The sequence below is a fragment of the Aulonocara sp. 'chitande type north' Nkhata Bay genome, linkage group LG7, assembly GCF_057382095.1.
Source record: "Aulonocara sp. 'chitande type north' Nkhata Bay isolate Kocher_YH1m ecotype deep benthic linkage group LG7, A_spYH_male_GT1.1, whole genome shotgun sequence".
Lineage (NCBI taxonomy): Eukaryota > Metazoa > Chordata > Actinopteri > Cichliformes > Cichlidae > Aulonocara > Aulonocara sp. 'chitande type north' Nkhata Bay.
Genome location: NC_141350.1, coordinates 35,896,959 through 36,020,150, shown reverse-complemented (window position 1 = coordinate 36,020,150; position 123,192 = coordinate 35,896,959). Strand labels below are relative to the sequence as shown.

The window sequence follows — 123,192 nt, the reverse complement described above, 5'->3', positions numbered from 1 at the left end:
TCACACACAACTCTGGGTTTTGCATACGCTACATCAATAAGCTATACAAAGCTATACAAAGCTGAGGACATAAGATTTCAGCTATTATGTCTAATATTATGTATACTAATACAAGTTTGTGATGCCAGTTAATGCTGGTTTTGCTGTTATATAAAAAATAGTTAATTAATTTATTTATTTTGCCTTTTTCAGTGTTTTGTTTTGGGGTTTGTTTTTGTTTTTTTTAGCTTTTTGTGCTTCTTGTGAATGTATGAATAATTAACCTCTTTAAAATTTGCTAAAATAAAATAAAAGGAAAGAAAAGATTTTAAAATATCTCAACCAGTAGGCACCTGCAGCCAGTTGTGAGGGGCCAGAAGACACCGTTTCTTTCAGGAATGACTGGTTTCTTTGTTTTATAGATTTTGACTATGGATGTCTTATCATCTACCAGTAATTTGCAGCGCTGAAGACTGGGTTCCTTTGATACTTGAATGGATTTTTCAGCTATAAATTATACATGCTATACAATTCTAATTCAGAACTGATTGCTATATTTACACAAAGGATCTGAGTACATTCCAGTTTAATGAGATCCATGTGATATGGCTTTTGGTGTGATTGATGGGTAGTTGCTTCTTTTTCTTTCTTCCTTTCTTGCCTTAAAATGCTGTATTTTCTTACTTAGTTTCAGATCACAGCGATAAGTGAACAAAAAGCTCTCCTGGCTCCGCACGAGCATGTTTCTGCAGATCATAAGTGAAACATCCTGTTCAGCAGGCCTGCAAGACATCACGTAGTGTTCATCACTGCAACGGATGACGGGTGTCTGTCTCCATCAGCGCTGGCACCGTGAAGTGACAGCTCTCTGTAACGGTGACAAGTCAGGTTCCAGCAGATACAGATTGCCTTCAGGTGGCTTCATTTTCAAAATCTCACCAAGAATGTGAAGCACTTAACTTTCCTTTTGATGGCTGAAGGGCTCTCGGCGCCTTTCCTTTCTCAGATTTCAGCGGGAAAAGAATGTGAGGGGGTGGGGGGGGGGATGGCTCATTTGAGAGTTTGCTTTAATATCTGTCTTTCAGAGATCAGAGGGTGTCATATTCGTACACCTCATATTTCCTAGCATCTATCACAGGCTATGTAAAATTCCCTTAAAAGTGCATTATGCAATATAATAGCAGGTTTGGGTGACATTTAGCTGCCGAGGGGAGGAAGGCTAGTTACAGACCTATTGCCTTTTACAAAAAGAATTTCATCACACAGCCAATCTTTTGGGAATTTCTCTGGTTTGTCTTGCGATTGCAGCTGATGACACAAATTAGACATGAACTTTATGCCTTTCCCAAAGACAAATATGTGTTTTCAACAAGCTTTTGGGGAGGATTTTTGTAATAGCTCCAGTGACTTGCAGTTGAAATACTATTTGACTAGTTGATCTAGATAATTTCTGTGTGCCTGCATGGGAGTGGGAAATGATTTCAGCGCCTGGTTATACTGAATTTTAAGTAAGTATTTTTGTTTTTTGTGTGTGTTTTTTTTTTTTAAGAAAATACCGGTAATAACTATGTGCAAAACCATTAGAATGAATATTTATGCAGCTTGTTATGAAATATTCATTAAGTTGATACCAAAAAAGAACAGCAAGTGAGAATGGGGAGGGAGATTGTATTAACTTGTGTGTATTTGTGTGTAAAATGGGGGCAGCAGGGCCCTCATCACCTATTGCACAGGAGTACTGACAAAACCCCCGGATTGAATATCTGACATCTCTTAACACAAGCGGCAGCAGCATCTTCCCTCTTGTTTTTTCTTTTTTCCCCCTCGTCTATCTCTCCCTCTTTCTCCTTCCCTCTACCTGAGGTGATACGAGTCCCTCCGTTCATCCGATCCCCGCAGCTCCCTCTCCTTCTCCACCTTTCATTCCCTCACTTCCCCTTCGTTCCATCTACCCAAATTACGAAATTAATGAGGGATAGGTTCTTTACCAACTGCCCCCGCAATGTTTACCACTGATGAAATTATAATGTAGGCCCTGCTGTATTATTTATAAGCCAATTAGGGGAAGTGTTACTTGATTTGATGGGGAGCCGACACACAGAGTACATTTAACTAATGGAGACCAAGAGAGTAAAGGGAAGGAGGGGAGGGAGGACAGCTGAGGCGGACTATTCCGTACGATGCTCTAGGATTACGTGGCTAATTGCCCTGCTTTATCTGTCTGTCACGGATAGCCATGCATATTTTAGCGTTCCCAAAGACTTTGATTGTTTGCACTCGTGTTGGGGCTGTAACAAGTAGAGCAGAGGCCAGAGTGGAGTGTAGTTAAAAACTGGCAGCAGGGGAGGCAGAGACAGGGGGGCGATGGAAAAGAAGTGGGGGGGGTGCGCGACCGTGCACAAAACTCGCACACTGTGACAGGTGGAGGAAGAGTTTTGACAAGAAGCAAAGGGCTGTTGAGGTGGGAAAATCTAACAGGGGGGGAAAAAAAGTCTAAACCGTTTGTTGAGAGGCTGCAATTAGACGGCAGCACAAACAGTAAGTAATTTCACTTATTGTAGCCCGAAGGCAAGCGCGACTTGTTGACTTCCTCTGCATGTTATTAAAAAATTATTTCAAATTGTGGCTCATTTGCACAGTTTGTCAAAGCAGTGACATCTAAAGAGAGAACATGGGACCAACCCCCCCCCAAAACATCAGATTGCACAGGCAGCTGGAGACTGGAGGCTAAAATCAAAAAAACAAATTTACAAATATGGTGGTTGAACAAATTGATTAGTTGATTAAACGATTAGTGAAGGAAAAATGAAGAAAAGGCACAGCTCAAATGTTAAAGTCTCGGCAGGCTGGATTAATGATATCTAATCCACATGGAAATATTAAAACAACAGGCTGTAAATATACTGCAAAACAACAGCTATGACTGATCCTTGAGCTGTCTGTTCACTGTTGGTTGCATCTAGCAGAGTAATTTGTTGATTTTTTTTTACAATTTTAAATTTATTTGCACCCTACTGGGCACGCCAGAGGCCAAGACTCCTGGTAATGCACTTGACTTGCATCCTGGAGGAACCTGCAGCAACCCCTGCAGCGGCGCTTCGAGGACCAACTCTGACTGATGAGCTTATTGAAAGTTGATCAGACACTTATGCTAAGAAGGGGAAACTGGAGCAAAGGCATCCTTAATTATCTGATGAGGGGAAGCTTATCTGAACGGCTTCTTTTTCTCTCCTCTTTTATCCTAACGGATCACATAGCAGATCTTTACATAACAAAAGAGTTACCTGGCTGGCCCAGTTCACTGAAAACTCCACCCTGGTCCAGAGATGCTCTGCGTGTCTGCATGCGTGAGTCCAAGTTCTGGTCCAAGGGTGATCCACAATAAGTCCTGGCTTTACGTTACATAAGGCGAAACACTCTGGAGTTGTTCTTTTCCTGAGATATTGTGCAACAACGATTTCAGGCTTGAGCATATTGGAACATTTATGGGTCTTCTCCCTGCAATGAGCGTGTAATTAATTCACGATTAAAAGTATTAGTGCAGGCTTTGTGTGGTGATTTATTTAAAGGCTGGTACTAATGCTGGCTCCGTTTCCTCCTTTAGGAAATGGGTAATAAGAGCCGATGCCAGGCCTTCTTTTTGCATCCCTCTACACACACACACACACACACACACACACACACACACACACACCCTGTATTAGTGTGTCTCGTCGATTAAAAGCCCACACATAGGCACAGGAGTGCTGTCACCACCACCATCACAGTCACCATGTTAACTTATTCATCCCTGTTAAAGCCCATGTAACTGGATAGCTGTTAATTAATATAGCTGTCGGGTAAATGGTTGCCGCCGGACCATTGCCACCATCCATCAGTAACATAATCTCGAGGTTGTTTTCATGCCAGGCCTCGGGCTCAATTAAGATAATGCTATGCAAACGAGGTCTCTCGCCATTAGCCTCATCACTGAGGGGCCGTTAATGGCATAATTGGGGCACTCCAAAGAACAATTAACGTAGCACCTCTTCACCACCTATGAGATTAGCAATAATCTGCGAGCATGACTGAGGAGTCACGAGTTGTGACCGCCGAGCGTGGAGTCGTGGCTGCAGACTGACCCAGGAGGTCCAACAGGAGCAGGTGGAGAATGCAGAAATGAGAGTTGCAGCCAGCACTGCAGGCCTGTGACTGATGAGCTGTAATTAGCATAAAGTGCTGAAATCACACAGAGATATATTTGTTTTTATAACAGTAAATGATTGAAACTAAAAACAAACTTTTATGCTTAGGTTTTTTTTGCTGTCTAATAAAATCTGTGTCATACCGTGTGTGCATGTGTGTCTAAACAAAGACGTATCAGTAATTGAGCTCATCTGTCTGCAGGGGAGAGAAGTGGGGGGTGTGGCTAGTCAGAATATGGTTAAACTAACAAGAACTAGTTAGAACTAAGTCAATTTTCAACCACATTGTGTTTCTGTGGCTTATGACACTCTCTGATCTCACTGCCACTCTGTTGCCTCTTTTTAAATTAAGGTATTGACCTTATAAAAGTACTTTTGGGATTTGAGTCTCTACTGCATTGGTAGAGGATCATGTCTCTTCATCGTGCTTCAGTGCTGTGTCTGAATAAAAAAAAAAGTCTAATTGTCATTCTACACCCTTCAGTCTTTTAATAGCACAATTTATTTATAGCACATCTTTAGCTAGGCGTTTAAAAAGTCTAAATAGTTAATATCTCGTGATGAGGATTAACTAAACCTGGCTGTGTGAAATATCGCTCAATTCAAGAGTCATAAGTTAATGTGTTAAAATGTCAAAGTGCTATCTTTTCATTTTCCCACTGAGTCTGTTTAGAAACAATGTAAAGGAATAAGAATCAGTGCTGTAGCTAGTAATTCATTTAAGTGTTGCAACTCATATATATGCTCATTTATTTCTTGAATGAAGCACTGCTTTTCTAAACGCATCAGCAAGCAAGTGCCAAAGAATGGACTACATCAAGGATCCCACGTGGTTTAATAAGGGGACATATAAACATGAACAAGTGAGCGAATGATGCTGTAGTTACTACAAGATGATGTCACAATGCCAAGTCAGACATGTTGGCATTTGTCATATATTATCAGTAAACATCAGTGTTGGAATTGTTACTATTATTACAAAAACAAAAGCAAAACATGAGATATTATTATGCTTATTAGTCCCCGAAGAAAATATCTTGTTATACAAGTTGTTACATTACTTTAACGCCATTTACCAGTTTAACAATATCAACCTAAGAAGGAAGACATGAAGTTTTTTCTTTGAGTGTTTAAGGGTTAACGCTTAACTGGCAACAAAGTTAAACTCCAGGACAAAGAGCACTAAAGAGGAAAATACTGTGGCCAAAGCAATTACACTTTAAGAATAGATACAGGTAGAAACTGAGGCTGTGCCTGTGATCGTTGGGTCCTCAGGTGGCAATGCATTAAAAACAGGCATGATTCTGTCATGGAAATCACTGCATGTGTTCAGGAACACTTCCAAAAATCACTGTGAACACAGTTCACCATGCTGGTTTAAACTCTATCATACAAAGAAGAAGCCACGTGATTCATGGGCCAAAGCTCATTGTAAACTAAGGCAAAGTGGGTATTTCTTTTCCAAATGTCCAGCAACTGGTCTCCAAAGTTTTCATTTCCAAACTGCTGTGAAACGGAAAAAAAAAAAAGGTAAACATGCTCTGTTCTGAAACATGTTGCTTCAGAATGAGCTGATAATTTTCCCAAAATGTTACATTTTCCCAGTTGAAACACTAAATAGGTATTCTATCTTCTACTGTGAATAAAACTGGGCTTTATGAGATTCGAGATCATTGCATTCTGTTTTTATTTACATTTTATACAATATCCCAACTTTTTTTGGGACTAGGGTTGAAAATGTTTGGGTTAAAACTGAACAACAATTGTTTGAAATATGTTTTAGATGTCTAAATTGTGTAGTAAATTAATTGCTGTCTTTTAAAATAAATTTGGCTAATGTTTAATTACGTCTAGTTACATTTTGACCTCAAAGTCTGCAAATTGTAAAGAGATTACTGAGGGGCTGGATGTAAAATGCAAGGGGTTTTGAATAGGGGTGATGGGGTAGAGGTGGTAGTGCTTTGACACTGGTTCTGGAGGGGGGTGGAGACAGGAGGCTGGTGCTGGCAGAAAATCGTAGTTGTGGTGAAGGTCAGAGAGGGAGGAGGGGGTCTGTTTTTCAGGATAGCGGTGACATGGCAAAGAATGCAGGGACTATTATTTGTACTACTCACTTTGGTTGTTGTTCTGGAAACATTGTCAAACTCCTTCAAAACTTTGCACCAAAATTGAGCATCTGAATACATTTCAGGTGGGAGATTGACAATAAAAGTTACCGTTCGAGTTGTTGAAGGTGAAAAAAGTTTGGAGACAGCCCTGCAGCGCTATTTGATTAATTTTTGACTGGTGGAATTCAAGTTTTCTTCAGACTTCAATTAATTCACAAATAAATATATTCATAAATCTTTTCTGCTTTGGAACGGTCCCTGTTTTTTCCTCATTGTTTATCGTTTCCTCTTCAATTCAGCAAGCAACAAAACTACGCCCTATTGAATTTATGCACAATTGACCAAGAATCCAACAGCTGCAGATTGTTTCTTTATTTTCTATAAAATACAGCACTGACGTTCTGCTTTGCTTGACATCAGACAGAAATGTCTAGATGGAAATGGAGCAGCTGGAATGGGATGCCAACCAATTTTTGTTTGGGTGGAGACTCAATTTTGCCCACCTGATTAAAAATCAGTAATCTTGGTGAAGTGGATGGATTTATAGCAGGGGTTCAAACTTAAGGCTCGGAGGCATTCATTCTGAACTTCTAACTCCATTTCCATTTTCATTGCCTTTTTCCAGCTTTTCCTGTCATTCATAGTGCACTAAAGTAACTAAGTAATGGATAAACATTCACTGGTTTTCATAATTTACTATAGAAATTCTATAGAAATATATAGAAATTTCATTTATAGTGGGTCCACAGTGAAAAGTTTTTTTTTTCTGTGAGTTAACAAAAACCTAGCCAGCAGAATTGTCTTTCTGTAATTTTACACATTTATTCCTTATAGTTTAAGCACAAAGAGTCATACTGACAGATTTATTTCATTCAATAGACCACAATTGTTCCATTATTTAGAAAATAATAATAGTGTAGTTAACCTTCTTTCCTCTGAAAGAGTCCACTTAAGGGCAAAGTGGGCTGTACGTGGCCCATGATGTGAAATAAGCTTGACAACCCTGATCAAAAGGATTGGACCCAATAAATGTTTCATCTGTTGTTGTCAGCACATGTATCTGAATTTCAAGCCTAATTTTATGTATGTTTTTTGGGCAAAAAGTCAGATATTTGCTCATTTTCTGCACTTAAGCAACAGAGGAGGAGGGTTTCTTTTCCTCGTTAAGTACTGGTGTTTCAGCTGTCAGTCACTCAACGCCCATGTGTAACAGCCTTTACCTCCAGAATTTTGTACCCTTAAAATGACTGCAATTCACCATTTTAAGGTGCCATGAGACTTAATTTATCAAATTTTTTTTTTTTAAAAATTAAGATTAAGTACAAGATTATGAATACAGCAAACAACAGCCAAACTTTCTTATCCCTCAGACTGCGAACCTGCCACCAAAATGTGTAAATTTCCAGGACACTTTCTGTGAGCTCAGTCACATTCCCACACATTTTCTTTCATAGCAGGTTTGTTATTGATTTGCAGGTTTTTTCTCTCTTCAGCGGGAGAGACAAAAGCCACATCTCTGCAATACCGAGGCCCTTCCCATCTGTTGTCTGCTCACACCTCCACTTTGCTACATGACTCTCTCTCTCAAACACACACACACACGCACGCACGCTAACACCATAGGCGGGCTTCAACTCTAGCACTAGCTATAATGATTCCTCTGACACACATTGGGGCACATCATTCCACAGCACAGCACAGCTTTGCAGCTCAAGGCCCCTAAACCTCCCTCACACCTCTCACTAGCAAGATGTTTTGTGTTTGCGTGTGTGTGTGTGTTTGTGTGTGTGTGCGTGTGTGTTTATGGCCATGGGGCTGAGCAGTGAGCGGCTCCTTGGGAATTTTAAGAGTCAAGCCCCCCTAAATCTTCTTGTTTCAACTTTAGAAAATCAATAGGATAAATATCCTGTTTGCCCCTCTTGTCCTTAGCTGCCCACCTCCAGCTTGCTCTGGTTACTGGAGCGGAGAATCTCGCTCTCACCTCAGGCTATGTTTAAAATAATCCTTGGTTTTTGAGCTCTGAATGACCAAGGATCTCAGGTGCAGCTTTTTTTTCTTAACGGTGAACAAGAGGGAGCATCGTGTTAACATATGCTATCAGAGAGCGCCACTGGCTAAGTCCTCCAATCGACCTGCTCCGTATGTGATTAGGTTAGTGAAGCTGAGCCCGGCCCAGACACAGATCGAAGAGGGTACACTCTCAATATGGATGTGATCCGTGCCTGCCGTGGCCACATCCAGCTGCTTCTATTGATTTTATTCTTTCTTTTTTTTTTGTCCTCAATTATATAATAGAAGCTCTGTTCTGGATTTAAACTTAAATCACATAGTTTGGTGAGCGAGTGTGTCTCTCTTTCATAAAAAAAGGCATTTTCACTCATATGAAATGGGAATTTTATTGACTGCATTTGGCAGCCCCTCTGGAGGCATTTGCGTGGCTACAGTGTGAATGTGCGGCACAAAAGTGTATGTCTGCTTTTTTTAAGTGTTCCAGGTGATTGAACTAAAGACAAGGAGGCACTGACACAAAACTTTGAGTGTGCAGTTCAGCAGGCCACAACTCAAGCTCTCAGAAATCTGTTTTGAAAAGCCCCTGGATTAGTTCTCCCAGTACACAGCTGACTCTTCTAATTGGAAGACATCCACTTTTTTAGCCATTTGATCCATCGGCAACTTTGCTGGCATACATCCGTAAATTCTCTATCCTCCCAGGCATGTCAATATTGACAGGAGAATGCAGGAGTGAGTGAAAACAGAACAAGACACTTACTGCTGTTTCACAGACAAAGACTATTAAACTCAAACACCTTTGTAAAGGTCAGTCCCGTCCAAGAATCATGTTAATACATACAAGGATCTACCGATAGGGGAAGGTGATTTATATTCCAGTTCAACTAAAATCAGTTAAAGGAATTCTTGTGGTCAAAATATGCTGAAATGACCAGATTAGTGTGGCATTGATTTGGTCTACCTTGGAAAAGCATGAACATTGCCAAATCTTTGGAGTGTATTTTAGTATAATCGAAAGCAGAACAAGGAAAAACAGTAACATATAAAGTGCTTGCTCATAGAGGATCATCTGGTTCTTTACCTTAATTTTCCTTAATATAGAGCGCCTTGAGCCAACTGTTGTGATTTGGTGCTATATAAATAAAACTGAATTGAACTGAACCTCAGGATGAATAGCTCCAAGCAGCTCTGCTCTGGTCAGGTCTATCTTTAAACTTGGATCACAACACATCTCTGGATTTTTGTTTTAGTGACTAACAATTTATGCTAATGAGCAAATACTTGAGTTCAGGTTAATACTGCACCTGCTTAGCATGGGCATGTGTTCTGTGTAAGCATAAACTCAATAGGTTGATTCACCAGTGGGCCTACATACAGCCCCATGGTGACACTGGCATAGCAGTAAGGCATGTTTGCATGTTTGGTAAAACCCTGCAGGTAATTCTGCTCATGATAAGGAAAAATCATCAAAGTCAATAAATCATCTATTCTTCTAGCCACATTATAGTGTTCCAGTGCAATGCATTTCATTGCTGTAACACCTCATCATCAATTTCATAAAGACTCCTTTCATCGCTGAGTGGCTTGACTGTCACTGTAACCCAAAGTATTTCATGCCCTATAGACCTGGTAAACCGACCCATCGTGCTCCACTCATGGAGTACAAACATCAACCTAATTTCAGGAGACATGTCCTTCCTGCAAATGAGAGTACCGTCATTATCACCAAGTGCCATCAGACACCTGGAGGAGGACGATGCAGAGGCAGTGGGTGAGAATGGCAGAAGAGTTCGGCTTGGTGGGAGGGAGGGTAACCTAAGCCTCAGATGCTAATCTTGCTACGCTTGAGCATTTTGGGGGATAATTGTAGCCTTGGCTGAGCTCAGGTGATGATGCTAGTGATGTACTGGAGTTGCCATGTTGTACTTGGCAGTTTGCTCTTCTTCCCCTCACCTATCCTTCTCCATTCGCTTGGTCTTAGACTCTTTTCCCTTTCTATATTTCCCCATCCTCCCTCTATATGAATATTCCCTAGAATACCAGACAAACCCACAGTAATCGGCAGTGGGGAAGGGTCGTGGGCGTAACTTTAGCTGGAGTAATGAGGCCTAATCCCCTGCTGACTGGGGCCTGTTTAAACAGCTCCTGGCTGAGCCACCCAGTAATGGAGTAATTAACCCTGCCGCCCTCTTCTGCCCAGAAGCTCCAGTCCTCCACCACGTACACTCCCCTCATATTCCACTCCAGTTGCATTCCTGGTCTGTCATTGTTCTGAATGGGATATAGTGGAAGATGGGAATTGATGGAAAAACATCAAACTGGCACTGATGGCGAATAAGCTGCAAACTGAGCAAAGAGTAATGCAAAGCCACCCTTCTCTGACATTGTCTTTGCAGTGATCTGTCTTTACGTGACGAAGCAACACCGCAAAGTACTGTGCGAAGAAACAGTAATGGGAACAGTTCAAGGTTCAAGGGTCATCATAAGCTCCGTGAATTACTCTAGACACACAGAGTGTTCAGGTGCGAAACATATCTCTTTCCATTGATCAGATTTCCAGACAATCATACACGGCAGATTCCTTGTATTTGCTTTCGGTGGGCTCACGAAAAACAATCACCACAATCAAACAGCATACACTATACACAGGCATCCCATCAAGCCACGAGGAAAAGCCTTGTGTGTTCATGTCCTGGCTCTTGCCGTCTCCAGCCAGCTTAATGCGGAGAGGCGCTGAAGCGTTTGAAGTAAGCAGCCACCACACATTATGCCAGATGAAATGCTATCATGCGTGGTGGCTGAATGGTTTGTGTCATTAAGAGAATAAGGCAAACAGGGAGCCGAGTGTGCTCAGAACCTGCCTGCTCGCACGCCTTTCTGAGGGGAAGGCAAGATTAAGGGGATGTTCAGAGGCTCTCGTCTGTCAAGACTTCAAAGATGCCATCGACACTCCTTGTTTCTGCCGACGCAGCGACCAAATCGCACACACTCTGCTGCCTCTGTGGCTGTCAAAGCTCCTCTGACATCCCCTTTATCAGGTATACAGGCTTTAATCCAGACACAGATAAATAAATCAACACACAGGGGTCTCGCTCTTTTCAGCGCCTCCTGGTGGCAGGGTATTTGCACAGCCTACAAAATATAAAGAAGGCATTAGCTGTCTGTTGGGGACTACAAAGAAGGGCCAATTACATGGTACAGAAAAGGATAATTAATGTGCTATTTTCAAATACAGGGAAGACAATGAAAGAAGTGAATTAACCATTAAGCATTGTATGTTTTTTTTTCTCCTGGCAATCACGTCAGAAGTCTCAGGGCAGATAACAAGCAGTGGCATCAAGGCGTACTCTTGCTGAATTGGGCTCATCTCCTCCTGCAAGCCTGAAATGAATTTCAAAGTCTATCTCTCAGTTTCTACAAACAGAGAAATATGTTGCTTTCCACCTTTTTTTTTTTCCAGAGCAGAGATCCGTTTTGACACCCAGCGCAACATCTGGAGCAGACAGATGAGAGGGAAAACAGAGAAGCTTGAATTAGAGTTGACACGTCGACATGCAGGCAGACACGGCGCACATCAGAGTCAGCCACGTGCTGGTGTGTCTGGATGGACACATCAGTCTGTTTGGATATTGGCGTATACCGAGTGCAAAACACCACAGCTGCGCAGGGCTGTGGGAAGCAATCTGAGATACTGACAATGAAATAAATACAGAGCAACAAACCAAAGAAAGAGCAGTGTGTATCCAATATAAATGATTTAACTCGCAGAGAACTTCCCGGAAAGGAGGAAAGGGAAAAACACATGCAAGGAAAAGGCAGTGTTGTACCTGTCTTGGTGTATTTCCGATGGTTCTTTTCATTTTGTTTTAACAGTGAAAGTGAGGCAGACAGAGATCACCACAACAGAAATATGACGTCTGAACTGAGAAGAGAGATCTGTTGCTCTATTGTTCTGTTTGTTTGTTTTGAAGACCAGCCTGGCAGCAGAAAGCGCATCCCTTTCAGAATACAAAAGATGCCTTAGAGGCAACATAAGTGAAGCTTTATGCTGATGACTGACTGTTTGACAAACATCGGGGGTGAAACTACAACTCTCTTCAGCAAGGAAAAAGGAAGAAGGTTCAGGAAAAAAATAATAATAACAGGGGTACCTGGGTAATGTGTAAAAGAGAAAGAGAAAAAAGGGGTTTAAAAATGAGGGAGTGAGAGGACAAAAAAACTAATTTATATCCTATAAGAGGAATGTGAGGCACCCAGGGGGGCCCTGTAAGTTGTGAAAAATTAAAGGAGACGGATTCAAACTGTCCAATTTCCACATCAAACAAACCCCAGGCTCCATGCTCCTGGAGAGGCTGCCTCATATCCAACACATAGCCTCAGAAAAAGGTGCCCCCCCTCGTCTTCTCCTTCTTCCCCCTCCTCTTCATCCCCTTCATGAGTCCACCACTGCAGCCGCCTCATTTTTTATTTTTTTGTATTTTATTTATTTATTTATTTTTTACTGGTACTCTCCATTTCCTCAATAACCCCCGCTCTCTATAATTCCCCTAAGCACTGTACTGGTTACACTAGCCACTGTCTTTCCCCTGCCTAATTATACCCTTGTGAGTCTATTAATCAACTTGTGAATTATTTAAGAAGGAGAGCTCTTCTGTCTGTAACTGGCTTTGACACTGTCAAGGGGAGACGGAGAAGAGAAAGGCAGAGGGTAGGTGGTGGGGGAGGCTAAAGCAAAGGGGGACGAATATTAGGAAGGAGAGGAGGGAGGCGGTAGGTGGGTGGATGGATGGATGGAAGGGAGGAGAGAAAGAAATGTAATGAAAAGAAAAGGGAGATGGAACCAGGGGCTTCTTGAATATGTCCCCCGAGGACTGGGCTGCCTGTGCACAGTGCGCTGCACCCAGACGATCAAAATTCACCCTGTTTGTTTTTTGGTGTTTTTTTTTTTTTGTCGTTGTTGTTGTTTTTTTCCTTCCCACCCTCTATTTTCATGCATAAGTTTTCATGATAAACAGGAAATTCATGAATATATGGAGTGATACAGTGAGAGACGGAGGAAGGAGGTGGGGGGCAGAGGGGTGAGGTGAAGGAAGAAAAAGAGGAGTGAACAGTCAAATCCAAAGAGTGAGGTGAGACTTGGGGAGGATTATGTAGACAGAAGGAGTACGCACACACGCGCACACACACACACACACACACACACACACACACACACACACACACACACACACACACACACACACACACGGCAAACCAGGGTCCATCCGCTGTTTGACAGGAGGCAGCGTCTCCCCAGAGCAGCAGGTATGCGTGGCGATGGTGATGATGGTTGTGGTCGTTAGCGTGCCGGAGTATGTCCTCTTCCTACTCCCCTGGTCCCTGCTGCTGCAGCCGCTCCTCATCAGTCGGGAGGAGCGGCCGACCCTTCTAATGACTCCCTTCGACACCGACACCGCCATAAGCAGTCGGAGAAGGAAGAAACAAGCGTTAAAGTGAGATCATTATTATTTTCAAAATGTTTTGTGCTTGCCGTTGGACCCCTTGGCACATCGCACGCTGCCCATGGAATCGCAATGAACTCGAGTCTGAGGAGTGCTTTAAGAGGCCGAAGAAAAGAAGTTCACTTCAAAGACAGCATGCCAGTTTAAAAGGAGATTTCACCCAAAGTGCAAAAAAGAAAGATATATCTTCTCTCCTGCCTTTAGTAGTATCTATAAAAATGTAATTTTTTGGCCAAGTTTTGAGCTATATGCCTGCCATGAGCTGAATGGAATTTTATTTATGGTGGTCAAAGCATTGAAAGATCATATTTAAAAGCACTATATCTGGATTTTCCTTTAGTGGATGAGTACTCTATGATCCAGAGTAACACTTTCTAAAAAAAATGGAGTGCAAGTTAACCATTGAATTGATATAAAAGTTTGGACACCTTGTTCACTTGTACATAGGTATTTTTTAAAAGCTGCATTGTGTCCAGGGTTCGAGCCAGAAACTCCTGGGTTTGAATTCACTATCTGGCCAGGGCCTTGCATGTCCTCCCTGGGTATTCCAACTTCCTCCCACAGCCCAGAGACATGCAGTTAGTGGGGTTAGGTTACTTGGTACTTAAATTGGCCATAGGTGTGACTGAGAGTGGGAATGGTTGCCTGTTACTTTGCATTAGCCTTGCAACAGGCTGTTGCCCTATGGCAGCTGGGATAGACTCCGCTGCCCACCATGGCTCTGAATTACACTCAGTCACTTAGATGAATCCAGATACAAGATCCAAGTATTACATTGCTTCAGGAGTACCCAAACAATATTTTATTTAAATCATCTGTGTCTGAGAAATTTACAACTTGGATGCTTCGGTACAACATGCAGTGTGCAACAGTGACATTAATACATGGATTGTGTACTCACAGAGGGCAAAAGGTTGAATTTTGTTCAGCAGAAGCAGAATGACCTCTAACTAATTCAAGGCAATCAGTAGGAGAAAACATCATTAAATCTACTGTGAAATGGCAGTGACAGTGCTAAAGGAGGCATATTTCTTCTGAGGTATTGATGTTATATGTGTTGTGCCATTGTTTGGTATTTATCAAGAATTTTTTATTAAATGTCTGGATGGAGACGCAACAAGATATAAAGGGATGTAAAACACAGCCATTGTTTCTCGCAGGTGCAAAACCTTTCAGGTTTGATTGAGGCCAACAAACCATCAAAATGTACTAACTACACAGAGTATGCAGATAGTGCATTGTGTACTACAGGAAATTACATGAACATGGGTATCCTGATTGAGAAAACTGAGGAAATATTATCTATATTGGATGCATTTTAGTCTGATACCAATATACCTGACTTACATCAATCCTAAAGAATATTCTGAAATGTTTTTTTTGACTGAACCTTAATAATGATATGAACCATTTTTGTCTTCAACGTTTCTCTTCTGTTGTCGCTCGGTGGTGTTATGTGGATGATCCAAAGTACCAGTGTTTCCTAGAAAAAGATATTTAAAAAAAAAGAATGATTTTTTCTAAATCTTGTAACCACGAATAAAATCCCACTCACTTTCACTGCAGTGGAGTAGAGGCAGAAATCTCAGGATGTACAACTGAAAACTTTGGCAAATAAAACCAACACTATTTTCACAGCTAGAAACCACAATATGCAAGTGACATTTTTTTTTGACATATTTATTGAGCAACTGAGCCTGTGGGCTGCACGGCTGTGTGTTTTCAGAAAGAGTGTGCCCACTTTGTGTGAATTGGCGAGTGTGTGTGTGAGAGAGTAGCACATCTCATTAGGCCCAAGCAGTGCTGTTGTCTGCAAGGGTACGTAAGTCCACATCGCTCCGTCTCCGTGGGATGTTTATTAAATTAATAAAAAGTTGCTCAAGGCGAGCTGTACCAGGGAATGCCCAGGGCTCGGCCGTGATTGGCACTCTCCGCCGCCTTGCGTTTTCTCAAGGGTCCGCCTGCGTTTGCTTTAACTAACTGGCCGTGACTGAGGAGAGCGGGCTGACATAAAGCTCCTCTCTTCTCCCTCCTCCTCTTCTTCCTATCTGTCTCCCTCCTCATCTGACTGGGTCCTGTTCACTTTGAATTGGGTGTTGCAGGAAACCAGTGAAACCTCCAGCTTTATCTTCTTTTTAGGACGATCTGCTGTTTAGCTAATTAAATTTAAAATTATTAGCTAAATAGAGTATTTGACCCAGTAGATTCTGTATGGGAAATGATACAAATATGTATAACTTGCAGAAGAGCTCATGAAATCTGTAAATCATGCTTTCTGTTATTATAATGACACTTTCTATGTATGTTAGTTTTTCTGTCTTCTTCAGGTGAAGCTTTTTTTAAGTATAAACATCACTTTTAGAGCATTTCCACATCTTTCGATTATCTTACCTCAATTTTGAAGATTTTATTCCCGGTGATGTGATGTTAACACCCAGTTCTTCTTTACATAACTCAGTGAGACAGCTGTGCAAATGCCTATAGAAAAAAATAAGAGCAGAGGTCACAAAGAGGAAACAATATTTATATCGACGGAGAATCGTCAGACTCAGAGACTCCTGTGGGAAAGATGAGCCTTGTTTGTTGGAGGAAAAAGAAAAAAAAAAGAGAAAAGAGTCATTATACAACCGTTTCTCACTTCACACAAACACTTTATTTAGACTACTGGTATTATGTTCCAATTAAACTCAAAAGAAAAGTCTGGCATTTCAAACTCTTCAGAGAATCTGCATATTGCCTTTCAGGAAAAAAAAAAAAAAACAAAGAACAAAAAAAAAAACAAAGGAAAAAATTAAAATATATTATCATCTTTTAAAATCCTTTTAAAAATAAACAAGACAAACACAAACAAAACACAACAAAAAAGCCCCACTCTGTCTCTTTCACTTTCTATCTCTCCGTCTATCTGACTCTTTCCAGCTCGGCTGGGCGACTCTCTGAGGAGGAGGAGGAAGCTGAGAGAACTCATTTGCATATAAACTGTGAGAGGCAGGGATTGTCATCGGCGGCACATTAGACGCAAGGAGAGCGAAGGGAGAGGATTTTCATGTGCAAATTTCAGCCTCGCCAACTCTGTGCATTATTATTTCATCAGCGCCTAAGAAGGAAACCCCTCCGATCCCCAAACCCCACCATCATCCCCATGGACGCCTCAAGATTCAGACCAAATCCCCCCCCCCGCTCAAGTTGCGCCACTTCCCCAGAACGCCCCACTGCTGAGTAGCTGTTTACACTGGGGGTCCACAACACAGGAGGAGTCAATCCGTCTCTGCGTGAGATCAGATAAGAGGGAGCTGCAGAAAGAATGAGCACACATACACCAATTGTGACCAGCAATATTGGTGTTCCCTTGCATTAATTGCTTGTAAACTGCGAGGCTGGAGGCTTGCTGGCTTTCAAATTTAAAAAGGAGATTACAGCCAATTAGCAAGTCCTCTGAAAGCACTTTACTGCCTGGGGAATAGCAGCTGATCCCTAATATGGGACAGCTGTGAGCAACAAAAGAACAGTCGCAGTCCTGCTTCTGAAAACACACTTGCAAGAGGAGCACTTTCAAAAACACACACATATTGTATGTGCTCACATGCAAATAAAAGAAAACCTGATTGATGGCTGCAAAGAAGTGCCATTATGGGCATGAAAAATGAATGAATGTGAGGCATGCAAACAGGCACGGAGTGCACGCACACATTCCCAAAAGTGACAAAACGGGAGCAGGCAGGGAGGTAAATATGTTTTAAAAGGTGAGAGGAAAACGTTTGTGGGTTGGGGAACGTATTTCATCCTTTTAAATCAATTTGTCAGGTTCTTCTCGGAGCCGCGTTACCAAAAGAGCCGAGTGTTTCCCTGTAAACTGCCATCTTTAATTTCTTTGTCTGACATGCTCCACTGTACCACGACACACCAGAGACCGAGCGTGAGGTGAGCAAAAGGTTCAAAGCCCAGATGGGAGCAGAGCCTGTGTACCCCTGAGCACCGCGGGTTAACTCATTCACTCTCATGTCAAACAGTAGGTAGGAAGAGGAGGAACACAAGTCAAAAGATCTCCACAGGCTCGGTAATCTACGATGATTTATGCCGAGCCCCACGACTCAAACATTACGAGTCAAGCTCGCTGATTCCCTTCTTCCTCTTTATCTTTTCTCTCCGTGTTTCATTCCACTTTCTGCCTGTTTTCTGCCTGTGTACCTTTCTGTCACGTTCGCTCTGCACCTGCACATCCTCAGCTACACCCCGCCGCTGCCGCCCTGCCATCTTCTTCTGCCTTCTTTCCCGTCCCCGCACGCACATTAGCGAAAACAGCTGTCTGCCAGCTATTGTCACTTCAGGTAATGAGACTCTTAGGTTTCATACAAAACAGTTTGTGAAATCTAAATGTCGAGGTCCACAGTCCTAAAAATGTGTTTTTGTTCGACAGATAAATTGATTTTGGTGCTTCAACCTTACCACAGCCTTAACGTGTGGATTTAAGGCTGTTAACGACCCTGATAGGTAGCCAAAATTAGAAGCTATTGCAACTGGTTATTGTGGTTATTGGGACAGATACCTGAACCTGCACCGATATCACAGTTCAATGCGGTTTCATTGCATTACTATTCTCCTTTTGCCAAAACTGGAGCACATTCAAACCTTCTAAGATCAAGTTTGTCCACTTCTGGTGCTAAAAGAGGAGGATAAAAAAACATGTGTGCTCTGACATGTAATGACGTTGCATCTCCAAGTGAATCTGTAGCTTCACAGAGCTTAACAGATCTCTTCAGTCTTGCACCAGGACTTTGATAACAGATATTTTGGGTTCAGTCTTTTGCAGGGTGAGGTTTCCTTCAGTCAAACTTGTTCTGAGAGGATCAGCAGACTGGACATTTTAATTTTAGTTAGGCTTAAGCACAAAAAAACCCACTTTGGTAATCTTTAGTAAAAGATCACGGTTTGGGTAAAATTGCAACAGTTACTAAGTCTTTTAAAATGTTGTTTTCCTTGATTGGTGACACCTCCCTGCTCATCATACACAAAACCTATGCTTCTTACAAAAATATATTTCCTATTACTCACAAATCTGTACTTACTGACACAGAAACATAACAACTTTTTTGTGGCTATTTCACAAAATGCTGTGACACTGGGCTGAAAATGTTCCCCAAAGCATTCCTGACAATTATTTGTTGGCGAAGACCTTTGCTGTTGGACCGTACCATTGCTGTCAGAGTATGTGTTGCCCTGCAAGAATGTTTAGGTGTGTGATTTGTGTCAAAGTAACATCCAACTCAATGCTTTTTTTTCCTAGTAAAACACCTGTTGGTCTGATTGGTGTATACTTCAGAGTCTTGTTATTATGGCTTTCTGTTTTCTTCTCTCTTTCTCTGTACTCGCACCTCATATTGCTTCTCCTCTAACTGATAACATGATCATTGTTTTCTGCCTTGTCTGTTTTGGTGCACTGCAATAAAGTATATTTATCAAGGTGGATAAATATATAAAAAAAAGAGTAAACAATCAACTGGCTCAAATAACTTGTCACTGTTGACTTTTTGCATCCATAGGGTGCCCATTTTTGTGGGTAAAGCACATTAATATGATGTCAGAGATCAAATATCATTATTTTGTATTATATTATTATATAAAAAGGGTTTTTTTGAGACGCAGTTGGATTTCCAGGTTCTCATAAATCTCTGTGCTTCTAAGCATTTTAAGAAATGCCCAATTTCTATCCACTAAATAAAATGTAGAGACAAAGCAGCACATTTTATTTCCAATCATATACTCCACTCAACTGCTGCTTAATTCTGCATGCCAATCATCTTGTAAGACTGGGTGTCCCGTGCTCTCGCTGTGCTCAGGGGAGTATTTGTTTATAGCATGACCCTCTCTGTAAAGTCAACAGCTGTTTCCAGTCGGGCTTATTCGCGACACCACCATCCTTCAACATGATGGGTTTTGCCTTTTAACGCATCGCAGTTAACCACATCCTAATTAGAACTAATGACTTCCTTGTTAAAGACCTCTGCAGCTAATTGGCATACTGAACTGAAAGCAGAGAGAAAACCACTAGGAGGTGAGGAATTTAAAAAAATAATATGTAAGTTGTAAAACGAGGGAGGCTGACCAGAGAACGCTGCTAACCTTCTTATCAAACTGCATTTTTAATTAGAGATAATCAATATTCAAGGCAACAGATTTAACACAGTTTATATATCCATCACGGATCATAAATACTTAATGATTAAAAAAAAAAATAAAAATCTGAAACCCCAACACTCCCAGATTTTTATTCCCCAAGTTTATGGCAATCTGGCAAATCAGATATGATTAATTATAAATTAAACTATTAGAGCACGCTTCAGAACCTCACGTTCACAAATTGCATCCACAACTGGGGTTGAACATGAATTTGCTCTCCTGGTATTTCTGCAGCTTGTATGCAAAGTCGCTGTGTCTGATTCGCATGCAGGGTCTGTTCTGCACCCTGTAGTTTCATTTAGATCAAAAAGACTCAAATAGACAGAGAATCACAGGATATCCAGAATATCTGATCATCCCCCCATCACACCTCACCTTGCCTCTGAGAATCTGAGCAGCTACCGAGACAATCTCATTAAATCGGAGATGTAAGAACCGGAGGGAGAAATATACAGCAGTAATACTCCTTGCTGTTGAGTTCGCTGTAAGATACAGTGAATCCTAAGTGCTTCAGCAACCCTCCATGTTGGACCGTTCAGGGAAGCAGTGGACATAAGTGGAAGCTTTGACAGTCACACCACATTAGTGCAGTAACTGTAAAAAGGCCTTTCTGGGATTTGTTCCCTAAAAATACTCTCACACCACTGGAAGCTGAAGTCTCTCTGGAGCCTTATTTGAAGCCTCGCAGCCTGAGGACAAGGCAGGCAGAAAAATAAATAAAAATAATCAAACATGCCCTCAAACAGCTCCTATTACATACACAACATGGCAAACAGTGCAGAAAGAAACAGGACAGAGAGCAATGGCATCTTGGGGCAGAGGGCTGCAGGGCTGGGTGGGGGCCGCTCGGGTGGAGGTGGTAGGAGGGGTGCTCTAATGGGCTTGGGGAGGCTGCTGAGCCCTGCTGGAGGCCCACAGGAGGCCTTAGCCTGTGGTCTTGCCTTGGGCAGGCCTGCCATAGCAGCAGTCAGGTGGGCTGACAGACTGAGGGAGAAAAGGCCCTCCCCATGTGGCCTGCCATCACTCCCACAGCCCCCTCCCCTTTTCCTCCCTCTGCACAGATGTTCAGGGTTTGGGGAGCAACAAGCTGCACACAAACAAACAAAGACGGGGATTTAACATCTCCAAGTTGCATCTGAGTGATATCCTTCAGTGGATTGCTCTAATTGAGTCTCTGTGGTAGCTTTTAATTTTGGCATGTGCCGACCTCTCTGCTGCAAGATTAAAAGTTAAATGTTTGCTCATGCAATATGAAGGAGCCTGTAGTTTAAGGGTTATTAATTAATGGTCATTTACAGGCATGAATTAAACATTAACACAAGTCTGACATGTTGACACGTGTTAGTACAAAGTTTAGATTTGTGGAGTTGAAAGCGGCAGCAAAATCAATCTGCTCGTCAACACATATAAGTCTTTTCTCAATGGTCCGCTCTGGACTCGCTCGGTACTTATATAGCCGACCTTTGGCCCAATAGTTCCCCGAAGCCCCATCTATACAGCCCGCTGTAGGAGGTAAAGATCAGGGCTACCCAGCTTGGACTCACCCCTCCTGACCAGTGACGTGTGTAAAGCCTCTGGCATGACTCTCAGCATGGGAAAAGTGCAGCTTTATCACCACTGCTCAAACATTCATCACACAAACCTCTCTTGCAGCACAGGGAGACAATAACGCCTCCATCAATTCCCATCTGAAGCTGCCGATTTCGGCAAAAGGTGGCACAGAGGCAACTTCAAAGTTCTGGGATACTCAAAGAAGAAAAAGGAGAAGCAAGCAGGGACAGTCGAGGAGGAGCATCTCTTTCCAGTCAGGAGGGAGGTCATTATCAGGCCATGTTTACGCCGGTACAGAGCACACTCATGCGTGTTGCTGTTTTAACATTTGAAATACAGTACTGCAGCCATCACTTCAGGCAAAATAGTTTATGTTCCTATGTCTGTGTGCGTGTGTCTGTGTGAGTGTTGTACAAAAACTCCACCAAGGCGCCACTTTAAAAGGTATTTGCATTATTTCTGCATAGAAAGGTGAAGGTCAGTGTTTCCCCAGCCAATCGCAGCATCTCAGCATAAACAGCAAAATAATACTTTAGAAAGTACGGCACCGGGAGACTAGACGGCAAAAATGTCAGATTTAACGAGTCATTTGGTTTGTTTTCAGCTTTTTTTTAACAACCCCCTCCCCATAAAAATAAATAACAATAAACTGCCATTAAGACCTATAATATTTTTCTGCTGACAGCAAATAGTTGACATGAATGCACTCAAGCAAAGGAGGGAAAGCAGCTCTCGCCTGAATAGTAACAAATATCTGCTTCTAAAACTGAGTCTGAGGTAAAAAGGGGACGTGGACTAATGAATCCCATCAGAATACATTTACTCAAAAAGCAACAACTAGCATTAACTGTCTCGTTGAAGGCGCATAGCATATTTTATCAATTCTTGATCTGAAAAGCATCTTTGATGCTTAATGGCTATTAAAAATACCTGACTGAAATACAGCAATTTTATAAAATAGAAGATCCAGAAAATTCTTTACAGCATTTTTACTGTAAAGGTGGGAGAAACAAAATCGACACAGCACAGTATTGCGATATTTTGTGATGTGATATCATATCAATATAGCAACACCAAATATTGAAATTTTATTACATTAAATAAATAAAAATACTGTGGGAATACTATGAATAATGGGGCTCATATTGCCTGGTAGGAAGAAATCTCTCTGCAAACAGTCACAATCTGTTAAACTTGAACTGACTGCAATCAATCTCAGAGAGAATGTTAAAGGTTTACAAATAATTGTTATCTAATTTACAAATGCAGATAAACTGCTCACATTTCAATCAGTTTGAATGAGTCTTTGAGGGGCTCGACTCAGCTGGCTGGCAGCTAGTTCTATTCTGGTTATTAGTTATTATTAATCCTCCACAACATGGTTTTTGTCCTGTCTTTCTTGCTTCATACATAAGATAAGATAAGATAAGATAAGATAAGATAAGATAAGATAAGATAAGATAACCTTTATTAGTCCCACACGTGGGAAATTTGTTTTGTCACAGCAGGAAGTGGACAGTGCAAAAGTTATATAGCAAAAATTTGAATCCAATAAGAATAAAATACTGTACACAACTGTACAGAATAAAATAAAATACTATATACAGTAGAATAAATAGAATAAAATATACAATAGGATAAAAATAGAATACAAATGCTGTATACAACTGAGTAAAAAACCAGTTGAAGCAGATGGGTGCTCCTCTTTCAGCCTGGCTGTGCTGGTGGTTTCTTCCTGCTAAAAGGGAGTTTTTCCTTCACACCTTCTCACTTTTATGCTCAAGTTATGCTCAGAGGGGATCATTTGATTTGTTGGGGTTTCTCTCTAATATTGTAGTGTCTTAGAATATAAAGCACCTCACAACTGTTGTTGAGATTTGGCACTGTATAAATAACTTGAATTGAATTGATTATAGTTCTATAGAACATAAATGTTGCTAACTGCAAATGTAATAGTTAAATGTGCAGTTTTGTTAAATGTGAATTTCTTTCTTTGCAGCAATAGATATCTTTAACAATTTATCACAGTTAGTTTCTGTATTATCTGAACCAGACTGTGTGTAATTGCCAACTTGACCCCATTCAATCACAGACTGACAGAAGACCAGTGTTGGGTAAGTTACTTTAAAATAGTAACTTAGTTACATTACTAGTTACTTCTCTCAAAAGTAACTCAGTTACTTCAAGTTACTCGTTACTTTCAAAGTAACTAGTTACTAGGGAAAGTAACTTTGGTTTTACTCAGAATTCTCTTGTTAATGTGTTTCTTCCATAACTTTGCCAGTCTTCTAGCTTGCTTACTTGCCACAAGTGCACTGTGCCACCTACCAATAGAAAGGAAAAGATAATGTGCATATTTCCACGAGAGAAATCCCACGCCTGGACCGTCATTGACTGCTGCCATGATTCTAGCCTACGTCACAGCGTCATGTGCGCCTTTTACATCCAACACAAAAACTGCAGTCGTGGTGCTTTCGATTGTACTCAGAACTCGGAAATTCTGCCTTCTGAATAGGAAGATGTAGGTAACACCAGACTGCAGATGAGCTGCATACAGGGCTGGACTGGGAAAAAAAAATCGTCCCGGGCATTTTGACTAGAGACTGGCCCACCATTATAGGAAAAATCATAAAGCCTTTGAATGAAAACAAACGCTGTTGTGACAGTGATGTACACTGTTCTGATGGTATATATGCATCAATCTATCAATCGTTTGTTGTAAGATTCAGATAATTATTTTTTAAAAGCTAGACATTTTAAATGAGAATAAGAAAGAAAAGTGTTTCTTTGTGCCCTCCTTTCCCTGTTAATGCCCTACATGCCCCCCTGGCAACACTTTGCTAGACCCGCCCCTGCACAGTTACCAGCTGTCAGCTACCTAAAAAAGGATCCTGGTGTTATTTGTCTCTCAGAAACAGTTCATAACTTCCCTTCAACTCATTCATGTCACCTAAAAGGTAAACCTGTTTCTCCATCACAGCTCTGATGATCCAGTAAGGACATCTCCTGGTTTCATCTTCATGTTTCCCTCTCACCAGATATACAAACCGATATCATGACCAGCAGCTTTTTTGCAGCTGTGGCTCCAGCAAACATCAGCTGATACTAGAAATTAATATTAAATAAATTCTAACAACAGCTGATCAAGCTTAAACGTGCTGCTGTTGTTTAGCACGACATCCGCTGGTTTCCTCTTTCGGCGCAAAGTGAGCGATAAACAAACAAGAGAGAAAAGCCGATCAGCTGATCATTGATCAGTTTCATGATTGAAGTAGAAACAGGAGAGGGAGGGGGAGAGAATGAGAGGCAGCTGTGCAGCGTAAAGACAGAATAACTCCAGCGTTGTGCCTTTTTCATTGTAGCTGGATTACGGAACAAACTGTTCCCTTTCACCTCAATAAGAAACGCGTAATATTTTCTCTGAATACCAGACGGGACGGTTGGCAACTCTAATAACTTATGAACAAAATAAAGTTTAACATCGTTAACTTCATAGCACCACCCAGCTGTATAGAAACTCCGTCATGCTAGCTAGCACGCAGTACGGAAAAAGTCAGAATAACGAAAATAAACTCCACCTAAACTTGGTTCATATCTGACCCAGAGAGACTGCAGGTCATAACTTCTTACCTGAAGTTCAGTTCACACTTGGACCGGCGGCCGCCTCGGGTCTCTTTTCCTTCTGCGTCCCTTTTCCTTCATCCACCTGCTGGCCTCCACCACTTGCTAATGTTACTGAATCTGTGGAAGCTCCGTGATAGCCACCACACGTAGTAACGAGTAACGAGCCTATCTAAATCCCAGTAACGACTAACGCGTTCCTGATTTTGGCATAATAACTAGTTACTGTGCTCGTTACCACAATAATAACGTAGTTACTGTAACGCGTTACTTAATAACGCGTTAGTCCCAACACTGCAGAAGACTGATAACAAATTGGCTTCTTCTCCTGCTTTTGTCTGTGGCTTTGTCAACACTTCTGTCTGACGTGGCCATCGTGTTCAAATAAAGCAGGCTTCTCTCTTAATGTTAGTGTTAGCGCCCATGTTGCGACTGCTTGATCAGTTCAGTACAGTGTGGGCACAGAGCACAAACACTTTGGTTGTGCAGAAGAAACCGCTGAACTCAATTTTTTTAAAGAATGAAGAACAGTTAAGAACAATGAAAGTGCAGTTATTTCTGTGGCAGAGCTGTTTACAGACCTGCTGCGCCGCTCACTGTCTCTACAAACCAGTTAACCCATAATTCATTAACATAAAGTGTGACTGAAAATAGCAAAACAAAGTCAAACTATGCCATATCAGTGATGTCAAGTGAAGTATGATAACATATTAGAATTGGAAATCTGGCAAAGTGATGATAACAACCTTGTGCACTCGCTCGGAAGGCGAGAAGAGGGTTAAGCGAACAAAGCCTTGAAAAAGAGTCCAATTCTCCAGCTCCTGCCCCAATCCTCGCAGTTACCCCCACAAAGTACACAAGAAAAAAGAAAATAGTATCATGCATATCATTCATTAGCAGCAAATAAAAGAAATTCTCTCTAATAGTGCCCCCAAATCCCTGAGCTCCCAGCACCACGGCGCAGGGAACTGAGGAAATGGGGGAGAGAGATGCAAAAGGAAGCCGTCTCCCTCAAGTGCTTGTTAGGCCCAAATTATTATGGCGATGAATAATTTTAAAAATAAATAAGAAAATAAATAAATAAAAAAAGGAACATTTATAGATCTAAGTATTATCAGAGGAGCCGCGGGTCTGTTGCCAAGCTCTCTGGGCCCGTTTGAAATCCGCCTTTGTTTTTCACTTTGATCTTTAACTGCTAACCTATCCATTGACTTCACCTGAATCCCCCACCCGTTAGCGCTTCTTCACCCACTTCCTCCTGTTAAACTTTTCTCCTACGAGGCGCAGCACTGCCCGCACTAAGTGGCAATCATGATCGCATCATCATCCTCATCATCCTCGTCATTAACTTTCTGTTCTTCCACAACAATAATTAACATACTGCACAGGGAGCAAGATTAGGCAGAGAGAGAGATGCTGTGGTAAATGAATATAGAGCAACACAGAGCAAAGAGTCGAGGGAAGGAAGCCATGTTGGAGAGAAAAAAAGACAGAAAGGAGATGAGAGAACACTGAGACCAGCTCGAAGACTCGGCTTTCTCTCCTCCTATCACAGTTTCAATGATTTGCTTTCTTTTTTCGCTCCTTGCTTTCATTTCTTTTCCTCTTGGTTTCTTCTGCTTACTGTTTATCTTTTCTTCTCTTCTTTGTTCACTCCTCTTATCTTTTATATTTCTTCTCATCTACTTCCCTCTGACTTTCTTCCTCCTCCTCGTCCGGTCACGTCTTCCTTCTTCTCATTTCTGGTTTCTGCTTCTCCTGCCATGCTTTACATTCCCATTTGGTTCCTCTTGTTTTATCTTATCCTTTACTTTACTTTCCTTTACCTCCTTCCTTCTTATGTTTTTGTATGTCTATTCTCATTTTCTTCTCCTCTTTCATTTCAGACTTTCCATTTCCTTTTCTCTTTCACCCATGTTCTACTTTTATCACCTTCATTTCATTTCCCTTATTTCTTTCTTCTTCTTTTTACACTTCCCTCCTCAGTATCTTCTTTCCTTTGCCATCCTCTTGCTTCTTTTTCTTTAATCTAATCCCTTTTCCTCCTTCCTCGCATTTCATTTTCTCTCATATATGTTTCCCCCCCGCTATGGGTCCCTCTGGTATCCATTTTCATAATTTCTTCCTCTTTTTCTTATTTTACTTTCAACTTAATTCCTTTTATCTCATTTCCTGCCACCTTGCTTCCTCACTTCTCACTATAAAATCTCCTCTTACCTATTTGTATCATCCTTTCTTCTTTTCAAATATCATTACCTCTTTCCTGTCTTTTTTTATCCATCATCCTTTACATGCTTTTTCATGCCTACACCCTTTGTCTCATTTCCTTCTCTTTACTTTCACAAGTTTTTGTCTTTTTTAAAATCTACTTTGCTGTTCTCATTTTCTCATGAGCCCACTTTTCCATTTTCACTGTTTCTCATTTAATTTTATTAATCTCTTCTTCCCTAATTTACTTTCCTTTTTCCTCATGTTCTCATTTCTGCTCTTTCTTTCTTCCAAGTTCTTTATCTAATTTCTTCCTCTTTCGCCCAAAACTTCCTTTTGCATTTCCTCGAATTTCCTTTCTCTCTTTCCCTCACATTGACTTGACCTCCTGCACTGATGCTTCTTCTAATTTCAACTTTGTTTCCTCTTTTCTTAGTTCATATGTCCATCTCCTCTACTTTTCTTCCTTTTTTCTTTTACAGTCTATTTTTCACTCTTCCCTTCCTATCTCCACCTTCTCCCTAATTCCTCCATTTTTATTATCTTCTTCTTGTCTCATTCATTTCCTTTTCCTTTTTATGTCCTTCCTTCTGCTCCATTCTCATCTTCCTCCTGAGCATTTCAGACCTCCAGTGAAGCAGCATCTCAGCTCTGTGGTCTGTGCCTGGCCTCTGATTCATATTATAATGAGACGCATCCCAACATCCCATTTTCACTGTACTCTTCCCCACCTCCTCCCCACCTCCTTCCCTGGCTCTCATGTTTTCCCTGGTACCCAACGTCACCCCCCACTCTCCCCACTTTGCTCCCCAGGTCCCCGAGTGGCTCGCTCGATTCCGTTTCATCACACTTCAAACGGGCCCAACGCGATCCACGCAGGGAGGACCCAGGGACCCGAACATCTGCACGGGGAGGCATGTGTTGTGTGGTACTCCAGCGTCCGAGGGGCTGGGGGGGGGGGGGGGGGGGGGGACACGCAGTGCTACGAGCAGATGTCACTGGGAGCTGAGCAGCAGGCTGGGGGATGCCGCAGGGAAAGAGAGACATAGTGAGGGACCCACCCCTGCAGCCCTGCCTGGGGAAGGGGGAGAGACAGGAGATAAACCTGAGTTTCTCCAAACACTCCACCTTTGCTCTGCTCTCCTCTCCTCACCTTGCAGCTCAACTTCCCCTCCTGCTCCCCATTTTGACAGTACATTTAGGTAATTAGTCACCTCGGCACTAATAACCTAATCATTGCTTGTCTGGGTGTGTTTTCTCTCCATTTCAAAGTCTGTGTCCTCCACGGGCTCTCCTCAGAGTGGTGTGGAGGTGGAGGGGCAGAGGAGGCATACAATTACCTTTGTCTGGTTACTCCCCATGGCACAGAGAAAGCCAAGGGTCTGATCCCAACCAAAGCAAGGGCCCCTTTTACTGGAGAGAGAGAGCCTGCCCTTTGGAAAGGGTCAAGATTGCTCTCACATCCATTAACACCGGAGCTATTTCATCACTGCCTTGTTCTGGCAGGCGGGAGCTGTTGGGGACTGTGATCAGCCTCAGTCGAGCACAGACGCTGACATTTCCCCAGTTAGTGAAAGTGGCAATCCGGAGCTTCTGCTGTCAATGAGTCATCAAAGGGCTTGTTTGAGAACAGCTGTTGACGTCAGTGCACTGCCACAAGCGTTAACCCTTGTTGAGATATGAAGTTGTTTTTTCTTCCCGTCTGCATGCATGGGCATCATACAGGCAGATCTCTAAGTTCACAGTTAATCTGCCATCAAGCAGGCAGCGTCTTCTGACAGCTCGAGCGGTACGGTGAATATTAAAAACTTGATTTTTGCAGGTGTCTGGTGTTTATTACAAGTATACTTTGCTCAGCTGCCCAACATTTTCCAAAGTATACTTTAAAAATTTGTTGTTTTTGTTTTTTTGTGGGGTTTTTTGTGCCAGGAAGGTATTACATTTCTTTTATTTCAGAGCTGTGAAATCCTCCAGCAGTAATGTGTTGTTTTCAAACTACTTCACTGTCTCACAGCTGCAGTCACTGTTCAAAACTGCAAAGTTGTTTCTCCAATTTTAGTGCGTTCGTGCGTTTTTAAAGCCAGAATGTGGAAACGACACAGACGCTACATATAAGATTTGTTGAATTTTAATGCTCAGAGTGTTTACAAAACATGCTGGAAGCTGCGTTTCCAGTATAAGGAGTAATAATAAAAACACAGCTGTACCTTACCTGCAATTTTTCCACCATTCTATGATTTGATTTGACAAATTTATTTTCATTCACCGTGTTTTTGTGTAGGACATCAACAAGTTGCCAAAATTGTATCTGTTTTTTTTTTTAATACAACTTGAGGAAGAGTTCACGTGAATTTTCCCAGTTGGGAATTAATTTTTTACGTTACTCCAACACTGCATGAATGCACAATGAGATTTGGACACACAGGGTACAAAAATATAGATTTGTCTGCTGTGACTTAAGTGGGTTTGTATTAGGCCAGTATGGTGAGTATTATAATGCATTTATCTTACATTTACAATGTAGTTTAGCAGATGGAGAATTTTTTGATTATCATTCAATTTAAAGTATAGCTGAAGCTGCGTTTAGTTTTGCAAACATGTTAGCACAAACTACAGTAATGCACAGATGAAAAGGTTGAAAAATAAATAACAGAAATAGTCACAGTGAGTTTATGTAATAAGCAGTAAAAGAGCTAAGAAACCTCCTAGATTTTCAATCTGTATCTGCTTTTCAATTTGGAATATTTTTCAAATCTCAACAGTTTGGACTCGTGTCCTGCAAGCACAAAAAAAATCTGCTTATTGTTGCTCTGAAATCACCCTCATTCATTCCTTATAATCTAGTGTTGTGTTTTTGGTTTTGGATCTCCAGCTGTGCTCACTGCGACAGCCGTCATGTCACCCTTTTTTATTATTCAAGTTTCTTGGAGCCAAACAGCTGTTTTGCATGGCAGATTGAATCAGAGCTTGTCATGACTCCTTTACTTACTCCGGTGATGGATAGAAGGACTGAATTCTTGCATTGTGGCACAGTTAAAAAAAAACACAAAAACAAAAAAAAGGAAAGAAGCCGATGTTGTAACCCCTCGGTACGTCGATGATGAATTGCAAAAGACTGTAGCTTTTAAGTGTGCTGTGGAGGTTGTTAGAGTGAGATTTTCGCAGTGTACATTTATACTTGTATATAAATTAAGTTTCACAATGAATAAAACATCTAAACTTCACATGCATAGACTTTTAGTCAGAGGCAAGCGTCAAAAGCAGAGAGAAACAAAATTAATCGTTGCAGCCACTAACAATATTCTTGTCCGTAACGAACTCCTTCGAATGGATTTCACAAGGAAACGCGTGGTAGACGGGCTTTATTAGACGGAGCTGAATGCATTGCTTTGGCTTGATGGCGAAGTCGATGTGCTTCATCACAGTCTGGGTAATGAGAGATAACTTCCCTGCTTCTGCAGGAATCGAGTCCGGCACCACAACCCCCATGCATTTTTTATCAGCTGCAATTACTCAGAGCTTGTTGATATTTCCCATTCGTTTCATTTGGGAAAATTTGCATCTGATAACCAGAGGCCTGCTGTAGGGCTAAGCGAACTGTGCTGCAGTAAATTATAGGTCTCAGACTGTCCAACAACAAACTGGAGGATTTGCTAATGGCCACTCTGCAGAACAGGTCATCTGCAGAGAGGTCTTCCTTTTTAGATGTACTGTGCACATTCATTCTCCTGGCAGTTTAGTCAAAACTTGTGAATAGTACACATTGTGCTTTTCAATATTCTTCATTTGGATCATTCTCCCCCTCCTCACACGAGGTTGCACGTAAATGATGAAACAGTCTGCGATTTATGACGTCGCTCAAGGTGTAAGGTATCACCTGTCTACCAAAAATGCTCAATTTGCTTTAACCAAGATGAGCTTTGCTTCATTTCTCCAACTGCACTCTAAAAGTAGCAAAAATTATCTAGATGTAGGCCCAGCATCCTCAAAGTGGTTGCATGTTGTGGAGCCCTTGAATGGCAAGGAAATAAAACTACAGTGTGGTACTTTTCATTTGTCTATAATTCATTTGATACAAAGATAAAGCACCACAGAACAAGACTGCGGGAGTCTTCAGTTTCAACTCTTCTGTTCTACCAGACTTAATCTCTACAACAGTGACAAACACCACCATGTTCAGTGTGTGCGTTTTTCTTGTGTAGTCCTCAGTTACATGCTGACTCTTAAAATCGCCACTCGATAATCAAAACTTTTGGAATCTTGGCCTAGGCCTGGAGTTTTTAGAAAACTGGTTTATTTTAAACGATTAAACTATAAATAATCTAGCTTCAGCCAAAGTCTTGTGAGAATTGGTGTCTCTTAATTGGACTGCCCTCATCCATACCTTGCCAGGTGTAGACAGTTAGCAAGGCAACACTGTAAACTCATGCACTGCCACTGCAAAGCAATGAGGGGTTGTCATCACAGTTAAATTACTGGGCAGCTGCAACATGGTACAAAACAAAAATGGACAAAAATGAGATTGCCAGGAAATACATAATTGAGACACATTCCAAAAGTCATTGCACGATTAAGCAATCTATGAAGGCTGGGTCAAAATATGTGATTATAGAGCATTTAATATATGCAGACTATGACAGGTGGCCGCAAGCCTAAAGATGTCAGCCACTGCCCCAGAGTAATAAAAGAAAAAAAGCACTGCATGATGTTGCTTTTGTACTGTCGGTTTCTCTGGCGTACAGCGCTTTCTTTAATCAACTCTAATTAGCAGCAGTTCTTTTCGATTAATGCCGCAGACCTGAGGTAGAGATGAAGCTTTGAATATCAGTATTTCCCTGACAGGACGGGGAAGATGAGAGCTGATTGACAGGCAGCCTTCTACCCTGATCAAGGTGAGGAGACCAGGGTGGCTGCTTCCTGGTGTCTTGGATTTCTTGTAATTGACAGGTGCAGAGAGACGTTCGGGGGTCCTCGTGGAGCTCTTTGCCGTTTATGCAGATTAACACGTCACAAGTACAAATGAATAAATAAGCCAGTAAGCGCGAATCAGGCATTTAGCCTGAGGGGACGCCATCATTAACAGATTAAACAAAGTGACTAATCACAAAAACAATCCGCTTCAGAAGTGGAGAAAGTCAAAAGACGGCAAAGTTTGGGGGTAAAAAGCTAAGCAATCTCAATTATTCAGCTATTGGCAAACAAAAGATATGAATACATAAAAACCGAGTGCTGACAGATAATAGATTTTTTTTAACAGACAATTTTGATGAAAAAGAATTTGCTTGCTTATCTGCATTTCTTCCATAGCCCACAGAAGAACTGGAAGTTTATAATGAAGGAAGTTCATAAATGATCTTCGAGGGCAGGATCACACGGATGGCTTAAATTCTTAAAGCAGTCAGGCAGTGTGGGCATCTGAGGCAGAAGTCTCATGGGAATGCTTTAGGTCAGTGTGAAGAAAATGGTGGGATAACAGATGATGAACAAACGAGACCCACGCAGGGTGTACTGACACTAAAAAGAAAATCCTGCTTCCTTTGAAGCCCAAATGAGCTGATGTGAAGTCCTCATATTCCGCACACACACCCATGCCACTGCTCATGAACTGAATCCTTAAGAATCAACCAGAAATCAGATTTTTTTTTTTTCATGGCGTTTTATATATATATAAAACTCAGATGACCAGAGCGGCCGTAACCTCAAATTCAACTCCATTCCTGGAAACAACTCAGCTGTAAACACATCACTGCTTGTAAATTGGCCTAAAAGCGCTCCTGGTTTCTAGACTTCCCTTCACGCACAGCGGACACCAGCCTACTTTGACCTTCACACCGAGCCATGGCCCAAAACCTCAGCTATTGATTTTTCTAACTATCTGTTTACTCCTCGTCTTCACACTTTCCCAGCTGCTTGGAGAGCATCGTTTGCCCCGAGGCGATCAGCAGGGCTCAGCTTGTTCCAGTCTTTGATCATCGTTCACCCAGCGGATTAACATATGCGCACTCTCTTCCTCCCTTTGTCGCTGAGCTTGATAATAAATCTACGGCCTTCCTCTATCTCTCTCTCCCTCTCTCTCGCTCCAATATAGGACGAGCCATGAATCAATCAGCCTCGCTTTACGCCTCGTGTCCGACATGGATGCAAATCACAGAAGGATCTACGGGTAAAGCTCTGCTTATTAAAACCCGATGCCTGAGTCATTACAACCCGCTTGTGCACGTGCGTGTCTCTGAGATGAACAGCAGGTAACACTCGTGAAATACAGCAACTCCGGTGGAGATAGAGGAGATAGAACACAGACGGACAAGATTAACTGATTTCTAAGACTATTATCTCAACAGAGGCCAAAACTAAGCCTAACCCACTTTGCCAAACCAAAAAGAGAATGGGAAGCTAATGAAGTTAATTACTGAGTCATTGTGGGAGGTTACAGCCTCGTCTAAAAGAGGCTTAATCTGAGGGAAACTGCAGTGCAGAGGCTCGAGTTCATACCTGCCCTCGCTGTGCAGTAAGTGTACTAATTAAGGTTGGTTTGAGCCTACAACCATCCCAGTTAGCTCACTTAAAGGGCCAGGGCTTCTGGGGTTTGGAACAACACTCTTAAGGACTCTGCAAGTAGGACACTGAGCAAATGTGTGCGAGACCAAGCGGGAAGAAGAGAAAGTGTGCGTATTTCCAGGTAGACGGGTGACTTTTTTCTTAAAAAGCAACCCATGTGGTTTCTCTAATGGCCACTGTTGAGGCACGCCCTCACTCCCCGTTGCCTTTCTTATTTATTACGACCTAATTATATCAGTGTGTCAGCTAACACAACCAGCTCCTTGCCCTAAATGCCGCAATGCTCTTGTGACTGAACTCGTACTTACAGACCTTATGTTTCTGAGCTGTGTACCATTTAACCACAGCTTCTCGAGGCTCACATGGTTGTTTAGCCTGCTCTTTTTTTGTACCCCCACTCTGCCCATCAAGAATGCAACGGACAAGGCAGAGGACCACATGTGGCGAATGAAAATACAGTAACAACATGAGCTCAGGACTGGCAGGACGAGGCAGAGGAGGAGGAGGAAAAGGAGCGGGTCTGGACGAGTTCCCCTCCTCATCATCAGCATGTCGGCCAGAGCAGGCCTGCGAGGTGCCATAGCTGGGGCCCTATTAAAAAAAAGAGGAGGGGAAAAAAAAAACGAAGCCCAGCTTGCTGGAAAAGATCCGTCCTCTCACCTTGGAAAACAACAACCCCACTCGCTCCGACAGTGAGACAATCAGCCGTGAGCTGCTAAGGGTGAGGCGGCAGGTGACCCGGCGTGCCAAGATGAGGCCGGTTCCACACACTGATGAGCGCTTTCACAGACATCAAACCAGAGTGCCGCAGACCTCCCCACGACCTGCCTGTGCTGCCTTGTCTCCTGCTCTCTGCTTTTATTTGAGGTTGATACGGGCAGGCGGATTGGCAAATATCGATCACGGCGCTCTCGGTAAAATTCTCCCTTCAGGTCTGAGCGGTGATTACAGGCCTTGGACCCAGCTGATGCAGCCTGTGTGCGTGTATGTGTGGACATTTAGGTTTTCTCCTACCCCACCTCCCAGACAGGCTGAGGAGAGCAGCCCCATATTCTTTGGTTCGAATGTCTCCAATCATCTGCAGAAGAGAGACATCTTTAAAAAACACCCAGACAGACGGGCGGGTGGGCAGGCAGGCACACTGTACAACACAGAAAATAGGTTATAAAGCACGGAGAATAATGCATGTGAATCTCAATCATCGAAATTCAAATGATTTGGATGCATCCCCAACCAGCCCTCCTCTGCTTGTCTGCCTTCTGTCGAGGCCTCAGAGCTCACCAATCGGATCGGAAGGAAACAGGCTGCAGATTCAGAGGGTTTGCATTAGGAATGGCCCGTTATTAATTAAGCTTGTGGAGAAGAGTTTTTTGACAGCGGCTCCCGAGGCGGCGAGCGGTGTGGATCTTGGCGCTGACCTGGCCCAGCAGGGGAAGGAGCTGTGTCTTTGAGGTGGTGGTGGCGGTGGTGGAGGGGAGTAGACGGGGGCTAGAATAGGTGGTAGGCGGGAGAGAAAGAGGAGGAAGGTGGCGGATGAGGGGTGGGGGTTGGGGGGCTGGCTTCATGCCGACAGCCAGGCCTGCCACGTCTGCGTGCCCGCTTTGAAGTGTCACCTTGAGGGAAGAGCCGATGGCCGGGAAGCCGGGAGGGTGGGAGCCGCGGAGAGGAGTGGCACGGTTGGCATTGCCAGACACGGCGCTTTAATATTGCATGGGCTCCCGTCCATCTCTGTACACACTCAGGACATTCCTTCTGCTTGATTTAGTTTGAAAGTAGATCTTTGTTTTTTTTGTTTTTTTTCCTCCCTCTCCTTTCCCCTCCTCTCTCGCCATGCTGTGGCTCAACACCTGTGCTTGTTTTGTGCTCATTCCTGCCTGAACAAATGTCAAGCTCTGCAGTCAGAGGAACTTTAACAACTCCTTGCATTATGAAAGTTGACAGCGTTGCATTTGGCCTGCTGAGTGACATAAAGTCTGTGCAATATTACGTATTACAGTGCAATAAACATTCTGTCGATCAAAAGCTAATATGTTGACAGAAATATTGATGTTTTCGTGAGAAAATTTTCTTTTTTCATAAAGCACACGCATACACACACCAAAAAAAAATCTGTTAGTACAGTGAAAATGAAACCAATGTGTTTCCAGAGCTGAAGATAGAAACTTTAAGATCAATATACAATTAAAAGAAGATGTGCAGACATTTTATACTTTCTGGTCTCCAAGACGCCCTTAAACCCTTGGATGCTGAGAAAATTTAAACTTGGCAAAGAAAATCTTTAGTATGAAGCATTTCACATTTCAGAATAAAACCAAAGAAACTGGCAGATCGATACTCCCATACCTTAATGGCCAACTTTCTGTAGAATCTTACCAAGTAAAGGCAAAAAAGAAACTCTCACTCTAAATTTGCTAATTTCTAATACTGCTTTTATCCCTTCCTCCAGTGCCATCCTCCCTTTATGAAAACTAAACCATACCGTTGGGGACTCAACTTAAACTTTTATTACTTCTCTCCCATCATCACTGTGCTCGCCTGACCTGCTGCCAACACAGTTACAGAACACGGCGGAGAATTAAACATGGCGTTAGTTTGAGAAGATGCATAAGAGGGAAGTTTATCAACAGAGGCTGCAGGAAGGAGGTGTTTTGAAGTGAGGAAAAGCGCATTTAAAAAAACACTCACGCTGCACGCACTTTCTACCCACTTTAACAACCGTCCCAGTTCACAAATAGTAGTTTTAACTCCCCTGATTAGCACTGACATCTGCTGCCTTTCATCTCTCCCTCCATCTTGTTTTTTTAATCAGATTAACCCAAACGGGCATCCTTTAATGGCCTCTTTTTTAGGAAAGCTGAAAGAGGAGAGATAATTAAAATAATTAAACCGCTGGGACCGGTCTGTGCACGCTCATCTCCGGCTCTTTTCTTTTCTTCTTGCCTTTAAGTTTTGATTCCGCCTTGCTTACCAATTCAAGCAGCACAGAAAAAGAGAGGGAGAGAGAGAAAGACTCATCATCCTCACTTAATTGCATTAAGTTGACTCTCGGAGGTCCAATTTTTCCCTCCAAAACCAACAGCCAATGTAGGATCTGATCTTTAGGTGCATGTCAGCCTTCTAAATGTGGAAGCGGTGGGGGGAGGAGGGCACACTTCTAAACAGTCTTTATGGAGCATATTTATTTAGTCAGTGAGTGTATTTTGCATAAGGCCAAAGATAAAAAAAGAAAAAAGGAGGGCGGGAGTATCCTCTTTAATGATTATTTATTCATGGACTTTTAAGCTTTTAATGAGGACAAATGAAGGCGTTTTTCAGAGTGTCAGTATGTAGTATGCTTACCAAAAATATTCTTGTTTAGCATTTTCTTTTGCACTGTATGTCCACAAGGAATAAACACTAACATTTAAATATAACTAGGAGTTTGGAGCAATCAGTTTATCTTGATCTTGCATACAAACATCAAATCTCCCGCAAGTTTTGATCAAATTCTGTAATGATGATGCAGATGATGCTGATTATGATTTAACAATTTTCAGCGTTCCTTGTAACTGGCGCTAAATCTCATTGATAACCACTACAAAACAACAACAACAACAAAAAGAAACTGAAATTATAGGAGTCTGGGTGTTTTTCAGAATAAGAGTTTTCTCATTTATTTCCAATTAAAACACCAATGACAACGTTATCAATCAACAGCCTTGGAATTGAACTGTTTTACATCAGCTATTCACGCCGGTGTAAGTTATTCCCCTTCATGCAAACACACGTCATACACTGGTATATTGTAGCTTCCAAGCTGACAGCCCAAAGGGAAAAAAGTAGGCTATACTGCACCATCTGAGTTATATTCTACATTATAGGTGTACATATCTTGAATATTATAATTACACGTCTTCAGATGAATTCAAACTTCCTGTCAGAAAGAATCTAATGAATTCTTGCATGAGGATTTTACTGAGAGCAACAGCCCTGACATCTTCCTCGGAGTGCAGCCCCAAACTTTACACAAGCTTCGATGTCTTTTTCCCCTCTCATACACTTTCACTTCATTCAGATCATTTTCACAGGGCTTCATTTCAAGTTTGCACCAAAAAAAAAAAAAAAAAAAAAAAAGAAAAGAAAAGGAAGAATCCCTTTGCTGGAAATACTTAAAATTTATATTTAAATTTTCATGGAATCTTTGAGAACATTGAGGAGCAATTTCACATTTGCACTGACATCTAATTTCTCAAGTAGAGTCTGAAAGCACAAATTGCCAAGGATTCCCTATGTGCCCAATTATCCTGCATCAATTTCCTTGACCCTGCGGAATGCTGGTAAATTAATCATATCACTTTTTCCCCCCCTTCTTCTTTTTTTTTAGGGCTGTCTCTCGTGGAATACATATGCACACGTTTGATAAACTAATCATACTTGGTCGGTTGTATTCAGAAAAAAAAAAATAATTCTCTGAAGCAGGATGAGAGTCAGCAGTCAGGCCCAGAGAACTGGGAACTGATGCAACATGCAAAGTCACATACATAAACATGCAATCCATAAGCAGAAAATGACAAAAAACCTATTCATTTTTGTATTAGTAAAAACTCAATTGTATTTATTAATCAGTAAATCATTGTGTCTAGTTTTCTGTATGCAGTATTTATAGACAGTAGATGATGGTAGAAGTATTAAAGAAAATAATTAATGTGAAGAGTCATTGGCAATATTATCAATACTTTTATATAAATAAATATACACATATTTTTATGTTTATACACACACTTTAACAGCACCATTAACAGCCTAAGGATCTAAAACATCTACGGTGATTGCCTGCATAACAACGTATTTACCAGGCAGCCTTACCTGTTGATCCCAAAGACTATGGTTGATCCTAACATGGCTGCAGAGTCTGGCGTCTGTTTATGGAGGAACAGTGTCCTCTAGTGGAAGCAACACAACACACACAACAGTACAAGTACAAGTAAATAAATAAAAAAAGAGAGGGCCGTGGAAAAACAACAACCATAAAACACTGATCTCAGAAATGTACTCATCATTTGGGAAAATGCAGAACAAGTGTTCTTCTTAAATGTCAAACAGCTAGGAAAAGCTGTATTTTTTAAGGTATTAAACAAAATCTAATGGGGTCGGGTACAGATGATACACAAGGTTCTTAAAAATGTCTTTACTGTACATTGTGTAATTTCTTCTGACTGCAGAGCTTTTACTTTTGTTTCATTTTTTAGTTGTCCACCCCCCTCACGTTTTTATATAAAAATTCTACTACTTATTGTCTAGATTTTTGTTGTTTTGTATGTAACTTAAACACAAAAACAAAGCAAAGGGCAATACAAAAACCTTTTAATCATGTAATACACGCTTGAAATCTTCAAAAAAAAAAAAAAGGCAAAGCAGCACTGATAGTTCGAGCAGTTGTTAATGATGCTGAGAAAACTAGATGAAAATACTATCACGTAAGTAAAAAAAACAACAACTCTAGGTTTAAAGAACTTAAACCTTTGTTTTGGTTAAGATGCTGGTATGTAAAAGATGAAGATTTTCTTTTAACTTGTCTGAAACTGGATGAAGTGATATTTGCATGGGGCGGGAGGAGTGGGAGTCTCTGTTTTTTTGTTGTTGTTTTTTTAGAATTCTGACTCTAATTTCATAATTATGAAAAATCTGACATTCTGAGAAAAAAAAGTCAGAATTCTGACATTAAAGAGATTTTGGCCCTGATCCTCTTCCATAAAAGTCACCTCATTGCTACTAGCTATGTTGTTTATATCTATTAAATAATGCGACAGAGCCAGGGAGCATTAGCTCGATGTCGTGCTTTTCTCCGGTAGTTTAGGATTTTTGTGGGGGTATTTGTCCAAATAGTTGGAATAAAAGCCATACTAGGTAAAGCTGGGCCCAAAAGTCCTAACTAGTCAATTTGTGGACGCACTAGAAAATACTTTTACATAGTAGGCCTATTTGCTATAATTGCCCAGGCTAGTAACTTTGAGGCTTACTATTTAACTAGTTAGCCGTAAAACATTCCCACGTGACATTAAGGACATTTACCCCCATTTACTCCTCATTAATCCTTAAAAGAGTTTATAGTAGGTGGACTTACCTTTAGTCTGGACAAACCCCTTTCCCTCCCTGCTAGCAATTTTAGCTTAACTAAGCTAATCTAATCTTATCCTTGCCATATTATCAACTAAACTTTAACTGCCATTTATGGAAGCTCGTTTCTGCTGACACTGAGTATCTTGAAATTTTTAAATTCCGAGTTATTTTGACTTTTTGGAATTTTCTCATTTCAATTTCATCTGGTTTTTTTTTTTTGTTTGTTTGTTTGTTTTTAAGTGTTTTTAATTATTGTTGTATGGGGGACATATGTCAGAGGTAAGAATAAAAAACCTGTACAGGTATTACAATTAAAACGTGGAATTTTATAAAAGCAATGACTTAGACTTGGAGCAGTTCAAAGTCTGAATAAACATGTCCCCCTAACCCATTAAGCAAATTGATACCTTTTTTGTTGTTGTTTTTTAACCAAATTAACACATAATCAAACCAAGGATATCTCCTACATTTTTATTTTAGTTTTACAAATTCACAATGTCATTTGTCTTAGTTTTTTTTTTTTTTCCATCTAGTTCTAGTTTTTAAGTTTACATTAACTATTATAATACTGATTCTGAGTAAGTTAACCATTTCAGATAACTTTTCAACTTACTCAATTTTAAATTTATTAAGTCCAAATTTAAAGAACTTGAACTTTAAATTTCTAGTAGCTTAACTGAGGAGAGTAAGCTTATTTGTCTACTTCAATTCGACTGGGAGGTGACTTCCTAAATTAATAATATTGTCAATGAAGATCAAGAAACTGAAATTCAGTCAGAGCTGAAAGTAAAATATTAACCCATTTGGTTTTGTCCAAAGATTAAACTCACAATGACCAGAAAAAAAAAAAAAAAAAAAAAAAAAAAAAAACGAGGAAAACTCAGAACTGTAGTGCAAAACATTGAAGACGATCTTTATTGTTCACAGTTAAACACAAGCCACTGCTTTACGAACTTCCTTTTTTGCCATTTTGTCCCAGATTCTCCAGCTCCGGTGAGAGTCCTGATTTCTTCCTTCAGTTTGTGCTGATTGTACCTTCTGTCTTGGTTTCTTCTGTCTTGGTTTGCTGTAGATACTATGGTTGGCATTTAAAGTGGATTGTTGAACATGCTTTAGATAGCGAGGCAGAAGGAAAAAACAGCAGGAGTTCCCGGTGGACAACAGGATTTAGATGGACTTCCACAGCCAGAGTTTACTTCTAATACTTCCAAAAGGGGAACAGGTTACTCCATGTTTATCAGACCTGCAGAAAGGAAAACCCATCGGACAGAATATGTCTGTTTTCAAGCGTAGTGAACAAGTTGAGAAACAACACTTATGTTTAGAGATGACTGAGGTCAGCCAGAATGCAAATATATTGCTTGGCACTTTCAAAATAATCGTATTGAACTGAATGTTGTGATAAAACCTGGGTCGTGCAACCCTGTCAGGTCTGATTCAATTTTAGTTCATGTACCCCAAAATTAAAAAAAAAAAAAAAAAGGGGGGGGGGGGGGGGGGGGGCAGGGGGTGTAGAAAATGTAGCATTTATAAAAATTCATAAAAATGTTACCAGTTTCCAAATCTCATTCACTCACTTTCCTTTTTTGTGGAAATAATCATTTTTGTGTGTCCGCAGCACCTACACTTAAACATTTGGATGCAAAACCAATTTTCCTTTTAACAAAAACGTAAAGGTTTGTCGGAAATGTTCTGCTTAAACACAGGAACAATAAAGTGTGGGTTCAAAATGTCACTAGAACAAACCAAAAACTCAAGCGAACTTATATTCGAACTTTGATTAGAAGTGATAACTGATGAAAAATAAAGTGTTTTCTTTTTTTTAGAATTGCTACCATTTAAATAGGAAAAAAAGAAAATGTTTCAAACAAAAACAAGAAGAAAAAAAAAAGTGAGTAAGCTGTCAGTTTACCCAAAATTCAGGTTTTCTGACTTGTGCCTTCAGTTACAGTCAAAGAGACAGTTTCTGCCTTCTCAGCTTATGCAATAGTGATGAGTGGAATTTTGCTCACAGCTTTTAGACATGATCTCTAAATATTTCAACAACAAACCGTCTGTTACTGTGGATAGCCACACCACCACAATAGAAAGTAGCTCCAATTTAGGTGAACTGACTTTCTAAAAAGTAAATAGTCAAGGTGTCCTGTGTAGGGAGCTTCATGATTCTTTATCACTGTTATCAGCTTCCTGTCAGTGAAGCTTTCAGCACCTTTGTTTTGTCAAGCGTAGCGTGCTCACTGGTAACATGCTGACATTGCTTGTATCACATTATCAAAATTCTTCAGGGAAATAAAGCATTATGAAAAAAAACACAAACAAAAAAACCCCCCAAAATCAATCATAAGTAGAAGAACTTGGGGTGAAAATCCTGTTGTCCACCCAGAGTGACACTTAGGGAATGGGACAAATAACACTGAATTGCTGACATGTTCCTCTTGTCGATTTTGTAGCTCTTCTCCGTCATTAAATTTCAGTCTCCCTTCATACCGGCTCAGTCCTATGTCCCTAACTGTGCTCATGATGGGTCTCGTTATAGTCCATGATCTTAAGCTGCTGCTGCCGGGGGCGACTTGACCCTACCTGTACCCTCCCACCACCAGGCCCCGCCCCTGTCTTTCTGCAGAGACTTTCCTGCCTGGAAGCCCTCTGCTGCTTCGGCTCACAGGCGGGCTCCTTGGTGGGCACAGTGAGAGGAGTAACAGGGGGAGGGGGAGGGATGGGCGAAGGTGCGGGGCTGACTGGGGCAATATAACTTGGGCTTATCGACTCCACGCACAGCTCAGTCTTCAGGCCGTGGGCGAGGCCAGCGAGGCGAGGAGGTGGCTGGTCCTCATCACACTGGCTCTCACTCTTGTTGCGGAACAGCTCACGTGCCCTCATGCCCAGGAAGCTCTTGGCACTGGGGTAGGAGCCCACGGTGAGTGGTGTGTCTGAGGCGGCCAGGGGAGTGAGCAGGCTGGCGTGGGGGCAGGACAGGGAGAGCTCCACCAGCAGGGGTGGGGCAAGTTCCTGACTGCCGTTGATGGAGTTTGCTGTTGACTTGGAAGAGTTGCTCGCCTTTGGTTGCCCTGGCGATAAAGTGCTGCCATTGCCATGAGGGGAGTCATGTGGTGGTCTGCTGTCTGTGTCCTCGTTGTTGTGAATGTTACTTGGTCCATCTGGCACGATGCCACTGTGGTGGGGAGAAAAAACATTATTTCAGAGTGGACCAAATAGCTGAAGTTCTTTTTTTTTTTTTTTTTAAATGAAAAGAAACAGTGAAACATACATTTTCCATTTTTTCCCCTCCTCCAGGTTATTTATGAATAAATTAGACAACTGACATTTTTTTCCCTTACAACTAAAGATTTGCAATGTTAAAAAGCCTATGAACCATCTATGATCCGCACAATAATAGAAGTTATCTATGAAATACTATGCTATCCATCCATTTGTGTCTGAACCAAAGTGTCAGACTCTAGTTTTCAGCTCTGCCGTTTTAGCACTAAAAAGAATATTATATAATTTGTAATGTACTAATAATACGATTTCACCAAACTGAGTGTTGGTGGATTTGCACACACTCTTACAGGTGCTTTATTATATGCCTTTAAAAAAAAAAAAAAAAGCGCTGTCACACACTCACACGCTGATGGATGCATTAGAGGCAACTCAGGGCTCAGTGTATTACTCAAGGATACTTTGACATGCAGGTTGGAGGAAGCAAGGACTGAAACACTGACTTTACTTTTGCATGGCAAAAAGTAACATCACAACTCCACTCTGACCTGGAGTCACAAGGCATGTGTGGGTCATCTCTGCCCTCTGGTGGTGAGCAGGAGGTGGTGCTGGCTGGAGCCTCCATCTCTACTCTGCTGTAGAGCTGCAGGAGTTCAGTCTGCAGCAGCTGAGTGATTCTCCTCTGAGCCTGATACCTGCTGTCTGAGGCCTGCAGCTCAGCCCTTCAAAGAAAAGAGAGAAGACACTGGTTCAATGTAGGAAAAGACAAACATGGAGAGAGAACATGAGACCAAATTGTGGGGGGAGCCAAATGTTTTGTTTGTAGGAAAAATGATCTTGCCTACTTGCACAACTAGTTTATGATCCGTAATAAAGTAGCGATCCATCTTCTCACACAAAGATTACGACAAACGCTAATTTTCAAATTACACAATGCTGCTTTAAGTTATACAGAAAAGAGTTACATTAAATTCTCTTTTTGTTTGAATCCTGGTGCTCACTTTGCTTGACATTTTACGTCCTCGAGGAACTTCTTTTGCTCTGCAATAAGGTGTTCCTTCTTGGAGAGAAGCGTCTCCAGCTCGGCGACTCTCTGCTGCGCTGCCTCGAGTTTCTGACCCTGAACCAGCAGACTCTGCCGTAGAGTCTCCACCTCCTTTCCGTAAGACACCTGCAGCATCTGGGCCTCCTGGGTGGTGGGTCACAACACAAGAAAAATGCATGAAAATGGGAACAAAATACAGATTAACATTTTCTGCGAGCCTTACTACAAAGCTGTCATATTCTACAAGGTAAGTTATCTGCAAATTAGCAGTAAGTGGTACATAAGCACAGTCATGTCTTTGTTTCAAAGCATTATGATTAGCTGACTGCCTGTGACTTCATTCACCAGAGTTCATATTGCCATGAAGTTGAAAATGCTTCACTGGGAGAGTTTTGTTTCACACCCAACAAACCCAATTAGTGTCCATTTTCACTTCAGTACGTCATCTCTGCTGTTCCCTGCAAACACACACATACCTTTGTGTTATTGGCGTCTGCGTGCTGTAATTCCTGCATGGACAGCTTATGTGCCTCCCCGAGGAGCAGCAGCTGCTTGTTCAGGAAGCTCATTTGCTGCTGGGTGCTCTCGCTGTTGCTCAGCTGAAGGACAAATGAGACAAACAATGATGATGGAGGGCAATTATGCTACAAATACCCTGTTCGAAAGAATTTGAGAAAAGCAGTCCTTAATGATCTGACTCTGATAAACGTCCAATGAGTTGCGGCAAAAAGTCATGTGATATTTCAGTACACAGAGAAATCCAAAAGATTTCAACTTTGTTTAAATGTGTCACACTTTACAGCCATTCTGTGAAATCGTCCTAAGAAATTACTTCCCAGGTCGTGATATTAAACCATATGGCCATGGTCTTGAAGAATATCTTGACTGCCTAATAAGTGAGAAATTTAAGGAATAATTCAGAATATGGTGAGGCATCTTTTGCCTCTGCCAACTTGTACTTAACCTGAATATCGTGAACAAGGACCTTATATATGACCCTATGGATGCTGTCTGATCTGAAATGAATAGACGCCTCCCTGCTCATCAGGATTTCGGTTCAGTCTGGGTCAGAGGAGGGAAACAGACTTCAGACCAATCCCAGGAGCCAGAAAAAACACTCAGACCCCCTGTGTCGCTGACCCAAAAATAAAGAGGGTGAGACAATATCTCCAAGGCAACGAGCCCTGGGACAATCTGCATGTTTTTTTGGAGCTCCCCAAGTCTGACCCAGCTGTCTGCAAGCCTGCTCATGGTACTGCACAGTTTTTCCATTTACAGGAGAAGCAAGCACATAGAAAAATAGAGTAAAAACACAACCTGACTGTGTTAGGAAGTTAGTGATGTCTCACCAGTGGTCATATAGGTCTGTTGGCAAAGACACGTTAATGTCCCTGAAGTTGAGAACTTGCTCTGACAGAGAATGATTAGATATGATATAAGGATATCAGAGCTTGACTTAAAAAAAAAAAACCAGGTCAGGCACACATACCACTGGATTGGAACTTCCTATAGCAAAAGGTATAGGAAGTCTTAATATGAAAGGCAATCAAAGACTGTGGGGGGTGCACCTGCAGCAGCTTTAAGTGCAGCTGCTACTTTTAGATTCCTCACCACAGGCTTGAAGCTGGCTTAGAAAGTTAACCACTTCTCTCTCTAACTGACTCAACTTTCATTTCAACCCGTGGTGACTTCTACCGCTCAGATACCAGACAGCAATTTTTGAGTCAAGGAATCAGTTTTCAATCTGGTAAGGAGCACAATGTCTTCGACCTTCTCATGTTGGTGCACTGAGAATTTGTCTCCCAAGGTTAACCTGCGAGTCCTGCTGCCTAAAGACAAGCATCCAGTTTTTAACTACCTGAACCTTTGTACAGATGCACAACCCTGAACTAAAACCAAATTTAAATTTTGCAAGTCTTACAGAAGGAGTTACAGTGTGCTGTAATCACACCACGTACAGCATAGAGACACCTTCCTTTTTTCTATAACAAGTGGCAAAGCCACCAATCATCCACCAGGTGGAGGTTATCGCACTAGTAATGTAGCTACAAAGGTAGAATGTCAAACTATCAAAACACCAACAAAAGCCGAAGTTCTGACTGTGGTTTGAAATGATCTCACACTCTGTACTTCTTTACCTTGATAGTCATCTGATTCAGGAGGTGACCAGTGTGACAAACTTTGTTGTTGGCCCTTTGAAGCTCAGCTTCCAGTTCATCCATCTTCTTCTGATACTCCTGCAGCTTGCTCTGAACATGCAGGACAGATTTAGATCAATACCAAACTCTAATGTATACCGTATAGAAATGTTAGCACATCATAATATAAGAGTGAACGTGCATGTGTACCTGGAGCTCCTGGTTCTTGGTGTAGTAGTCGTCTCGACCCTGCTGCAGCTGTCTGATCTGACTGTGCAGCCTGGTCACCACCGTCTCCCGGTCCTCCCACAGCTGCCTGTATCGCTGCTGCTCCACTTGCAAGCTCTCCCTTAGAGATAGGATGTCCACACTCTGCAGGTTCAGCTGGTCCTTCTACACACACACACGCGCACACACACACACACGCGCACACACACACACACGCGCACACACACACACACGCACACACACACGCACACACACACACACACGCACACACACACACACGCACACACACGCGCACACACGCACACGATAAGCACAGAATTTTCTAAACCAGAAACTCAGATTGAACTGTTTTTGAATGATTTACAAAAATACTGGCACACGTCTCAATACAACCTCCTAGTAGACACACCAATGGTAACATATGTCGCCTGGTTCTCAAGTTAATGCATTCAGAAGAAACTTTACTCTGACCCTAACATCAAGGTCACGGAGCTTCGAACTCCAAGATTGCTATTAGATGCACTTGTGGTATCAATTTGAAGTTCCTACATTGCCTCGTTTTCAAGTTACCAAATTCACAAACTCTGGTGTCCATGCTGCCCTGCTGCTTGCCTGGTGGAGTGGGCAGAGGGGTAAAAAGTTATTCTTTTGGTTGATTGCGACATGGATGTAATCAAACACATTTGATTACTGGAGGCAAAACAGCCTTTGTGACTTCTTTGTAACTGTTATTTGTTGGAAACTAATCTGTGTGCAAACAAAACTTCGGTTACAGTTTCATTGGTATGTATGCAGATGACCCTCAGCTGATTAGACAGCTGGTATTATGAAATGCCCGAATGCCTCAGTGATTACTGAATGTCTCTGAAGAATTTAGATGAGCTTTGTCCCTTTTTTTATCGTTCCAAATGAAAATAAGCTATTGAATCAGTGCACATCTAGTGTATAAGATAGCTACATCACCTTTTGTACATTTTCAACACTGTTTGAAAGTGTTCAATCTGTGATAATGAGCACTTGCAAACTTGCCATGGCGTTGTTCTGCTCCTCTAGTGCGGTGGCATTGATGATGCGTCGGAGGAGGCGTCGGTTGCGGACGGCGTGTTGCTCCCTCTTGTAGCGCTCGTACAACAGCTGGTTGTGCAGCAGGAGCAGCTGGCTGCGCAGCGTGTGAAGCTCATCCAGCGGAGCTGAGCCTGAGGAAGCCCAGGTAATAATAATGTAATTAACACACACACACACGACTAATTAGTGGAGTTAATTATTATTAGAGTGTGAAACACAAGATGAGCACAGGTAATGGTTTAGGTATAAAATTATATTCTATAATCTATTGCTTTTCCTAACTTTGCTAATCACTCACACGCAGTGGTATAAAGAGCACTTAAAATAGCAAACACCTTTTACAAATGAGTTCAGGTGTGCAGTTTAGTAAGAAAATGTGAATTTTTTTTCTTATTTTCAAATCAAGATTGGCATTTGTTTACATCATGATAACAGAACAAACATTTGGTCACTAAAGGCTGAAGTTCAACAATTAAACAAGCAAAAGTAACTAGTACTATGGTCTGGTTGGCAGTTTGACAAATAACCTGATGTCATTACCAGTTATTTACATCATAAATATTATATACATTATGAATATTTAAAATTATGTCAAATAATAATAAAAATCTAGGAAATGCCCAGTCTAACTTTGAATACACGGCTTTGCTTATCAAAAAATGATAGACTAATTTAGTGAGTATGTGCTGGAAAGTTTGATCCAGGATCTTTACAGTCATCCAAGGGCTCCATGCCCATCAGCCACAAGTGAAGAGTGAAATTTTGTTTTAGATGTAATTTGAAAGACGTGACTCCTATCAGTCAGCCAAGGGAGATTATCAGATTCCAGAGTTGTAATTATAGGTTGGCAGAGTTTTATTTGTTTTTCCTTTTTATGAACTGCAGCTGGAGAAAATTTGATTTGTGCGCTTAAGCATAAACAAAGGCAGAGAAGACATCTTACATCTCATTTCAAAATACTGCAAATGTCTTAAGACCTCGCGGCCAAACTTAGTCATGCATATTATTTATATACTGCTCCATCTGCAGTGTTGATAATGGCTTCTTTCATCTGTGTACAATGGTGTTCTGAGTGTTGTGAAGGATTTACCTCCAAAGTGTGTCCAGTCAGCTGACTTACTTGGCAAAGGTAATCTGTTAAAGAAGATTTTTTTTTTTTTTGGGGGGGGGGGGGGGGGGGGGAACAAAAACAAAACAGGTCAGTAACATGAGCAGTTTTTGTCGTATTGTACTCTTAATCTGCCCTTTTTTTTCTAAAAAACAAAACAAAGCCATGTAGTCACCGGTAAAAGCAAATGTTAGCACAGGTTAATGGCCTTTGCACACCGGATGCAAATAAAGCGATCTGACCAATCAGACCACTGTATTGGACAGCAAGTGTGCTTTAGCTCAAAAAGTGCACTTGTGCTAAATATACAATAATACAGAAATGACTCATTTTTTGTGATGAAAGTCAGTGTCAGAGGAAGCATCTGGATGCACCTCCTATCTTTCTAGCAGAACATTCAGTATTTTTGCAAACCAGATCACACCAGACTCTAAGAGCCTACTCTGTGGGCTCAGTCTTGGGACTTATTTTCTGCTGAAGTGACAAGACACAACAGCTGGCTTGGCTTTGTCCAACAGTATCAAAATCTACCTAGCAGAGTCTAGAATTCACTAAATGTCAAGATATATCAAGACTGTTTATAAGAGCTATAATTATGCTCCTACAATTTTCCCATACGTTGTCCATATTTCCTCCCCTTACAGGTGACCACATCGCAGTAAAAATGGCATGCTTGTAACTTGTCTTATTTCTCTCTCTGCCTTGATTTTGACATGTGTGTGTGCCAACTTCATTCTCTCCACCTGCCTGTATTAACACAGATAAAATCTAAATATGGCAGTAGCAAGCAACTAAAATTGAATGCAGTCTAAATGATCTGTGCTTAGTCCTGGCTTTGCTGACACCGCTTGTGCTGTTGTATTATTGGCACTGTGGACAAGCCAGCTGTGTGTGTGTGTGTGTGTGAGTGTGTGAGAGAGAGAAAGAAAAGAAGGGGGAGGTGGATTTCAAACAATGTCATGCTTGTTCAAACCGGGTGTTTTCCTTTGGAACTGCGGTAATAGACTGGAAACAACCCAGAAACACTCTGAACATTGAAAAGCACATCAAAACAGACTCATGAGGTTCTTCAGTGTGATCAAGATGAGTGGCTGACTCACAACAAAGAAGTTAAAGAATGAATACCTAAACCACCGCAACATACATGTGTTACTTCAGTATTTTCATACTGAAAGTTGATATTTAATAACTTAAATTTTCTTTGAAACTGTATCCATCTAGCAGAGTTTGTATCACACTCACTAAAGCTAATCAGGAAAGGCACAGAGCTTTTCTGTGCAACTAAAACTACAACTGAAAATACAGTTTCGGTGCATCTAACCTCATGGCATGTGTTTCATGCCATTCAACAATGTTGAAAAAAAGGTTTCTGCATGCTTTTCAAAAGTTAATTTAAGATGTTTGACAGCAGAACACAGTAATAACTTGAGCAATGCACACTGATTATCTATTAAAACTAAATGTCTTCACACATTCTGATTTAGGAATCATCAACTTGAAAATGACACAAATGTTGTGGATTATGCAAAGGAGCCACAAACCCTCTTCTAAATACTTAATAATGTTGTGGGTGTTTCATTACGCCCAACATAACCAGCTTGCGGTCCACGTGGCACTGATGATGAGGTAACAGTGGAAATGAAAGACTCCACTGGCACCCTTTTTTTCTAAACAATTTGAACCTTATATTGGACTCAACTGGATAAAATTTATTTTTTAAGTTTAATTTTTTTCCAAAACATTTAGAAATCACCTAACAATTGGAACCTCGTGTCCTTGCTACTTGCATTTCCCATCTGTCACCTTCTAATTGTCATTTCACCTCTTCTAAACAGCCTGTAATAGAAAACAATGCCGACTACATGTAGTAATGCATGTCTGATATGGTCAAAGTATTAGGACATTTAAAATTTATGATCTCTCACAAGTACTTAAGACTTTTAAAATATTTTATGGCTTAAAAATCAATTTAAATACTGGAAAGAGCTGAGCGGATCCTGTAGGAGTTGGAGATAAGAAATACTCAAATACAGGGACTTGACTTTTTACTCAAGGGGCTAATCTGATAGATTACTGGCTGCTGCGTTTGTAATAGCATTGTGAGGAAACTAAATGCAGTTGCTGCCATTACACATGACATTTTTAGAAGAAATATTTTTGGCAAATCAAACCATTTCTGGTCTGACTATAGCACATCAGAGGCTGGGTCATGACCAATTCTAGTCTTTTCATGCACAACAGAACATTTTAAACTATTAAAATACACTGTTGCTAATGTTTCCAAATAAGCTACAATCTATAGAATCTGTAGTGTTCGCAGAAGCTGTAGCAGCTGAGTCTACACAGGATGTGTGCAGGCACAGGATGGAGTGCAGGTCACCTGTGTTTTAGACCACAATCACTGTAGATATGAGTGTTAAAATGATGTAGACTTAAAAGTCTCTCACCTCTTGAGAACTTTGTCGTGGGCGTCACTTCCCTGCTGAACAAGGCGATCCAGCACCTCCAGTGGTGAAGCAGACACTACCCCTTCCTCCTCTCCATCCTCCAACCCCTCTTCCCGCTGCAAAAGTCTCTCCATGGTGACCTTGTGCGCCACCTCTGACGTCTTCTGGTGCACAAAGAGTGAAGCTGCCCTCGGCAAGGCCAGATCAAAAAATGACTCATAGGGAACCGGGGCTGGCGTCTTGCTGCACGGACTCGGGGAGAACATCCCAAACTTAGTCACTTCATCATCCGGGACAGAGGGGCTTTGGTGCAGGTGGTGCTCAATAGGAGTAAAACATGTGTGAAAGGAGCATGACTGCTCCAGGCCAACAGCTGAATTCCTTCCTTCTCCTGCTCCCGCTCCTCTTTCACTGCCAACAGTGCTGCTACACACGGTGTTCTCCGCTTTATCTGGTGTTGATACAGCATGATGGGTGTCCCGGACGGTGCCTCCAGGCTGGGTGCTGGAGCGGGTCTTGTCTCGTGTCTGACAGCCAGTCAGCGTTTCAGTGGTGTGATAGAAAGGGGAGTCAAAGCCCCTGACACCCGACAGCTCCAGCTTTTCTTCAGTGAGCTTCCATAGCTCCTCTGTGATGGCAGCTGCAGTAGATGGAGACAATGACATTCAGAATATACATGCAGGTTTAAATATTTCTGCAATCACAAAACTAGCGCCCAATTTTTTTTTGTATTTTTTTTTTTATTATTTAAGAAGGAATGGATGTTTACATCTAAGCACCTAGCTTTAGAAACAGAGCTTGTGCCATTTGGCAGATGCTTCTGTTAAAAGTGGTGTTCGCAGCACTGCAGGTGCATTTATTTTTATTATAAGTGGCTCAAGTGGGATTTAAACCAGTAACTATGCAGAGAAAGCTCAACATACAGGGAAATAAACAGATGTGTTGGCATCCTGGATGTTTAGTTCATGAGCTGAGAATTGTCCAACTTAACTGGGGGAATCTGTTTATCAGAATGTTGATTTAATTAAAAACAGACCATCCTACTGACTCATTGTTCTTATATATGTGTTATCCAATTTTATTAAGGTGTCTGTTCTGAAAAATCAAATTACTTTGCTTTAAAGAATGCAACTAGTTTAAGGGAAAATCTATTGGGCTAGGAAGTACAGTTTCCTTAACTTTCCTTTCATTTCTTTTTGAGAGGCAGCGTAGGCCATCTCTATTCGTATGACAACTGGGATAGGCTCTTGTCAAACGTGGTTGTGGTAGTGTGATAGCCTGGGGCTGCTTTGCTGCTTCAGGACTTAGACACTGTAATTAATGGAACCATGAATTCTGCTCTCTACCAGAATATCCTGAACGAGAACGTTGGACATCAGTTCGCACCCTGAAGCTCAAGCTGGGGTGTGAAGCTGGATGATGATCAAAAACACACCAGAAAGCCTACCTCTGAATGGCTTTTACAAAAACAGGCAGCAAAACAAGGGTTTTGGAGAGGCCTAGTCAAAATCTGGACTTGAATCTGATTAAGGTCATGCCAAAGCATCTCAAACAGGCCTTAAGAGAAAGGTGGGCCTCTCCAGTGATGTGAAACTTACTACAAATGCTCGACTGCAATTCTTACTGCCAGGGTGGCAAAACCACTTATTACGTTAAACAATTTAAAAACTGAATTTTACATTTACTTTTTTTTTCCTTTTTGTCTAATATAAAAATGTAATGAGTTGAAACACTTAAGGGTGACAAATATGAAGAAAAAAAAAAAACCCAAACAAACCAAGAACTCTGCAGGTGTAATATTAAAGAGAAAAGGAGCAGACTGCTACATTAAGAGCCTCTCAGGATTATCAATATGGCTTTGATGGCTCCAGTGATTGCCAGTAGCAACCACTAAACAGAAAAGCCATATGACATTGAGAATTTTCAAATGTAGGTCTTGTGCCAGAATCACCAGTTCATACAGCTCTTTTGATGAATATGTGCCTGTGAATGCTGCTCAGATCCAATGTTTGAATAAAAAATGGCTAGCATGAATTTATTCAACATCTTGCTAGCATTTTGTGTGCATTTATAATTCAATAAGAGGAATGAGAGCAGCAGGTAGTCTGCCTTTAACACCATGTGAATAACTTGGGGAAACTATAGACTTCTTTTTTGTTAACCTCAAAATAAATATTTTTTTAATAGTACAGCAACATTTTCTTGGGTTGACTTTAGTCCTTGTGGCTTGAATTTGCTGACAATGTACATAAATGTGTTTCTGCAAGAAAGAAACTCACCCTCTTCCTTCTCTTTTTCTTTCTCTGTTCTCAGCTGCAGCTCCAACTCCTGTTTCTTCATGAAAACTGAAAGCTCTGTCAGAGTCATGGAGATGTTCTCTGCAGCCCCTGCATCTGATGACGAAAAACATGCCACATGTTTGCATATGGTATCAAAAAATGAAAGGAAAAAAAAAAAGAAGAAATACTTTTACCCTAAACTTGAGAAATTAACTATTAAACCTCTATAAATAGTAAAGCAGAAATCAAACACATTTTAGGTCATTTCAAGTAGAAGTGTGCACTTCACTCAGATTACAAATGTTTATGCTGTTGTAAAATATCCAGCATTTTAAAATTAGGCAGAACGGAGTCTTGCCCAGGAGGGGTGGACCATCAGATCAAATTACAGTTGTGAGTTAACTGCTTCATCTGGAGCTCCATCTGAAATGTATTTCAGTCAGACTGGTTTTCTATTGGATCATTCTGGATCTAATCCAAAAAGTGATGGCCTGTGAAGACTACTGTAAAATGAATGATAATAAACCGTATCAATGACAGACATCACGTCTAACCTTTGCTTGTGGCCACTTCTGAACTCTTCTCAGGCTCTTTTACTGGGTCTTGTCTCACCAGTGTGGGCTTTGTGCCTTCCCCATGTCTCCGATCCTGAAAAGTCACACACAGTTAACAGTCTCATTAGAGACAGTTTCAGGACACATCGATGGTTTGTTCCAGCTCTTCTTTCCCACTGTAATTCTAAAATACATTTTAAATAAAGTTATAATTTTTCCCTCATTAAACATAATTACTCAAATCATATTGCCTCCTGCTGTTTTCATGTAAGGCACATTGAATTGTTCAACATATTAGTCATATTTTTTTCAGATTCTTAAGTGATTAAAAAAAATGAAAACATCATAGTGTAATGAATAATCACAATCTGCCCACTGCCAATGACCTTTTGTAATTCTATCATGCAAAGTGTTTGGCAGGATTTCTAAAATCTGCATCTTATGGACATTTTCAGGATAGCATTGAGAGAGCATACTTTTCTTGGTGGACTGGACTGTACTGTGTTGGCTGGTAAGGAGATTACAGGAAAGTCATCTGATAAGGTGGGAGGCGGAGAAGACGTGGCTGGGGTGCTGGAGGCAGGCGTTCCTTTTCCTCCTGCTCGGATCAAAAACAATCAGCAGTCACCAGAAAAGACACGACAGGACGTCACGTCAGAAAACGGTACGGTACGTACAGCATGATGTAGCCTGTACCTGATGTGCAGTGGAAGCGGGTGGGAAGATGTGAGGCACTGTGGGAGAGCTCCAAGTTGGGCGACATGCCCCTTGAGGAAGGGGGTGTAGTCATGCCACACAATGAGGAGGGGCTCCACAGAGGGTCTTTCCCACCACAGGAGGAATTTAATTCACAGGAGTTCTGCAAAGAAGAGAGTCATTATTACTGTAATATAATAAAATTTGGGAAACAAACTGGTCTATAGATGATATACTGTTGTAGCTTAGTAAACAAAATTATTAGATCATTCTCTGTCATATATGGTGATTTGGTGCCCTCTTGTTATAAACTATAAAGTGGGGACTAAAACTTCCTGATGCATTTCGTCGCCCACACAGAGAGGGACACAGACCACCTGTGTATCACAATCAGCTTTATGAAAGATTGGCAGTGCTACATTAACTGGGGGCAATTTAAAATTGCACTTCTGGAGGAAGCTTGACTATCCTCATTTTGCAGGACCATTCGCATGCCCATTTGCCTGGATACCTGAGTTGAGCTTCTCAAAAATTACAGGATATTTATTATTCTAGAATTTAAAATACATCTCAATTGGCTGGGGTTTCTTATTCTGTTAATGCATTGTAAGAATTAATTTACTGTCAGATGGTAGCTTGAATGAACTAGAAAACATTGAATAGTGGCTGAATAGTGGAACAGGTGGATGTGGGTGAAGCAAGCCAAGTAAAAAATGGCGGCTCTCACGTGTTTTCCAGATTATCCATCCGTCACAGTCGTGGGAGAGAAAAATTCTCAGACAGACCCCAGGGGGCAGAAAAACACCCAGACCCCTCCTTCATGCAGCTGGTCCGATAATAAAAAGGGAGACAGCATCTCCAAGGCAACAAACCCTTTCCAGCCCTTACGGAGTGGTGGCAGGATAAGCATAGGGGCATGAACCTGACTCTGCCCGCCAGCTGATTTTAGGGACTCAAAAACACTTTTTCTTTGCGTTTTTCAAAAACATGGAGGACAGCTATTGTTCTTTTTGAACTCATTCATAGGGCTTTCTGGACAAACAATTGCCTAACTCTGTCTGACAGGTGCTATATGGGGTGTAAACATGACCCTGTGTACAACAGCCAGCATCAAGCAGAAGCTTAACAACAACGTGCTCTGGCACTACCCTCTGATCATCAGTTACTGACAAACCCTGTGTCCTAAAGCAACAATTATGACAGATTTTGATCGAATTATGGATGATCTTACCTGCCGTCTGGAGGTCTGTGGGCTGCGGTACGAGGATTGTGTCCCTGAGAAGGGGGGCAAGGACAGGGGTGGGGGTAGAGGCTGTCGTGGAGTTGAAAATGGGGTTGAAGAAGTGCTTCCTGTTGTCAAGAAGACAAATGGTATGAACAAGCCACTAATGGATCCAGCCAGCAACTTTCAGTCTGCTCTTAGGACACCACTGTTCCAGTGCTCTTTAAAAGCTGCTCCAAGTAATGCTTCAAAGTAATACTTCAAATGATAAAATGTTCTAACCTGAGCTATGGTTCTTGATGCAGATGCAAAAATGCAACATGTCTATTATTATTCTTACTCGTATCAGTATTGTTTCATATGCAAAACTGACCATAGCTACTGTGGAGGTCTGGGTAGGGGCTGGAAGTGCAGTCCTGTGGTCGCAGGTGGATTTGGGGGTAAAAGTTCTCAGGCATGGTGGCATAGCCCTCCTCGCAGGAAGCCTCCTTGGGGTCTAGAGACACTTTGGCACATTCAATGACGATATCATGGATTTCATACTTTTTCCACCTACAGAAAAGCAGAGCAATGTTAGTCAAAGTCCTGCTGGAAATACAGAAAAATAAAATAAATAAAATTTGTCTTACCTGGTGGGGTCAAGCTCATGATCCTTGGTTCCCGTCACCAATTCTGGATGAATGCGAACGTGTTCAAGCATCGGCTGAAGGTTGGACACAAATTTAACATCCATCATCACTTTGCTTCCAACTCTAATGAAGAGCAACAGATCACTGCATCTGAAGTAATGCGCTTACCTTAACTACTTCCTCAAAGGTTTCCATGTTCTCCTTCATGCTGTAATGGGAGCGCAGGTAGGACACAAAATTGCAAGGGTACATGCCATAGAGACGGTGGAAGAGGGAATAGACGCTGGCGTGTAGGTGGATTAGGTAAACCTCTGAAACATGGCCTTAAAGTGGGGAAAAAAGGGTTAGAGAGACAAAAACCTAAGCTTGCTCAGCGCCTATAAAAACACCCCTTTACCTCCCACACAACTGGATCAAGACCCTTAAAAATGAACTAGAAAACATTCAAAAAGCCGACAACATATTTTTGAGACATGACAGGAAGTTCCTACCTGGATTTTTCAGGTTCCACGATGCCAAACGGCCAAAGATGTCAAAATACTCCCACAGGTGTTGTTTCCCAGCTTGAGGGATCATGGGCAGCAGAGTGATCAGCACCAGCACTCCAGTGATAAGCACAACTACATCTGTATCTGTCTGCCATGATATCAAGGTGAAAGTATTTAGGTTTAGGGCACACAAAAGACATTACATAGGACAATCAAAAATCTTAGGCTTAGCGTATTAGCATACAATTTGCTGACAAGCTCTAGTAGAGCTAAGGCAGATTTTGTGAGGTTTGGGGATGGGTATGTTGTAGCTATTAAAAATAATACAAGCCAAAGTACAATACAATAAATATAATACAATTCTTAGCCTATACTCTGTAAGTAATGTTGTGTTTAATGATGTTGTGTCTAATGGTTTTTAATGTAGACATTTAAATACTTGCTAGTAACAGCTCAAAGATGTGTGTATATGAACAAAACCCAGGTAAGTAACTGCTTTGAAAGCAGAAAACTAAACAATCTACTGCTTTGTGTGCTCACTAGAATTAAATCCATTCTAAAAGCTGCTTGGATGAAAAACTTCTGATCCGCATCCATCCACACACGACTCGGTGCCTTTACAAGATTTCTTTGTTCATCGAGTCGTATCTGGGTCGTTACCTTTAGGCATTTGAGCAGTGAGAGTAGCAGAGGGTATCGAGCAATCTTGTGGATCCAGGACGGCTGCTTGCGGACTACATGGCCGAGCAGAGTGAGGGTGGGCAGCCGGCAGGCCTGTTTGGTCATACAGTCATTCATCTTATCTAGAAGGTGCTGTGACAGAAGGACATTAGGGTCAGGGTAGCAAACACAATCAGTACTCAGCACAGGCAGTTAGTCTCCTTTTTAAAGCATGTTGAAACTAATCTGTGACAATATAAGCTGCAACTTTATACAGGACCATAATGACCAATCAATACATAGAGTTTAATGTTTCTAGAAGCAGTGCTTTTTGTTTTGTTGGTTTTCTTTTTTTTTTTTCCACCCACGTCACAGGTAAGCTACAACAAACAAACTCCACCTCACCTTATCATGTGGCTCTCTGACAGATGACAGGATATGCACAGCCTGGGCGGAGTTGGTTTCTAAATAGTAGTCCACCAGCGTGTTTAGCAGCATGGACCCACGTTCTTCAAGGAAAACAGGGAGGAGATTTTGAATAAATATGCAGTGAGGTAAGTTAAACCAGGTGATAAAGCAAGCATTATTAAAAGAATGAGATGCAATCGGCACAGAATGGCCAAGGTTATCAAAGTTCAGTGGTTTCCCCACACACAGATTTTACTTTTATGGGCTATTGATACCCAAGTACATTTTGTGATGTATTATTTTATCTGTCTGAAAAGATGATGCAATTGCTCAAGTAGCAGTATCACTGCTTACCAGCTAGCTTCCTTTCTCCTACTTCATGGTCATATAGCCTTCAGCTGCCTCACAAACTCAACCTCCACGTTCCTGGACTACAGCTAGCAATGGAAGTCCATATTCTAGTCTAATGGCCAATTTCTGCTTAAGCTGGTAATCTATGTTGCAAATTACACATTGAGTCGACATAGCCTGCTACGACTACAACTGGTGTTGAAGGTTACATCGCAGGGTTAAGAGGGGTTTCCGGTTATGACCTAAGTTAACCAAGGCTGCAGAGCAGAACAAGGACTACCATTGGTAGGTGCAACTTAAGAGAGTGGATCAGAGTTTGTGAACAGAATGAGAAACTCACTGAAGAAGCACAAGTATGCATATAATTTTTAATTATTTATTCTGTTAAGTTGTAGTGACATCACACACACAGGGAGAAAGAAAGCTGTGCCCAGAATAAACTGTGCTGACACATAACAAGCCAAGTGCCTACCAGTGCTGAGCTGCTCATTGATAAGGCCTCTGATCTCTTCTAGCTGGTGGAGGTCAGAGGTCTCCAAGAGTGGGAGGAGGTCCCCCACATTTGGCTGCTCCCTGGCCATGGTGGTGGCAGTGCTGGACGTGGAGGCAGCGTCTCTGTCACGGCGTCCGTCCCCACTTGCCTGGAGGACTCCTGGGACCCACCCACCAATACAGTCTCCAGGCACCTCTACAATGCACCAAGATCAAATCAAAAACATTTCCAAGAATGTGTTTAAGCTCTGATCCAGGATTACTGCTTGCGTGACAATATCAACGGTGTAATGGGAAGCAGGGTTTGCAGTAAAGAGAATTCTCTTAAATGGGGAGAGAGAAAAAAAGTTAACCCTAAATGAGTGGACTTCTCTTTTGTGATACCCACAAGAGCTCTGATTTGACTAACATAATGGCCTTGTCATCGTATCCTATCAGGTGAGGGAGGTGTGAATGACAGACAACGCAGCCATATTTCCATGTAATTTCAAGTTATAAGCAATGAATACAACGTCTCTGCTGTAAAGACACGCAGTGGTCCTTAAGTCTCTCAATCATCCCGCAGATGAGGCCAAATAAGGCCTTTAAGAGGGCCACATAAAGCAAAATCAATTATTTTTCTGTTATTTCTGATCGTTTGCGAAACATAATTGTGTTCGTTTTGAGTTTATGAAGCCAAATTAACATGTTATCAAAAAGTGCAACACCAGAAGGCATAGAGGAATCCTCTATTAGAGCTAGTCAGTCTAAAATTCCTCTAAGCAGGAAAAACCCTGACTTCACGATGCCTGCTTAGTACCCAATAAACTGGTGAGGATGGTGGAACATTCACCAGCCTTTCCTTCTGAAGTTCTAACTGGATGCTATTGTGTCAATGTTTTCACACAATGGCAGCCAGTTAGAAAGAAGATGGCTTAAAGGGAGGGTGTCCCTAAGGGAAAAGAATATAAAACCGTGGTTACAGTTGACGCGGTGCTCAGAGCTTATGCAAACTGTGACGTCAACATAGACCAGTAACCATTTATACTCAAGCCTGAGGCACACTGGACTCCTTACAGTCTTCTCCTAAACAACTAAAGAATCACCACGTCAGTGCTCACAAAAGAAAAAAGAAGAAACAGAGAAATTGTTGAGGTTTTCTACAGAATGCCCATGTGTTCTAACCTGGAAGCTCAGGCCATGCCAGAGTTCACCCCCAGGTTTAACACCACTTTTGAGGAGCCACCATTTTTAAGGGTCAAAGGCAAGAATATACTGCCAGTTCATGAGGATGAAGTAGTGGTAGCACCAAAGCCAGTATAAGATAAATAAGGACCACTCTGGGCTATGCATCATGGGTCCAAGAATAAAAGTATGGAGTCAGTATAAGAGATCCCTATTATATAAAATATCTGAAGAGATTAATAAGGTTGAATTAACAGTGTGATAACATTTTGAAAACTTGCATTTACTATAGTTTCAGAGCAATAATTTGGTAATAGTTTGAAAACGGCAAAAAGTGACACAAACAAACCAAACAGTTGATGATAAGATGTGGCTCAAAGAAATGACAGAGTTCATGTTATTTTTCAATTATATTAAACAAACCGACTGTTTTCCTCTGCAGACATTTTAACTTTGTCACCGCAGAGAATGCAGAGTTTTTACCATTAATCAAACGTCCAAGGAAGTCGTGACAATTTGACAATGGAGCCAATTCATAATGTTACTTAAACCCACGCTTTTTCCTACAGTGACAAGGCAAAAATCTGGAACAAGCCTATACATTTTGCTTTTTGAAGTAAGAAAATTAAATCTTTTCCTCAGGGAAGCACAAGCTCAGCAGGCTATAACCGTTTTTCCATCAAAGTCCTGAACCACACGCAGCTTTATTGACACAAACACACATAAACCACCTCACTTGTCAAACATACTGCGGGACAAATAAAAAAAAAAATTAAAAAAAAAAAGGTCAGAGAACGGACTTGGAGCGGATTAAGCAGTGTCGATGGATCCAACTATGTGACCTGCTGCTAATCTGACCTCAAGAAGACAAGAGAATCCTTTCAAATCCTGCCTGTTTACTATCTGAGCTTTAAGTGAGAAGTTGTTTAATTTATATTGAGTATACACAAGTATGTGCTTTGAAAAAACAAAACAAAAAAAACTTAAATACAACGGGACCTAATGTGTTTACCATTTCAGGGGATAAGTCTGTTTATGTTGTCTGTTTAGGCTAGACGCTGAGTCAGCTGTTCGAAGTAAAGGAGGCCAAGGAATCCTCGCAAATCTCCATCTGAGAAACGGGCATTAATAATACTGATAGACAGGCCATTAGCATCAGGGTGTCTGCACCCAGCAGCTTCTTCCCCAAAAGGAATAATGAATCAGCACCAGAGATCTCATTCAAGCTCTTAAACCACAACCCCTAACAAGTTAGAAAATGATGAGACTCTTGTTTGTTTTTGGTAGCTCACAGGGTGTAAACTATCAGTGCAAAAATATTGAAGCTTTCAACATGGAGTCACATGCTATGAAACCCAAGATAACAGGAGCTTATCCGGAGAAAATAAATGAATCGATATCCAGTGTATTTCCACTGAAGTCATGTGTCACTTCCCCTCTGGATGGAAACGTGACAATAATAGTCGCTCCAGGATGCTCCCATTCAAAACAAATTAAAAAAAAAAAAAACCGAAAATGCACGATTAACATTTGCACATGTTCCCGTTTGTTCACTCACAGGACAAGTCACAGCCCAGTTTTCTTCTTTTTTTTCTAAATCAATTAACTGCTGAGTCACGGGGGTTGAGAATTGGGGTGTGGAAATGAAGTCTTGCAGGGACAGGTCAGTGGTGTAAACAAGAGTTAGCCTCAGTGTGATCTCAGGCAGCTTGGGAATGCTCAGGAGCACACAAAGAAGCTTTATGCAGCCCGAGCGCTTCCATGTACACACTGAAAATTACATTTGGCCGAGCGCGAGCTGTTAGCAGTAGCCTTCTATTCTCCTGCGTGAATATTTAAAAGAAGAAGGACATTTGCCTTCTTTATGATGTGGCTATATGGTCCGTTTGAATAAGTTTTTAATCAGACACAGTTTGCAGAAGTTTACTGGACTGAGCAAAGATACAACTAACTTTCTATTCCTGAGCTATATAATGGGTGGAAAATAATGAAAAATGCCCCATCAAGTCTTCCCAGAGCTAAAATTGCTTCTTTTGTTTAACAAACAAACCATCCCACACCATATTAAATCTTACATGAACTTTTAAATCGGTGTACATCTATTCTTATCATTTTCTTACCATCTGGTTTTTTTTTTTTTAAATATAAATCATCCAAAAAAAAAAACAGCAAAAATGTCTGTCACAATTTACAAGAGTCTGATGTTAAATGAGAAAACAGTATTATGTTTAATACAATGATTAATTACTATAAATGTAATAAATTGTGTTGGACTAATTGATTAAATAATGGTAGATAAAATAGAAAAGCAGCAGGTCACCACATGCAAATATGAAACTGAATGAACTGAAAAGACTCCACATTTAAAGTATTTATATGAAACACATGTGTGTGTGTGTGTGTATATATATATAATTAATTCAGACTTGTTGTGCACACCTACATAAACTGTCTTTAGGTAATGTTGTAAGAATGAGATCTGGATGTTGTACAACGTTATGCTTCCTTCAGAAGCTAAGGCTACACTTACTAATATACTGTGTTGGGGTAGGTGAGGGGTGCTGTCTGGGTAGTGTACATGTGAAGCCGAACACATGACACCCACTTGCTCGCTGCAAATTTACCAGACAATTATCAGCACCACTGGATGTCACACAGACTTTGTAACACTGTCAAATGTCCGCTTAGCTAAGCTGGACATTTCGGGGCAGAGTCTTGAGGAGTTTAGTGCTGCACAACTAATTAAAATTTAATTTCTTTCCTTCACAACAACATCCTGAAAGAAAGAAAACACCTCAAACACTTGAAAACAAACTCTAAACAGTTATGACTGGGTGGCTATCATTTCAAAATTCCCAGAACCAGAAATCCAAACAGGCAGTATGAGGCCATGTCGGTGGCTGGGAGCTTGTGGTAAACTGCATTAATCTGAAAACAGTCAGTATTCCCTGGAAATAGCTCGGACCTTTTCTCACCATGACAGAGGGAAGCCTTGGTGCCTAACTCTTAAGTGCTGGTGCACAGTATTCCCATTTTTAAAAATGAGTTATGTGCAAAAATAATAATAATAACAATAACAATAATAATGATGATAATTTGAATTAAATAAAAATTCTGCATAGATAACCAAACCAGGAAATTCTGCAAACCTGGCTTTAAGTATTACTGACATTAGTCACATCTATTTATTTTTTTCCATCCCATGCATGCTGCTGACCGGAAAAATGAAAAAGGTCAGCTGCATGCATGGTATGTGGTTCATTTTATATTGCCTGGGAAATAATGAGTATATCACACATTAATCTTATCTCCTGGGCACCAATCTGACCAGCTGTCTAAGGACATCTATCATCAGCTCAGCACAGTAGTTGCCATTTTCGTGTTGCTAATTCGTTGAGAGCTTATATTAAAAACAAATACCTACAGAGGACCGGTTCAACTTGGGACGCTGCCATTTCTGGAGAGACACGAAGCTTATGTCTTTACGCATTTATGTCAAGACTGTGAGCATGCACAGAAAGAATGCAGGTTAAATCACACATGGTCTAAAATATTTGTGAAAAGCTTTAAATACCCCTGTGAAACCCATTTATTCATGAACATGTTGTTAGGGTGGCTTACAAATGAAAATAAATGACTGAGATGAATAAACATGAATGGATTCTAAAGAAGTGTCACATATAAACATTTATCCCTTCAGGCAATGTGTTAGGTTAGTGTTTATATATAATGCAAAGGCCCAGCTACCAGTGCTGGAATTTTAACAGCTTAGCCAATGTGACAGGCAGAAATGAGAGCTCGAGGGGGTCAAAGTGTGAAACTAGTGACCCATTTCGTCTTTGGAGTGATTGAAAAAGCTGAGGCGTTGACAAGCCAGCAAAAAACAACAGGATATTAATGGCTGGTGTGACAATAGAAAAAAAAACTGCTGAGGTGAATTTGAGTAAACTGCTGGCTGTAAATGAGACGCTGCAGAAAGGAGCAGCAGATCTGTCACAGGGATGAATAGCGAAGCGTGAAAAAGCAAATAAAAATACACAAAGGCCGTAAAGACTGGAAAAATACTGACATGGAAGAGGAGGGCCGTGCAGAGCCAGGACAGGCCGAGATGTGGAGCTGAAAAGCAGCAGAGCTCCCCGCTGTATGTGGACTGACCAGAGGCTGCTGCTTGTCGTAAACAACTCGCAGGGAACAATGGGCAGGGTTGGGTTGACTTTATCCGATTATAAAACTATGCAGACGTCTCCTCTCTGGCAAACTGAGCACTGCTTTTGTAATACATAAACAACAAAAGCCAGATAAAACCAGAACGAAACGCTTAAAGCCTTAACATCTACCCATCACAGGTCTCCCCAAAAACAAGTCAGTCCCACCGCTGAGAGCTAACGTTAGCTGGGAGCTGCGACCCACACTCGGCGGAGAATTCACTCTGTCAGCCGCATTCAACCAGCTGAGAAACAAGCGAAACTAATCGCTTTCACCAAAACGTAACTTGTGCGTTGAAATTCGTAGTGAGAAAAACAGACGAGATGTAAAAAAATCGGACCTGTTTACCTGTTAGAGTAGCTGCACTCCACAGGGCGCCGCCATCTTGAACAGCTCACAGCCCATCCCACCACAGTGTGCCTCCGCTGTCAGCCTGCATGCAAAAATAATCCCAGGCGTTGGAGCACTGCGCGTCATGACCGCAACTTTTACCACTCGAAATCAAATTACATCTAAAAAAAAAAAAGAAGCTCCAACTCTCTTGCTCGGCATACTTTACCGCTAGAATTAGCATTTACAGACGTTTCTCGGAATGAATAAATAAATAAATATATGATGTATGTAAACATATATATTTATCTATATTTTCAAAGCTAAATAAAGCTTATAATATTTTTCAATCACCCAACTGGTGGAAGAATGAAGCCTGCATGCAGAGAGTGAAATTGTATATATTTTTATTATTATTAAATCAGGTGGCAGTAGTTGGTAGAAACATATGGAAGCTCATTCGTGCCATAAAAAGAAAACCAAAATTGATAAATAATTAAAAACATAAAAAATAAAAGATATAAAAAAACAGATAAATAAATAAATAAATACTGGTGAAAATCCACCATGAAATACAATTATTTTTCTTTAACCTGAATAATTAAGTCAAATGTATGAGGCAGGGTTTTTTTGTTTGTTTGTTTGTTTGTTTTTTTACTTTATACATTTAATTATATGCAAATACACATCAGGGCGGCCCAGTAATTGAACACATGCCTGCACACCACTGGTCAAAGCTACTCCACACAATCTAAAATCAAATCAAATCACTTTTATTGTCACATCACATGTGCAGGTACATTGGTACAGCACATGTGAGTGTAATTCTTGTGTGCGAGCTTCACAAGCAACAGAGTTGTGCAAAATACAATAATGTAAACAAGCAAAATACAAGAATGGCTACATCTGAAACTAATAAATATATGTACAATATATAATAGTATATGCATTTCTGGATGTGTATACTAAATGTTTTTCTACGTGTGTGTGTGTGTGTGTGTGTGTGTGTGTGTGTGTGTGTGTGTGTGTGTGTATACACATATTTTACAAATTAAATAGAATAAACAATAAATACAATATATAAAAATATACAGAGTTGAGACATGTGCAAAACAGTGGCATTACTGTACAGTATGGAGTGCATAATGTTGAAGTTCCAGTAGTGAAGGTGAGGTGTCTATGACGTGTTCAGCAGTCTGATGGCCTGATGGAAGAAGCTGTCTCTCAGTCTGCTGGTACGGGACCGGATGCTGCAGAACCTCCTTCCTGATGGAAGTAGTCTGAACAGTTTATGGCTGGGGTGACTGGAGTCCTTGATGATCCTCCCCGCTTTCCTCAGGCACCGCTTCCTGTAGATGTCTTGGAGGGAGGGAAGCTCACCTCCAATTATCCGTTCAGAGCACCGCACTACTCGCTGGAGAGCTTTGCAGTTGTAGGCGGTGCTGTTGCCATACCAGGTGGTGATGCATCCAGTGAGGATGCTCTCAATGGCACAGTGATAGAAGGTCCTGAGGATGCGGGGGCTCATGCCGAATCTTTTCAGTCTCCTGAGAAAGAAGAGGCGCTGCTGCGCCTTCTTCACTGTTTTGTTTGTGTGTACTGACCACGTAAGATCCTCAGCCAGATGTACACCAAGGAACCAGAAGCTGCTCACTCTCTCCACAGCAGCGCCGCTGATGGTGATGGGGGTGTGTACTTCTCTGCACCTCCGGAAGTCCACTATCAACTCCTTTGTCTTTGCGACGTTGAGGGTGAGATGGTTGTCTTGACACCAGTGGGTCAGGGCGCTGACCTCCTCCCTGTAAGCCGTCTCATCACTGTTGGTGATAAGACCCACCACTGTAGTGTCGTCCGCAAACTTCACAATGATGTTGGAGCTGTTAGTGGCTGTGCAGTCGTAGGTGTAGAGTGAGTATAGGAGAGGGCTCAGTACACACCCCTGTGGAGCACCAGTGTTCAGTGTGACGGGGGATGAGGTGATGCTGCCCAGTCTGACCACTTGGCGTCTGTCAGACAGGAAGCTAAGGATCCAGCTGCAGAGGGAGCTGCTCAGTCCTAGATCCTGCAGTTTCCTGTCCAGCTTCGAGGGAACGATGGTATTGAATGCTGAGCTGTAATCTACAAACAGCATTCTCACATATGTGTCTCTCTTCTCCAGATGTGACAGGGCAGTGTGTAGTGTCAGGGCTACGGCATCATCAGTGGACCTGTTGTGGCGGTATGCAAACTGTAGAGGGTCCAGTGAGTCGGGTAGTGCAGAGCAGATGAAGTCCCTGACCAGCTTCTCGAAGCATTTGCTCACGATGGGGGTCAGGGCTACAGGTCGCCAGTCGTTCAATGAGGAGATGGTGGAGGATTTGGGTACAGGGACGATGGTGGCCATTTTGAAGCAGGCTGGGACTACAGACAGAGAGAGGGAAAGGTTGAAGATGTGTGTGAACACTCCAGCCAGCTGAGCCGCGCATGACCTGAGGACGCGGCCGGGAATCCCGTCCGGACCAGTAGCTTTGCGTGCGTTCACCTTCCTGAAGCACTTCCGCACATCCTCCTCAGACACAGTGTGCGCACTGACGTCATCCGCGGTGCGCACACTGTCCGGTCTCATGGTGTTCGCTGTGTCGAATCTAGCGTAGAATACGTTTAGATCCTCACACAGAGAGGCCGTGGTCTGCGGTGTGCTGGTTTTCCCTCTAAAGTCTGTGATCGTGTTTAGTCCCTGCCACATACTCCGAGGTTTGTCAAACTGTTGCTCCACCCTGTCCCTGTACTCACGTTTGGCTGCTTTGATCGTCTTCCGGAGTTGGTAATGTGCGTGTTTGTAGTCCGATGTGTTCGCGGAGGCAAAGGCGGTGCTCCGTGCCGTCAGTGCCGCGCGAACATCTCCGTTAATCCAGGGTTTTTGATTTGTGAAGGATTTAACTGTTCTGGATGGGACGACATCTTCCACTCATTTCCTGATGAATCCACAGACTGAGTCTGTGTACTCATCAATGTCCCTAGCAGCCACGTGAAACATTTCCCAGTCCGCGTGATCAAAACAGTCCCGCAGCGCAGACTCCGATTGGTCCGTCCAACAGTGCACCGCCTATTGAAGCTCAAACAAGATGGCGCCGAGTATGGCAGCCTCGTCGCGAGCTCCCCCAAGCAACGGCTTTCTTCTGTGTTTAATTTTATTTTTCCTTAATTTTTTTCGCGAGTAGCACATATCTCCTTGTGTACGACCGACAAACCTTACTGGATATAAAAGACGGTCTTTCTTATAACTTTCCGGAGTTCAAGTTTTGCAACACGGACGCTCCGTTTGCAGACCCCCCATTCATCTCACCTGAGACGCCTTTGTTCTCTGGCCCTGGAGGCCGCAAACGCCGACGCAGAGGGAGAAGATCTGGCGTTCTGGTTCGACTGAGACGGCGCACTAACAGACCACCGTTACCCAGTTTATTACTGGCTAATGTGCAGTCTCTGGAGAACAAGCTGTGCGAGCTTCGGGCACGGATCTCATTCCAGCGAGAGATGCGGGACTGCTGCGTGATCTGCCTCACAGAAACCTGGCTATCGGACAAGGTACCGGACTCCGCAATACAACTACCGGGGTTCTCTGTGCATCGCGCGGACAGGTCACAGGATCTTACTGGGAAAAGCAGAGGCGGTGGTGTGTGTTTCATGATCAACAACAGCTGGTGTGATTATGCGAACGTGCACCCGGTCAAATCCTTCTGCTCACCGGACCTGGAGTACCTGATGATTAAGTGCCGGCCATTCTGGCTACCGAGGGAATTTACAGCAGTGATTATTACGGCTGTTTACATTCCCCCACAAGCCGACACTGACCGAGCACTCAGGGAACTGTACAGCGCGATCAGCAGCGAGGAAACCGCACACCCAGAGGCAGCGTTTATCACAGCCGGAGACTTTAATAAGGGAAACCTGAAGAAAGTCTCACCGAAACTCCACCAACACATCCACTTCAACACTCGTGGAAGTGGCTACTTGACCACTGCTACACCTCTTTCCGGGATGCGTACAAAGCCCTCTAAAGCTGTATAGCTGTGATAACATTTAATTAAACTGGAACTGTGACTTCTTGTTCAGTTAGAACAGTGGTTCCCAAAATTCTTTTGCTAGGCCCCCTTTGTTTTACAAGAAAAAAGTGTTCGTGAACTAAAAATCAAGAATGTGGGATACTGTTTGTCCATGATTTGGAGAGCCCAGTATGTGCTCCCGACGCAGGGGAAACGAATTATGTTGGGGAAACCTACCTTGGCACTTGTGCAGGTGAAGCCAAAGGGAAGATATGCGACCCTGTTGACTATTTTGAATGAAACGCTTGATTGTTCGATGATCACGCTTCAGAAGCTTTGCAATTTTGAGACTGCTGCATCCCTCTGCAAGATATCTCACTATTTTTGACTTTTCTGAGCCTGTCAAGTCCTTCTTTTGACCCATTTTGCCAAAGAAAAGGACGTTGCCTAATAATTATGCACACCTGATATAGGGTGTTGATGTCATTAGACCACACCCCTTCTCATTACAGAGATGCACATCACCTAATATGCTTAATTGGTAGTAGCCTATACAGACAACATGCATGAAGAGGATGATGTGGACAAAATACTCATTTGCCTAATAATTCTGCACTCCCTGTAGGTTAAGAGACCTACAAACTTCTTTTCAGCCATCAGCACTCCTGTATAATGGCACACTGTAATACTCATTGCAAGTATTGCTTTAGAAAAAACATTCTTTGGTTATTTTACCATAGCTGAAACGAGCTCCACCGAATAAATGAGGAATTACAGATGTAGTTTCAAATGTATCAGCAGATCAGAACACTGATCAAGCCATTCAGTGTTGTAAAAACACTATGCACAGTGCTTCACTTGTTCCATGTTTCGTTATGTTACAGCTTTATTCCAAAAGGGATTTAATTACTTTGTTTCATCTCAAAATTCTCTACACAATGCCACTGTCATGGTTTGGCAGGGCAAACCGTGGGGATGTAAGGGAAAGGAGGACCCAGGCGCAGAGCTCTGAATAAAGACAGTGCGCTTATTTACAGTGAACTTAACAATAAATGCACCATTCTTCCCCTTTGCTCCCCAAGACTCCCGTGTGTGTCTCCCACTCAGACGTCCGTGTTCGTGCTCCCCACCCTGTGCGTGCTGCCCTTCCTCTCCACGTTCCTCCTGTAGGAAAACAATAGAGGCAGCCGTTAAACACTGACCCCCGCGGGCACACACACGATCTGCACTTCCTAAACACACACACTGACTTGGGAGTCTAATGTAATGATCCCGCGCCGGTGGGAGCTCCAACACTCTCCTAAATAGCTCCCCCGACGAGCCCTGATCAACAGCAGGTGTGTGGCAGGAGCTTCGGGTGTTTGCCAGTCCACCAGCAGAGCCACACCCACCAGGCCTCAAGGCGCCTGCAGAAACACATACACACATCCGCAAACAGGGAGAAGAGGGACAGCAACACCAAATATACATACAATAGACAAGTCCAAAACTGCTCAGGGACCCTGGGTCACTCAGACCCAGGACCCTGACAGCCACACATACCCACATATATATATAATTCTTCACAGCTTTTTCTCAATACTTTGATTCACTTTTACAGCACCTTGTAGCTTCAAGTCTTTTGCAGTATGATGCTAGAAGCTTGGCACACCTATTTCTGAGTTCTTTGCAAAACTTTTCAAGCTCAATGAATTGGACAGGGAGCATCAGTGCACAGCCATTTTCAGATCTTTCCAGAGATATTCAGGTTCAAGTTTGGGCTCTGGCTCGGCCACTCAAGAACATTCACAGAGGGGTCCCAAAACCACTCCATTGGCATCTTGGCTGTGTGCTTTTGTTTGAGCTTGAATAGTCTCCCAGTTCCTGGTGCTGAAAAACATTCCCTCAGCATGATCACCATGCTTCCCTGTAAGGATGGTATTGCGATGGTGATGAGCAGTGTCTGGTTTTCTCCAGAGACGATGCTTGACATTCATGCCAAAGAGTTCAATCTTTATCTTAGATCAGAAAATTTTGTTTCTCATAGTCTGAGAGTAAAGTCCTTCAGGTGGCAAACCTTTGGAAAACTCCAGGTGGGCCGTTTACTGAAGAGTGACTTGCGTCTACTCTACCATACAATTGTGATTGGTGGTGTCATGGTACTGGGTCTGTGACCCAGTGTTTTGTGTTTGTTGGTTAATTTAGATTCTTTGGTTATTGTTATTCATGGTTTTGGTTCTCTTTCTTGTTTTCTGCTTGTGTTATATTCTTAGTTCCTAGGATTTAGGTCTCCGTTACTTTGCCTACCCAGTGTTCCACATCTAGTCACTCTTCTCTCCATGTTCCCTCTATCTCCCCAGTCAGTCATGTCTCTATGTCTAAGTGTCAAGTTGGCATCTTTGTGATTTTCTCCCATTCCCCGTTTTATTTTGATAATCCTTGTCCTGTGTGCATCTAGTAGACTTGTAGTCAAGACCGCCTAAAACAAGATCAAGACAATACCAAGACCAGAGGGTGTCGAGACCAAGACCAAGACAGACCGAGTCAAGACCAAGACAAAGTCAAGACGAGACCAAGACCGAGACAAAAAAGTCTTTAAACTGCAGCCAGATGCTGCTTTGTTTACGGGTGTCAGGCATATTTATGTGTTTTTGCGATGCGCTCGCAAAGCCCTCCTTAACCGCTGTCTACTGTCTCACTCACTTACTGAGAGGACAGACACACGCTCCACGTGACTGTCGCGTCTCTCACCCTCTGTTTTTCACATAATGATATTATCCTATATCCTCACATGCGATTGGCCACAATATGGAGGGACTGGAGCATAGCTGAGCCACTGTGTGAGCTGAGCAGCGAAAGGAAATTAAGTGAGGAGCCGACTCTCGCTGATGGGAGTCGACTCTTCTGATTCACTACAAAGCATTCTCTAAGCACGGCTCTTAGAGCTGATGCTTTTGCGCATGACACGATGGTTGTGTCCAAATTCATGGGCTGCATCTTCCTGAGGACCCGGCCTTCGTGGTCTACGTGGGCCGGGTCCTCAGAAGTAAACGGCTCAGAAGTAAACGGCTGTGGAATTGGACGGTCTAGCCCAGCGGTCCCCAACCCCCGGGCCTCGGACCGGTACGGTGGGGAGTCGTTTGGTACTGGACTGCGAGAGTTGAGGCTCAGGTGTGAAATGTATGGTTTTCAGGGTTTTTATCGATTTTCAGCGTTATTTTGTCATTGTTTTTATTGTTAACTCTGTTTTCCTGGGTCTTTTCACGTGTGTTATGAATAAATCTTCTTTTTTCAGTACCGGTACTAGTTTTATTTTGTTGTATTTATCCGCGACATCTTAAAGGCCGGTCCGTGAAAATATTGTCGGGCATAAACCGGTCCATGGCGCAAAAAAGGTTGGGGAGCGCTGGTCTAGCCTTCTGATTAGCGCCACCGCTGTCTCAGTGGAGTTTAATAAACTCGGCCGTCTGCTCCTTGCTATCTAAAACATAACAGGACACTGGCGTGAATTCTCGACCATCTCACACTTCTGTTTAATCAGTTTTCTGTTTGACGTTTAGTCAGCTGTGTGAAAACCAAGGAGGAACCCACCCGGGGGATTAATAAAGTTTTATTTTATCTAATCTATTCTAATAACTCTAATCTCAGCCAAACCGATTTACTCACTACACTTATTTTTTTTCTACCAAAGTACACTATTTAGATTCAGAAAAGTTAATATAACTATTTAGCCTTGTTGTGCAAACAAGCCTGCATAACTTAATAAATATAGAATTTGAAAAGTAACAAATGGTATCTAAAAAGATATGAGAAAGGATGAGTTTTGGCAAACAACAATTTGACTAACATGTCTGTCTCACCTGCTCTTGTTCCATCTCTGTTCTGTCCTCATTCTCCTCCATCTCCCTCTCTGTTCCTCTCTCTCCCTCTTTGTGCTGACAATCAAGCCAAACACCAACATCATCAAATATACAGTTGAAACCAGACACTTACACACTCTTCAGATAAAAACAAAAACACTTTTTTAAGTGTAACATCAAATCAGACTAAATGTTTATTTTTTTAGATTGATAAATCTAAAAAACATATTTGTTAACTTTAAGAGTAAAGAGAGAAACTATCTGTATTTCTTAATTTCAAATGGCACCAAATTGTATTCAAACTGAGCCACACTTATGGAGCTCCACAATTCTTTTCCTGGTGTTTTGGTTGACATCTGTTGATTTTCCCATGTCAAAGAAACAGGCTCTGTGTTTTGCCTTATATGCATCCACAGGTGTGCCACCAATTTACTCACATGGACTCTACTAACCTATCAGAAGCTTCTTCAGCTCAGAATGGAATCCTCTGGAGTTTTCTTATTAATTAACAACAAACTTGGTGTATATGTACTCCTACATTTGATGAAAGTGATAAAAAATAGACAGCTCTGTCTCTCTTTATTCTGACATTTAACTAATTCAAAAGATATTTCAATATTTATTTATCCAAAACAAAACAAGTTTACTCTAAATTGATGTTTAACCGGAAAAAAAAAATCTTTTCATGTTTTTTTCCCCTAAAGTGTATGTAAATATCTGGTTTAAACTGTGAATATACTGCTGCGTATTGAAATTCCTCTTGTTTTGCATCAAAATATACTGAACAACATACAAAGCATAATATATAAAATACTACCAAAGTTTTTTCTTTGAAAGCTAAGACTCTCTAAAAAAAACAAAAAAAACCCCAGCATTATTGTTGATCGGCTTTTCATTTCGCCATTTGTTGATTCACTCGAAGAGCAAGTGACGTAATATCGGTCAAGTGATCAGTTTGATATCAATCTTTTGTGATACACCATCATATTTACATTATCTGTACAGTGCAAATGATTTGCTTTGGTACCTGATCAAACTTAAGCTCTCCTCTGTCTGCCTGGCTGCGCTTCTCCTACAGCAAACTCGCAGGCAGCAGCTTCTCCCCCCTCGCTCACATGCTAAGTGCTGTGCTCTGTCGCCTAGTGCCTGAGCTCGGATCATACCAAAATTAGGGGGAATTTACGACTGTGCGCTATGCGCTTCGAATATTGTGTGTAGTTTTTGTTTTATACAGTTTTCAGTCAGGCATCTAACTATGAAACAAATTACACTCCAAAAGACCCTGGGTTTCTGAAAAAAATGATCCGGGCTTAAGCCCAGTAAGCCACCCCCCTGCTTTGCCGATGGTTGACTCCAAATCTCCCGACCACTATGTCGATCTGAGACAGCAAGACCGAGACAGCGAGACCAAGACAAGACCGAGGGATCCGAGACCAAGACAAGACCAAGACCACGTAAAAGTGGTCTCGAGACCAAGACCGGTCTCGAGACATCCAATTCTAGTATCTAGTTTTACTTCCCCTTGTCTCATTATATCTGATTAAGCTGGGCATACACTGTGCGATTTTTGGCCCATTTTGAGACGATTTTTCAGTCGTGCGACCATTTTGGGGATCGGCCCGAGTTTCGCCTTAATCATGTGTCATGCACCGTGTAGTATACATGGGGTAACAAGAAGCGATTAACACCTCACGACCAGCTCCCGATCAGCAATCGTCTAGTCGCAAGAAAATCAAACCTGTTTGAAATCCTGGTTGCCCCTTGTGAGGGTATCGCACTGTTGAACCAGTGCAACGAGTCGATTTAACGCAGGCTCTCACACTGCACACGCGCAAACACAGAAATGGAAGTGAAAAGGAAGGAGTAGCATGACAGTGCAGCGTGTGATCTGGACACAAGCGATGAAGGCACAACTTGTAGAACTTTGGCAAGCTCATCCAAGCCTTTTCGATGTGGCCTCAAAAAATGATCACGACCGCAACAACAGCGAAAAGAGTTGGATGGACATTCCTGCTAAATTACAGCTACCTGGTCAATGTTTTTCATTCGCAATTTAGCAAAGTTGATTGTGGTGGTGTGTGTGTCTGTGTGAGTGAAAGACAGAGAGGGAGAGAGCACCAACTACCTTGTGGCCGCAGCTCAGTGCAGCGGCTTCGGCAATGGAGGTGCTGAACATGGTCCATTCGGACTCAATGTCCCCAGTCTCCCTCGGAATGCTATTGAAGCTCTGCCGGAGGTGTGAGTTGAAGATCTCGCGGACTGGGCCTCTGCTCGACGTTACCAACACAACCTTAATGTACGTTTGGGCGCGCCAGGTCTGTCCGGTGTCCTCCCTCACCACCTGATTAAACTCACCACCAGGTGGTGATCAGTTGACAGCTCAGCCCCTCTCTTTATCCGAGTGTCCAAAACATATGTACTCAGGTCTGGTGATACGATTACAAAATCGAACATCGACCTGTGGGCTAGAGTGTCCTGGTGCCACGTGCACTTATGGACACTCTTATGTTTGAACATGGTGTTTGTTATGGCCAAACTGTCGTTTGCACAGAAGTCCAATAACCAAACACCGCTTGGGTTCAGGCCGTTCCTCCCAATCACGCCCTTCCAGGTCTCACTGTCGTTACCCATGTGACTTCCAGTAGGACAACAGAGTCCCCAGGGGGAGCACCCTCCAGTGCTCCACCCAGGGATTCCAAGAAGGCTGGGTACTCAGACCTGCCACTCAGCGCATAAGCACAGATGACAGTCAGGACCCGTTCCCTGACCCAAAAGTGAAGGGAACAAACCCTCTCGTTCACTGGGAGAAACCCAGTAAGCTGAGGGGATACCAAGATACCCACCCCAGCCCGACGCCTCTCACCAGGGGCAACTCCAGACTGAGACATAGTCCAGCCCCTCTCCAGGAGACTGGTTCCAGAGCCCAGGCAATGCGTTGAGGTGAGCCCGACTATATCTAGCCGGTACCTCTTAACCTCACGCACTAGCTCAGGCTCCTTCCCAACCAGAGAGGTGACAATTGGGCAATTCGGACATTCCATGTGCCAATTGCCAGTCTTGGTAGCCAGGAATCGGTCCGCCAGGATCTCCATTCCTGGCCGCCGGCCAACTCACATTGCACCCGACCTCTATACGGTGCCTCCTGCAGGTGGTGGGCCGGCAGGAAGACGGGCCCATGTCCCTTTTTCGGGCTGCGCCTGGCCGGGCCCCGTGGACTAAGGCCCACCAGACGCTTGCCCTCGGGCACCCTCACCGGACCTGGCTCCAGGGCAGGGCCCCGGTAACCCTATCCCGGGCAGGGTGAACTGTTCCCTTGATGGTCTTTTCATAGGGGTCTTCTGAATCGCTCGTAGTCTTATTTTAGAATAAAAGATACACAGATATATACAGGTAATATGTGCAAAATAAAGGAGCAGGTGCAATATAAGGTGCAGTGTAATCAGTGGTAGTGTACATTAAGTAAGAGGTAGAGACCAAAAGTAGGAATTGAAGAGAAAATCTCCGTCCCGGTTTCCCTCCAAGGCGTGAGCACCGATAAGCAGAGTTTTGTCCTTTCCTTATAAGATTCCTAATTATTCAAAGTAACACTCAGGTATGCCGCTCAGCTGGGTTAGTTACGACGTCGGGAGCAGCTTGGGAGAACAAGGAAACACAGACTGCTTCAGGTTGCCTTCCCAAATCGACTCAAAGGTTTATTAAGTACACAACAGTTTATATAGAGGAAAAAAAGGTTCGTGTGTCAGCAGATTCTCAGTTCAAACCGGTACAGACCAAATAAGGAAACGTCTTCCTGCCTTGTGAGCAAAGAAGTATCCTTTGTGTAGTTTATCAGTTCAGCTACAATTTATGATCATCCCAGCAAAATACACTCCTAGACATAGAATACAGAGTTCTTTCATTAGTGAATTCTGAAACGAACCACCTGGCCTTTAACAAGCTCTTTTCTAAATCATAAGGAAGGGAGGATGGGAGTAAGGAAGTGGTCTCGTCTCTGTGGTATTTTCGACCTTGGGGTACCAGCCTGTGATTCTTACACATCAATTCTTGGGTCACAGAGAAAGAGAAAAACAACTAGTAAATGGGCCTTATTGAGTAACAGTTCTCCTGTATAATATTACTACAAAACAATATCCTGTAAATGCTAACCGTAGTATCAAAATATCACAACAGTTCTCTCCTTTTATCATGAAATGATAACATAGTATAAAGACAGAATGTAATAACATAATCTAAAGACAAATCATAAACGTAAAACAAATCATAAATGTAACTGGTCCTTCGAGCAAGCTTAATATCAAAAATTCTGAGAGCGTATACATGGTATCACACAACAGACAATAATCATCGAAAACATGCTGCAACGGTTACAAAGGCTACAATTAGTTCCTTCCATTTTCCAAACATGTCCTGTAGCCACTTGTCTAGCCACTGACCGTGACCTGCATTGGCTCTTAGTTCTATCTGCAATGCTTCAAGTTTATTCATAGCTTGTGTGAATGAACCGTTAGGGGCGGTGTTATTGGGAATGAAAGTACAACAAACATCAACGGTCACTAGACCACAGGTACCGGTCCAATTAACAGGTAGAGCTAATCTAAGAGTATTATTGCACAACCAATAACTGTTAGGGATTGCTCTAGTTAGACGCGTGACCATGTGTGATTTAACTAACTCCCCCCAGTCAGTATCATTTAAGACACCCACTGGGGGAACAATGATCGAGTCTCCGCTCGAACTTGAACTGTGTGTGTGTTCCTCCAGATATGATAAAACTTCAGCCACAGAGACAGCTAGCCATGTCTCATTACAGCGTGCACCTGGGGAGTCAGAGAAGAATGTATAGTTCTTCACATCCTTTGTATAATCTATGTGGGTGTCTGGGCCAGTTAACTTTAGTCTGCGCAGACATATCATACTAGTATTAAAATGGAAAGGGATCTGTCCTAGGGGTAGTGAGGGCTTTAACCTAGTCTTAGGGCGTTTCATTGGGGCGCAGGTCCCTGCGGTGTCATTAGATAACTTCAATAATTCGCCTAATGGAGTCTCAGGGTTAGTTGGTGTGTGTGCGTGTCTAAGTAAGCAGTCGAGAGGGCTCAGAGTCAACTGTAAAGCGTCTTTAAGGAGAGCATTATCTCCGCCGATTTTCTCTAGTCCCTCAGTGAGGGGGAAACCGGATATGGGGTATCCTACTATAACCTGTTCTGGATTACCCTTTGAACAAACATAACAATTACTGTTTCCTAAATCACGAGCAGCTGTTCTAGCATTTTCATACCAAGAGTTAACTCCTGCTCTAGAAGGCGCATAAAAGGGTTTATTAGTGGCGTCTATGTTGTCATTTACTGATTTTAGGGAGCGTGAGGAGTACATTAAGTAGGTGTCTTGCAAAATAGAGCATGAGGTATCGTCAGCAAAATATGACCTGCAGAAATGTGAACATGGTTGCAGTTTACAATACAAAATAGCAAAGAAAAATCCTAAGGTTAATGCGATAGATATGATAAATAACCTAAATATATAAGAAAAAACACAGTTCTTCAGTCGTCTCCTGGCCTGGTCCCAGGTTCGAGAGACATTGAATAAGCGCCGTGTCATGACAATGGGCATTTCATTTTCTCCATTATCAGGATGAAATGAGTCTAGCTTTATCAGTTTAGACATCATGTGGTACTCTTGGCTTTCTATTCCTGCTGGATGTTCGAGTACCTTGTTTTTGTTCAGGTGAAGCATCAAAGAGCTCTCTGAGTCTTGGCTCTCTCAGGCTTTGTGTGTTAATCAGTGATTGCGTGTGTGTAGGTGGATTGGATCCGGGCGCTGGCTCGCCTGAGATGTCATCTACCCGTGTGTGTTTATTTGTTCTGGTTCCCGGCGCTGGCCCGCCTGAGATGTCGTCTGCTTGATCCGACGCCTGAGGTGGTCTGATTGGGCTGGTCTTAACCCTGCTGGCGTGTATCCACTGAGGTTGTCCGTCCGTGAGGATGCTGGTTCTCGTCACTGCCAGTACAGCCTGGGGGCTGGAAAACGCGCGGCCTCCCAGAGTGTCCTTGGTTTTAGCGGCTTCACCAACACCGCATCTCCTGGTCTCCACTGGTGCGTTGGAGCTGTGGGGGGGAGAGGCTGGGAGAGACAAACTTTCTGATAGTTATTATTCAGTGTTTCTACCAGATTGTGAACATAGTCGGACAATGCAGTATCTACATCACCTTCTAATAGCGGTGCCCCTCTGGAAGCTGACCATGGTGTTGGAAATGGTCTTCCCATGATTATTTCAAATGGAGATAATTTGGTTGCTGCGGATGGAGTCATTCTAATCTCGCAGAGGACTTGAGGAAGTAATTTGATCCAGGTCATTCCTGTTTCTATCATTGCTTTAGTCAGGCGATTTTTTATGGTCCTATTCATTCTTTCTACAACTCCTGAACTCTGAGGGTGGTATGGCACATGATATTTCCAGTCTATTCCTAAAGTTTTGGCACACTTTTGAATTACTTCTGATGTAAATGAGGGTCCTCTATCACTGTTAATCTGGTGAGGTATTCCAAATCTGGGTATTATTTCATTGCTCAACTTTTGATAGACTACTTCTGCAGTTTCTTTTGAGGTTGGATAAGCTTCTACCCATTTACTAAATTGATCCTGGTAGTACTTGATGCTTCCTTGCGCTGGCATGTGTGTAAAATCAATTTGTAATGTATGAAATGGAAAATCTGGTTGTGGTAAATGCTGATGTTCTGCTTTTGGTTTTCCTACATTAGTTCGTGCACATGTTAAACAAGTTGCTAATATGCTTTTTACTGCATGCAATGTTTTTTCAATTACAAATCTTGATTTTATTGCCCCTATTACCCCTCTCTTTGTCCGACATGACTCACGCCGTGAAAATGTCGGACAAGGACTGGCAGCAGGGAAGACGGGAGGGCAATCAAACCCTCAAGATTTTGTATAAGCCATCTCTGTCATCTAAGGTACAGTCATTATTCTCCCAATAGGTGTAATCACATGCAGAGGCTTGCTCTTGTATGAATTTTAAATCAACATTTGTGTCTAAATAGTCTGGGAGTGTAACAAGTGGCAGCTGTAGGGGCACAGATAATACTTCCTGTGGAGGTGGGAGCTGCGACGCAGCTGCAGCCTTGGCAGTCACGTCTGCTAGGGCATTACCTGTTGCTTCGTCTGTGTCAGCTGTACTGTGTCCTTTTGTTTTTACAACTGCAACGGCCGATGGTAGCTGTATAGCCTGCAAAAGTCTTTGCACAAGATCAGAATTAGCAATCGGTTTTCCATCAGCAGATCTAAATCCTCTTTGTCTCCACAATGTGCCAAAGTCATGTACAACGCCAAACGTCTGTGTAAATTGTCACATGCTTATCCAAATGTAGCTCACAGGCACGTATTAAAGCCATGAGCTCTGCTTTTTGTGCTGAGTGAAATGGTAATGAGTGAGCCTCTAGTATGATGTCAGGCAATGTCACCACTGAATAGCCACAAAGAAATGAGTTGTCATTCGGCCTTGAACAGGACCCGTCCACATAAACCGTGGCTGAGTCTGGGATAGGTGTTTGCTCTAAATCTGGACGTGGTGCTGTGGATTCCTGTATACGTGTCATGCAGTCATGATCGTCAAGCCTGTCTGAGCCAACCTGTCGGTCAGAAGAACACAGCATAGGATCAATAAATGTGCTGGCGAATTGGGTGTGCTGCTTGCTTTTATAGTGAGATTTGCATATGTTGTGTAGTTATGTTTGCTAGAATGGTCATGACCTGGTAATTGGTGTGTAGAATAGTGTCATGTGAGAGTGTGAGCTTCTCGCAGTCCCTTATCATGATAGAGCAAGCTGCTACTGCCCTCAGGCAGGCCGGCATCCCCACAGGCAGCACCTTTGAGTGGCGGAGGTCAGCACTCCCTTTAATGCATTGAAAGAGGCAGTCATTTCTGTGGACCACAGTATTCGAGGAGGCTTGTCTTTTTTTACAACAGTCACGCAGAATGTGGTCATGAAAAGAACAGTCTGGTATCCACTGTCTGCAATAGTTCACCATGCCTAAGAAGGACAACATTTCCTTCTGTGTAGTGGGCCGAGGGACGGAGGTCACAGCTTTGACCCTGTCTGCAGTCATGGAACGTTTTCCGTGAGACAGTGTAAATCCCAAATATTGAACAGAAGTCTGACAGTACTGCATTTTCTTTGCAGATGCTTTGTGGCCAGTCTGTTGGAGGTGCTGGAGAAGCATGTGTGTAGCAGTTTGACATAGTTCCTCACTCGGAGCACAGAGGAGGAGGTCATCCAGTACAGCCCTCCGGAGGAGTGAAGCTGTCCAGGGTAGCACGGACCACCATTGAGAAAGCAGCAGGGCTGTCTACCATGCCTTGGGGCAAACGGGTCCAAGTGTACTGCTTATTTCTATGTGTAAATGCAAATAACGGCTGTGTGTCTTCATGCACAGGTACTGAGAAAAAGGCAGAGCATAAATCCACCACGGTAAAATGTGTAGCTGTGGATGGAATGCATGTCAATATGCTGGGAACGTCTGAGAGGTGGCAGAGGCCTAATGACTGCATTTATTTGCCTTAAGTCTTGTATGAAACGCCATAGCCAGGTTTGTTAGGCTTTGGCACAGAATTGACAGGAGTGTGGGCTTTGTTACTCCTGTAGTCAATAAATCTCCTATGATGACGTCTAGAGCTGCGGCTTTTTCGGCAGAAATGGGACATTGCTTGACATATACTGGCTTGTTGTTTTTCAGCTGTGCGTGATAAGGTGTGCAGTCAATGAATCCTACATCATTCTCACCTTTAGACCATAATGTCATATTCTGGTATTCAGCTGGCAACGTAACTGCAGAAATAGTACAGTGGATAGGGTAGGTTAGATCTATGTGTCGACATGGTGTAGTTATGTCATAACCTATGTCTGAGTTATGTGACAAAACCACTGTTTGACCTTCACTTGTGTGAGCAGTTATCATGTTGTTGAACAGTGTGAGAGAAACAAAAGTGTGGCTTGTTGTATTTGTACACGTTTTTTTTTGGCACAGTGTGTGACATGGAGTACCGGACAAAAAGATGTTGAGTTCATTCTCTGCTGAGGCGTCCAGCTGACACAGAGGCTGTTCCTTCTCCATCATGTCGGTACATAGGGCAGAGAAAACATAAGCTGTTATCAGTGTCAGCAAACATTTCACCCTTTGTGTTAAATTAAATACACAAATTCATTTTTGCTCTGGGTGTCTGCGGCTGCTGGAAAACTGAGCTAAATTTGCACCTCTAGCTTGTCCAACAGTGCATAAAGCGTTTTATGAATACTAGGATAGATTCATCAGGCTTCTGTTTACACATAGTTACTGCATTTAAGTCAATTTTGTCTCTGGACATTGTTAGCAGGAATTTCTTTAGATTCTTAAAGAAATCGGTGATTTTGTCATTATTTACCCACAAAAACTCTGCAGTTGTGGATGCTTTATCATGCTTTGGATCTAATTCACCTATCTCTCTTATGAGTTGTGACTCGGTTACTCCAGGAATGCATTGACACAATATGTACCTGTAATCCGGACCACCCAAATGGTGATATCTGGTACTTCTCTGTAGTGTAGAGACAAAGGCTGTAGGATTTTTAAGAGGATCGGGAAGCTCTTTAATAGTTGTCACTAATTCTGAGATTTTAGGGGGCTGAATACAACATTGATCTCCTATTATCATAAAGGGGTAAGCGTCATTGACGTCACTAGATTTTGGTTCTGTTTGTTTACTACCGCGAGTGTTGGCGTAAGGACCTTTGTCATCCTGGCTTTGTTTTTCCTTTTTTTCTTTTAGATAAGTCTTTATTAAAGTTCGGGTAACAGGTATTTCTTTAGCTACCTCTAAACCTCTAGCTACGATATCGTGGCGTTTCATGTGGGTGTCTATCGTGGACACTGCCTGATGCAAAAGTTTTTCTTCATAGTCGTCTAAATTTTTTCTCATAAGTTCCTCACATTCTTCTTTCAAAAGTTTTTCTCCTTTTTTTATGTTCTGCTAATTCTTCCTTGCGGCGTATATATTGTTTTTCCTGATCTTGTTCAATTAGGTGTCTAAGATCCGTTGCATGTGATTCAGATTTTTCGTCGCTTTCTTTTGAGCTGGTTGGATCAGAATGCTGACATTGTTTACGTGCAGCTGCTACAGCGACTATTAATTCGGTCTCATCGTAAGGGTGTGGGGCTGTAGGCTGAACGGCTGAACATGCAAGACTAGCTTTTCCTGCGGTAGGTTTATGTTCTTTGCTAGAGCCTGCACTAGTTTTATTTGATGTTAAAGCATCTACACCTGGTTCCGGTCCCTTTTTCCATAGTGGTAACATTTGATGTATCACGTCGCGGCATTCTATCATGTATTTTCTACAGGACTTTTGAAGCAGACTACTTTTCTTATTGCAAATGGTATTCAACATTTCTACTGACCTGGTTTCTGGCGATAATCGTTCGGGATAGGGCTCCGAAAAGAAATTAGAATGCATTGTACTTACAGTTCTTAAGTTGTAGACAAAATCAGTCACATAAGCACTTCCACACGTTCTGGATACGTAATCATGGAAGTCTTCACCGACTCGCGGACGTGGGTTGCACGTGACCGGAAGTGGGAGGCGTACTGAGCCGTTATTTTTATATTTTATTTTTTTTGGTTTTACAGTTAATTTCGATTTTTTCTCGGACCTGTCTGTGGTCTTTGAATTATTCTGACCCATGTTCAGTGATTTCCAGAGGGGTTTACACGCTTTGAAGGATTTATGTTAGTATTTTGCTGTGGCACAGCTGAGGTTACTTTAAATTTATTGCTAGCAATTTTTGTTTGGGTGAGCAACTTCTCACTTAACGAGCAACTTCTCGCAATACAACAGGCAACTCCCTGTGTCTTTCTGCTTTTAATTTACTTTATTCGGGGACTAAGGAAGTCGTCAGTGTATCTCTCTGGATCACTAAGTGAAACTTCGTCAGCATATCACGTTTTTTATGGGTCGATCACTGAGAGAGGTATAATACGGTCTTTATATAAATATGAAAGACGCATATTTACCTTCGTCAGCGATCCCACTTCTGACACCAAATTGAAGAGAAAATCTCCGTCCCGGTTTCCCTCCAAGGCGTGAGCACCGATAAGCAGAGTTTTGTCCTTTCCTTATAAGATTCCTAATTATTCAAAGTAACACTCAGGTATGCCGCTCAGCTGGGTTAGTTACGACGTCGGGAGCAGCTTGGGAGAACAAGGAAACACAGACTGCTTCAGGTTGCCTTCCCAAATCGACTCAAAGGTTTATTAAGTACACAACAGTTTATATAGAGGAAAAAAAGGTTCGTGTGTCAGCAGATTCTCAGTTCAAACCGGTACAGACCAAATAAGGAAACGTCTTCCTGCCTTGTGAGCAAAGAAGTATCCTTTGTGTAGTTTATCAGTTCAGCTACAATTTATGATCATCCCAGCAAAATACACTCCTAGACATAGAATACAGAGTTCTTTCATTAGTGAATTCTGAAACGAACCACCTGGCCTTTAACAAGCTCTTTTCTAAATCATAAGGAAGGGAGGATGGGAGTAAGGAAGTGGTCTCGTCTCTGTGGTATTTTCGACCTTGGGGTACCAGCCTGTGATTCTTACACATCAATTCTTGGGTCACAGAGAAAGAGAAAAACAACTAGTAAATGGGCCTTATTGAGTAACAGTTCTCCTGTATAATATTACTACAAAACAATATCCTGTAAATGCTAACCGTAGTATCAAAATATCACAACAGGAATGTTGGTTGCATTTATACTATAATAAATATGGTTTATAAATGGAAGTAGGAATGTTATTTGACTACAGTGAAAATTTCCAAAATGTCCAAAAAGGTAAACAGCACAGTTAACCTCCAGTCAGGGTGGAGGTAATGGATGTTTGACAGCCTGTGGGTAAAACGTTTGAGACCGTTTGTCTTTGACCTCACCAACCTGTAGAGTTTACCAGAGGGGAGGAGGGAAAAAGTGATTGTCCAGGGTGTGAGGGGTCCTTGATGATGATACTGGCTTTCCGCTGAAGTCTGCCAGTATAAAGGTCTCTAAGGAGGGTTAGTGGACTAACTGGGATATCTTTGAACATCAGGACTTGGAAATGTTCACAGACGGTGTCCTCTGCTATATAAAACACTGCATAGACACTGTTACAGCAGTCAAACGGATCCGGGCTTATCCCAACCAAAAGCCCTGGATGACCCGGGAGGTCAGGCAGCTGCTGAAGGAGAGGAACATTGCGTTCAGGTCTGGCAACAGGGATTACTACACCACAGCCCGATCCAACCTGAAGAGAGGCATCAGAGAGGCAAAGGGGGACTATAGGAGGAGGATCGAGGACCATTTGAAGAGTAATACCAGCCGGCAGGTGTGGCAAGGCATCCAGCACCTAACCAACTATAAGATCAATCTCGGAGCTGCGGACGGTGACCTGGAGCTGGCAGAGGAGCTGAATATCTTCTTTGCCCGCTTTGAGACCAGGGTACCGGAGGTATTGGAGCCACAGCAGCAACACGCCACCCATAGCAGCACCACCCTCACCCTGGAAGAGCACGAGGTGAGGCGCATGCTGCAGGCTGTTAACCCGAGGAAGGCGGCGGGTCCTGATGGTGTGCCAGGTCGAATATTGAGGGATTGTGCAGGACAGCTGGCTGGGATCTTCACCAGGATTTTCAACAAATCCCTCGCACAGGCGACTGTCCCACTCTGCCTGAAGTCCTCCACCATAGTCCCCTTGCCTAAGAAGCCCCACATCACCGGCCTGAATGACTACAGACCGGTGGCACTCACCCCAGTTGTAATGAAATGCTTTGAGAAGCTGGTCCGCAGACACATCACAGCAGCCCTGCCCCGCAGCCTGGATCCACACCAGTTTGCCTATAGAGCAAACCGATCCACGGAAGACGCTGTAGCCACAGCACTCCATGCTGCATTAACTCACCTGGAAGAGCATGGTAGCTATGTGCGGATGCTCTTCGTGGATTACTGCTCAGCTTTTAACACCATCCTTCCACACAAACTGGTGGCCAAGCTACAAGACCTGGGGCTTCCATACAGCACCTGCATGTGGATCAATAGCTTCCTCTCGGGCCATAGACAGAGAGTCAGAGTTGGCCATCACACATCCTCAGCCCTGAGTCTCAGCACTGGCTCACCCCAGGGCTGTGTGCTCAGTCCACTGCTCTACTCTCTCTACACACACGACTGCACTCCTCGCCACCACAGCAACATCTTTGTGAAATTTGCAGATGACACCACAGTGGTGGGGCTCATTTCCAAGGGAGACGAGTCTACGTACAGAGACGAGGTGGAGCAGCTGACGTCATGGTGTAAGGCCAATAACCTCCTCCTCAACACTTCAAAAACCAAAGAACTCATAATAGACTTCAGAAGGAAAAAGGCAGCGATCCAACCACTATTCATAAATGGGGACTGTGTAGAAAGGGTGGCAAGCTTCCGCTTCCTGGGAGTCAATATAGAGGAGAACCTTTCCTGGAGTGTGAACACCTCCGAGCTGCTGAAAAAGGCCCAACAGAGACTGTACTTCCTGAGAATTCTCAGGAGGAATAACATCACACAGAGACTGCTGGTGTCCTTCTACAGAGCCACCATTGAGAGTGTTCTAACTTACTGCATATGCATCTGGTACACTAGCTGCACAGGGGCTCAGAGGAAAGCACTCCAAGGGATCATTAACACCGCCCAAAAGATCACTGGCTGCCCTCTCCCCACACTGGAAGTTCTACACAACGCCCACTGTTTTAAAAAGGCCCAAAACATCATAAAAGACACCTCACATCCTGGCCACTCCCTGTTCGAACTGTTGCCCTCAGGCAGACGGTACAGGGCAATCAGAGCAAGGACTAATAGACTCAAACACAGCTGTTATCCAACTGCAATAACACATCTGAATACTACAAAAAAAATGTCCATCACGCCACTCTTGTGTTAATCTATGCACGGTCTGAAGCATGTGTGTGGGAATGTATGTGAATGTATTACTGTTATATCTTATTAGTATTTTTAAGTATTCTATCTATTTTATTTATTGAATTTTATTGTTTTATTTATATTTTGATATTGCTAGGGATGATGCAATGATCGGGGACCATTCTTAATTTCGTTGTTCTCATGACAATGACAATAAAGTTTCTGATTCTGATTCTGATTCTGATGTAGTGTCAATTGGCCACTCTGTTACCCTCACCACCCGCTGTAATTTTCTCTTGTCCTCAAAAGTACAGCAGTTTAACCAGAGTGTACAGCAGTAGGTCAGAATGGTCTCAATGGTGGAGCAGTAGATGTTAAGCAGTAGTTTTTGGGGTAATTTGGCCTGACGCAGCTTCCTGAAGAAGTACAGCCTTTGTTGTGCTTTTTCTACCTGGTGGGAAATGTTTTTGGACCAGGTAAGGTCGGCCAAGATATGGACCCCGAGGAACTTAAAGCTCTTTGTACCCTTTGTAATTCTTTCCCATTGATGTAGAGGGGGGAGTGTTCAGATCACTTTGTTCTTCTAAAGTCGATTACCATCTCCTTGGTATGGAAGCCCGTTTCCGCCACTAAAAAACAAACAAACAAACAAACAAACAAAAAAAAACAAGTATCCATAACTCTAAATTTCGAGTTACTTTTCTCAAAATTTCGAGTTAATAACTCAAAATTTCGAGTTAGCTCTGCCAATCAGTAATCTACATGAATGAGGTCACTTTCTTGTTACCCGGAAACATATGGCGCAGAATAACGTGCACTCAAAACCGGATCGCAACAAATTCGCAAGTATGTTTGCTGATAGTAACGCCATGTGATTCAGCTAATAACACAAGGCCACGCTGAAAATACTCAGCAATCTGTGCATTCAAGACTGGACGTAATACCGGTAGCTTAGCTGCAGCATTTGTACCTGAGGGCTTCAGCTTCCAGGTAACAAGGAAATGACGTCATTGACGTAGATTACTGATTGACAGCGCTAACTCAAAATTTCGAGTTATGGATCCATTTTATTTTTATTATTATTATTTTTTAAGTGGCAGAAACAGGCTTCCATACCTTGGTCTTAAGCTGTGTTCAGATGTAGGTTGTTGTCACACCATGGCTTCATATGCTGAACCTCCTCTCGAAAGTCTGAATCATTGTTGTACTCGATCAGTCCTATGACAGTGGTGTCATCAGTAAATTTTATAATGGTGCTACTGGTGTGAATTTGAGAACAGACATGGGTAAAAAGTGAGTATAAGAGGGGACTGAGGACACAACCCTGTAGAACGCCTGCATTCAGAATGAGGGTGGAGAAGATGTGCTCTCCTATTCTAGCGTTCTGGGGTCTGTCGCTCAGGAAGTCCAATATGCAGGTGCACAATGAGCAGTGTTGGGGAGTAACGGAATACATGTACCGCCGTTATATATTTAAAATACAAAATATGAGTAACTGTATTCCGTTACAGTTACCGTTTAAAAAGGTGGTATTCAGAATACAGTTACTTTGTTGAAATAAATGGATTACACTGCGGTACTTTCCTGTTTCATTTTGTCGCGGGTCAGGCCTGTTTGGGTTTTGTTTGACAGCTACGTTCTGTTGTTCCAGGCGGCAGCGTTATGGTTGCCATGGTTACAGGGCGACGCTCTCTCTCTCTCTCTCTGCGACTGTGTGCTTCCTGGGTGAGAGAGGCCTTTTCGTTGTTGTTGTTGTTGTGCTAAGCTAACAGGCAGAATGCTACAAGCATAGCTCTAAAGAATGTAGCATCATGGGCAGTGTAGTCCGTGTTGCAGGGAGAATGGACTGCCATACACGTTATGGGTCTGTGAGCGCGAGGAGGGAGAAAAAGGGGAGTGGAAAGGTACGAGTTGTCATCGAGGAAAAACGGGAGCTGGAAGCATGTAAATATAATAATAACCACTGCAGCCAAGAAGAGTGCCTGACGAGCCCAGTTGTAAGTAAGCTATTAAGACTCAACTGTACACCGTGTTCGTGTTTTCCTCCGAAAACAATAAGTTCCGTTGGAGCAGTCTTTCAACGCCTCTCTCTGTCAAGAAAAGTTGACCCACACAACAAAGTAAAGCTATTTTTCGGCTACGAGCCGACAGGGACCCCGCCGTATTAGTCAGAGGTCCCTTTACTACAGTTCGGAGTCGCGGACCTTCAGTAATAGTAATAAATCACACAGCAATAGTACATTCACGTTGTTGTAAAAAGCATGATAATATATTAAGTAATCCAAAGTATTCAGAATACGTTACTGTCATTGAGTAACGTAACGGAATACTTTACAGAATACATTTTGGGGCATGTATTCTGTAATCTGTAATGGAATACATTTTAAAAGTAACCTTCCCAACACTGACAATGAGCTACTGAGTCCCAAGTTGCTTAGCTTTTTAACCAGTTTGTGGGATTGACATCCCAGCTAGTGAGTAACACATAGGTAAGGTTTGATTAACTTGGCAATTGTTAGCCGATTAAATATCTTTTTTAGGGTACAGTAAAAGCAAACTAAAGGGAGATCGCATGCTAGGCTCCAGTGCATTTGTCTTCACCAAAGAACTAACCTTAGTGTCCTTCCTCCCTGACAAAGCTTCAAGAAAGAAGGTTTTCCTGCCCCTATCATCCATGGATGCGCAACCAAGCATAGGACCTACTTGCAAGCCTGAAGTGATTACATTTTACAATCAAACAAAGGGAGGTGTTGATATTTTTGAACAGTTGCGCGCTCACTATGGCTATGGAAGAAAAACAAAGACATGGCCCCTTTGCGCGTTCTCTGGCAAGATCAATACTGGTGTGATAAACTCATGGATCATTCACAATCAGAATGTGATGAAGAGAGGTGACAACCAAATGCAGAGCAGGCCTTTATGCAGGCTTTGGCACTGGCACTTATCAAACCATGGACAGAGCAGATGCTCCCCTCTTCAAATCTGTCACGTCAACTCAGAGTCCTGATCTGTAGCATGCTTGACATCCCCTCCCCTGGTACTCTTGCAGGTGTGGCAGGATCAGTGGCAGCAGAAAGCAGTAGTCCCCCTTTGTCAGGTGTGCTGACTGCCCCGCAGGCTTGGACAGGAAGACACAACACAGGTGCCATGTCTGCCATCAATCAGTTTGTCCACACATTACTACCCTGCGTCAACTGATTGCATGTAAGGAGTAGGGAAGTAAGAGTGGTCCTTTGCATGTTATTCTTATTTGGTGCAGTGGTTATGAATAAATATCACAGAGTGGTGATTTCCAAGGGAATTGATATGGTGAAAAAAACTATTTTAGTCAACTGGTCATTTTTACCCTCTCAAAAAATGCCATTTTTGTTTCTCTATCCTGCAGCTATGTGTGTGTCAAGGAGACTGTGCCTTCACCAGGGAAGTCTCAATTGTCCCAGGAATAGGTGTACCAAAGACCAAGTTTCCAGCGTCATTATTGTTTTTGTTTGGGAATTTTTTGTTCTCGAATTCCTAATTTGTCAGCCACCTGAGTCCACCCCAGGCGTCTTGCCACCAAGTAGTTGTTTAACTGATTCAGTGACCTCACCCCTGGAGAGAGCGAGTCGTCCCCCTCATCCTCATCCTCAGACTCTGCTGGGCGAACAGTTTGCCTGATCATCTTCTCACAGGGGTTTTTTGAATCGCTTTGTCTGAAACCTCACCCAGGACTAATTTGCCATACTACCAGGGGACCCCCCCCCCCCCCCCCCCAGCAACATAGTCCCTGGAAAATAAAAAAAATAAAAAATTGTTTATACAGTTATAGGCATTTAGGGTTTTTTGTGTGTTTTGTTTTTGTGTACAAAAGTTATTGGGGTTGGACTAGACTTAACAAAAATCGTGCCTTTTGTTTTGGCTGATAACCAAACCTGAACAAAACAAGGAAACCAAACTAAACGAGGACCTAATCATGAAAAGTCTAAACCAGGAACACAGAGACACATGGGAGGGTTAACAGGCGCACCAACAAAGGACTGAGGAAGACAGGAAAGTGGAAAAACATGGGAAGACAGCAGAAACAGAGACGTAATGAGACGGGAAGTAAATAAACATAGAGGGCACGACAGACACTCACAGGAGACACAGGGATGAGACAAAAATAGCCTAACTGACAAGAAATCATCAGTTTAATCATTAGTCTACATTTTAGGGTGTCATTTTCTCAATATTAGTGGATAACGGAATTCAGCTACAACATATCACTACAACACTGGAATGTGTCATGCAAGTCTCTATGAATATACAGGGAAATTAATCATCATCATTATTTCTCTTTATTAAAACCCAGATATGTAATAGTGTCTAATCCACATAGTATTTATAAATATACAAGAGGTTCCTGATTTCTATGCAAGACTAACATCTTAAATTTTAGTTTTTTCTTAATGAAGTGTTTGCATTTTTTTTAAAGTCCCTGTGTAATTATAAATTATAAAAGTTTGTAAACTTTTATACTTTAGGTGCTGGACAACTTGGCTCCTTTCCAAGGTGAAAACTTCAAGCAACCACAAGCAGCAGTTGTTATCTAAAAAAGAGCTTGCCTTGTTTATAGGGGTAGGTTTCGATAATCAGTTTTCCAGTTAAAATCAATTTTAGCTTAAATAAAGAGATATCGATTCATTAAATCCTGAATCAATTTTTAAATAGAAATGTTTTTTACCAAAACTGCCAGAATCTCAGGTTAAACCTCACAAAACTATTTCAACAACCACCAAACAGCTAATACAGTAAATGAGAGCAGATAAACTGATTCCACACAAAGATGTAAACAGAAGCGCGGACCCGACACATCAGACGAATCTGTGAGATGTCAGCTTTCTCACCCGACGGCATGTACACAGACACGCCATTGTGGCTGAAAGCCTGCAGCTCACAGATTCTGAAGCTGCAGGTTTTGTCACTAACCAAAATTCACTGAACCAGCAGCAAAAGAAGATCCAAACTACACTTCACGTTTAATAAACATCAACATGATTCCCCTCTTTTGCTGTTTTGCTTCCACCACAATAAAAAAATAAAAATAAAAAAAAATAAAAATAATCACACTTCCTGCACAGCTCTTTCTGTCTCTCAGTGTATTTCAAGAACAGTTTCCTATCTCAAATCTCTGTTTTCTGGGCTTGGGATTCTGGGGGTTCTCCACCTCCGTGCTGGGGCTCTGGCTGGGCCTTGGGGGCTTCGGACCTAGTTGGTGTGTCGCCGAGGTTGTGGGGTGGGTGCATGGGGGCTCAGCCTTGGCGCAGGGGGCCCCTGGTGCATCGGCCAAACTGGGGGGCTCTTCAACTGGCAGGGAGGTTATTTCATGCTTGCAGAAGTTCACTCTGCAGGTGGGGGAGTGACATAGGAGAGATGTAGATTAAACTTAACCTGGGTGTCTATTGTCTTGTGTAGTCTGGGAGAGGATTGAATGGGGTGGGTACAGTTTCCTCTGCGGTTGGGACGGGTGGGTTGCCCTGGGTCCTGTGGGGCTTGGCGGTGCTGCTGCCGTGGGCCCTGGTCTGAATGGGCCTGGGCCCCCTTGCCTTGGTGGGTTCCAGGAGGCGGGGGTGCATGTAGACATGCATTTAAAATTGGGCCTGCAGCAACCCCAGAACCCCAAACTGGGCCTGCTCTCTGGCAGCAGCACGATGACCTCCCGTGTTTTAAATACACTTTAGAACAACACACAGCAACACTACACATGAGGAGGGAGGTATGGGGTCTTCTCACACCTCTCTGTTAGCCATCGGGGCGGAGGGGCTGGGAGGTGGTGTTGGCTGCCCGATTGGGGTCTGGGATGTGGGGCCTCCCTGCTGCTGTGGAGCTGGGGGTGGTCTGCTTGGCTCCACCCCGGGGGAAAAGGTAACATCTCCTGGGTCTAGGTGCGGTTTCCCCCTCAGGGGGCGAGGGTACCTGGACCTGGAATATAAAGTATGTTTGGGGAGTATGATTGTGTGTACAATATCCATTTGTGTCTGTCTTTACGTTGGGTGACTGCTGAGTATTTGTATATGTGTGCATGAGGTTGGGAATGCACGTTTGTGTCTGTGTGTGCCTGTTTGTCTCTGTCTATATTTCAGGTCGGTATCAGGTCTATATTCATGCACACAGGTGTGCACACGGGTGTTCACTGTTCATAGACACAAAATACACCCTTCTTGGCTGCTACCTCAAAGCACATTGTGCGCTGTCAGTCTTGCCTGCTGCACAACAACATTCAATATTTAGTATTTACTGTTATTTACACTTGGCTAGATTAATGCGATGGTGTTGTGTTTATTATGCTGCTCTCTTTTTTTGTTTGTTTTCTCCTTTTTTTTCTCAACAGGTGATCTGGGAGATTTTTTTTCTTTTAACCCTTTAAAACCGATTTGGAGCGGGCACGCTCTGTTTTGCGTAACTATTTTTAAATCCCTGTAGAACCGGAACCATGTAAGCTAGCGCAATAATTTTTTTTGCTATGAAACCGGAGGAGTTATGCCATCAGCTTGTCCTAGGTCACGGTTTCCTTCCACACATAGCTTTGCAAAAGCTGCATAAAAAGCGCTTGCAGGAGCAAAAACATAATATTCCAGAAACATACTTTGCCGATCTCATCAGCTGTTCATAACACTTCTCACATTGAAATAGACGTCAGCGCGAATGATCGCATGTCTGCCATTACCTGCCCGAAACCGGAAGTGACGTCATCTTCGCGGAAAATGTAGTTTTTTACTTGTAGCCCTTAGAAGCTTATACTGGTGTTTTTCTAAGTCATGTTTGACTTTATGCTTTTCTGAATAGTTTCTGTGATGCTTAGAACTCAAATTGCACTGCTTAAAATAGTTTATTTTGATGCACATGCTGTTTTCTTTGCAAATTTGCATCATAAGATTGTTTTTCATTTTTTCTGCAGTATATAAAAATTGGTGTATCTCAAAAATAAAACTATGAAGACACTCAAAATAAATTTCCTGTTGTTGTAAACTATTTTTTGCAACTTTTTTGTATTTAAAGTTTCAAGGGATAAACCTCTTAAATTTCTCCTTTAAGACCTACCATCGAGCCAAGGCCGCCAGAGCTTACTTTATATTTTTAAATGCGGTAGTGCCATTTTTGGGAGCATTTCAAGTTGCTATACATCAATACAACTGTTATAGCCCATATTTTAATAATATGTATGCATTAAGGCCATAGTAACTACATAATTTGCAAAAAAGTGCAATAAACTACAAAAATTTTTTGTTTTTTTTACATATATTTCTACTTGGAGAAATTTAAGAGGTTTATCCCTTGAAACTTTAAATACAAAAAAGTTGCAAAAAATAGTTTACAATCACAGGAAATTTAATTTGAGTGTCTTCCTAGTTTTATTTTTGAGATATACCTATTATTATATATTGCAGGATAAACGAAAAATAATCCTATGATGCAAATTTGCAAAGAAAACAGCATGTGCATCAAAATAAACTATTTTAAGCAGTGCAATTTGAGTTCTAAGCATCACAGAAACTATTCAGAAAAGCATAAAGTCAAACATGACTTATAAAAACACCAGTATAGGCTTTTAAGGCCTACAAGTAAAAAAACTACATTTTCCGCGAAAATGACCTCACTTCCGGTTTCGGACAGGTAATGGTGGACATGCGATCGTTCGCGCTGACGTCTGTTTCTACGGGGTTCAGACCGTCTTTAAAGGGTTAAGTGTCCTTTCTCACTGTCCCTCTTCCCCTCTGTTTTTCTTTTCCTTCATCTTTCTTTCTCCCTATCCTATCCCCCAGCCATGTCTGTCCGGTCTGTAACAACTGAAAATAAAATACAATAAAATAAATAATAACAACAAAGGTCGATCGAATGGACCAATACGGCAAGGCCGTGATGATCCACTTGGTAAAGTAAATCTGTTGGGTATCTTTGTTGGCCTTCAGACATCAATTCCGATGGCTAAAGAACCAAACAGAACAAGAAAAAAAAAGTGAAAAAAGAAAAAAAGAAAAGAAATTTAAAGTAAACTTTTTCGAATTATGCCAAATTGCAAGACACTTAGCTGTATCTCTAATTAAACCTCTGTATCATTGTTCTGCTTCACTTCAGCACCATCAGGTAATGTTCATATGTTGATTCACGGGTTTGTTTGTGTTTTTCGTTTTTGTTCCATTGCAGAATATTTTTAGGGCTATCTACTATAAAAAGCCAGGCCGGGAAAATCTCCTTCATGTTTTTCTGTGTTTTATCCTCAGTTACTTTAACACAAAAGCATCTGCTGTGGTGCTTACACCTCTGATGAAGTCTCACAAGTGTCAGAACTGATAAATGAGCAGAATTATAATATTTCTGTCTGACTGAGTCAAACTTGAATCAAATATCTATCTATCTATCTCTCTATCTCTCTATCTCTCTATCTATCTATCTATCTATCTATCTATCTATCTATCTATCTATCTATCTATCTATCTATCTATCTAATCTATCTATCTATCTATCTATATAGATATATCTAGATATATCTATCTATCTATCTATCTATCTATCTATCTATCTATCTATCTATCTATCTATCTATTTCTCTCTCTCTCTCTCTCTCTCTCTCTCTCTATATATATATATATATATATATATATATATATATATATATATATATATATATATATATATATATATATATATATATATATATATATATATATATATATATGTATGTATATGTATGTATATATGTATATATGTATGTACATATGTATATGTATGTATATGTATGTATATATGTATATGTATATATATGTATATATATGTATGGAGGGATGGATAGATGTGTTACAATGTACATGGTATGAAGGTATGTTATGAATATACTATAAGTATGTACAGGCTCTAACTGTAGTGAGTGTGCAAGCTATGTACAGGCTATGAACAAGTATAAGTATGGTTATAAATATGAAAAGCTATAGCAGATTATAAATATATAATTGCGAGTATTAATAAACAGTGTAGAACTATAAATATTGTCTTGTACAGTATAATTGATTGTCTATACAGCATTTACAGTAGTGCAGTTGAGATCAGTGAGATATATGGATAAATTATACAGTAGTTATATAAAGTGCCAGTAGTTGTAGGTGGTGGTTCAGTCCATGTTATTATTGTGTGTATGAGGGTACAGTAGGCCATTTGTTTGTTTTTGTCCATTGTGTGTCTGTTCAGTTATAAAAGAATAATACATAAAGAATCCACACTATCTGTCTCACATATTGTAACAGGTTAACTCATTCATAGTCATTTTTACATGACAGCAAATGAAATGTCACTGCTGGAATGACATGACTGAGTAGACTAAAACTACCCAGTCAGGGCATGATGGTTAATGTTTATTACCATCACTGTAAAAATCTTTGCATTTCTTCATTTCTTCATTATTTATTAATCTGTCCTGTGACTGGGAGTGATGTAGTGCAGAAGGTGATCGGATGTTTGTATCTATAGTATGCAGTGTGTACAACACCAGTTCCAAAAAAGCTGTGATGCTATGTAAATGTGAATAAACAGAATGCAAATCTCATACACCCATATTTTATTTATATCAGAACACTGAAATCATATTAAATGTTATTTCATGAAAATATATTTTAATGTTTTGAACTTTATGGCAGCAATATCTTTCAAAAAGAAGTTGGGACAGGGCAACAAAAGGCCAGAAAAAAAAGAGATCTGGCAGCAGATCTGAGACTTGACTGGATACAAACTTTCTCAGAAGTAAAGATGGACAGACATTCACCAAAACAAAAAACAAAAAAAAACACATCTACAAATTGTGGAACAGCTGGGAAGACTTTGACTATCTACAGCACAGCATATAAGACACCGTAAATAATAAAGAATAAGAAAATCTGGAGAAATCTCTTGGACATGCTTGGCATCAGCCAGATTTAAAATACAGTAGTTAGTCTGGAAATGAATCAACAGTGAAAGGTACAGAAATGTTTTAGAGCAAAAAATGTTGCTAGAACAGCAATTTTGTAGGGAAGGACCTGTATATTTAAACAAGATAATATTAAAGCACATACTGCATCTATTCTAACGGCACAGAATTCATAGCAGCAGAGTCTGGGTGCTGAACTGGCCTGCCAGCACTGCAGACCACTGATTGAAAATATTTGCATTGCTGAGCAGATAGGTTTCTAGAATCTAGAAGATGTGTATGAATTGGTCTCCTCAGTTCTCAGATGTTAACGGACTGTTTTTAGATGAAGAGGGGATGCTTCACAGTGGTAAACATGCCGCTGTCCTAACTTTTTTGAGAGGTGTTGATGCCATCAATTGCAAAAATAAATTTTTCTTTAAAACATTTATACATTTTCTATGTTCTGTTGTGAATAAAATGCAGGTTTGTGAGATTTTCATACTTCTATTATTATTGTTATTATTATTATTGAGTTTGTTTTGTACAATGAAGTCTACTCCAAATGTTTTACTGATGTATTAAATTTAATAAAATGATATAACAACACACACAATACACACAACAAAACGTAATCAGAAAAACTTACACATTCAAAAATAGATGTTCAATTTAATCTGTTTAACATCTGAATTACAGTTTTTCTCGATTGGTTTGGCTCATTGTCAGGGTTCCTGGGTCGGTGACCCAGTATTTTCAGTTCACGTTCACTGTTTATCTTCTGCCTGTTCCACTTCCTGTTTTATTGTGTTAGCCTTGGTCCATGTGCATTATGTTCCGTCCTCTTCCCGTTTATCATTAGTTCATTATGTTCAGCTGTGTACTCACCAGGTTCTAATCTCTCATCACTCAGCCTGTGTATTTATGTCCCTCAGTTCAACCAGTCCAATGTCGTGTCATTGATGTTGATGTTCATGTCGTCCCTCCGTCTGTATGTTCAGTTAGTCAGCCAGCCATTCTTCCAGTCTTTCAGCCAGCCAGTCACTCCATCTGTCCTGCTTTGTTCACTCACTCTCCAATAAATCCCCTTCATTTCTGCACCGTGAGTCCAGCGTTTGGGTCCTCCTTCTTTCGTCCACGACCTCATCCTGACACTCATTTCTTGAAACCGAGATGACATTCTCAAAATAACATGGACAAATCTCCAAACCACCTTGCAATTGTTCACAACAGAATGTCATTTTTCATTGGTTTTATCAAATTGCAAATACTTTAGCACATGTCTCAAGTGACTCTGTGCTTCTTTTCAAATGATTATGTACAAGTAGCTACAGTTAGCACAATGAGCCCACATTTAGCACATTTTCCAAATTAATAGATCTTGACGATCTAAACTGATTAGTTGATTTTTCAGTGAAATGATTACTCACTCCAAAACATATCAGCATGGTTTCATATGCACAATTGTCTGTTCAACTGTCAAAATTAGTCAAAGATATAATACCATGGAAGAATATCTTGGAACATTTGATAAAGTTATGACAGTACTTGACAATCAATCAGGTGAAATTAGAACTAACGAAGGAGCAGTTTCCCACATCTCAGATGACCAATCAAACAGGTTGTTTAGATACCTGACAGGTGTTGTCTATGATTATGGCTGCTGCCAAATGTATATAGACAGAGCTTGGCCCGGGGCCAGTTTCATTTGCAGTGTGAACATGGAAGCACCTCGCCAAGTACAACAGCAACTTCCTGCTCGAGGAAGAGGAGGAAGAAGAAGAGGAAGAGGAGGAGTGAGAATGCGTGGAGGAATAGGGGGAAGAGGCCGAGGAGCATGGAGGCACCATGATGTCCCAGATGAAATCGGGCCACCCTTATTGACCACGTTATAAACCATCGCCTCACAATGGCAGAGGCAGGTCGCCGAGTGCAGCCTAATGTGCCTCGGTCTACAGTCTCCTCCATCATCCAAACCTTTCGCAGGGCAAACAGGTACAGAACTATGCTATTGAACTATTCAGTGTTGGTGTGTGTGTAGGCCTAGAGTACTGTAATATCTTCATGTGATGTCATATGATACTATAACAATGACAAAGAAAACAAATGGAGAAAATACTGTGAATAGTATTCCAGTCACTGTGCAGTGCATCACACTTTTAGTACCATAAAACAGCAGTACAATTACATTGGTAACTCATTTCATAACAAATTTACAGTGTTGACCTTTGACTTGTATGTCTAGGATTGGACGACAGCCTCAAGTGGGTGGCAGAAGAAAACTTCTAAATGAACAACAAGAACGAGAAATATGCAACATGGTCATTGCAAATAATGCCATCACACTGAGACAGATTCGTAATGCAATCCTGCTAGACAATGTAATGTTCCAAAATATAAACTCTATCAGCATCTCCACAATAGACCGGGTATTGAAGAAACATCAGATGACCATGAAACAGATTTACAGGGTACCATTTGAGAGAAACTCTGACAGAGAGCAGTGCGTCGATGGCCAGGGGGATGAGGATGGTGGCCAGGAAAGAGAGGGTGACAATGGCGACCACTGAAAATATTACTGTACTATAGTTCTGAAACTTTATGTACAGTATGGTAGGCTAGGGTTATTTGTGGGGTTTTTTTGTTTTTTGTTTGTGTTTATAACTGTTCACATTTACAGAATCCTGTATATGTTTTCTTTTCACAGTATGTTCTCTAATGTTAACATTTCTTTGTACGAATGACAATGTTTACAGTTTCCTTGAGTATGAGTGGTTTATTGGAGGCTGATTTTATTGTAAAATCTTTTAGTTTTATTCATAGTGGTATTCTGTTGCTAGACCTGTGCCTCAGTGACAAAACGTCTAAGCATTTTGACTTGCAGTGCTTAAACAATGCCAAAGGTATAATGCATTTTGGGGGCATTGACTATTTATATGGGAAGGATATTTAGTTTTGACACATGGATAAACTCTTTTGGGAGAGATATGAGCTTTTGCAGGGGATCCATGGTGTTGTGCTAAACCATCCAGGTTATTTTGACAAAAACACTAAATGAATGCACATGTGCCAAGGCACTTGAGAAGGATCTGTGCTATTTTGACTGTACTGGCCTTTTATATGGAAAAGGAATCTGCTTTTGAAGCATGGACGAAGAGTTTGGGGACAGATATTTGATTTTGCTAGTGAGCTATAATGTTGGGCAGAACTGTAAGACTGTTTGGCCAAATGACCTTATGGTTTTGAGAGTGTCATCTCGGTTTCAAGAAATGAGCCAAGCCAATCGAGAAAAACTGTAACATCCGAATAAAAATATATGATCCTCATTGAAAATGCACACGTTATCCACAAGATGGCGCGCTCGCATTTCTCGCCCTTCTCCACAAAACGTTTTCTCCCTCCTTCCTTTAATCTGACGACAGTTATGCGATTTAATAAGCTGATATTTTCATTTCAACCAGAAAAGCCCAGACCTCTCACATTATAGGTCTCCTGTCATTCGGACCTCCTCTTGTGTGAATCTAAAACAGACTGCCGGGAAATCTGTCATACACGAATAAAGACAAGCTTCGATAAAAGTACACAAAAAGAGTCAACACGGTTAATCTCCGGACTGGTTTGGTGTGTGTATCTTTGGAGGTCCTACAATCTCATAGGATCTTTTAGCCGTTTAAATCTTGCACGCAATCATACATCTTTACTGCAATTAAATCCTGTAAATCAAACACGGAGCGATGAAAATATTTATTTATTAAATTAATTCGTTTTGTAATTTCAAATTCCAGTTTATATTTATTATTTTAAGCTTTTTTTTATTTAGCTGAATTTGGTTTTGCTTTGCTGGTGACGGTCGAAGTCTAAAAGCCTTTTTAAAAAAAGAAACAAATAATAATTCGCCGAGCATATCACTATATTGGTCTTTTGCCTGTAAACCTACTGCACATATATTTTACCTTTAGTTCCGGCATTTTTTTGTTGTTTTTGGTCCTGTGAGTACTGTGTGCTTTGTATAACTGTTCCTAAGGCCCTGTGTTTTTCTAAGCAAATTTCCACCTGCCGTTTGGCCTTTTCATTGGCTAAAACCACAGTCAGATTCCGCTGCGAGATTGAAAATCAGGGAGGGGGGATGAGCGGGAGGTATAAACCTGATAGGTTTACACTGCTTTTCAAAGACTTTTGGAATCGACGCATCTCTCCTCTGAAACTTGTTTTTCTTCCAGGAAAAAAGGAAATATTAACTGGGTTATTTTTCTCCCCGTTTGCGTTTGTTTTCGTCTCTAGAAGCTGCGAGGAGCTACAAAATCAGCAGGAGGACTTTTTCTTTTTTCCTAATCTTCGCGGATTTTTAACGGTATGAAATAATTAGACGCACTGAAATCATTTCATGTGAAGCTTTGAGATCATTAAAATTCAAATAAGAGGAGAATTTCCGGGAGTTTAAGTGTATTTATTTATTGTTATACTCTTGACGTTGACGTAAAAGCCTACGTAAAAGCATCACCTTTTTAAAAAAGAAATTATTTTTAATTATTATACTTTTCCGGTCTAGGATCACCATGCCTCTGTCGTTTATGGTAAGAAGCAAAAAGTTCACTTCCTACAGGCAAAAAAATTTCGATGAAGATGACTCGGAGGCCTCCGCAACATCTGGTAAGTCTTTAAAAAAAGAAGTGAGTTGATCTGAATAGGTGAAGAACGGGGCCCTATTAAAATAATTAAATGAAATTACTGCTGCGGGATGTAACTGCTTTTTATCGCAACCCCAAATCTCCTTGCCGTCTTAAACAAATTTTTATTTGTTTTGCAAATTAAAAATTAAAAATTAAAAAAAAAAAACTTCTGATGTTATTTGTTGCTTTTTCTTATTAAAGAAAATACCTAATTGAACAAAAGAAGATATTAATTTAGATTTACTTTCTCTCTAATCAACCGAACTTCACTTTGTTTTGGATTTGCAGAAATCCCAGCAGCCGTTCAGACCACAGACATTTCAGACAGGCCTAAGTCAGAGGGGCAATCTTCCCCTGAAGCCCCCCGCTTACTTACTAAGGAGGAACCGGAGCTTGAATGTCCCTTACCGCTTCACCCAGAGCCAAGCAGACCTCTCATGACTCAGACACAGCCGTACTACCTGCCAGGTAAGTTTAAAAACTTGCCATCTGGAAGTCAAAAGACTAGGCTGGAATAGAGACTGCATATCAGAGGTGGAAGTAGACGTGGCCCATTAGTTTTGGAAAGCATTTTAAAGCTTCAAAGTTGGCATTTTGACCACAGTTTTATATATTTATTTCTTTATTAAAGATTTGCATATTCGGGTTGAAAAAGGGTTAAAGGTTATTCCCTTAGACTGAGTAGCTAACTAACAAAACACTAATTTCACTCACAAAACCTAAAGTAGAAACTCTTTGGTCTGTACCACATGGTTATCAATCAGATTATTAATCAGACTGCTGTAACTGAAGAGTGTAACTGCTATTCATAAGCTGGACCTAGTTTTTGTATTATTTTGACTCTGACATAATATTTGGTTTGATGTGTTTTGAGGTAATTTGATTTTTATTTTGTAACATTGTAATGGTGTGCAGTCTTGGCCAAGTCTACTCTGAAAAAGATTTACTCTTAAGGGATAAATAAAAGTGTTTTTTTTTTTTTTTTTTAAAGAAAATTGTTCCATTAATGAGCATGAAAAAGCACTAACATCACAAAAGCTGTCTGTGTGTCAGGACAGCAGTCCAGTTAACCCCAGTATATAGGTGAATGCACTGTAAAAATATTCAGCTCCATTGTCAGCATAAAGTTTTAATATCAGTTGTTAAACATGTTTTTCATGCTAGGAGGTATCCAGCACTTCCACCTTGGCTTTGTTTTTCATGTGTAGAAGTTTCTGTTTGCACTGGCATTCCACTCAATTTTGCATTACATCTTATCCAAATAAGAAACAGATATGTACACCTTTAATGTACAGGATCCTTTTTGTTTTCAAGAAAAATACTATAAGGAAAAACAGTAATATTTCATGCTTTCATGCTGAAATAGAATTATAGCCTTATGTTTACATCTACGAGATTGAGAAAAAAATGACATGGGTGTGATTTAACAGATATAAAGCAATATATTTTTAGGCTGGATTGGCCCTTTCATGTCTTACAGTGGTTTGCTTCACTGCCAACTATTTTCTAATTAGTTGAATTTTAGGTTAGCTGAAGCTTTTTAACTTCTGCTACCTAAAAGAATCCAACATATGTGTACTGTTGTTACGTGGCAGCCATGTCATCTGATGCATGCTTTTAGAGACTATTGGTCTATTCACAGTTAAAATCATTAGAACTTGCTGAATTTCAAACAATTTTCAAGCCTTTTTAAACTATTTCCAATGAACCCCAGCTCAGTCTTCATAAACCTTGTACCATCACACTGAAAAAATTGTGCTACTAGATAAACACCCCTGATGCAAACTTTTTAAAAAGGCATCTATAACAAAGATAAGATATGCTTTTTTTTTGTCTCTTATGTGTGCGCCCTTTAGAGCCTCACTTGGCTGACTTCCAACCTTATGCCTGGGAGACATTGTCTCCTTCCTACAAGCTCCGTCAGATGAGTTTCAGCCCCACAGTGCTGCAGCATGCCAGTAACCTGTACAGCACCAACATCAACCGTAGTCCTCAGCCTCAGCAGCCTCTAGACTGCAGCACTCACTACTCGCCTTCTTCGAACACCTATCACTGTATCACCTGTGACAAGGTAGGTACCGCAGCTTAGGCCAAGATCAAAGGCTTAAAACTGGTTGTGCAGCTCGCGAAGCTGTTATGTCAGGTGCAGACATATTTCACGGCTTTCACTTTGTCACTTTGACTCCACTGACGAGTGCAATTATGGGCAAACTGTGTTCTAGGTATTTTCAACTTCCCATGGACTGGAGGTTCATGTCAGAAGGTCTCACAGTGGAATGAGGCCGTTTGGCTGCAGCATCTGCAGAAAAACATTTGGTCATGCTGTCAGCCTGGAGCAGCACATGAACGTCCACTCTCAGGTATACTGACGAAGCAGGAATTATTTCAGTGTTTAAAGAGTTTAGGGACCTGAATATGCAGAGGACAACACATCTTGGCCTTTAAATCTTTAGTGTGGATTAGGCTTCAGTTTTTTACTCTACTTGTCTGATATGCTGACAGCTTTCAAGATTCATGCTTACATTTAGTGAACACAACTATAGTTCCTATTCGTAAAATGCTCTTGATCATTTAAAGTAGAAACAATGAAGGAAATGTGAACATATACATTTCCTTTATTACAATTTTCCCCATCAAAAGATCCCAAAAATCTACTAAAATTATTGGAATGAACTTTTAAAGACAAATTTTTTTCTGACATTTATTCACTAACTGATTATTGTGCCTCACTTTTTTTGTCTTTGTCCTTGATCAGGAAAAAAGTTTCGAGTGCAAGATGTGCGGCAAATCCTTCAAGCGTTCATCCACGCTCTCGACACACCTGCTTATCCACTCCGACACCAGGCCTTACCCCTGCCAGTACTGTGGCAAGAGATTTCATCAGAAATCTGATATGAAAAAGCACACCTACATACACACTGGTAAATGTCTTAACATTCTCACAGTTTGTGACCATCAGTGTGACCCTGCATATGATCCATCTTCAGCAATCACCTGCTTTCCAGGTCAAGCATGTAGGGACTATTTCTAGGAGTAATATAACTGCTGATAAATCAGAAAAAAGAAGCTTAAACAAATATCCTGTTGATTTGCATATCTGGGTTTCCTCTTCACAGAGCTCTGTAAAAGGAACTTTAGTTTATATTTGTTGCCAGTATGTCTCTGACAAATCTGAACAATGGCCTGATTCTTCTCTCATGGTTTTAATGAAAAACGTTATCTGTATGACGAAAACGCTTGGCACCATTTTTGGTAATGTTGGAAAACCTGATTTTACCAAAGCGGTGAAAAGAAAACTATAACAGTTTTATACAAATCACTTGAAAATTGTCCAAGTTTTGATTGTGCAGATCAGGGGTGTCAAGCTTAAGGCCCAGGGGCCAGAGTTGGCCTGGCAAAGACTCCAGTCTGGCCCACTTGACAGGTTTGGGAAATATGTATAAGGGCATACATTTTGGATTTGGGGAGTTGTGGGGAGTGAGCTACTTAATTGTACTGACAGATTTCCTTCATTCACTCCAGCAGTATTTCTTTCTCATGTAGAAAAACTGAGATGCATCGTGGACATTGTGCTTCTTTTTCTCCTGTAAAATGCTGTTTAAACTGACAGAAAGGGGAGTTTCACTGGTCCAATCCACATAAGACGAAAGCTGGCTGTATGTGGCCCATGATGTAAAATGAGTTTGATATCCCTGGTGTAGATTTCTTACGGCATGTGTTCTTCTGTGTGTTTCATTTTCTTTTTGTAGGTGAAAAACCTCACAAATGCCAAGTTTGTGGCAAAGCTTTCAGCCAAAGCTCCAACCTGATCACACACAGCCGGAAACACACAGGATTTAAGCCCTTCGGGTGTGACATTTGTTCAAAGGGCTTCCAACGCAAGGTTGATCTGCGCAGGCACCACGAGAGCCAGCATGGCATAAACTGAAGAGGAAGTGTTTTCTTTCTTGTTGTTGTTGTTGTTTTTTAACCTGTGTGATAAATAATATTTAACAATATGCTGACACTGGGGGAAGCTGTAGCTCAACTGGTAGAGCATTTTCTTAACATATCACAAGGTTGAGGGCTCAGCCTTTGACCCCTTCGAATGCTGAGGTGTCCTTGGGGAAGATCCTCTTGGCCTACAAACATCTTGCACGGCAGCTGTGTGTGACTGTGAATGGGCACATGAGAAACACATTATGAAGTGCTCAGTAGAACCCAGTTAAGGTTAAAAGGCACTATGTAAGTTACATTGAAAGAAATCTTTCAAGATATGAATGAATGTTTATTCTGATGCACTTTTCATTGTGTTGTTGCAGTGTTACAATGTTCCATTGCTTAGAGTCCAATAAATATTGAAGCAATCTCAAATGTCTGTGGTTGTTGTTTTTGAATGAGGCAAAATATAATACTTGGTCCTTTGTCACCCCACAGTAAAATACACACATAGTGTGATGAACATTGTAACATACTTTCCCTTCCTGACTGGTTTATTCTGCTTTTCATAGTTAGAAACACATACAGGATGAAACTGTGACTCAGGCCCCAGGTGGAAATCTCTCGCAAGACTAGATATAGTGTGTAGTGGAGTTATCCTGCATTCAAATAACACCCAGAACATTATGCAAATCCAAGCGCAGGGAGCCATTCGTTCCAGAGAGTCGACTAGAAAGCAGCTAAAGGAAAGTTAGAAGCAAATACATCGTCCAGTTTTTATGTTCAAGAGCAAAAAGGAGCTCTGTAATCTCAGTAAAAATCAGAATAACACAAACCGTCTGCCCCGCCATACTGTATGTTTTCCCTACACACCTTTAAATGGCCTTTGCAGTGCATTCAGCCTAATGGGATACAGGGATTAATAAAAGGTTGTTGAAAAGGTACCGATTACTTACTCAGCTCTAACCACACCCAGGCAGCCTGTTGGATTTACTTCAACAAACAAATGGCGATTCTAACGAAGACACACCGCCCTCCCCAAACACCAAACCTGTTAGGTTTAAGCTGCTAAATGCAAATCAGATCTTCACCTGCTCTGTTTAAATCTGACAAGAACTTAAAGAAGCACTGTGAACATTTAAAGTGAACCCAAAGTTGAAGCTCCCACCCACCGCCACCTTCCCTGCCATGCTGTGATGTAAATATGATGATATCAGTTTTTCAGGTAAGTGGATCGTTACTGGTATATTAGAACGAATAGTTTCTGTTGTTCAATGCATGCATCTATATCCACAATGCATGGGCCTAAAAGACTGTGAAAAAATGAACAGCTGGCACGCTACAAGACTCCAGTCTTACAGTTTTTCCACTATGCAAAACTGCAACAATTCACATCTGTTCTCCAATTTTCATTGATATTAAAAATGTTGCGCATTACATATTTTGTTATTGTATGTACGTCTGAGTTTACCAACCTCAGTGGCCCACATACAGCAACTCTCCACCGTACAGTTAAAGAACTAGATGGCTTGTAGATAAATAGATATACAAAAAGTATAAAAACGTACATTATAAATTCAAGAGCAAGTGTGTATTCAGTTGTGTTAGTGGTGCAGAAATCAGTGTTTGTGAAGGGACGAGTAGAAACATGAGGGCTTACTGTCAGGCAAACAAATCTGAGGTCTCTATGCAAAATTTGTTGATATTACAGTAGGGTCTGTTGTTATCCTCTGCAACAGTTAGACTTACTGGTTCTGCAGCTTGTGGGTGTGAGGAGACTGAGCAAATCAAAATCCTGCCCAGGTAAACCAACAGAAAGGGAAGGAGAGGATCATCTTGGGTGGAACCGAGCAAACAGGACATGGGTCCTGAAAGAGGAGGGGTGGTGCTGCCTGGGGAAGCCTGGGGGAAAACCAGAGAACATGAAGGTAGCATGCATGCCTGCATGTGTCTGCAACAATCCCACATGGAAGCAGAGGCATACAAAACCTTAATTAAGGGGAGTAATTTTGATTTTCTAACACAATTACCAGACATAGCAGCTGTGTTAAAGTTGTGTGTGACCAAAGTGGGAGCCACAGTTAATTTGTATATCTTGTTGCCTGAGGTGCTGTATCCTCAAAGTTGTAAATCTACTAAACAGGAAACAGTCAGAAATACTCTCCCAAAACAACATTTTTTAGAAACTCTATGTAAAGATATGCAAAATCCCTGCACGTTTGCATGGAGTGCAGGGCAGTGAAATATTTTGAGTGTACTTGTTTGATGTGTCTCAGCTGTCTGTAAAATGGCTTCAAGTTTCTGTCTGACCGGTGGTGTCAAATGTCAGAATCATACACCAGAAACAGTCTCAGCACTGGCAGCCACAGTTATCTGCCAAATCTGATCCATCCAGCAAATAACCAAACCAACAAATTAAAAAAAAAAAATCAAGACTAAAACATAAGCTCTTTGTGTTATGAACAACACACCCTAATCCACACGCAGGTACTGAGTGTGTCTCTATCTCACAGACACAAGCAACAGGCGAGGTGATAGAGCACAGCGCTGAATTTGTCTTGCAAATTTGATCTATGCAAATGAGTCTCAGCCAGTACACTGGAAACTCTGCAGGATGAAGGCCTGAGGCATCAATGACATATTCATGGAAGACAGAGTGGGAGTTCCCCTAGTGGTGTGTCTTTCCCTGTAAGATCAAAGGAACGTCACAGGTCTCTCAGTCATTACTGTTGTAATATACCAGTAACCAAACAAAACTTGTGCCACAAGACACATCTCCAGCTTGCTCTGGCTGTGACAGTTGATCCCAGAAACAAGGGATAGACTTTTTTCCTTTTTTTCTTTTTCTTTTTTAAGCTTTATGGCTGACGGATGTCCCTGTTCCTCTTTTTATTTGACATTCCTGGTGATTGACAGATTTAGGATTGAAATGACTTGTCTCACAGATTTAGTGTAACAACTTAATATTTAAGAAGATAGCTTTCCTGCCTTTTTAGCTCGTTGTTCTTCATAAGATCATGCCGAAAATACCCTGAACAAGAGTGGTTTTATTAGTTTCAGTTTAATGACACCAGATCTCTCACCATCATGACTGTACTATTCAATTATGCCTGTTAAGGTTGTGTCTACTACAGGACATAACGTGTGACAGCCAATGTGGTGTAAAGCATTAAAATATAATAACCATGAATGTATTACTATGCACTCAAAATTTTGGTATAAACACTTCTTTTAGGTGGATTTTTGGACCGGTTCATAAATAACTCGGAGGTGTAAAATATATATAGCCTGCAAGTGCTAAAATACAAGCCATAAAATATATTTAAAAAAACACAAGGAAGCTAGACGTTTGTTGTCTCTGTGGAGTCAGGCTTGTGTGACATGCCAACGATCCATCATCAGCAAACAGAAAAAACCAAATACAAAACAAACTGTCAGCAGATTTCCTCTGTAAGACTGGACTGGGGGCAGATGCCTCCACCGATCACAACCACTGCTGTCACACAACGTCGGGGTGTGATGCTATTTGATTGCCAGTGGCACAGTGTTGTGGTCCTGCCTTCCTCTAGATAAGTGCAGGGATGACGTGTACAAACGGACACACCTACAAAATGTTCCACAAGAGTCATGAGAAAAACAAAAAAACAGATTGGCATGTTTGAGGGAGCTTTTCGTCTTTTTTAGAGGCAGAAACAACATGTTGCATTCAAATTCAAATTCAAATTTTATTTGTCACGTACACAGTCATACACAGTACGATATGTAGTGAAATGCTTGGACAACTGCTCGTGACCTAAAGAAAACAAAAAAGGAAAAGGCTATGAATAAGATAGGAAATAAATATGAAAAATTAAAAAGGGTAAATTTAACTAAGAAGGAATAAAATATAAATTAAGGTTAAAAATGAAATAACTGTACAACACAAATTAGAATGAAGGGTAAATTTAACTGGGAAGGAATAAGATAAAATATATAAATTAAAGTTGAAAATAAAATAACTGTACAACAAAATACACAATATAGAACTATATAAGAATGTATGAAGAAATCTAAATAAATATATACACAATAACAGCAGCTGTACAAGTATTAACCGGAAATGAAGAATATAGTGACCAGTGTTGTGCAAAAACAATGTCCAGAAAGTCCAGTGTGTGTGTAAGAACCATATGTGTGGGTCAGTACTGTGTGGTGGTGTGATTGAGAGACCGTATCGCCTGCGGGAAGAAGCTCCTCCTCAGTCTCTCTGTGTTGGTCTTCAGGGAGCGGAATCGCTTTCCTGACCTCAGCAGAGAGAACAGTCTGTTGTTGGGATGGCTGAGGTCCTTCACGATCTTCCTGGCCAAGTTGCATCCAGACTGTCAATAATTATTAGGAGAGCTTCAGCACTGCAATATTTTCGTTTAGTTTAGGAATTGTAACCTTTATTGGCTCTTCAGCTCCTTAACTGATCTTTTTAAGTACAGGCAGGTAATAAAATATTATTTTGATGTGGAAGATTCTTCCACTGTGTTGTCTTTCCACCATAATTAAAACAAAATTGTAAGCAATGATAAGTGTTAATACTTGCTGGGATGTCCTGGTTGGCCAGCAGTCTTGGATGTTAGCCATGTAGTTATATTTTATATTTATACTGTTTCCTGCCAAAACAAGGTTCTTTGTACAAAACAAGTCACATTGGTTAGTAATTAATCATGGCTTATTTTCCAGTAGGAGATCTTGAGATGATTTTAAAAGCAGATACAGCTTAATCTCCAAAGGTTGATTCTGTTCATCTGGACGTAGCGTTTTCAGTGGGAGAAATGTTTCATCACTCATCCAAGTGACTTCTTCATGAGCAGATTCAACCTTTGGAGATTTATTTACCTGGATGATTGAGAATTCATCAAGACGATACAGCTTAATGTTATTTTAGTCTAATGCTGTGGGCCAGTCTGTTGGTCTTTCACGTCACAAATAAAAACAAAAATTTCAAACAAATAAATAAAAAAACATCTCTATATAAGGTGTTTAGCCGTGGCTGATAAGGGTCTTAAAGTCTCTTGAATCTATCTTCTTCAATAGTGATATTTTCCCACTTGTTGTTCTGATGATGGTGACTGAGAGCTCTTTAAAGTTTGGTCCAAAATATTTTCCTAGCAGTTCAACTGGGTTGAGAACTGGTGACTTTTCAAGCCTTTCAGAGGCTCTTATGGTCCTTGGAAGGAACATTATATGCTGGAAAAAAGCATTGCCATCTGTATAGAAGCATTTTATCAGAGGATAAAGTGATCATTCAAAACTACTTGATTTGTAGTTCAACAAGTAGGACTAAACCATACCAGAAAAAGTGGTTTAAGAAACACAGCAGAGCCATCTAATGACCTCACCATGAGATCCTACAGGTTCAGGTTTTATCTCCAATTTTTCGTCAGTCTCTAGGAATATTGCAGGCATAGTCCCCAGAGGATGAAGCCTGCTGTGGTACTGTAAGAAACACTAATGAATCACTACAGTAGGCTCCTGCACATATTCTAGATGATGAAGCACACTGGCCTTGCCTGAGTGCTGTGTTGAACTTACCAGTGACCATATTTTTGTTCTATGAATACATATACATATATACATCAAATGAAAGAGCAGAAAGTTTGAATTTTAACATAGAAAACACTGATTGCTGGAATATTTGATCATTGCCAGGAATAGTGTTACATTTTCAGCCACTAGGAGAGAGAATCTGTCTTTGTCTCAGGGCCCTCACAGACATTAAGCTTCCTGTTGTTAAATGTTAAATATTATCCCATGTTTTTAGAGCAAACCCTAATTCTAACTCTTTCTCCGTGCCTGAAATGGAAAACTAATATGTGAACGAGTTGTCACAATGGCCTCTTGTATAAAGCAAACACAGAGATTTGCATTATGCCCTGCACACAGATGGAGCTCACAGGCCTCTGTGAGTATGGGATCTTCCCTATTTATGCTATAAAACTCTGGGGAATATTGGGCAACTCACCAGGGGGATTGAAAGTTTGATTTCACTGAAATGTGCTAATAGCTACTAAATTAACCATTAATCATTAGGCACACAAAATCACAAAAAAATTGATTAAATCAAATAACACAGGGAAATAAATTCCTTCATATCTTTACCTGGTCATGCAACATTTGACAGAAGGTCACAGCAGGTCATTGATTTATTTTAGGGTCTTTTCAGCATTAATAAGCATCTAGAAAACATGCAAAAGACACTTTTTAAATGAACTAGAGAGCAGTAAAAGAAATCACTGATACTAATCTTGTGCTTTACATACAGAAAATGATTGGGCTTTTGTAGGAGTGGCCTGAAGTTCACATAACACATCCAAATATGACCATAAATACAGATTTCCTTTACAGCTGATAAACCGCCAGCTGCTGAGATGAGTTGACAGGAGAAGGGATGTGCTGAGTGAGAAGTCAGAATGAGTGGGAGGAAAGGAGGGGTGAAATCTGTGGGCAGCAGACTCTTCCAGAGTGAACTGAGCTGTGGAGGCCGACTGATAACCTTATCATGGCCTCCCCACGCTGTAACGGCTGGAACAGGCCAGCAGCAAGACAGGGAGGAGTGCAGAGGCTCTCAAGCCAGATACCACCAAGAGCTGGTTGGATATCCAGTGGATGATGGCCCCCCTAGAGGAAAAAAGGGACGGCAGAAAGACTAAAAAATCTTCACTTCACCACAGCACACAACAGATTGTCAGTCAGAGTCTTGTGTGTCTTCTATCCCCTCCTCTTTATCATGAAACAATGAGCTACAATAGCGTCTACTGGGATAGGACACTAGGACATTAGGAAACGTACATGCAGGCGTTACTAACCGCATCATTAAAGCCTTTCTTCTGTTCATGTCATCCAGTATGTAAGCACTTTATAGAGTCATAGTTAATGATTATGATACAGCTCTGCTTTATCTGCTCCACCAAGGCAAAATGTCTACCATAAAGGAGAAAGTGATCATCTGTTTTATCTCTGTTTCCAGTATATATCTTCCTGTAATGGAAGCATGCAGTGTAACCAACAGTTTGATCATTTATACTGTATAGTTGCAGAACACCTATGCATGTAATTAAAAAATAAATAAATAAAACTGCTGCTACTGATGACTGTTAAAATCTTGTGTTAAGCCTTGGACTCGCTTAAAAAGTAAAAGAAGACAAACAAGAATCAAAGTAAACACAGTGTCACTATAGACACATACATATTTACGTTGGTAAACACAGAAAACTGTCGAGCCTGCTCTCTTCTCTGAGGGGGTGACAGTCAGTTTGCATTTTTGGGAGGGGCAGAGACCACTCCTCTTTGCCTCTGGCAACTGTGGTTCTGTCTTTCTGAACAACTGCATGTTCATCAACTGTTAAAATATCAGATTTTATACGATTGTTAATGCTGTGCAAAAAATAATGTTCCTTCAGTCAGACTGAGAGGATTCAAAAAGATGGTTACTTGTGTTAGCTTTAATGTTGTCTAGCAAGACACCGCCATCGTGAGGCCAAAAGTAGTACAGCAGCCATCTATTTTTCTATTTTCCACTACTATATACTCAGTGGCCAGACTGATTCATTCTGATAGGAAGGCAACAGTTACCCAAAGAACTACTAGTTACAACCAGGGTCAGCAGAAGAGCAAACCTAAACACAAAACACCAGACGGGCCACAGCAGCAGAAGACCACACAGTGTCACTCCTGTCAGCTAAGAAGGAATCTGAAGCTACAGTTTGCACGAGCTCACCAAAACCAGACCATAGAAGATTGTAAAAATCAAAAATCAAATCATTTGCAAACTGGTTTCCTAAACATTAAAATGGCTTCCACAGTCACCAGATCTTAAGCCAAAAGTGCACCTTGGGGATGGAACAGGATTAGAGTTAGGAGCAAGATTAGGCAAAAAGGATCCAGCTGCTATTAACAAGATGTGTAACAGGTGTCAGATGAATGTAAATTTTTCTGGGACAAATGTTTTCTTCCCTGTTATGCAACCATAATTTATAATCACTTAGTTTTTGCACATTTCAAACTGCATATCATAATGGGCTAATGGAGTTGTACTTTATCTCTTCTGCCAGGTAAAAAAAAAAGTCCACTGTGAAAGAAACCTCAGAACTACAGGAAGAAGTCGTAATCAGTTTTATCTCTGTGTCTTCCAGTAGCTGACCTTTCCCTGTGCTCTCTCTGTCATGGTAGCTCTCGGTGACTTTCTGTAGCCTGCATTCACCTCTTCTATTTTATTCTTTAAAGTAAAAATATTTAACTAAAATGTCACAAAGTAATTTACCAAATTGGAAAAATAAATCATCTTGTGCTTTATCACAAATGAACATTATAGGAAAAAGTAAAAGTAAGATGATCCTATGAAAAGTCTTAAAAAACATTGACTCCCCTAAAGGTATGACAAAAAGAAGAAAAACAAGAATCTATGTAAACAGAGTGTCACAGCAGATATTTATATATATATCTGCCTATATAAGTCAGCAAACACTGTCATCCCCTCGGAGTAGAAAGCAGTCTCAACAGTGTGCAGTTTGTGGGGTACGGGACAGAAAGACAGTGACGGCAGTGAATCTCTCAGTCAAATCAAAGATACATTTAGTGACTGCATAAGTGCCCAGCGTTTAATACAATTTAAAAATACATAGACTTTACATTATGTTAAAGCAACCAAGAAGATCTGCACATCACCATCATGAGGCTAAAAGTTGTACAGGAAGGTGCATTTTTTTAACAGTACCTATAAAAAAATAAAGTGAGCATAAGAACCTACAGTCAAGTATTTTCTAGTATTATTCTTTCTGCACAGTGAATGAAAAGGAAATATTTAAAAAAAAATCCCCATTAAGGGATAAACCAAAAAACATATTACATGTTAACAGCATATATATAGTGTCACGATCCTGGGTCTTAGGACCCAGTGTTTTGAGTTCTAGTTCATTTTGATGTTTATAGTATGTTTAGCTCATTAGGCCTCCTATGTTCATTTGCTTATTAGTTCCCCCTTGTGTTTCAACCCATGTTAAGTCTCCCCTATGGAACGCCAGGACTGCCATAATGAATTAATTAAATACACCATTAAATAATTAATTAAATGTGGCAATAATTAATTAAAATTGGAATTAATTAATTAAATAAATAGTTATGATATATGTAATTAATTAATTATTGACACATTTAATTAATTATTTATGTATTTCACGTTTTAATTAATTATTGACACATTTAATTAATTAATTATTGACATATTTAATTAATTATTTATGTATTTCACATTTTAATTAATTATTGACACATTTAATTAATTATTGACACATTTAATTAATTATTTAATGATATATTTATTTATTTCATTTTGGCAGTCCTGACGCCTGGCTCTCATCATGAAATAATTTTATCTGTCAGCCTCACCCATCAAACTCAGGGGGCGGGGTTAACGCTGATCGAGTCAAAACCATTGCTTTGGCCTGGTGGCCATTGTTTCTAGCACACAACAACCGGCATGTGGAAGCTAACAGAACTGAGCTTTGAAAAACCCTGTTTGTGTGTTACCAAATACAGTTTTAATATTTTTTTAGCCGAGAATGTAGTGGTTTAATCTTCATGTGTCTGGTCGGTTTGTCAAGATACAGCCTCTTTGCAAAAGTGTTTCGATGATTTCGGAGATGTCGTCCCAGTCTCACGGCAAAGCGTTGGATAGACCCGCTCGCCTCACAAGCAATCCCACCGACAAAGCGCAGGCCCCGGTACACAGCTGTAGTAACCCCCGCTGACTTCTTTTACTGAGGTTATATTTATCGGTGTTTTATTTCCTGATGTTCTTATGTGTCCTACGTGTTTCAGTCGCAAATTCTGAATTATAACTAACATTAAAAACATGTTTAAGGAGGAGAGAGAGCAAATAAATCTGTTTAACATCTGATCTTTGGGTTTTTGTTCAGTAATCAGCGTGACCTGTGTATAAACACATAAAAGAGATAACGTTGGTGTTTCCATCATGTAGTAACTGCTGGCTTTAACTGTACAAAGGTTGTTCGACACTATGAAACACATACAGACTTCATGATGTTCGGCTAATATTTTATTGTGAATATTAATCATGCTGACCTCGCTCTGTACACCACGCAGCGAGGTCAGCATATCCACGATATCCTCAGCTCCATGAGTTAACACAAAGTTTCCCAGCTGACTATCTAACTGCCAACTATTCCAGAGACGTGAAAATATACAGCATAAAGAAAAGTGTAAGAGACTCAGCAGCAGATTAGAATAACAGTTTGTGGCGTGAATAAGACACGGCGGGACCACGGAGCAACGTTCAGAGTCATCTTTATTTACATCTCACCACACCACAACACCCCCAAACCCCTCAGTCCCCGTGTTTTTAACTAGGCGGGCGTGATTAAGGATGCCGTGCAGGTGCGTCCGCCCTCCCTGCACGGCACCGCAGACCACGCCCCACCACATACCCCCATCGCCCGATTGAGGCCGGGGAGCCATCCGGCCGAACCTACTCCCCCACCGCCAGTGGGAGAGGGAATCAGCCCGGACAGCTGGCACCCCCAGGCCCCGGCCAAGCGACGGGGAGGTGCGAGTTCAGGCGGCCGCCCGCGAATCCAGCGGCGCAGGCAAAGCTGGTTCGGAAGTCGGACACGTGACAGGTGCACCCGGCGCGGCCGGCACAAGCGTGAGCCCCAGCTCACAGGTGGCTGGGCAGAGGTGTGGCGTGTACAGGCCTCTGGTGGTGGTGAGGCCGTTCTGGCGAGCACGGCGATCTCAAGCGTGGCGCCCGCCTCGCTCGCCAGTTCCACTCGAGCAAGCTCCCCTGGCACTGGGACCTCCAGCTCCTTGCGCGGCCCCTCCGTCACCGCTGTCGCTCCCTGCTGGAGCAGCCCATAGCGCGACTCCTCCGTCACTACTGCTCCCTCCGCCGCCACTCCCGGCTCGAGCAGCCCCTCGTGCAGCTCCTCTTTCTCCAACCGGCGCAGACCCTCGCGCACCTCGTCTGCCGCCTCCGGTTGGAGCGGCTCATCCACCACTCCCGGCAGGAGCAGCCCTTCACCTGGCTGTTCCCCCTCCTCCGGCAGGCGCAGATCCCCGCGCGCCTCGTCTGCCACCTCCGGCTGCTGAGGTGCCTCACGCGGCTCCTCCACCGCTTCACTGTCCTCGGGACACACCTGTGGGGGTGGCGCCCAGAGCAGCGCCGCCAGCTCCCCAATCCTTTCCAGGTGCCGCTCGGACTGGTCCTGCAGCTCTTCCTGCTGGCGACGCACCTCCGCCGCCTGCTCCCGCTGGGCGGCCGCCATTTCGGCCACCCTCTGGGCCAGCTCCTCCATTCCCTGGCTCCGATATGGACCCGCCGTGCTGCCTCCTGGGTTTCGGCACCAATGTGGCGTGAATAAGACACGGCGGGACCACGGAGCAACGTTCAGAGTCATCTTTATTTACATCTCACCACACCACAACACCCCCAAACCCTTCAGTCCCCGTGTTTTTAACTAGGCGGGCGTGATTAAGGATGCCGTGCAGGTGCGTCCGCCCTCCCTGCACGGCACCGCAGACCACGCCCCACCACACAGTTATACATTTAATAAATCACCAAATGAATCCAAGAAACGAGCAAACCTGTTCCGACAATTTGAATTTGTATTCCCTCAGCTGCAGACTCGCTGCTGTTTAAATGTTTGAAAAGGAAGATTAGATATAAACAAACGTCAAACATAGACTCAGTCTGCCTTCACATTTGATATGAGGCCAGCACGTATAGTGGCCTCAGCAGGCTATTACTGAAATACACGTGCTATATCATAAACTATGATATAAACAGGGAGGTCCTATTAACATGTTTAGTTTTAAAGGACACCTTCCTGCCTTTAGTCTCATTCATGAGCAGTATTCGTTTTCTTCTAACATCCAGAAGTCTGCACAATGTGTTTCATAGTTTGTAACAAGCCTTTGACAGGTAAACATAACATGACCGAAAAAGCAAAAAAAAAAAAAAAAAAAAAAAAAAAAAAAAAAAAAAGAGAGAGAGAGAGAGAGAGAGAGAGAGAGAGTGTTGACATAAGAAGAGAAAATGCTCTCAATTATGGAGACAGGCAAATGGTTCATTTATGTTTGATGTGTGTTTATTCCTCCCTAAATATCGTCGGTGAAGTTTGCCATGCACGTCAGATTTTCCTGCGCATTTTTATACGTCTGCCAACAGAGAGAGAAAAAAAATCACATTCTAACAGACAGCTGGTGCTTAGAATACAGTTGAATAACTATTAAAAAACAGATGATATTTAGATGATAGTTCAGTCTAACACATGTGCCAGTGGTTCATTAAACGTCTGTGAAACTATGCAGTTATGAAACGTAACTTTAACCTCAGCCAAACCGATTTGCTCAGTTGTAAATAAAACAGCGAAGTAAACGTGACCCGACAGACAGAACCTGAGTGAATGAAGTCCAGCGTTTAACCACTGAGAGCTAAAACTCAGCTGAGGTTTGAAAGCTGTGTGCCGGTGATTGGACATCAGCCGCTGATAAAGCTGGCTCGCCTATAAAGTGCTCTGTAAGGAAACAAGCTCCAGCAGCTCTGCGCTCGGGGAAAATACTATATTTACTTATCTTGTGCAGTTAAACTGTGACTATCACCAGGTAGGCGTGTTTCTTGAATTAGCAGCAGGTGTTAAACAGCTGACAGATGAGGAGGAGGATGCATGCAGGTAAACTGAGGGTCTGCTGAGCTGATCGCTGGTTTCGTGAGAAAAATGTCAGCTCGTTCTTTATGTTACAGAAGCACAGAGACACAAGACCAGGCGGAAAGAGACGATCGTTCGGTGAAAATGAGAATCTGCGAATGCAACATGTGGAACACGGAGAGTGGAATATGTAAACAAACCGGTTAATGTACCCCCTCGGTGCGCTCTGCATGCTAACTGTTAGCAGAGCTAGTGAAATCTCTGAAAACATCTGAGCACTTTTGCAAACATGTTCTATGTTGACAACCTGACCAGACATACCGACATTCGCGGCTAAAACACTGTTAAAAGTGTAGCTGGTGACAGAAAAACGGCCTGTGATTTGATCTGCATTCTGGGATAACTGGCTGCCCCAAGTCTACACAAGCAATCGATTATCTAGGATCGACCTGTTTTGACTTACTTTGCACGGCAACCAATCAAATGTTAGAGAAGCTGCATGGGCAGCGTTAACCCCGCCCCCTGAGTTTGATGGGTGAGGCTGACAGATAAAATTATTTCATGACGAGAGCCAGGCGTCAGGACTGCCAAAATGAAATAAATAAATATATCATTAAATAATTAATTAAATGTGTCAATAATTAATTAAATGTGTCAATAATTAATTAAAATGTGAAATACATAAATAATTAATTAAATGTGTCAATAATTAATTAATTAAATGTGTCAATAATTAATTAAAATGTGAAATACATAAATAATTAATTAAATGTGTCAATAATTAATTAATTACATGTGTCATAACTATTTATTTAATTAATTAATTCCAATTTTAATTAATTATTGCCACATTTAATTAATTATTTAATGGTGTATTTAATTAATTCATTATGGCAGTCCTGGCGTTCCATACTTAGACCTCTGCCTTATGGTTTGTCTCTGTTTCTTAGTTGCTGTCTCCACTGTGTCTAGTTCGCGTCTCTGTGTGATACTTCCTGTTTTACTTTGAAGGTCCATGCCTCATGTGAGTGTTTCTAGTTTTGCGTCTCTGTCTCGTCCAGTCCTGATTTCTCCCAGCTGTGCCCTCCTTCTGTGTCTCATTCCCTCGTTATCCCTCTGTGTATTTAAGCCCTGTGTTTCTCTTTGTCAGTGTCGTAGTCTCCATCATAGCTGTGTGATTTTTCCCTGTGGCTCCTTGTGCTTTAGTTTTCCCAGTTTAGTTTATTTTGTATTGTTTTTTGTGTCCCACTCCACGCCAGCAATAAAGCTGTGTTTTTTGAGTTTACCTTTTGTCTCTGTGAGTTTGCGTTTGGGTCCTCTCCTGCCTGCCACACAGCCGAAACATGACATATAGTCTATAGTATGTATAGTATATTATGTATAACATACAGAGACCAATTATTAATGCTAAACTAAAGGGGAACCAAAATACATGAGTGAATCCAGCTCTCGGGAGCCTGAAGCATTGCTCCATTCTGGCTGCCTTTTGTACTTTGTTTTTACTGTGATGTAAAGTACTATATTCTACCAAAACATATAAATGTATTTTAACAAAGAAAGCGAAAAAGAAAGATGGAAAACTCTGAAAAAAAGAAAGTTGTATTTGTTTCTCACAAAACATGACATTCTTTTGTCATGTTTTGTGAGAAAAGCAAGAATTAAAGTACATACGGCGTCACATTAGACAGTCGTTGGGTACACTATCTGGAACAACCCTGACATATTACAAAACAATAATATGATAAACTTTTCAGATTGGAGTGGCAAAGGAATCAAATATTTAGAACATATACTAGAAGGAACAGAATTTATTTCATTTGACGGACTAGTTACACAATATGGGATCAACAAGAAAAGATTTTTAGAATATCAACCAATTAAATCCATAGTAAAAAAGAAATTTAAACCGGGTCAAGTTGAACTACAAACACCACCAAGTGTGGTTCAATTTCTTACTCTTAAAACCCCCAAATTACTATCCAAAATATACAGAATGTTTTCTAAATCACTTCCTATTGCAAAATGGGAAGCGGATTTATCAGTTAACTTAGACCTAAACTTCTGGTCTCAGATTTGCTTAAAAACCTTTCATCTAATCAGAAATCCCAGTCTTCAATTAATTCAATACAAAATATTACATAGAGTGCACTATACAGGTCATCGGATGTTCAAGATGGGCTTTACGTCTACCAACAACTGCTCACACTGCCAAACCAATTCACCGGACAATTATATCCACGCTCTTTGGTTCTGTCCACCAGTTCAGAAGTTTTGGCGCGAGATATGTGAAGATTTATCAAAGTGTCTGAAATGTAACATTCCAACTTCCCCCTTAGTGTGTTTGTTGGGCAGCTTAGATAATGTCACTTCAGAAAAGAATATCGCCCATATGGTTTTCACTGCCCTATGCATAGCCAAGAAAACAGTCCTCATGAACTGGAAAAATAAAAACAATCTTAATTCTAACCAATATAGAAATTATCTATTAGATTATGTAACCCATATCAACTACTGCCTGTCACATGACCCACGTCAGCTGATTTGAGGTCCCTCTTCTGATTGGCTCCTTTCACGTCGCGGCAACTCTGAAAACCGGCTGTGGAGGGATACTTCCGGGTTCGACTCCTGCTGTGGCTGTGAGCTTATGGCATTTAGAGCGGTGTTGGAAAACAAAGCGTTTTCTCTCCTCAATTCATCTTTAAACTTTAAACTCAGCGGTAAGTGTCCTTAATATCTTACAACCTTTGGTTGTCAGTAACCAGTCGATCATTTTCGCGATTAAAAAATGACTTTGTGCGGCGGCGTTCCCACCGCGAGCAGAACTTCGGTTCAAAAACCGCTGTTTTTGAACACTTCTGTTTACTTAAGCATTTTTATGGGCTTACTTTGAAACAAAGTGCGATTGAATGATTATTGTTATGTGTTGCCTTGAATTCGGCTATGCTGTCTGTTAGACAGTGGTTTTTCTTTATTGTTGTTTTTGTATTGTTTGTAGCGAACGCTACTGGAATGTATAGATTAAGCTACGTAGCCAAGATGATTAATGATTTAACTGTTGTACATTGATTGATGATGATTTATGATTTGCATTGTTACCTAGACTTGCAGAAGAATATATTTGTTTACCGGTACACTGAATCGAACTTGATGTGCTAATGGACATTTTTCTGACCTACAGGTCAGGTTTTTTTCCCCCTTTGAATTGATCTTCTTCATATTGAAGTGGCGAGCCGGTAGGACCATTCTTTGTTTTCCCCTCTTTCCCCCCACTTAGCCGTCTTTGGATTACGGACATATTTCCCATTGTATGAAGCTGGACCCTAAGGAGGAATACCTTAAAAGTGAACTTTAAAAAGAAAAGGACCAAAAAAAAAAAAAAAGGGACTCTTAGCAAAAGGACTCTTGCACAGAAAAATCACAGCATTGATTTATTATTTAATTGTGGACATTTACGTTGTGTGTTGTGTTAATTATTTTGTTCCATTTCCCCTTTCCCCTATTTATTCAATATATTTTTGGTACAAGACATTGCAGTTTTTGGTCTCATCATTGACCCCATCTAGGCTCCATAAAGAACTATTTCTTCTGCGCGTCAGTCAGTAAATTCATCCATTGACATAAACTAGTCCTTTAATAACTTAGCGTTACAATTACATTAGTCTTGATACAGCCTCTGCCACCACATCAGATCAATTGCTCTGGGCTCCTTTGATCAGCTTCATCACCTAGTGGGGGTGGGGGGGTCATAGTTTGGTCCCGCCTTCACTGTTGTGATTGGTGTGGGGGTAGGGACAGGCTTAGGGTGTCGGGGGGTTCCCCGGAGGCATCTTTCTTGGGGGGCTCAACCCGGGGTAGCGGTCATGTCCAATTAGGGGCTCTGTTGGCTCTCAGGTGACTGTTTCCTCGTGGCTGCGTGCAGCGGGGCTAGGGGAGGGTCTGTGCTGACGGACATGGGTTACTAACCTGGTAGCCTGGCTGCCCCTGGGTGGGTCCGGGATGGGCGTGAGGTTCTGGGGGTGCTCCGTCTCTGGGCTGGGGCCCTGGCCGGGCCTCGGGGGCTTGGGTCCTGGTTGGTGTGTTGCCGGGGTTGTGGGTGCATGGGGGCCCATCCCTGGCGCGGGGTGCCGCCGGTGCGTCGAGCCACCTGGGGGGCTCTTCAACTGGTGGGGGAGGTTGTCACATCTTTCTTCTCTTCAGGAACTCTCTCTGCAGGAGGGGGAGATACAGGAGAGGTGGAGGAAGATCTCAGCCTGGGTGTTTATTGTCTTATGTAGTCTGGAAGAGGAGTGGATGGTGGGGTGGGTGCAGTTTTCTCTGGTGGGGTTGGGTGGACTGTCCCGGGCTCTGTGGGGCCGGGCGGCGCTGCTGCACTGGGCCCCGGTCTGGATGGGCCTGGGCCCCTTTCCCGGGCGGGTCGCGGAGTATGGGGGTGCCTACTGGGGTCAGCGGGGGAGCTGGCCCCAGGGAGGGGTCACTTGCCCCTCCCTTCCTTCCCTCCCCATCTCCAGCTGCCTCCCTCTTCCCGCTCCACCACAACCACCCACACATGCAGGACCTTGGAGTAGGGGTATGTCACCAGGGTGCAGAGGAGGCTACCCCCCCCCCCCCCCCCCCCCCCCCCCTGTCCCCTTCTGGCTGCCTCTGCCTCAATTTTATCCTACAACTTAGACATTCACATTACTCACACTCACGGGCGCGTCACTGCAACTCCCCCTGGCTTCTGCTCCGCAGCTGCTGAGTGAGCCCTCATCTGGGACTCTCCTCAGCTCTTTCCGGGACAGTGGTGCGGCTGCCCCTCTGTTGGTCTTCCTTGGTCTCTTGTGTTCTGGGGGCCTCTGGATGTCTGGAGTTTTGATCTCCTCCATACCTGCTTGATGCCCTGGAGGACGGGGCAGTGGCCCCCCCACACCCTCTAGCAGATTATTACATGAAGGAACCTTTTAAAAACAAGCGCGTCCATGCTCACAGGTGTACACACGGGTGATCACACCCACAAACTACACCCTTTTTGGCTCCTACCTCAAAGCACACTGTGTTCTGTTGATCTTATGTGCTGCACAATAATGTTTAATATTTAGTATTTACTGTCATATTCCCATATATCATTGTGATGTTGCTTATTCTATTACTCTTGTTCTCTTCTGCTTGTTTTCTTTTTTCTTTCTCAACAGGTGACCCAGGTGATCGATAGATGCATTTTTTTTATTTTTTTTTCTGCCCATTCTGTTGGTTTTTGTCTTTTGCCCTTCTCCCCCGTCCCTCTTCTCAGCTGTCTCTCTTTCCCTCTTTCTTTCTTCCCTTTCTTTCCCCCAGTCAAGTCTGTCCCGTATTCAGCAAGTGAAAATAAAATAAACAATAAAAGGTGAATCAAATGGACCATTACGGCAAGGCTGGGATGGTCAATTTGGTAAAGTAAATCCGTTGGGCATCTTTCTTTGCCTTTTAGACAACAATTCTGATGGCAAAAGAGCCAAACGG

The 123,192-nt window shown here is 41.8% G+C and overlaps 2 protein-coding genes and 1 long non-coding RNA gene across 3 annotated transcripts; 1 reads left to right on the top strand and 2 right to left on the bottom strand.

Annotated features, from left to right (window-relative positions):
• Nucleotides 1–15,459: 15,459 nt before the first annotated feature.
• Nucleotides 15,460–40,592, bottom strand: LOC147325630 (uncharacterized). The gene is made up of 4 exons (XR_015130370.1): nt 40,001–40,592; nt 38,743–38,819; nt 16,174–16,260; nt 15,460–15,989 (listed from the first exon to the last, which is right to left on the bottom strand). It is a non-coding gene; the product is annotated as an uncharacterized LOC147325630 (long non-coding RNA).
• A 204-nt stretch (nt 40,593–40,796) lies between these two features.
• On the bottom strand, nt 40,797–64,878 carry tsc1b (TSC complex subunit 1b). The gene is made up of 22 exons (XM_086300219.1): nt 64,744–64,878; nt 59,006–59,221; nt 58,180–58,283; nt 57,775–57,927; nt 57,118–57,262; nt 56,795–56,949; nt 56,627–56,700; nt 56,371–56,549; nt 56,007–56,125; nt 54,776–54,938; nt 54,556–54,677; nt 54,080–54,173; nt 53,526–53,639; nt 51,247–51,886; nt 48,782–48,825; nt 47,656–47,822; nt 46,609–46,791; nt 46,399–46,509; nt 44,737–44,859; nt 44,217–44,404; nt 43,764–43,937; nt 40,797–43,168 (listed from the first exon to the last, which is right to left on the bottom strand). The coding sequence occupies exons 2-22, from the start codon at nt 59,112–59,114 to the stop codon at nt 42,502–42,504; spliced, it is 3,828 nt and encodes a 1,275-aa protein (XP_086156345.1). The 5' UTR covers nt 59,115–59,221; nt 64,744–64,878; the 3' UTR covers nt 40,797–42,501.
• A 35,732-nt stretch (nt 64,879–100,610) lies between these two features.
• Nucleotides 100,611–105,445, top strand: gfi1b (growth factor independent 1B transcription repressor). Its single transcript, XM_086302490.1, has 7 exons — nt 100,611–100,785; nt 100,984–101,084; nt 101,393–101,572; nt 102,961–103,175; nt 103,327–103,464; nt 103,860–104,025; nt 104,854–105,445. The coding sequence occupies exons 2-7, from the start codon at nt 100,991–100,993 to the stop codon at nt 105,030–105,032; spliced, it is 972 nt and encodes a 323-aa protein (XP_086158616.1). The 5' UTR covers nt 100,611–100,785; nt 100,984–100,990; the 3' UTR covers nt 105,033–105,445.
• The last annotated feature ends 17,747 nt before the right edge of the window (nt 105,446–123,192 follow it).

What these genes read in the sequence shown, in the direction of transcription:
- tsc1b (XM_086300219.1), bottom strand. Translation starts at nt 59,114, where the DNA reads ATGGCCAGGGAGCAGCCAAATGTGGGGGACCTCCTCCCACTCTTGGAG. An exon ending in CCGCTTCCACTGCACATCAG is followed by an intron (nt 54,678 to 54,775) that starts GTACAGGCTACA and finishes TGATCCGAGCAG; the next exon opens with GAGGAAAAGGAACGCCTGCC. An exon ending in CAGACGCCAATAACACAAAG is followed by an intron (nt 44,405 to 44,736) that starts GTATGTGTGTGT and finishes CCCACCACCCAG; the next exon opens with GAGGCCCAGATGCTGCAGGT.
- gfi1b (XM_086302490.1), top strand. Translation starts at nt 100,991, where the DNA reads ATGCCTCTGTCGTTTATGGTAAGAAGCAAAAAGTTCACTTCCTACAGG. An exon ending in GGAGGCCTCCGCAACATCTG is followed by an intron (nt 101,085 to 101,392) that starts GTAAGTCTTTAA and finishes TTGGATTTGCAG; the next exon opens with AAATCCCAGCAGCCGTTCAG. An exon ending in ACATGAACGTCCACTCTCAG is followed by an intron (nt 103,465 to 103,859) that starts GTATACTGACGA and finishes GTCCTTGATCAG; the next exon opens with GAAAAAAGTTTCGAGTGCAA.